Below are 125,914 nucleotides of genomic sequence, written 5' to 3' on the forward strand. Positions count from 1 at the left end.
GACAGCAGATACACAGTCACAAGAGCCACCCACTCCTCGTTCTCCCCCGTGCCTGTGATACTGTAGACGGCCTTTCTCCCAGACTCCCTGAGCGTTCCCTCATTCACAGGACTGAGCAGGACACGGGCATTTCAGGTTCAGAGGGCAGACCCGCAGTCACACTGTGCAATGTGCACTGCAGCCTCCATCCAAACTCAGCAGAATCCCAAAGAGAACAAAGCCCATCGCCAGGCAACGGAGGCAACGGAGGCAGGTGGCCAGCCTGCGAGCGCTGTTGTGCCCCAAGAGAGGCAAGATGTTGTCAGTCTCGCACAAAGCCAGGAATCATGGGTACCAAGCCTGAAGGACAGCTGCCACAGGAAGTGGTGCTGAGGCTGAAGCAGGCCACACCCCCAGCAGCCATCTGGGATGAAGTCATAAAATCAACCACTGAAAACAGCTGCTTCTCAGGAGAAGCCGCACCGTCAGCACCAGGGGCCAGCAAAGAGAGCCTCAAACTCCCTTTCCACCTAAGTGGGGCTGGAGTTGATAATGAAGATGCTTGGCTCCCAGTGGCCAGAGGAGCAAAGACTCAGATTTTAAAGGCTTTGCATGTGGGCAAGATGGAACATAAAAAAACAAAAGTTAGCTCTCAGAACTTGGGCTCGAGGTGGCCTCCATACAACCAAACATCTAAGGTGCAACTTTGGGATTATGTCATATGAAAAGCTGATCCAACAGTCTATAGCCCTCAGTAGAAAGGGTATAATAAAAGTGTGTACTCAATAATGCTGCCAGACTCGTATAAAGTAATCCAGGGAGGGAAGTTAACAGTGACTGGAACATTGTACACAATACTATAGATGGGGCCAGCGAGTTGGCTCCATGGGAAAGGGAGCTTGCCACCAAGACTACCCACCTGAATTTAATCCCCCATGACCTGATGGGTGAAAAGAGAACCCCCACAAGTGGTCCTCTGACCTCCACAAGAACAACGTGGCATGCATACACTCCTCCCACCACCTACATAAATAAATACATTTTAAAATAATCATATTACAGCTGATAGACTATTGCCATTTTGTCATTGTATGCCGTAAAAAGGAAAGCAAAAATTACCAGAAAATGCATATTCAAATTTAAATTATTATTGCTTAAGTGGGTAGAAGATACAATACAAACGGTTAAAATGTGTGTTACACAAGGGAAGACGTAAGGGAAAAGGAAGAGCAGGTAGATTGTTTCCATAAAACCAACACTCAAGACAGCTGTGTGCGTCCATGTGACGTCACGGGTGGAAACAGTTTCTGAAACAGACAGCAAAACCAGGATGCCAGGAAAGCGAGGACGTGGTCAGATGAACGGAAATGACCGGAAAGGAAGCACGGTTACCAACAATGCAAAGAAACTCATATGAGGAACAAGCGGGGGATTCACCTGGGCTGTGTTCATGTCCATCTGTCCCTGGAGAGCTGCAGCGGCTGTGGAGAGGAAGAGGGCAAACCATCACTGTCAAGGTCCTCAGAGCCTTGCTAGAAATCTATTTGTGCGTGCTGACAAATGACCACATGGGGGCGCGATGTCACCCCCACCCTTCAGATGGGTGGGTAGATGGATGCTCAGGAAGTCTTATCGCCTCCTGGAGCTCAGAGAAAGTGGCCTGTCATCAGAAAAGCCAGCACTGGCTTCCTGCCAGCATTTCACAGTGATCATGGCCTCTTTGGCTTTGGCAGCAAACAGGCACAGCTGTTTAAACAGGTTAAGCTGGGAAAGAAGCAGCTAAGCAAATGGTTAGAGCAACTGACTCAGCCCATCTGCCTGCTTTGATGTGTGGGGTTTAATCTTATGAACAGAGTGTAGCAGTGTATCGAGCACCATGATGCCAGCACTCAGGAAACAGAGGCAGGAGGATGCAGCATTTGAGACCAGCCTGAGCTACATGGAAGACCCTGTTTCAGACAAACAAACACTGCAAAACAATAAGATAATCTTAAAAAGGAAGGTGGGAAGGAGAAAGGGTACGGACATGTGTTTAAGTGCATGTGTATATACGTATGTGCGTGTACATGCTGGGGGTGGACAGACAATAAAACTGTCCCTAGCTCGACATGTAACACACAGGAGTTATTACTCAGTGTTTTCTACTTTTGTGTGTTTGGAATGTTTCTGCAATAAAAGGTGTAAATCAATTTATAGGTTTTGTTTCACTTTAAGACAGGGTCTCACTATGTAGCCCTGACTGGACTGGAATTCTCAGCATAGACCAGGCTGGTTTCAAACCCAGAGATCCACTTGCCTCTTCTTCACAAGTTTCTGAGATGAAGGATGTGTGACATTGAACCTAGCATGTGTAAAACAATTTAACAACGAAGATGTTGTGTCTGTTGATTTACTTTTCTACATATATTTTAACTCCTTAACCCTATAACTCAAATCATTTATTTTAAACTATTTTTTCTGTGTGTTTTGCATGTGTGTGTGTGTGTGTATGAACATGTGTGCAAGTGCCCACTGAGACGGGATAATATCTGATTTTCTGGAGCTGGAGTTACAGGTGGCTGTGAGTTGCTTGGTGTGGGTGCTGGGAGCCAAATGCAGGCGTCTGCAAGTATAGCAAGAGCTCTTAACTGTGGGGCCACCTCTCAAATCCCAGCTCAAGGAACGTATAGGGACTGCTGACAACAAGGGCCTTGGACTGAAAATTCGTTCCTTGGTTTCAGTGTCTCCAACTGAGTTTTGTTTCAAGAGACTCGACTTAGCTGAGACATGTGGACAGAGGCCTGGGAGTCAGGGGGTCTCACTGATGCTCGTGGTCTGGTCACTGGCAAGTAACTTGCAGGCAAATGATAATGACCTAGTTACAGTTCTGGTTCCAGAGACTGATGTAGGTACCACTATTGTTCTATGAGGAAACGGAGGTGAGGAATGATAGAGCCATTCTTAAGGAGGGCTAAGTTTCAAACCCTGGCAGTCTGTCCCCAGAAATGGTGTAGCTAAGGACTGCTAACTACAAAGCAGAATGACAGGCCCCTAAGATGGTAATGGAAGCTTCGGCCCTGAAGTCTAGTTCTGCCTGTGAGTGTGAGAAGAGGGTGGTGGGAGGAGCTTCCAGGAGGAGGGGAGAGCGCATCTGCCTGCACTTCCTCATCATCTTGTTCTCTCCTCCCACGGAAGTCTCTTTTGCCAAGCAGCCTACCTCTTGTTCACTTCCCGTGGGTGGCCCACGTCACCTCCTTCCCTTGGAAGCTGGCCCCGCTGCTGCCGCTGGACAGGTGTCTACTGAGATGACATCACAGGGCAGAAGGCTCAGCAAGTGCTTCACAAGCTGAATGTGGACGCTGCCTGTTTCTTGGGCCTCTGCCCTACAGCTGTGGAGCACTGCACCCCAGAGAGGAGGTGTCTCCCGTGGGGGGGGGGTGTCCTGCTTCTGATGTGCTCTTCTTTCTTACAGGAACCGTGATCCAGAGAACTTTGAACCTGACTGGAAGGAGTAAATTCAAGGAATTGAAGGCTTTGGCTGAATCTCTCTCTCTCCCTCCTGAATATCACTGCTCTCTACAATGGTGGTTCTCAGAGTGAAGGTCCAGGCCAATGGCAACACCACCCAAACTAGACAGAAAGTTGAACTTAGAGACCTCTCCTCTCCGTAGACATCCCAAGCTTCTGTACCCAGCGGCTGTTGGGCCTCAGCGCTTTGGCTGATTCTGGTACAGACTCTGAAAACTGCGGGAAGCCTAACTTAAGTTTGTAACTGCAGTGGGCACAGACAGGTGACCCAGGCAGCAGGGCTCGTTGGCCTTTATTGAAGAGTGATCCCAGGAGCCCTTAGGAAAGACTCCGGGTTCCTTCCTCCAAGAAGCAGGTCCTTGAGGAGGAGCCACGTGAAGCATGAGAGAGAGAGAGAGAGAGAGAGAGAGAGAGAGAGAGAGAGAGAGAGCGCTTGTGATTGAACGGAGCTTGTGATTTGAGGTTTGCAGACTCCGCCCCTCACCCTGCCCCCAGTCTTTCTTCTGTTAGAACAGGGTTGCAACAGTGATCTCAGAACCAAATGGTGCTTAGGGCTTAATGAACAGGGGACGAAGGCCACTTCCAGATCCTGAGCAAATGCCACCATCCCTGCTAAAACCTATGTCAGGCACTGCCCAGAACACCTAAGAGGCAAGTTCAGGGAAGAACTCCCATGTACAGATGGGGAAACTGAGTCTCGGGTTCCTCTTCTTGCCGGTAGGGACTCAGCAGTACTGCTAGAACTTGAGCTAAGAAACTGAGAGCAGCCTTTTCAGTTACAGAACCCTCACTGCCCTTGTCCTGCCAGCCTCGGACAGGTGTCATCGCACTTGGTGCTCATCCCATGAAGCCTTGGAAGTCACTCGCCAGTTGCTATGGGGCTTAGAGTCCCAGCAGGTGGCTCTGATATCCGCTGGTTGCTATGGAGCTTAGAGCCCCAGCTCACTTTATCCGGACCACCAAGTCCGAGCCCAGTTTCTTCCCCTTGAAGAAGCCCACCTCCACCAGCCCGGAGCACACTCAGGGTCAGGGTCAGAAACCTCCCAGGACCCGCGCAGGTGTGTTTTAGCACGCAAGCCGCCCCCCGAGCCTGGCACTGCAACCCTCCAAATTGGCTCTCACCCGTGGGCGCGCCTGACCTGGGCACCGGGTCTCTGAGCGACGCGTGGACCCTGAGGATCTGAGGGATTCCTCCGAGCGCAGCGGGACGCGGGAGCGAACAATGAAGATGAACTGCACATGCGCAGCACAGCAGCTAGGGACCGATTCCCGCGACCCTCTTAGCCTCCATCACATTCCAGACTCCGTTCCCACAGCGCCCGCGCCCCTCCCAGAGCTGCAGAGCTGTCTAGCTGGAGAGCTGTGCCTAGTCACCTGCAGTACCGTGGCCTCAGCGGCAAAGCCACGGGGAGAACAGTCGTGTTCACATCACGCGAGAAAAAAAAAACAAGGAGGTGAAGTGTTTATAGAAAGTAAAAACACGCATTCTTATCAAAGATCAATATTACCCTCAAGTTTTCTCTGCTCATGCACACGACACCTGCACACAAAAACTGGCTATCAAAAGTAATTCCCCAAAACCGTGGACGAAATCAAATACTCAAGTCAAGGGGGCATACGAGCAAAGGCACAGGTGAATAAGTTTCTTCCCCAGAGATGACCATGGTTAATATTGGGTGATATGCTAAGATTTTTTTGTTTGTTTGTTTTTCGAGACAGGGTTTCTTTGCAGCTTTGGAAACTGCCCTGGAACTAGCTCTTGTAGACGAGGCTGGCCTTGAACTCACATATATCTGCCTGCCTCTGCCTCCCAAGTGCTGATTTAAAAAAAAAAACGGATGGTGGTGACACACGCCTTTAATTCCAGCCAGCATTTGGGAGGCAAAGGCAGGCAGACCTCCGATTTCGTGGCCAGCCTGGTCTACAGAGTTCCAGGACAGCCAAGGCTACACAGAGCAACCCTGTCTCGAAGAAAAAAAAAAGATTAAAAAAAGTTTGTGCATGTGTGAGTGGTTACGTGCAGGTGAGTGCGGGTGTCCATGGAGGCCAGAAGCATCCATCCCTGAAATTGGGGTTACAGGCAGTTGTGAACCATCCTAACTGGATGCTGGGATAGAACTCTGGTCCTCTGCAATCAATAAAAAGGCTTTTAATCACTGAGCCATCTTTACAGCCCCTGGACAATGCAGTTATTGAAAAATAACCCTTGGAGTTTAATTTTGGATTTAAATTTTTTTAAATTTTGGACTTTTCTTTTTTAAATTAATTTATTAATTTTTATTAATTATTTATTAAAGATTTCTGCCTCCTCCCTGCCACCGCCTCCCATTTCCCTCCCCCTCCCCTGTCAAGCCCCCCTCCCTCGTCAGCCCAAAGAGCAATCAGGGTTCCCTGCCCTGTGGGAAGTCCCAGGACCACTCACCTCCATCCAGGTCTAGTAAGGTGAGCATCCAAACTGCCTAGGCTCCCACAAAGTCAGTACGTGCAGTAGGATCAAAAACCCATTGCCATTGTTCTTGAGTTCTCAGTAGTCCTCATTGTCCTCTATGTTCAGCGAGTCCAGTTTTATCCCATGCTTTTTCAGACCCAGGCCAGCTGGCCTTGGTGAGTTCCCAATAGAACATCCCCATTGTCTCATTAAGTATATTAATCACTTTCTGTGTGCAGGTTTGTGTGAGTGTAGATACACTATGGTTCCAGCAGAGGGCGCCAGACGCACTGGAGCTGAAGGTACAGGCGATTGAGGTTGTCTGACATGGGTGCTGGGAACTGAAAGCAGCCCCTGGTCTTAAGCTAGGGCCATCCCTCCAGTCCCTGGAAATAACCAAAGTCTTGTAGGTCAGTATGCTTTAAGACGATGCACAAATCCATGACCTTTTGCCTCTTCTGTGAGTGGCAATGGGCTATAATAGGTTCTATTCACTGTGGCATTCAACATCTAGATCTAGGTTTACAAGTGCTGGGAAGAACTCTCAGGAAAGTAATCATTGCTTGCTCCTGCGTGCCATTAAAACTGGAGGCTGAGGCTGGGTGTAGTGGCGCATGCCTTTAATCCCTGTGCTGGGGAGGCAGAGGCAGGAGGATCTCTGTGAGTTTGTATCCGGCCTGGTCTACATAGAGAGTTCCAGGACAGCCAAGAGTGACTCTGTCTACACCACCACCAAACAAACAAAACCGCAAAAAAAAACCCTGGAGACTGCCCTGCCAGAGGAAGAGTGTATTCTCCAACGGCAGCTCAGTGCGTGGAGCAGTCCTGTCCCCGTTGTGCTTCCCTGTATTGTTTTACTTAACGTTTCTAAGTTTCATCTGAAGAACCAAGTCCCTAAACAGCATTTTAATTTAATTTAGAGTATTCTCAATTAGACATGAAAATCGCCCCTGCTTCCGGCCAGTCCAGGCTTAAATGCAGAGTTCATAAGAATTCCTAGTGATACGATAAAGGTGAAATGCCCTCTCAGGAGGCTGAGTGAGAGAGGAGAGGTCCTAAAACATCATCTCAGGGAACTAGGGGAGCCAGGGTGGGAGAGGAACTGTGCTGTCGCATGCACATCACGTGGATGGAACCCGACCTTCTGACCGCGAGTCACCAGGCACTGTATAGGAAATATAAAAAGATTATCTCCTTTAATACATGGCCAGGGATCAACAATAGCACCTACCAAAGACATGACTCAAAGCTTTTGCTCTAGAAAAAATGTCAAACCTTATCATGAAAAAAAAAAAGATTGGAAAATACATTTTGTAAGTATATGAAAGAAATGGTTTACTGGCTCCCTTTAATTATCCCTTACCCATTTGTAAGAAGATCACAGTCCCATAGAAATGATCTATAGCTACAAAAGACTAGTAATAAAAGGGAAATGCAAATGAGGAATAAATACGCAGACGCTGGCCATAAACTACAGCTAAAACCGCACACGTTTAAATACTTCTTTGCCTTCACAGTAGGCGAAGATTATAAAGAAATATGATATCCAGGGAGGCTGAAATGTGGAGAAATGCTCATTGTCATAAATATCTTCTTGGAATGTGATTTGTGGGACAATCGGAGGCCTCACCATCTCAGGGCTCATGTTTTGTGTTGATGCAGCCATTCCGTCTCCAGGGTTATGACTTTAGGGAGAAAAGCCCAAAAATGCATGGACCGCCATGGTCCTCGGTGTTTGCTGACAGGGATATGTAAGGGGGAAATTAATTTATAAAAACTATGAGAATCCACCAAGTGGGATATAGGACAATCATTAAATACTACAATGTATAACATGTTAACGTGTAATACATGGAAGTAGGTAGAGCTTATAATGTACTTTTAAGATTTACTTTTATTAGGTCGGGCGATGGTGGCGCACGCCTTTAATCCCAGCACTCGGGAGGCAGAGGCAGGCGGATCTCTGTGAGTTCGAGACCAGCCTGGTCTACAGAGCTAGTTCCAGGACAGGCTCCAAAGCCACAGAGAAACCCTGTCTCGAAAAACCAAAAAAAAAAAAAAGATTTACTTTTATTATTTTTAATTGTGTGAGTGTGTGTATTAGTCAAAGTTCTCTAGAGGAACAGAACTGATAGAATGAACGAATATATATGTGTGTGTGATTTATTAGTATGCCTTACAGGCTAAGTCCAACACTGTCTATCTAGTCCAACAAGGCTGTCTACCAATGGAAAGTCTAAGATTACAGGAGCTGCTCAGTTCATGAAGCTGAATGTCTCAGCTGGTCTTCAGTACATGCTGGAATCCTAAAGAAGTAGGCTCTCATGCCAGTGAAGGAATGGACTTGTCAACACGAGCAAGTAGGCAAAGGCAGCAAGTTTTCTTCTTCCATGTCCTATAAAGGCTGCCAGAAGGTGTGGTTCAGATTAAAGATTCAGATTAAAAGTGGGTCTTCCTACTTCAAATGATTTAATAAAAAAAAAAAATCCTTCACGGGTGTGCCCAGACACTTGGGTTTCAGTTGATTCCAGATGTAGTCTGGTTGACAACCATCAATAGTCATCACTGGGTGAGTGGGGGGCGGGGGGCAGAATGTGTGATATACAGGCACATTCAGAGGCCAGAAGAGAAGGTCGGATTCCCTGGTGCTAGAGTTACGGGCTTGTGAGACTTCCAATATGGGTGCTGGGATTTGAACTCAGGCTCTCTGCAAGAAGAGTGTGAGTTCTTAACCATTGAGTCATGTCTCCAGCCAAATGCATTTTTAAGTAAAATATACTTTATTTTGAAATTGTGTGTGTGTGTGTGATTATATCAGTCACTTTTCTCTTGCTGGGATAACACCATGACCAAGACAACTTATGGGAGAAAGAATTTATTTGATTCTTTGGTTCTACCGCCATCACAGCAGGGAATTCTGCAGCAGGTGGCAGACGCGGCAGCAGGAACAACTGGGGGCTCACATCTTGAAAAATAAGTGGGAAGCAGAGAGCAAACCCTGTGGTGTGAGTCATTGAAGTCTTAAAGCTCACCTCCAGTGAATACTTCCTCCAGCAAAACCACACCTCTGAAGCCTCCTCAGACAGTGCCATCAACTGGGGACCAAGTGTTCTAATGCTGACTATGAGGGACAATTCTCATTCAAACCACCACAGTGTCGTATGTATGTGTGGACCTGTTTGCGCATGTTGCCTTCCTTTATCATTTTATTTTTGGGGACAAGGTCTTTTCACTAGACCCGGAGCTCAGAGATTGCCTAGATTAACTGGCCAGTGAGCTCTAGGTATCAACCTGTCTCTATTCCCCACCCTCTCAATGCTCTTGGTTTTTATGTGTGTGCTGGGGATTTGAACTCAGATTCTCATGCTTGCTGGGCACGAGCCATTTTCACAGGCCTCCAATACAATATACATTATATAAAAATATAATGCCAGGCTGAAGAAACGGTGTAATGGTTAAGGGCTTTTTTTCTTGCTCTTGCAAAGGACTTGATTGATTCCTGGTGTGAAAAGTTCTTTTGTATATGTGTTGCTTTTATTGGTTAATGAATAAAGCTGTTTTGGCCAGTGGCTTAGCAGACTAGAACAAGGCAGGAATTCCAAGCAGACAGAGGAGAAAATAAGGCCAACTCAAATAGAAACCATGTAGCCACCACAGGAGACAGACACCAGACACTGGGCAGAACCTTGCGTGTAGGCAACAACCACATGGTGATACACAGATTAATAAAAAAAATGGGTTAATTTAAGATGTAAGAGCTAGTTAGAAATATGCTTGAGCTATTGGCCAAACAGTATTGCAATTAATATACTTTCTGTGTGTCTATTTCGGGTCTGGGTGGCCATGAAATGAACAATCAGCCTCCGCCAACAATCTGCCACCCAACGTGGGAATGAGTCCACGCCTACTGGGACACTCCCCCCCCCATGCTTCTCATTCACTAGCCCACTCACGTTTCTCACCTGCCTGCGGGACCACCTGCCACTGCCTAAGACCTTGAGTCCCCCTACCCCGCACACACCCCCCCCCATTTTGTACATCACAGCTTGCAACTGAGGAGAAGCTTTGGGTGTCTTTCTTATTCTGGCCACAAAAAAAAAAAATAACAAACACAACAAAACAAAACTTTCTCATGTACAGAATCACTTTGATTGTTCTTAATAACTGCTCTTAATTTGTTAAACAAAGCATATTTGTTAGTATCTAAGTAGGCAACAACCCGTGAAACCAAACCAAGATTGTTTGCAGGTGGCTGCTCACGTTTCTCCTCATCTCTCCTCCATGCGATTGCAACTGCGACACCTGCTGGCCAATATAGATTATTACACCTATTCACTGAAATTTCCTAAAGGAGGTAAATTAATTGATAAATTTGAAAGTTATATGATCACTGACAATATTACCATTCAGGAATTTAATAACCATTTTGCTTATTCTATGGATGGTATTCTACAAGGCTTATGTAATTTTCCGTATGCATCCATTTATTTGATTTTGGAAATTAGCTTTGTTATTCTTATCATATCCTTAACAAAATGGTTTGATAAGAGCTAAAATTGAGGCACTTTTAGAAATGATACAGTCTTTACAGACTAGTAATGAACAGCTAGCTAAAATAACTAATACCATTAAAAAAGATAACATTAATTTTACAATTCAATCCATGTCAAAGGGTACTATGCTCAAATTCTCAAATATTGTTTATAAATGAATGTTTACATTGAAAGGGGGATACGCTATGGAGGTAAATACTTTGCATTGGTATGAATCTTGGTCTACTGATAAAAAGTTAAAGTCAATTTTTTTATATGTATATTTCTGCTCTTGATTAAGGTATTGTGTTTGTACAGTTCATTTAAAATGTAATGTATAATTAAAAAAATACAGGTTAATAGATAGTCATCTATAATACTAGAACTTGTAGTCATGTTAGTTAGGTTGTCTAGATATATAGAGCTATATTTCAGTTAGATAGATCATCTTCAAACCTTTCAAAGACCTATGGAATATGGCATTTAAAATGTTTTAAGAACTTAGGACTTTTCATAACAATGAGACACATATGCTCCTGGCAGCAACAATCTACTTCAAGAGAATGACGGGCATCAAAGAGGCTCCTTGTGGAGTTTGCTAGTATTTGGGCAAAAAACTGCTCTTACCTAGACTCTTTGATGTTATGCTGTATGAACTGGACATGCAAGGCCCACAGAAAAAAAGACTGCTGAACTTGCCCAAAGGTGAGATGGTCCTTCAGGGTTCCTGTTTCATGAAAGTCTGCTAGATACACTGCAGGGCACAGAAGAAAGTGACTGACAAACTGCTAATATAGGCGGAACTGTCTTTGAAATTTCCTGCTTCATGGGAAAGTCTGCCAGATACTATATGGGCATGTAGGCTGAAGATGGATGCTTCCATGATACAGAAGAACTTTGGGTGACTGTTCAGGCAGAGAGATGTCTTTGTCAATTCCAGAGTTTTGGAAGTTGCTTACAATGCACTTCCTGTTTACTTAGATAATATATTCTTCTGGAGTCTTTGATGGAGTTGAAGAATAGATGGTTATAGTTTTCCTTGGTTATGATAAAAGATAAAGTAGATATAAATATTGTAACTGTAATTCTTGTTTTGATACCTGTTTTATTATATGTAATTTACTATGTTAAAGTTAAAAACCTTCCTTTTCATTTAGACAGAAAAGGGAAAATGGTGTGGGAAGTCCTTATGTATATGTGTTGCTTTTATTGGTTAACAAATAAAAATGTTTTGGCCATTGGCTTAGCAGGATAGAGCAAGGTGGGAATTCCAAGCAGACAGAAGAGGAAAGAAAGAGTCAAAGAGAAGCCATGTAGCCACCGCTGCAGAAGACAGATGCCTGACATTGGATGGAACCTTGCAGGTAGGTCACAACCACATGGCGATACACAGATTAATAAAAGTGGGTTAGTTTAAGATGTAAGAGCTAGTTAGAAATACATTTAAGTTATTGGCCAAACAGTATTGCAATTAATACAGTTTCTGTGTGTTTATTTTGGGTCTGGGTGGCCCAGAAACGAACGAGAGGTCTGCACCTACGCATTCCCAGCACCTACACAGGCAGTTCCCAACTTTCTCTAACTCTAGATCCAGGGGATTTGACCTCCTCTGGTGCCTACACAGATGTACCTAGGCACACATATGCACATAATTAAAGATAAGAATTAAAACTGGGCATGATGGCACATGCTTTTAATCCAAAAACTTGAGAGGCAGAGGCAAATGGATTGCTTGTGAGTTCAAGGCCAGCCTAAACAGGCTACATAGTGAAATCCTGTCCCAAAAAACATCCCCCCCCTTTAAAAAAGTACGATAAGGGTCTGAAGAGATGACTGTTCCAGAAGACCCTGCTTCATGTCCCAGTTCCAGGAGATCCGACATCCTCTTCTGGCTATAATAGTCACCAGGCACGTGCCCAGCACAGATATGATTGTAGGCAAAACACCCACACCCATTAAAAAAGATTAAGTCTTTAGAAATAAAGACTAGAAGCCATGATTTGTCTTTTTCATCATCTGCCCTTCCAAAGGGTTTGAAAGGAAATGCGAGCACCAAAATTTAAAAATCTCACCCATAACAACAGAGAAATCTCTGAACAGATTTTGTTTATGACAGCCTGCAAAAATTCCTGACCTCCATTACTTAGCACCAACCTCCTGGAGGACCCCGGATGGGGGGGTCATGCTCAGGAGTGGGAACTGGCATTCTCTGGGGAAGGCATCGTCCTAATGCTGCCTCTTTAGTTTCCCCAGTGTTAGCATGATGTATTTAGGGCTCGCCACTAAATTAACGGCACAGTGCATTACGGCGCGTGTTTAAGCGTCTTTGTTGTGCATTATAGCATCTAATTTCCACTTCAGAGTAATTGGCCTCCGTGAGTCCTTTTTCCCGGCCCCTAAAAGCACTATCACTTAGTGACTTTGGATGAGGGCGGTGCGGTGATTAAGTGATTTACAATTTTAGTAAAAGCGAATGCTAAAATGATTAACCAAGCCACCAAATCACTCAAAATATTCTAAAACACAATGGGTTCCCTGGCGACCAGAGTGCCCATGGGCCCAGCTGCTAAAATGGGTGCATTTTGGTTTATGTTGACGTGATGCAGCCAAGTGTCACAACACACACAAAGCTCACAGTTAGCACTCCTTGCTATTTGTATTATGGTTCTGCACAACTTCCAGGAGCTTGGGAAGGCTTGAGCTGACTTGGAGTTTGTACCTCCAGGACCAGACATGGCCATGCTTTGGTATTGTTTCATCTGTACACCTGGAATTCCTGGGCGCTAAGTGGCACCGCCTTCCATATTTTCCGCGGTGCCATTTCAGAGTGTGGATACAAATACTTGGAAGTAAAGGAGAATGGGCGCCGACCTTGTGACAGTCCTTATCTGTAGTAATATGGGGCGGCGGCGGGGCTGCGTCCCCAAACACCCCAGCCGCCTGCCCTGCCCGGCTAGCTTATGCCCCGAAATAATTACACGGACACTGTATTCTTTTATAAACTGCTTGGCCCTTAGCTCTAGCCCTTACTGGCTAATTCTGATATCCCAATCAACCCATCTCTAACAATCTGTGAGCACCGGTCTTACCGGGAAGATTCTAGCCTAAGTCCATCCTGGGTCAGAGCTTCATAGCATGCGTCTTCCCTGGAGCAGGTAGCATGGCGTCTCTCTGAAGGCGTCTGCTCCCCAGCGGAGAGCTGTCGAGTCTGACCAGGAGCCGGGAGCATGGCGGACGTCTGCTCAGGAGAGCAGAGCTGTGGAGTCTGACCTCACTTCCTTTTCCTCCCGGCATTCTGTTCTGTTTACTCCACCCACCTAAGGGTGGGCCTATCCAATGGGCCTAGCAGTTTCTTTATTGCTTAGCTAATGAAATCAACAGATATGACACTCCCACATCACTTATCTCTCTGTAAATGACTGGCTGTCTATGCTCAAGGAGACTGTGATAGTATTGTCAACTGGACAAAAGCTAGAACCCCTTCCCTGGGTGGGGTGAAGGGCCTGTGAGGATTTTCCAGCTGGGGTGGGGACCCATCCTGGATGTGGGTGGTACTGTTCTCTGGGCCGGGCCCTGGACTGAATGAAAGGAGAGAAGATGAACGGTGACCCAGCACTCACCCCTCGCTTCTCTTCCTCCTGCGAGTGTGATGTGGCCAGTCGCCTGGCGCTCCTGTGCCCTGACTTCACACCATGGTGGGCCACAAAACCACGAGCTGGAACAATACCTCTTCCCTTTAACTTACGGGAAAAGAAACCAAGACAGAGACTGATGGTCAGTGTTTTAATTTTTATTGGCAAAAGTGCATTTATTTGGTGTGTAACAGGCATGCGCCTCATAATGATGCTTTGGTTGACGAAGGCCGTAAAGACAACAGTGAGCCCATGAGGTTGAAATGGAGTTGGAAACTCTTACGGTGGCATGCATGCGAGATGCCCCCTTAGGCCAGTGTGGCTGAACCCTTGCTTCCCACCGGTGGCTGTTTGGGAAAGTCCTGAATCCCCTAGGAGGTGGGGCCTTGGTGGAAGTGGGTCACTGGGAACAGCCTCTAACTCCTGTCACCGCGCCTGCTGTCACACCTTCCTTGCCATGGTGGACTGTGTCCTCTGGAATCATAATCCCAAACAAAGCTTTTCTCTCTTAAGCTGGCTTTCAAAGGACACATTCTTAACAGCCACAAGAAAGTGACTATGTCAGGCAGTCCCTTTACTGTGTCTTTCTGTGTCTTTTCTGTTTAGATACACACGGTTGCATGCATGGTGTCTCTGTCTGCCATAGCATACTGCACAGGTTTGAAGTCTGCAATATGTAGATTAGGTATGTAGCAGCCCACCCTCCCTGGACTTTTGGAAGCATGTTTTCTGAGGACAAAAGGCCTCAGGAACCCAGCAATGGTATTCTAGTCCTGAGTTCTTTCTCTCTGATGCATTCTAGGCTGAGAAAATAACTACAGGAACAGTCTTGAGTGAACCTCTGCGGGGGGAGGGGGGACACAGGGCAACATTGTCCGCTGGTCTTCTGGTCTCCGCTTAGGTTAAGTTGTAGTTTAGGAACTATAGTTGGTTGTTTTTTACTCTTTACTCTTTGGGGGCCCGCCACACAGCTCCCAAATAATCACACAGAGACTTTACTTATGAATGCCCAGCTTAGCTTGGATTGTTTCTAGCTAGTTTTCCTTAATTATCTCGTTTACCTTTCTCTATTTCTGTATATCTTTTCTTCCCTTCTTATTCTATGTCTGGCTGTGTGGCTGGGTGCCCCTGGCATCATCCTCTCCTCCTTTCCTGGCTCCTTTCTCCTTCTATTTATTCTCTCTGCATGCCAACCCTGCCTATCCTTTCTCTGCCTTGCTATTGGCTGTTCAGCTCTTTATTAGACCAATCAGGTGTTTTAGGCAGGGAAAGCAACACAGCTTCACAGAGTTAAAACAAAACAATGAATGCAACATGACTTTTTACCATTAAACAAATATTCCACAGCATAAATGAGCACAGCACATCTTAACTATTCCACAAGGAACACCACAGATGGCATCACTTCTATGACACCACACGGTTTGTAGGCACAAGTTCATCTGCTTTTGAGGTGAGCCTGACTCTGCCATTTGATGCTCACTTTCTCTTCCTGACTGTTGAGCCTATAGATTGCAAGCCAAGGCATCAGACGTAGGCTCAGCCATGTCACAGCTTCTCCACAGTTGCCTGTCAAACCTCTGTTTACATGTGTGTGTGCATGTATGTAAGTATAAATACATATAAAATTTTAGGTTGCAGACCACTCTATAAGTTGGAGAGAAAAGGCTATAAATCTTAGCAGCTTCTGGGAGGAAAAGAGAAGCAGTCATGCCTTTGGAGTTAGGTTCAGCAATAGACCCTGCAAGCAACTGTAATCCCTGCTTTTGACTAAATCTGCAATGACATAGGAAGTACACAGTTTGGGGACCTGGAGAGAGCTCAAACTACAGCAAAGGGTCACTGCGGGGACACACTAGCAGACATCTGGTGGCCAGAGATCCTTGCTGACAGTGTTCCTGTGAGTAGAGGGATTCTGGGGTACAGAGGGCAGAGGGTGCAACTTTTGAACACTTTACACTGTATCTGCTGTGCAGGAGTCCCAAAGAGTCCCACTGACTTCACACAGACACATGCTATGAGCAAGCAGCCAGTTAGGGGGTGCTGTGCCCATTTTAGACTAGAAAATGCAATCATTTTCCATTAAGCTAGCTTCTGGGGGAACCAGGAGGGATTTCAACATGGTCTGGCTGTATGGAGTCAGTGGACAACGTTCCCCCTGCACTCCTGCAAGCAACAAGGACTTGCCTGTGATGCTCTAAGGCATCCCATGAAAACATCAACTGAGAAAACGAAGACTTTCCTAAGTATTGAAAGGTTCTCCACAGCAGCATGCTACAAAGGACGGATGGATTTATAAATGCAAAGCAATAGGGCAGAACTGAAGGCTGTCAGCACCATCAATACTGAACAATTTCTAAAACCTTCCTCCTGCTTTCAGAGAATGAATTTACTCTCCACTTCACCGGCAGAATAGGAGCAATTGTAATGGGAGTTTCCACTCCGTCTACCCGCTCATTGCCAGCGTGCATCATGGGGAGGAACAGGCGGGGCAACGGCATTTCTATCATTAAAAGATTCCCCTCCCCTGTGCACCTGACTGCCCCAAATGGAACTTCCTTCCTTCCTTGTGCCTGGGAACTTTGACTAGTGGGTGCCTCCACCAGACTGACCCGTGGGGAATTTTCTTGATCGTTGTGGAGGGGCCCAGCCCATTAGGAGTGGTGCCACCCCTGGGCAGGTCGTCTTCGGTAGTATAAAAAAAGTAGGTGGAGAAAGCCAGTAAACACTGCTACTCAGTGGCCTCTGTTTCAGCTCCTGCCTCTAGGTCCTATCCTGATTTCCCATAGGTATGGACTACAAGCTCTAAGGTGAAATGAGCCCTTTCCTCCCCAAGTTGCTTTTGGTCATGGTATCTCTAACACAGCGATAGAAAGAAAACTAAGACCCACGCCCTTCCTAGACTTTCCTGTCAACACATAAACATACAATTAACTCAATCTTCATTTTAAAAAAATTGCATTAACTTGTGTGTATGGGAGTATTGGTGGATACGGATGCATGAGCCAGTGTGTGTATAGCGGGGAGGCAGCAAGAGGACAGCTTGCAGGAGTTGGTTCTCTGCCTCTACCATGTGGGGCCCGGGGATCAAATGCAGGTTGTCTGGCTTGGTAGCAAGTGATCCTACCACATATATCATGTTGTTCACGAAAGCTGAAACTTGGAATATTCTCAGATTCTCTGTAGATCCAGTAAACAAATGCTAAATAAATGACCAGCCTTGCTGCAGAGACTCCCTGCAACCCGTGCATGGAGCTCCAAGGCTGCAGCTTTTTCCACCCATGCCGGGGTGGACTTTGGTGATACAGTTGTCTTTGAGCCATCCCCGCTCCTGTAAGCAACGCCCCCATACTCCTGTTAGTAACCCCAACAGACTCACTGGCTCTGTTGGACTCTGGTTTAATCGTTACTTTGGTCTGGAATAGGTTTCCTTTCTAGGGTGAGTAGGTCTGTTGCATCTCCCCAGTAAAAGTCTCACACAACAAACATCTATTGTTATTTTAATTTGGTGAACATGGGGGTAAACTTTAGGATGCCAAAAGATACCTCACAGCCTCTAATACCTCGAATGTGACCTTATGGAAATAAGGCCATTACAGATGTCAGTCATTAAGATGAAGTCATGCTTGAGAAAGATGGAACCCGGATCAGACGTACACAGACACATGCAGTGAGAACATGCTGGCACAAGCTGCAGGCAGACGATGTGGCAGAAGCCCAGGCAGCTTCCAACAGTCCCTAGAGGTCAGGCCTGCAGCGCTGGGCCTGACTTGGGCCTGGGTCCTGTGAGATGAGATCCATTCTTCTGGTCAGGGTGGTAGTTTCTTCCAGCAGCTGTAGGAAGCTCACAGACCCTACATGTCGCTGTTCCCTTTGGCTTCTTTTACACGTTTTTCCATTTAGTTTTAATTTTTGTGTCGTAATTTTTTAACAACTTTAAAAACTATTGTTATTCTGTGTGTGCATGGGTGCACCGCAGTTCATGTATGGTCAGAGGACAAACTTGTGGAGCTGGGTCTCTCTGTCCACCTCTACAAGTGACCTGGCTTGCTGGCTTGCAGAACAGGCACCGTTACCAGCTGAGTTTTCTCACCGGACCTTAGAGTTTTACTTTGATGTGTCTTGTTATTTTCTGTGTTTGGGGTTCACAGTTCCTCCACTTGCAGACTTACTTTCTTTTCTCATCAGACTTGAAAAATACATTCCCCCAGCATACAGCATTCCTGTCAATACACTAAGTCGCACTGATAAAGGCCAACGATTCAGTCATCACAGAATCGTGATTAGCTGCATAACCCAAGGGTAAGCAGAAGGCACAACTAGACAGCTAGGGCACAGATTTCCAGAGAGCAAAAATACCTACACCAAACAGCCCACAAACTTCCTCTATAAGGAGCTGTGAGAGCTCTAAGGGCAAGAAAAGAAAATTACAAATAAGGGCTACATTCTGACAAGGCTGACAAAAATGAGCAAGAATTCTATCAGTGAGTTTTTAAAACATTTTACCTTTTCACTATTTATTTTGTGTGTGCGTGCATGCCGCACCACACTTGTGGAAGGAGGGTAACTTGTGAGAAAAGCAGTTCTCTCCCAACATGTGGGGCGCAAAGACTGAACTCAGGTTGTCAGGCCTGCCGGCCAGCAGCTCTACTTGTCAGTCCTTGTCAGGCCTCGACCAGTAATTTTAAAAACAGATGATAAAATTCCATTTGCAGCAGCAACCAAATCTTTTAAGTAATTATTAAAAATTTCAGGAAACGATTACTATTGATACACATATATTCATGTTCTGTACGTATTATATACATGGAATACATGTGCATTCACAAGTATGTAAAGACATACAAACCTTACTGCAGGATATAAAATACAGACTGAATAAATAAACCGCTTTTGTTCACAGTGGGATTTCTGATGGGCCTCAAAGGGCAGCTTTCCCCACCCAAGAGCCCAACATCACAACCAGAAGCAGCAGACAGGTCAGAGAGAGACTCTCATTACCCAGAGTTGGATGACACACTTAGTCCGTCCAAGAAGGGGCTGATTAGCCAAGTGACAGCATTATGCCGCTTTGCCAGCTTGGCCACAGCCAAGGCCCAGGACAAGAAGCCCAGGGGCTCTCCTTTGTCTTGTCAATGAAATAAACTCACTTCAGTGTCCTAGGAATAACAACCCATCAGAGAACAGGGCTGGCTGGGCTTGTGGAAAATTCCACGGATGGCTGGCCAGCAGGACTTGACATTAACCCCATGTGAGCAGATTCCGGCCAGATGCATACATCCAAACTATGTGATTCTATTTGGCACCACAGAGACCTTTGCTCAGAAGCTGATATGTAAACTCTAAATAACACCCTTATGGACGTGGTCATTAGAAAATCCAGATTTTTTTTGAAAACACTGACATAATAATCAAGCCACTAAGGGGACAGAGGTATTTAAAAATACTTGAAGCAGAGACAGTGTTTTGAGTCGAACACTCCCCAGATCCAGTTCACTATTCAAGTTTATTACGTCTTTGCTGTTCTCGCTATGGCACCTGCGCCCATGGCACCTGCGCCCGCTGGCTACTCGGCTCACCTGGAGGCTCCTGGAGGCACTTACACGCCACCTCTTGGCTTCAGCAAAGGCTCACTCCCGTGAGGGAGACATTGTGGGTGGGCGAGGGAACTACGGTTAGTCCGCCTCCTCACTTCTGCAGATAAAGGGACTGGGGTCTGTCGCTAGACAACAACAGGGACAAAGGACAAGCAGGCTGTACCGTCTAAGCTGTGAATACGGTAAACTCATAAACAGAAACCATTCAGTTATCACAGGGACAACTGGTAGAGATCTGGCGTATCAAGACTGGATGCTCACGTCTGGCAACACACGCTATGTAAACTGACTGTGGAGGGTAATCAGGTAGGGACTCGTATTTGTCTCAGGATTTGGAAGGGAGGCAGGCACACCCGGTGTAGTGTCTGAAATGCTGAATGTTTTCATTGTAACACTGAAAGTCTGAAGTTCATAAATAAACTGTATGTTGCCTATGTGAGCTCTCCGGTGTTAGGGGCTGACGTCGGCAGAAAATCTCCTGCTAACCCATATGCTGACAAGGTCTCACTCCTTGATGCATAATCCAGGATTTGAGCATTATGTAAATTATCTGTTGCCTTGTTGGAATTCACTTCTTGTGAGTTTTCTGATGTAAAAGGAAGTTTGATTTATGGCGAAATGTTTTCTTGCATGTGTTACATTCATAGGGCTTCTCCCCTGTGTGTATTTTCTGATGCTCAGTCAGAGTCCAGAGCCGACGGTAGCTTTTCCCACATTCGCTACACGAATACGGTTTCTCTCCGGTGTGAATCCTCTTATGCACCGTGAACGCTGACTTGTGGCGGAAAGACTTCCCACACTCTTTGCACTTATGTGGTTTTTCCCCAGTGTGAGTTCGCTGATGCTCGGTAAAGGAGACTTTCTGGCAGAAGGTCTTCCCACACTCTTTACACTCATAGGGCCTCTCTCCTGTGTGTGTCTTCTGATGGTGCCGGAGAGCTGACTTCCGGCAGTAGGTCCTCCCACACTCGGGACATTCGTACGGTCTCTCCCATATGGTTCTCTTATGTGCAAAGCGGCGTGAGCTTTTGTGGACCGTGCGCTGGTGCTCGTGACACTCGTAGTGACTCTCCTTTGTGTCCGCCCTGTTCTGCTCACTGCAGTTTGACTTCGCGGAGGGCGGGCGGCCCCACTTACTAAGCGCACCGTTCTTCTCTCCGGTGTGAGTTCTCTGGTGTATCGTGAGTGTTGTCTTAAGGTAGAAAAGCTTCCCGCACTCAGTACACTCGAAAGTCTTCTTTCCTCTGTGGATCACCTGATGCGCGACAAGGGCGGACTTCGTGCACAAAAACTTGCCACACTGGCGGCATTTATAGGGCTTCTCTCCGGTGTGGCTTCTCAGATGCACGTTGAGGGCCGACTGGCAGAAGAAGGTCTTGTCACACTCCGTACACTCGTACGGTTTCTCCCCTGTGTGGATTCTCTGGTGCGCTGTTAGGGCTGACAGACAGAAGAAGGTTTTTCCACACTCCTTACACTCGTTGGGCCTCTCTCCTCGGTGGGTTCTTTGGTGCACAATGAGGTAGGACTTCTTTCCGAAGGCGTTCCCGCACTCCTTGCATTTATAAGGCTTCTCCCCCGTGTGTGAGCGGAAATGCTCAGCCAGGGCAGACTTCCGAAAGAAGGTCTTCCCGCACTCCTTACACTCGTAGGACTTCTCCCCGCCGTGGATTTTCTGGTGCACGATGAGGGCCGACTTGTCGATGAAGGCTTTCCCACACTCTTTGCATTTATAGGGTCTCTCCCCGGTGTGAATCCGCTGGTGTCGAGTGAGGCTTGCCTTTATACGGAACGTTTTCCTGCAGTAATTGCAAGCGTAGGGCCGCTCTCCCGTGTGGATCCTCAGGTGCACGATGAGGGTAGACCTCTTCGAGAAGGTCTTCCTGCACTCTGCACACTCGTTCCGCTTCCTCTCCTCACACTCCTCGGTTCCTGCCGAGGGGGCTGACTGCTGGGGGGCAGGCTTCCCGCCCTTGCCGTGTTCGGAGGGTTGACTTACAGATTGGACATTCTGGTCTTTGGTAAGATCTTCACCCTGACTCCTAACGTCCCTAACCTCATCATGTTTGTTCCGTTCTGTCCCAGAATGACCTTTGTCAGCCTTTGTGTGGAGCGGAGGTTTCTCGTACCCATCGGGCTCAGCACGTACCTTTGCATTTGCTTTGCTTTGCTTTGCAACAGTTTTTTCTGAATTAGTTTTCAAGTCATTTCCACCTGGATCATATTTATGAAGCATTTTTTCTGAAGAAACGGTATTCACATCTGGAGCAACTGTTTTCTCAAACAGAGCAGCTTTTTCTGGCATTGTTTTGTTACTGCAGGCTAAAACTGGCTTCAAAGGCTTGTCTTGTGTTCCCTTGTCCTTCTCTAAGGCAGCGTCATCTTCTGGAATGAAGGAATGGGATTAACATTAATATATGAGTTCTATGTAGCTTTGAAATGACAATCTGTAGAAAGGCCTTATAGGGGCCAAGTCTTCAGGGCCGGCTTTTCAGTGTTAAAGAGATTCAAGTGTAAGTATCTCCTACTTTATACATTTATAGAGAAAAAAATTAACAATAACACAAGGGAGGGGGGGAAACAAATTCACCTCTACCAGCTTACTTAACTGTGCCAAAGAAAGAAGAAACTGGCAAAGACTGTAAGAGCTTTGGACACTGACAGAAACATTCCAACACGGAACAGTCCCCAACATCTCCTGGAAGTGTGGCTGACAGGTGACATGGACAAGGACGTGGTGGGAACCGAAGAGAAAAGTCTCCAGGCAGAGACCAGGCATAGCAGACCTCAGAAAGCCAGTGTTCACCAGGAAGAAGGGGCAAACTTGAGAACTCTGGAGTTTGTACGGTGCAATGGAGAATGGAAAACAAGAGTCGGAGATGATGGTGGGTGGTGGTGGCACACGCCTTTAATCCCAGCTCTCAGGAAGCAGAGGCAGGTGGATCTTTGTGTGTTTGCGGCCAGCCTGGTCTACAAGAGCTAGTTCCAGGACAGGTAGACTTGTTAAGCAGGGTAACCCAGTCTCAAAAAAACAGAAGAAAAAGAAAGAACGAGCAGAGCTGAGTGGGGATGGATTGCAAGAACGCAGCAAGCGCTTTGGCGGGCACGGTGGGGGAAGAATGAAGAAATTAGTGTGTGGTGGAGGAGCTCGGGTTCTGTGGACAGAGCACCGAAAGTCAAACATTTTTATAGAATACATCTATTTGAGGAGAACATTTTAATATATACAGCGCGGGAGCTAGTTTCCTCAGTCACTTATAGAGCTCTACACCCTGGAAGATTCCAGAAAAAAAAAAGATCATATAGGTGCCAGCTGCGATCACTAGCCAGCCAGGGACTGGAATTCTTTGGTTTTTACCTGCTCGGTCTTCACATTTCTCTGCATGGCTCTGACGTGGCGATTCTTCCACTATCCAAGGCTCTTTGCCTTGCTCCAGTTTTAAGATCACATCTGGTTTGCTAACACGAAACCCTGTGAAGGAGAAATAAGAGGGAAGTGGGAGCAAGCTCTGTGGACTTCAAGGACTAAAGGCTGGGGAAACCGAGCGACCGAGATGCCCAACAACTCAATGGGGCTGATACAAATGAGTGTAGGACAGGTACACGCGTGTGCAAAATGAGTGTAGGACAGGTACACGCGTGTGCATGCGTGTACACACTGTCATCATCCTTCTCCCTTGTTACTCAAGGAGAGAGAGCTCATTCTGATAGCCGCATGTCCTTGTGACACAGAAGAGAGGCCAGCTCTGGCTGCCGTGAGGACACTGCGCTCACCCGCTGAGATGAAGTTCCTGTAGTTCTCCAGCATCACGTCCCTGTACAGGAGGCGCTGTGTGGCGCTCAGGTACCGCCATTCCTCGTGGGTGAAGGCCACAGTCAAATCCTTGAAGGAAATTGATCTCTGAAAGGACATGTTTCATTTGAGATAATCAGAACTGAGCAACAGCAAATCTGTGGGAATATCAAATGTAAGGAGGGTGCTGTCACGGCCAACGTTAGGCTGTAAGAGATGCTTCATGGGGGACGAAAGAGCAGAAACGGCTCACTGTTTGTGAGTGAGCGTTTTAAACGTGCAGATTATACTGTGCCCTGGATCCCCAGGCTACCGACTCGGGTGCAGTATGGCTCTAGCTCCACGGAGCACCCAGCATAAGTGACACAGGCGGAACAAACATGCTAGACAAAGGGTGACCACAAATGGTCCTATTTTGTGCCATCGGACTTCTGTGAGATGATCATTTTAGTCCTCACGTGAGGTGTGTCTTGCCATAGCGTGTTCACTGAGAAATACACTCAGGCAAAACACGCATGACAGCCGAAGAGCAGTAGTAAAGGAAGGCTGTAGGGGAAGTGGGCAGAGCACACGGGTACCTACCCAGGTTTCTGCAGCACATCGGTAACACACTCGTCCACGTACTAATGACCCATGTGTTTACCTGGAAATCATAACGTAACTCTACAAGCCATATGTTGGTGCCAATAAGCACGTTAACACCATTAACAACTTGCTATTCCCGTGCTTCCAGCCACGATATGAATATGAAGAGAAGTGCAGGGGCTGCTATGGGGCTCCATGCAGACCCACAGGGGTAAACTAGGGCAGCAGGACCCAATGTGCACGCTGGAGGCAACCCTGCAGCACACGGGTGATGGCAAGCCACTGTCTGTGGGCCAAATCCAGCCACTGTAGCTGAATCTGGCCGGCGCCTGGTTCACACCTTGCCCGTGACTTTCTCATGCAACCACTGCTGCATTTAGAGCTAAAGGAGACTGTATCCAAGCAAAACTGTAAACGGTTATTATCTGGCCTCCCAGAAGAAGCTTGCTATTCCATGCTTGAAAACACGGGAAACAACAGCTAAAAGGTCCAGTCAAAGGGGAAGAAAGTTAGGATGCCCTTCCACAGGGAGCATCAGTGGGTGTGAGATGAAGGTACTCCGCTACTTGAGGACCAAGATGGACTGACCATGTGGGACGGAGACATTATGAGCTGGTGGGATGGCATGACCGGAGCTGGGCACACGCCAACATCATATGCTAAGAGACTTAACACATATGTCATTTTCTTTTGCTCCCCCTCCCCGTTTTTGAAACAGTTTCAGACTGTAGCCCAGGCTGGCTTCAATCCGTAGCAACTCTCCTGCATTAGCTTCCTAAGTACTGGAATTACAGGCGTGAGCCGCCACAGCTGGCTTTGGGCCTCATTTTCTTCCTAGCTTGTGTAACTGAAGGATTAACAGCCTTGGCAGGAAACAGTGGGGAAGAAGCACACTGGACAGACAGACTGCCAACATTATTTCTTTTTTGGACAGCAGGACTCCTAGTGTCTTTAGAGGACTTTTGCGGAGAAGTAAAGCAAGGGTCCCACCCTGAGGTTCTTCAAGGCAGGACGATTTCAGAGCTCAAAGGGTTGCACGGTAAAACTCTAAATGAGAGTATCCCTGGCTGTCCGGGAACTCTATGTAGCCCAGGCAGGCCTCAAACGTAGAGATCCACCTGCCTCCCAAGTGCTGGGATTAAGATCATACACCGCCCTGCCCTGCAATAAGTTCACTCTTCTGGTATTGATCTGATTCCCTTATTTTCCTTGAGGCTGAATTTTATATATTTCTACCATTTAACCTGAGTGTATATGTTGTAATCCAATGACAACCCACGGCCCAAGGTGGGAAGTGAAGCCCTCAGTGACTTACCTGGGAACTTTCCATTTTCAGGTGCTCTCAAGAAAGGGCCAGGAATGATGATCGAAGGGCTGGGTGAGGAAGAACGGGGTCAGTTACAGACACACCATGGAAGGAAAGGACCCTGCGGCCAGCATCACACACGAAGCAACCGCTTGAGGGAACGCCCACGAGCAGCTCTGAATGGACCAGTCCGAGCTCTTCTCACTGTGTGGATGGAAACAAAGGGGTTAAGCTGAATTACTGTCTTACTTATGCCGCCTTAAAAATCAAACACACAACACTTAGGAGTTCATATTAGATCAGATCAATAACTTCAGCCTGGAGGAGCAGTACAACAAAAAAGCAACTCTAAGATTAAGACATTAAATAACTAACTTCTGGCATCACTGACCTGTTTTCCTTAGAATGTGTTCTGAGTTGAGATCAGAAAACCCAGACAGAAGGACTGAGGGTATTGAGATGATTACCACTCGGCTCCCCTCCCCCAACCTTAACTGCAGTTTCATGAGAGGCCTCTGCTTAAATGTGGTTGAGGACAAAGGCCTGACCTGGGAATCAACAGGCTGGAATTAAATTCTTGGCTCTGTCACCAGCAAACTACCTAAATGGTTAAAATAGTTGTCTTGCTCATTTGAAAAGAAGGTAATTTTAAATATCTGAAAAACCTTCTCTCTAGGTACACTATGTCATTCTATATGAAATCGTTTTCGACCCCAGGGTGGTGATGGACGTGGTTTGAGCAACTCAGGCGAAACGGCTTTCATTTGTTCTAAGTGATAGAGAGACCTTTCCCTCATCCGTGGCAGGCATCCTTTCCCTCCAAACGACAAGCCCTCAAAGAAGCGTCATTCAGCCCAATCTGGACCTGCTCATTCCTTCAATCGCAGCTCAACCCGTAAGCAGCCCCGAAGGTTTACTGGTGCAAGGGCATCCGCAGGACTTACTGCGATCCGATTTTTGCATGCACACACCTCTCCGTCCCAGGATGCCCGCCCCGAGGCCTGCAGCCCCGAAACGCCCGGCGGCCTCGCCCAGCTGCTGGACAGCCGCGAGCCTTTGCAGGCCCCGGGCGGGCTCCGGTCCCTCCGATCCTGACCCGAACTTGATACTCAGTCTTCCTCTGGCTCCGGGGAAATCTTCTTTTATAGTTCCCAGAAGGCCCCGAGGAACCGCTGCGCTTAGGAGCAGCGGGAGCCTCGCCTAAATGCGCTCGGGGAACCGGAAGCGCATCCATCAAGGCTCGGAGACGGCGCGTGCGCAACGCCTCGTGCGGCCGTTCCCACGGTTCTCCGAGGGGTGCTGCAGTCTATCCGGGACTACATTTCCCACAAAGTTCCGCGACCTCCGCAGACGATTTCCTCTGGCGCTTGATTTTAATCAATGGGCTGTGAGCCATGAGTACAAAAGGAGTGTGAGAAAGAAAGATTACAGCCTTGGAAAGTAATCCCAACAGTGTATTAAGGAAACAATAATGACTAAAGGGTTCTCTCAGAATCGAAAAATAATGGCGAGCTTCCCAAAATTACAGAAAACATCTAACAACTAAAAATGAATCAGACCGTGTCTAAATATCTTAAAAGAAAATAATAGCCATACTGCTTACTCCCGGCTGTCTGAGTTTATTGACAGGTGGATCCTCACACAAGGAGAAACCGCAATAATTAACGGCAAAATGCTTTAACAGTATAATTTTTCGGTTATTTTATTTTATACCTATGGATATATTGCCTGCACGTATGCCTCTCCATCACTTGCGTGTCATGACTGGTGTCTGAGGATGTCAGCAGAGGGTACCAGGTGGTTGCTGGAAACTCTGGTCCTCTGGAAGAGCAGCCAGTACTCTTAGCCATTGAACCATCTCTCCAGTCCCTTAACAACATAGTTTAGCAGCACCAATTACATATAATGCAAGAAATATAGAAACTAACCTTTCATCCATGGGGACAAATTGTGTGTGTGTGTGTGTGTGTGTGTGTGTGTGTGTGTGTGTGTGTATAAAAGAATAAAGCTATATAAAATGTTTTGTTCACTGGAAGGCCTGGAGGTTTCTGACACAGTTACCTGTTATCATTAATACCAAAAGAAACAGCAAGGTGCGAAGGCTGAGAGATGGCTCTCAGTGAGTGAGGCTTCCAGGAATTCGATGCTTATATGTTGATTCCCACATCGAACGTGACTGTCTTGTGGTTTTAAACAAAGGGGGCATCAAAGGGGACCCCTCAGGTTTTCAAAAAATTCTAACCTGTGATGTCCTGGCAGTCAGGTTTGTCTGCAATGTTCCTAGAGTCTGTGTAAATCTTTAGTTTGCTATGCCCAGTCCTTGGGGACCCCAAAAGACCACCAGGGAGACCGACTCACTGAAATGCAAAAGCAAGGTTTATTGGGTGCATGCCACAAGCCTGTCGGGACCTCGTCAGTGCAGCAGAGAGAGGAGGTACCCCACCTTTCTAGAGAGCACTATTTAAAGGCAAATCCCAGAAAAGGTTCATTAGCAGGGTGTGGGTGACGGGCTCAGTCCTGATTGGTTGACATTTGTCTAGGGGTGTCCTGGTGAAAAGCGATGGGTGTGTGCTGGCAGGTGATCCTATCTATAACAGTTGGAACATTAAGAATTTCCTTTGGATGGTCTGTTCCTAGGTGGTGCCTGGGTAATCTCAGTTTGTGGTCTTTATAGAACCAGGTAGTGCCTTAGGATAAGCTACGGAGACTCAGGCCTCTGCTGAGCTTGTCTTGCTGGGGCCTACAAGTCACCTAGTTACCAGAGATCAAGTGGAAATCACAAGAAACAGAGAGGCAAAGCAGAGAACAGACAAATCTTTCTCAGCAATCCAGCCATGCCTCACCTTCCAGGCATCCTTGTCTCGACTTCAGACTCAAGGAGTGAGCCTTCTTAAGCACTGTATGCAGTCACGCTCCTGGGTGCCACAGCTGCATAAAGAATCTCGTGAAGCAGAGCTACACAGTCAATCAATACCAGTATAGCATACTTTTGAACAGTGACGGAGTGCTGCAGTTTCCCACAGTGACCACTAGATGGCAGAAGACTCCCCAGCCTGCTTTCCTCGGAGGCTCCCCTTTTGCTAGTAGGAAAGCCTCTGTGTGAAACCACAGTAGCTGAGGGGGTTTAGTCAAGAAGGCCTGGTGACAGCAAGCACTGAGGAAGGCTCTAACTCTTTCTGATACTTTAGACAATGTACCCAGCTGCCATTAATGTGGGTCAAGTAATTTGCGGGGACTCTTTTTTCCCTAGCCTCATGAAACTGGTACCTTGTTCTGATAACACTTTTCCCTTGGGGACAACCCCAACCTTTACTCAAGAATTCCACATACGCTCACAGGCTATGCACTGCACAGCATCCGAGGACCCACCGATGTCTACTATATGAGAAGAACCCACTAGACAGAGCCAATAAGAACCTAGAGCTAAAGGGCCAAGCTGTGATTTAATTAGTACAGTTTCTGTGTGATTATCTCGGGTCTAAGCTAGCTGGGTGACCAGGAACCAAGAAGCAGTGGCCTCCCTACTACAATATAGAATATATTACAAATCCAATTAGTGCTGCCAGTAAGTGCATGGTGTGGGGGTCATCCACTGAAGTATGGGCAACCCCCCAGGAGTCACACCCGTCAATATAAAGGAGTCCCCACCCCAGTTGCCATTGGCTGCTAATAGTCCCTCAGTCAGGAGTGAGGCCTCATGTGCCCCTCCCCAGTCCATTCCAGAATATTGATAGGCTTATCTAGTATAAGCAACCACAGCGGTTGTGAGTTCATAAGGGCAATGATGTATTTATCATGTGTGCACACACGCGTGCATATGTGTGCATGTCACGGTAAACGTGTGGAGGTCAGAGGACAATCACAGGGGAGTTGATTTGATTCTTTCACCATGTGGCAGTTGGGAATAAAGCTCATGCTGTCCCAAAGTGTCCTCCTGCTTCCCATAGAGCTGTCTAGACATCGTAAGGTCCCTGGGGTGACTGATCTGTGGGCCCCAAATTCAGATGCTGATATCCTAGCTTCTCAAGTAATGGTGCCAGGAGGTGGGCCTTTGGGGGTTCCTGTGGTTAGACCTCCTGGATGGGTTAGTGACCAGTGAAAGACACCCTCGATTGTTTTCTTTCCCAATTCAGTTGTCCTGCAGAACTCAGACTGGCAACCACACGTCTGTTTATCTAGTCTGAACTTAATTCTCCTTTTCATTTTTAATACTCCTGAATGTACTTAATTCAGAGAATTATATTAAATGTAATAATCTGATCTTATACCTGAAAAGAAAATATCTAACCTTTTCCCCTTTCTTCCTTGCCTCCTTCCTTTCTTCTCCCTGTGTGTGCACAGTTGTGTGTGTGTATGTGTGTGCACATGCATAATCCTATGTACATCTCTGGGGACATGCAGGGCACAGCACAGCCTTTGGCACTGGTCTTCCCCTTCCCCATGACTGAGGCTGGCTCTCCCCTTTTTCTGCTGCCGTGGACTAGCTATAATTCTCGTGCTTGGTGGGTGGAAGCAGGAGGATCAAGAAGTTCAAGGTTATCCTTGCCTACATAGTGAGTTTGAGGGCAGCCTGGACTACATGAAACTCTATCCCAAAACAAAATAAACGATGAAAAAGGAAAGAAATGATGCCATCTTAGTTACTTTTCTATTGCTGTGATGAAACGCCTTGGCCAAGGCAATTTACAGAAGAAAAAGTTCATCTGGTACTTAAAGTTCCAGAGGGTTAGGGTCCATGACCTTCATGATGGTGAACATGGCAGCAGGCAGGCAGACATGGTGCTGAAGCGGTAGCTGAGAGCTCACCTCTTGACTTGCAAGGATGAAGCAGAGAGAGCTAACTGGGAACTGTGTGAGTCTTTCGATACCTCAGAGCCCACTCCCAGCAACACACCTCCTTTGGCAAGGCCACACCTCCCAATCCTTCACAAACAGTTCCACCAACTGGGGACCAAGCATTCAAATATATGAGCCTATGGGGGCCATTCTCACTCAGACCACCGCAGAGACGATCTGTTGTAGCCATAGTTACAGTGATGTGGTTCATCCCCGTGTGTTTGTGATACAGATGCTGTGAAAACAAATGTGAACCTCATGTCTCACAACAATTATACAGGCTTTGGGGCTAGTACCCCTTACACCCCATTCTGCTTTTCTCCCACTCTCCCTCTCCATGGAGCAAACGTCTTTGTTCAATCTTCAGAACACTTGATTCTCTTTTACTGAGTGGGGGTGCTGCCTGACTCCCCTATTCCAAAAGTCAATCAAGAACTTGAAATTTGTCATTTTAATCTTGTGGTTATTATTTTACTGGGGGGAACTCCAGGCCACTCATGGCTAACCAGAGACCGGGTTCATAGCCAAGGGCCACTGGATACTAAACAAATGTGCCCCTTCTCTGACATTCAAAACCCAGCAGAGCATCCTGTATTTTCATTTACTAAACTTGACAAGTCTAGATGGAACAACCCTGGAGGAGCAGAAAACGGCAAAACTGTTTTTTTTTCTTATATTTAATAAATATACTCATTTACAAACTCAAACTTTCCGATAACTGTAATTTCTGAGGTTTTAGAGGCTTCTAAGTCGGAGGAGTGCTGAGGTCAGTCCACAAGCAGAATCTCTACGTGGATGTTATCAGGGCAATCTCCCTGGAGCTGAAGGAACTGGACTATCCTGATCCGCCCCAAACTTTCAAGACCTAGGCTGTAACCGCACCTTGCCGGCTCCTCCAGGCCTTCCACTCGCCACGATTTCACGCACATGTCACGTGAAAAAGCAGATTGCACCATCATTATGTAGATAAGAAAACCGAGGATCTGAGGTGGGCAATGTTCTACCCAAGGTCAAATGGAGACCAAAGAGGAGTCAAGCAACTTAAACCCCTGTGACTCTGGAGCTCTTGTCCCCTGCTTGGGCTCCCTGGGTCCCCAGGTGCCTGTGGCACAGGCCTGTTTGTCTAGGTGGTCACTCCGATCTTGTCTCCTCTGGAGCCGGCCCTGCAAGTGGCTAACTCTCCTGGCTTCCTGGACAGGAAAGAAGGAGGCAGCGATGGCATGCCGCAGGCGCCAAGCATAGGCCTGCAGCACTAAGGTGGCACCTGCTAGCAGCTGCAGGGCGCCCGCGGTCAGTGCGGCCCTGACTCGGGGCGGTTGAGCCTGAGGTAGGTGGCAGTCGTGGGGTATGGAGTATAGCTCCCACTGGAAGGAGCGCTGTGCTGAGGCAAACTTGCTCTCCACGGGAGGCTGGTTGAGGACGAAGAGGATGAAGCCTAGGAGTTTATATGAGGCCTTCAAAACAGAGAAAAGGATTGAGTCTGAGGCGCCATCGGGCCAGTCCCTATCTCTGCCATCTACAGAATGGGTCAAGGACGCGACAACTATAAGTCAGTAGCCAGCAAAGGGGCACCTCACAAATGTTACCCAAAGTATTTTGGAGAAAACTTTTAAAGCTGGGGATGTATCAACGACTCAGACGGTAGAGTGACTGCCTAGCATGCAGGAAGCCCTGGGTTCCACCCACTTACTGGGTACACCAAGGTGGTAGCCCACTCCTTTGATCTCAGCACTGAGGAGGCAGAGGTGGGTGGAGCTCTGTGATTTTGAGGCCAGCCTGGTTTGCTTTATCAAGTTTTAGGTCACTCAAGACTACATAGTGAAGACCTATCTTTAGAGAAAAAAAAAGTCCCACCAATCAATGCTTTGGTGTTATGACGGTCTCATCAGCTTGATAGAATTAACGGTTAGCAATGTACACTCTGGGTGTATCTGTGAGGGTCACAGATCTTGGGGGGGATCAGATCATGGGGGCTCTGTACTAACCAATGATTTGATTGGTTGATGGGTCTACAGCACAAAGGCCTTGTGGGAAGGAGGTGAAAAAGTAGGAGGTGGGGCCACGCTGGAGAAAGCAGTCCCTGGGGGGTGGCTGGGAGCCGCACCTTGCCCTGGCCCCTTCCTGTGCTCCATTTCTGTTTCCTTGTTCTCCGTGCCTCCACACCATCTGCCTATGACTCCCAGGCATGTCCCAAGATGATGACTCAAGCCAGCAAACATAGACCAAAGCCCGGGACTGAACAGACTCCGCCCACCTGAATAATTCCGAGAGCGGCCCCCTCCGCGTACTTACGTCATACTTGACCGTGAGAGTGACGGGGATGGTGGGCAACTTCTGAGCCCAGGTCACAGCTGCCTGCGCCAAGAGGAAGACCCCATAGTCTGTGGCCGCTGTCACAGCTGTAGCTACTAGGAGCAGCGCCAGTAACCCCAGCCTGAGAAGACAGCTCAGCAATTCCTCATGCGACAGCTTTGGCTGGGCTGCGTGGAGCAGCCAGGGAGGTGGAGAGGCCAGCAGATGTGTGGCACCAGCCTGGGCCAGCTGCTGAACCAGCTGCCGGGTGGCATAGATATTATCGAAGCGCAGGTCAGTGAGGTAGCGGTGAAGGTACCAGGCGGACTCGCCTAGGAGGCCCAGCATAAACAGCCCGGTGACCACCCGCTGAGTCCCCAGTGCTGCCTGGGTCAGGAACTCCAAGCCGGAGAAGTCCTCCTGGATCTGCTGAGCGGCCATATGCATGTGAAGGCGGAAGGCTGAGCTGTTGCCCTGTGCCTCAAACGCCAGGCTCCGACTGCCTGCTTGGCTCGCTGGGCCCAGCGCCTGGGATGCCAGGCCCAGCTGGTAAGTGGTATTAAGCAAACTCTCCAACGAGCCCTCAGTAACACAGCTCAGCACTTGTCCGGCTGCACCCAGGTTGGCTAAGACATTGGGCACCACGGCAACAGCCAGGTTGGCTACACTGTAGGACAGGAGTAACCGGCGGCCCTGCTCGGAGCCCAGGGTAGGCACACTGAGTGCAAACAGGCAGCGGATGGGGGGCACCAGGCCCAGGCTCAGGAAGACCAGGAGCCCACAGACGGTGGTCACCAGGGCAGGGGGTCCCTGAGGATAAAGCTGTGAAGAGACCAGCCAGTGATGAAGCAGGCCTGCGATGACGCTGGCCAGGGAAGCACACAGGAGCAGCTGTGTCAGAAGTTCGCTGCAGCTGGTTGGGAGGGGCCGCGAGAAGGCTTTCCAGGCAGTCTGCAGCGGGACAAGCGCCTTGTAGATCCCCAAACGCCAGAATTTCCATCTGTACACAAGGAAATAGGGGAACTCTGTGTCAGGAGGGGGTGGGTGTCCTCTGTTCCACCAGCCAGGTTGCTGGCAGAACCTACTCTCATAGTCACAGGGACAGGCACGCCTTCAGATAGATCAATCAGAGGTATTCCACCTATGGGGGCGGGGTTAACAAGCTGAACCAATCAGAGCTTTGCCCAGGAAGTCTTTACAGGGCTGTCAGTCAACAGCCTAATGTCTCCAATACTTGAGGATGTGGGGCTGGGTGTCTAGACTGGGGCCATGGTTGCAGGCTCTGAGAGCAGCAGGTAAGTTGTGGAGGGGAAATAAATATGGCTGAAAGACAGAACGTAGCAAGAAGAGAGAATGATTCCCTTCCCCCACAGTCCGTGTGACTCACTGTTGGTCCCATTCATGTTCTTTACAGATCTCAGTGTCACCTCCATCATTTACAGGCAAGGAAAGGTACCAGTTGGTCTCTTGGGGACCTTTTCTCTTCAATCAGCCCTCTATTAATCACATTTATTTATTTTTTATTTACTGTGTATTACACATGTGTGTCTGCATGTCAACATCATTCATTCTCCACCTCGATTTCTTCATTACATTTTAATTTTGTGTGCACATGCTTACATGCCTCTGTGCATGTGTGTGCATGTGTGTACAGGCGTGTGCATGTGTGTGCATGTGTGTACAGGTGTGTGCATGTGTGTACAGGTGTGTGCATGTGTGTACAGGTGTGTGCATGTGTGTACAGGTGTGTGCATGTGTACATGTGTGTGCATGTGTGTGCATTGTGTACAGGTGTGTGCATGTGTGTACATGTGTGTGCATGTGTGTGCATGCATGGAGGTGTGCACATGTGGGTATGTGGGGGTTTGTGGGTGCTTGCATGCCTCTGTGTGTGTATGTCTTTGCTTATGTGTGCATGTGTATAGACGTCAGAGGACAACTTGTAAGAGTCACAGGACGACTTACTCCCAGTATCTGTTTCTTGCCTTCTATCACGTGGGTTTTAAGGACTGGACTTGGCTCTCTGGCTTGGTGTCGGCACTTTACTGACTGAGATGTCTCATGGGCCCACCACCACGTTTTTCTGAGGTGAGTCTCTCACTGGCCCAGTGCTCACCAATTTACCCAAATGGCTAGCCAGCAAGCCTTAGGGAGCTGTCTCCACCTCCCCAGAGCTGGGCTCGCAGCCAGAGCTGGGTTCGCAGGTGCATTCTCTCACGCCTTGCTTTTTCACATGCATTATGGCATTGGCATCAGGCCCTCATATTTGCACAGCAAGCACTTTACTGAGTGAGTTGTCTCTCCAGCCCTCAGCGAATATCTGTTCAGTGATTACTGTGAGCTTAGCGTTGGAGACGCGGCAGTAAGGGAAGCAGACTGACTCTGACCTCCTAGGCACTCACACTAGTGACAGCAGAAAGGAAGTTACAACACAGCTGGATTTAGGGGTCAGTGTGGCAACCTTTTGTTTGTATTTTAACAAGTAAAGCTTGCCTGAAGATCAGAGTACGGAGCTAAGCCACGAGAGGCCAGGCAGTGGTGGCACACACTTTTAATCTCAGGAGTCAGGGGACAGATGAATCTCTGTTAGTTCAAGGCCACCCTGAGCTACACAAAATTGATCCAGTCTATAAGAGAAACAGCGTTCACACAAAGGTGATCCCAGCAGTTGGGATCACACCTTTAATCTCAGCACTAGGGAGGTGGAGGCAGGAGAGATATGAAGAAGTGGAGGGAGGAATACAAGGTGGGAGGAGACAGGAGCTCAAGGCAGTCTGAGGAAAGGGCACTCTGAAAGGCAGACAGTCTGAGGACGGGATGGCCCCTTTGGTCTGAGCATTGGTAGAGATGAAGAACTCTCTAGAGGCTTCTCTAACCTTCAGCACTAACCCCTATATCTGACTCTGGGTTTTTATTATTGAGAACAGTTAGAATTCATGTTACAGGTCAGATATGAAACACGGACATCTGGTTTATCACTGCTGTCTTTGCTGCAGGTGGCTGGGTGGAACTGGACACCCATCCACTGCCTCCAGGGCTTTACGTAGGAGTGCGCCCCCTATAGGCGCTTGTCACTGCTGGACACCCGGGAGTCTTCAACCCCTATACCCCCTTCCTGGCCCCCAAAGACATACATACTACACACTACACACAGCTTGATTCGTTTGGGAATGGGGAACTGAAATAATGTCAAGGAGCATAAATGCTTTTAAGAACCGGAAGCTATGTCAGGTGCTCAGTCAGCCGGGTATTATCAGTGACAGGGAGTGTCGTAGCTTTCTCTCTGCACACCCCTCTTGTTCTGTTCCCGCACAGCCTTACAGCCATGGCTGTTGTTTCCGTCTGACCAGGAGGAAACCGAGGCCAGAAAGGGGAGGGTTCGTTGGTGGTCTCAGCCGGTGAGGGGGAAGACTTGAGACCGGAGTTCATGCCCGTTTCAAGGGGCTGCTGACTTTTCTTGCCCGTGTCCCTTGTGTCCCAATCCCTGAACCTACCCCAACCTGATGAGGTGTTCCGCGACTCCTCTGTTGTCCCCCATGGTCTTTGAGAGCTGAGTTCAGGCAGCTGCCGTGACAGCCATGGCAGGTGGAGAGGAAGTGTTGGGATCGTCCGGTCGCTTCTGCTTTCGTCCCTTTAATCAGACCCTCCTTGCTGCCTCATCCTGCCCAGCCAGGGGCCCAACTCTTGGGGGCTGGGCCAGCTGTCTCATCCTCTCTTGAATGGCAGTCAGGAGCCGCCAGGGGTGGGAGGAGGAGGAGGGTGAGAGGAGACATATTTTCCGAGCATTGCCTGTGATCCTGAGGGAAGGAAGGTAGAATTAGCCCATTTCTCGGAGGAAGAAACTGAGGTTCAGGGAAACCATGCAGCTCATTCACAGTAACACCAGACTAAGAGCTCCACTCTGCTTTCCTGTCCCTCCTCCCATAGTTAAGCCTCCCAGGAAAACCCAATCCTTGATTCTGGGGATGAAAACCCGCAGGAGACCCACAGGGACCCGCTAAGGCCACACTGTGCTGTTTTTAGCCACCACGTACAGACACGGAAAGAGAATAATAAATGCAGCCTGTACTGAAAACTGTAGGTGCTCAATAGTTGCACGAGTCCCTGTGGTGATTGGGGGGTAACTCCAGTCCATCCCCACCTGGCATGCAGAGACTTCTCCCTAGCACCAGTCCCCCATCACTGTCTATACCAGGACTGCACCCAAGAGGCCTCCTCTGTCATGGGAATCCCCCCACCACCACCACACATACACAAAGAACAGAGCTGACAGCCAGCCATCATCCCTTATAAGGATATCCTGCTGAGTCATGAGCTCAGGCCTGATAGGGAAAGGGACTTCCCTAGTACATAATTGAGGGAGACACCTGCGACCAAAGCTTCAGAAAGCAGTGAACCCCTCTAGGAAGCCAGGAGCCTTCACTCATCCACTCCCACCCATGCCCAAGAAAAGTTTTGGCACACAGTAGAGCCCAGAAGCTGTCAATCCTCAGGTCTTATGGGGCTGCTACTCTCCTAGAGTTCACATCAAGTTGCCTGGGTACCAGCTATCTCCATGGGACACTCACAATTCGGTGCCAAAATGACCAAGGTTGTAAAGCCAGGAAAGAAGGAAATAGTAAACAGGGAAGGGAAGAGAGGGAGCAGACAGACAGACAGACACACACACACACACACACACATACACACACACGGAGCGGGGGCAGAGAGACATTAACACTTTTATATTGCTGGCCAGTCTTATAGGAGGCTTGGGTCCTCTGCTGTCTAGTGGGCTTCAAGGAGCTATTTAGCTGGCCTCTTTGTAGAGACAACAGATCTACCTGCAAATGCGGGCTTCCACATGTTGTGCTATGTGACCTTGAGCTAGGGCTGTTCCTCTCTGAAGTCTCGGCAGCATCTGCTACGTGAGAACCATGGGTTTGGAAATACAAAGTATTCAGCAGGCAGTACATAAATGTTCACACCATAAACCCTTCCCTCTGGGTTTCAGCCTTGCCTGGGTGAAATCCAGGCTGCTCAGACTTGACTGCTCAGGCCAGATGTTCTCCATATCCCCCAACCCCATCTCCACACCCCAGCTTGGGTCTCATCAGGGTTTGGGACTGCATCCCATAAATCATGGCCAGCCTCTGCCCAACTCTGTAGCTGGTTGGTTAGGAAACAGAGACCATTTGGGGAAGCCCCAGGTGACTGAAGGGGAGCTGGAGCACATAGCCTGGGGCGCAAAAGGCAGGAGATATTTGGGGGTTCTTTTGGAAAACGTGCATCGTCACCTCTACTCAGGCAGGGCTGGCCTGGCCTCAAGGCCCACAGCATCCGGAGGGGCTTGAGTCACCAGAAGTCAACAGGGCTGAGCTGGGTGTGGGAGTTTAATCTTAAAGGAATCAGAGGCACGAGATGAAGAGGAAGTAGAGTCTTCGGCTATTCCCAGGGCCACTCAACTCACAGCCCCACAATGCTTTGTGTCCTGGTGCTTTTTAGCACAGGGGGGAGAAGGTGGCCGCAGCACACATGGCTGAGAACACCCGGGGGGCTGTAACCTTCCCAGCAGGCTGTGGAGATGGCTCAAACTCTAACGTCTTTACTGTGTAAGCACGAGAACCTGAGTACCAGCCCCAGAATCCATGGAGAAAAGGCAGCCAGCAATGGTGACATACACTCATAGTCCAACCTGGGCAGGTGGAAACAGTGGGGTGCCTGGAGCTTGCTGGCTGGCTAGCCTGACTGAACTGTGTCTTGAAGTTTAGTGTGGTCAGGGGACAGCTGCTGAGGGTTGTCTCTGGCCTACAGGCACTCACATTAGTGCACCCATATGCACACGGACATGGGCACACACACACACACACACACACACACACACACACACACACACACATCTTACCAGAGACAACCTAACAGAATCAGAATGGGAGCCATCAGCAAGAGCCATAGAAGTTTCTGGTAACAAAATAAAAACTGAAAACCAGCAGGGTAGTGGTGGCGCACACCTTTAATCCCAGCACTCGTGAGGCAGAGGCAGGCCTAGTCTACAAGAGCTAGTTCCAGGACAGGCTCCAAAGCTACAGAGAAACTCTGTCTCAAAGTAAAAAAATCAAAACCAAAAAACCAGAAACCATTTATTAATGCATGGGTGTGTCCAAGAACAATCTGAAGAATTAGTTTTATCTTTCTACTGTATGGGTCATAGGGATTGAACTCAGGTCAGAAAGTTTTGCAGCAAGCACCTTTACCTGCTAGGCCATCTTGCCTGCCCTGAAATCCCTTATAATAAAGTATTTGTCCCACTGAATGTATCCCAGATATGACCTGCTTAGCATGTAAGAAATACACAAGAGCATGACAGGATAGTTTATATTTATTTTTGTATCACTGCAAGTACCCGAGGGGAGTCCCTCAAGCTGTGACCTAAATGTTAGGTGGGCAAATGGCAGCCTCAGTCTCCCAAGCCCTAGGAAGACAGGTGTGCACCACCACACCCAGCTTGGCATTTTGTTTCCCAAGAAAGATAGAAACCCACATTCAGAGGTGTTATTCCTGACACTGAAGTTTGGTGACAAGTGTCTAACTGGAGGCAAAGGAGAGAGAAGAAAGCCTTAGCAGACACTGATATGGGACTGGGGAGCACTCTGACATGGTGAGCCATGTGCTGCAGGACTGGGGAGCAGTCTGATGGGGTGAGCCATGTGTTGTGGGGCTGGGGAGCACTCTGACGTGGTGAGCCATGTGCTGCGGGACTGGAGAGCACTCTGACATGGTGAGCCATGTGTCGTGGGGCTGGGGAGCACTCTGACGGGGTAATAGGCCATGTGCCGTGGGACTGGGGAGCACTCTGACAGGGTGAACCATGTTCTGTGTGGCGGGGGAAGCTCTCTGATAGGATGAGTCATGTGCCATGGGATTGGGGAGCACTCTGACAGGGTGAGCTATGCGCCATGACTGTAGAGTCTATTCCTTCCACCCCACTCCTCCTCCCTTCCCTGTGCCCAGAAGTGACCTGGAAAGCCCACAGGAAGGCTCTGTGTGTTCTGGTGGATCATGTGGCATTGTATGTGCATACTTGGCCAAGTCTTAGTACCAATGGTGGTTCAACATTATTCTGGCTGTTAATGTGAGGGCGTTTTTGATTAGATTAACACTGAGGTCAATGGCTTGGGGTAAAGAAAATGGCCCTCAGGATAGGGATAGGCCTGGTCCAATCAGTGAGGGGAGGGCCTGAGAAGAAGGGATGGGGTAGGGGTGGGGTCTTCAGCAGATGCTGGTCTTCTAATACCAACTGCCATTCTTTCTCCACTCTCAGCTTGCCAGTCCCTGTGTGCTTCATCCCGCCAGGTGGGGGCTTCACCAAGTCTCCACAGCTGTGAGCCCCCTAAGACACATCTTCTCTTTTCCCTTCAGTGAGATGCAGCGGCCTTCACCAGCTGAGATTTCAGTCTCTACAATTCCTGTCAGCCACAAACCATAGGCCAAAAACATTAAATAAATTAGAACTAAGATCTTCAACTTCTGTTCTGAATGCAGTTGCTTACCAGGTCCAGGCTGGGACCTGGGCAGTCACCTGAAGAGGGGCCCCAGAGGGTTAGTGACTACTGGGGTCATTCCTGTCCTAGCCAAGTTCTGTCATGTTTAGGCAGCCACCAGCAATGCCACAGGGCCTTTGCTCATGTTCTGGGAGGTGCCGAGATGCTGGGGCCTCCACGGAGCTCTGCCCAAAGGTCGAGGTGTAAATCAGCCAGTCAGTCCCAAAGCTGCCATGCTGGGTGGGTCACCGGGCGCTGTAGATGACAAACCAGGTTGGCATTGACTTGTTGGCCCTTCCTGACTTCTGGCACTCCTGGCAGGCCACAGATGGAGCCTGGTGCATTTCGTGTGACTCAGTCTTCCCTGTTCCCACACCACTGCGGTGAGTGCCTCTGTCAGGACCCTGTGCACAGCCAGTCAGTATAGGGGATCAGTGACGCCCTGGAGACTAGTCAACGGGAGAGGTAAGGACAGCTGCCGCTGGGAGGGACAGAAGTTGGACATTCAAGGCCCAGTTGATAGCCCAGAACCTGAGGTCATTGTTCCATCCTCCTCCAGACTCCCCACCACCCCCATGTTCTCCTTTCCACAGAGCTACGAGTGTCCAGTCATTGTGTCCGGCTTCAACCCATTGCCGCCTCCTCAGAGAAATTCGCCTGAAACCCACGGCCTGAGTCAGCCCATCATGTGGCCACTTCAATGACGACTGTCACTCATTGGATCTATGTCTATGGCCCCACCGCTTGCTCTTTCTTCTACATTTGAGTCAGCACATCACGGGTTAAGTGCCTATTGAGTGGACCAAGCCGAGGAGTAAAGAAATGATGGGGGGCATATTCAAATCTTTGGTCAGTTCATGGGTCAAGTACTTACTGAGCGCTGGCTGTGTGCCAGCCAGCACCTGGCTCAGACATCTGAGTCCCATCAGGGAGCCAGAGAGTGGCTTTGGTTTATACTGTACAAGGTGAAGAGTGGAATGAACAACAAACTAAATGTCCTGGGGAGTAGTGGTGCACGCCTTTAGTTCCAGAACTCTGGGAGGCAGAGGCAGGTGGATCTCTGCGAGTTAGAGGACAGCTGGTCCACAGAGTGAGTTCCAGGACAGCCAGGGCTGTTACACTGAGAAATCCTGTCTTGAAAAACCAAAACCAAAGAGTAAAACGTAAAAGATAAACACCACAGCAGCCTGACAGCTGCGGAGGTATGAGTGTGCATAGGGGAGACCGTGCAGAAAGGCAAGCCGGAAGTCAGTTTTGCAGAAGTTCTAGGCCAGGAATCGGGGGTTTTGTTTTGAGAGACCAAGAATCATCAAATCCGGTATTGACCAACATTCTTTATTTGAGCGCATTTTTGATCAGCAGTATCAGAAATCGTGAATCTTGTAGTCACAAGGCTGTGGGCTTCTTGGTGTGTGGTCTGTCCCTGTCCCCCGAGGGACACCATCATCCATCCCTGGAGATCTGGAGCTGATTCAGTCTGGTAGTATCACCTCCAGCTCAGGGGCCCATCAGCTCTGGGAAAGAACTCTGACTCATTTGTGCCTTATCAGAAAGCGTCCATCCCTGGGATGCCCACCCTCAGAAGACAGTGAAGGCTCTGCCCTCGGCTGTCCCCACCCTGCGCTGTTCACAGGATGCCTGAAGCTTGATCTGGGAGTCAGAACAGCAACTGCCTGCTTCCTGGCTCCAGCCTCTGCTGGCAGGCTATCTTGGAGTCTCCATCTACAGACATGCCATAGTTTTCTTCAAGGCCTTGACTGATCTTCAGATTTTTCTCTCACCCCCTAAAGACTGTGACCTTTGCAATTTAGACATATTGACCATTGTGGGGTGGGAGTTGAGAGGCCAAACCCAGCTGTGAGGGTAAGAAACAGCTGGCGGCCTGCAGCCACAGAGCCCAAGGACCGCAGATGGGAGGGTCCTAGATTGATAATGAGGGCCTAGCAGGGCTTGACCTAGAGCTTTGGCCTAAGGGAATCAGATGAGGAAAGAGAACCCTAAGCATCTTGGGTAGACACTTGAGCTAGGGTTTCACAAACCTCCCGTGATGTTGCTTGGGGGACTGGAGAGGCAACGAAGAGACTCCCGGAGGCCTGTGTCCTCCCTCTGCCTCAGGGAATGAAAGACAACCCCCAACTGCTGGTTGTCTACAGGGGGAGATGGCTAAACAGAAAAGGGCAGAATCCAGTCTGCAGTAAACAGCTGTAATATCTGGCCTAGATTTGTAGCCACGATGCCTCCCCCAGCAGAGTGGTGATGTCTTCAGAGACCTAAAGCCAGTGGCAGCCATAGGCAGGGATAGCCCCCGACCCCAGGTGTGCAAGACAAAAGCCATTTCAGGTTTGTCCCTCATGGCTGAAGTGGACGTGCCTGCACCCTGACCATAGACCAGCTTCGTGAGAAAAGCCTGTTCCTCAGGCAGCAGATCCAGGCGACAGCTGGTGTTGCGATGCATGAGAAAGAGAGAGAAAGTGCCGCAGACAGTGAGCTTGAGGCCCGAGTGGACCACTGGAGGGCATGCATCCTTACTTGCTGCCTCCAGTCAGATTACAGAAAAGAATTGCTCGATCAGCTTGTAGGGTCCTAGCAGCAAGTGACAGCAACAGCCCTTGGGGAAGGCCCAGCACAAAGGGAAGTCCCCAGCAGAGCTCAAAGGATTTGAACTGTGCTGTTGGTCAAGGTGGGTGGCAGGGCGGTGACGTTGGCAGAGTGGGTGTTGGCCCAGTCTGGGAAGGTACCCAGCTGGAAGATGGTCTGTGCCCAGGTGTTCATGGCCAGGCTGAGCAGCAGGACGCCCATGAGGTTCATCAGGAGGCCGGTCCGCACCTGCAGTGGAAACCGAGTGAGCAGAACAACAGCACAGGCCCTCAGAAGCAGGTGGGAGACAGGGGTTGGCCCACAGCTGGCAGTGCACAGCTGGCTCTCCCCATAGCTGGCAGTGCACAGCTGGCATTGCACACTGGCTTGGCCCACAGCTGGCAGTGCACAGCTGACTTGGCCCACAGCTGGCAGCGCACAGCTGGCTCGGCCCACAGCTGGCAGCGCACAGCTGGCTCGGCCCACAGCTGGCAGTGCACAGCTGGCATTGCACACTGGCTTGGCCCACAGCTGGCAGTGCACAGCTGACTTGGCCCACAGCTGGCAGCGCACAGCTGGCTCGGCCCACAGCTGGCAGTGCACAGTTGCCTCTTGCTATAGCTGGCAGTGCACAGCTGACATTGCATAACTGGCTCAGTCCAGAGCTGGCAGTGCACAGCTGGCTCTCTCCACAGCTGGCAGTACACAGCTGGCAGTGCACAAATGGCTTAGCTCACAGCTGGCAGTGCACAGCTGGAAGTGCTGCAGCCAGCCACAAGTGTAGGCCATGGAGGCTTCCCAAGAGCCAGGCTGGCCTCCAGGGCAAGGGAATCCTCCACTGAGGGTCTCTAGATGCCGGACACCTGGCTATGGAGTGGACTTGGGTCATGCCCATTAGCCACAAAGGTCACTTCAACAAGGTTATAGATTCCCCTTTAAGACAGACAAAGAAGAGCCTTGCCCAATAGTTCTATCTGATCATTATGCTCCTCCCCACATTTAGTGTACCATGTAGAACACACTCATGTTCATATGCACACATAGGTACAGGTGCGCGCGCACACACACACACACACACACACACACTGGAAGTTCAGTTAAGGAAATTCTTCCCAAAGTGAAGAATTGAGACAGGGTCTCATGTAGCCTAGGCTGGCCTCAAATTTACCACGAAGCTGAGGTTGGCCTTGAACTCCTGATCTTCTTGCCTTTGCCTCCCAAGAGCTGGGATTACAACTGAATTTTCTATACTCTGCCTTTCTGCTGTTTCCACCGATGTGTTTAGACAGCGCCTTGATTTAGGACTCTCTCCGTTCTGTTATGAAACTTGATGAAGCTGTTAGCACACTGAAACATGCATTTGGGGCACCCGAAATCTGTGTTCCTGGCCATGTTCACTTATATTTGGCTCCAAATAAATCATCTCTTTTCCTCACTGAGGTAAGAACTGTTTCTGCTTTGACAGCTACAAGTTCAAGGCCAGCCAGGATACAAAGTAAGACATCTCAATTGTTCCAGGCTTGCATCCTGGAAGCCCAGACTCTACATCTAATAATGTCATTCCTCTCAAAGCCCATGCTGTCCCAGAGGCCTCGGCTCTGGAGATCTGATGACACTGCCCCGGGCTGGGCTCTCTCCCGGAACAATCCCCCACCCTTCCACCCTTCATGGCCCCTAGAAAGGCTGGTGGGTCCTCTCCACAGAAGTGCCATCTTGGCCATCCCTTCATTCTCTTTAGTCGCCAGCATCTTCTACCATCTTCTCATGTTGCAATTACGAAATTTACATATTTTTAACACTTCCAGTCAGCCTCCAGCCACGGGAAGGATTCTCCCAGGAGGCAGGCGGCTACCTCTTCTGCACTGCTGCCCCCCAGTGGCTGGAACACAGATTACACATTTCAAACCCAACTAAGGAGAGAGGATTGGAGAGATTTCCAACTGGGGGCCTGGAGAGACTTTTCCAACTGGGCGATGCTGGCTCCTCTGGCCCTCCACTCACCTTCTCCCTCTTCTTGCCAGGCCACTGCTGGGAAGGCCCAACTTACCATGTCTTTAACCAGCAAGTGTCCACTGGCGAAGGCAATGGAATTGGGAGGTGTCGAGACTGGCAGCATGAAGGCATAGGAGCAGCCAACTGTGCCCGGGATCATCAGGTACAAGGGGTGCACATGCAGTCGGATGGCCTGGCCCAGAGAAGTCGCAGTAAGAGACCAGGGCAGTTGGAAAGAGAGTGCCAAAGCTACAGAGAGTGCCAGAGTGACAGAGAATAGTAGACACTCGTGGGAGAGGGAAGGAAACAGAGAAATATAGCCAGACACAAACACACGACACGCAGTCTTAGAGAAATGTGAGCACCTTCTTAAGGTCAGGGATGACAGGGCCACACTGCATTTGACCAGGGAGCAGGCAAAGAAACTTATTTAGAAGCCCTCTTCCCATATGAGCTAGCATGTTGTGCTAGGGTCCTCCATAGTCACTGATCTAGAGGTCCGAGTGGGACCCAAAACACTGCATCTCCCATAGGCTCCCAGCAGCCAGGCTACAGCTCGCCCAGGGCTGAAGGCCGAGAATGAAGGCTCGCATAACCAGGCTTTGCCTTGCCCTTCACTACACCATCCTAGAAACTACCATGGGGCACCTTCGGTCAGAGCCTGGCTGGAGTTGAAAGACTAGGTGTGTGCACCTCCTGCCCCCGGTCAAGCACTGCCATGTTCCCAAGATGGAGAGCTCAGTATACCCGACCCAAAGTGTGGGCATTTTCTTGACGGGCTCTGCCATCATCCCCAGTCAGCAAATATTTTGATTTGGATGAGAAGCCATATTTAAAAGCAAATGTCCTTTGCTGGTATCTTTTCTAGAACCTACCAGTTACAGACTTGGCAGATATGGAGCTCTCTCCCCTCCTCCACACCACCTCACACCATCCCTATTTCCACCTATTCCCAGGTGTCCTAGACCCTAGAACAGGGTCTGATTGATGCAGTCCCTCTCCACGAGGGCCTGCGGACTCCCGGATGCCCAGGCGGAGGGCCATTTGCTCACATTCAGCACAGTTTCCAGTGCCCATGCTTTTTCACCTAGGAACCCCCAGGTGAACCTTGTCTTGATGTAAGTGGCCTGTGCACACAAGGGCGGACCAGCGGTACTGCTGGTGATCACTCTCTGGAATTGTCTGCATGTCCTTTATGACAGTGCTTAAACAGTCTATCCATTTACAGTGGAATCTGTTTCAGGGGTTAAAGAAAGAACACACATAAGTCTGTGCCTGATACAGTGCCAACTCCATTAAAAATGGAAACATAAAGAGATACGGAGATGTTACAGTGTCAACTCCATTAAAAATGAAAGCATAAAGAGATAAGGAGAAGTTACAGTGTCAACTACATTAAAAACGGAAACAAAGAGATACAGAGGTAAAGCCAAGCCACCTCTCAAGGTGGATACCCACTGATAACACTGTTTCATTTTGTCAGCTTTGGGTTCTATGGTGGGTGTCCTGTTGCTTGCTTTACTTTAACCTGTTTAAATATAAAACTAAACCATGAGTTTCTGAGACCCCCCCCCTTTTGAGACCAAGTTTCTCTATGTAGTCCTGGATGTTCTGGAGCTTGCTCCGTAGATCAGGCTGGCCTTGAATTTACAGAGATCTGCCTGTCTCTGCCTCCCAAGTGCTGGGATTAAAGGTGTGTGCCACCAGATCCGCTGGCTTTTAAATCCTATATGAAATCTACATGCTGGCGGCTTGTGCATTTAGTTAGTCGTGGCGGGATCTTGGCCAAGCGCTGGCCTTCCTGCATGCTGGCACTTTCTCCTGCTTTGTTTTCCTTCTGCCTGGTTTCTTCAGGCTTTTGCTGGATACATCATAGATTGCAGAACTGTCTTTATCCTTCCCTGCCCTGGGAATGGCTAAGCTTAGGTGGGAACTAGATGGTTATCAAAGGAGACTCTTGCCTAGCAAAGGAGGATTCTGGATAAATCACCCTGACTGCCTCCCTTCCCAATCCAATCCATCTGAGACTGGTGGCTTTTAGAACAGAGGGTCTCAAGAGGTTGAGACTTGTCCTCCTGGGAGACTGTTGGCAATGTCTGGTGACATCCTGGATTGCCTCTGTTATGTGATGCTGTTGGCCTGTGGTGGGTGGAAGAAGGGGATGCTCTAATACCCCACAGTACAGGGCAATTCTCCTTGCAGAAAATTCTTGGTCTAAAACAGGAGGCAAGAGCTCTGTGGCTGGGCTTCCTCCTGGGCTGGGCTGGCTACACAAGGGCTTTCACATGCCCCAAATTTGACAATCTTTTTCTTCCTAGGAAACACAGCATGTCCTCATGGGTTACTTCACCCCTACCCTGCTTAGGTATTCATTTAAGGACAACAACCCTGTCAGTTATGAGCTGGCTCTGAGGTTCAGATTCTCCTGTGGATTCTAGAAGCAAGCAGGGCAGCTAGAGCTGTCTGGGGAAGCTCCGCAGCAGGGGACTCTGAGTTGGGAGTTGGGCCAGAGGTGTCCCTTCACCCTGCCCCACGGGAATCCTCACCAGCTCTGCTAGGACGGGCAGGAAGATGATGATGGTGGCCGTGTTGCTGGCAAACTCCGTGAAGAAGGCGATGACCGCAGTGATGAGCAGAACGGCCAGCACTGGGGGCACGTGTTCCAGGGGGTGCAGCTGCCCACCGATCCACGCTGACAGCCCTGACTCCTGTGGGCAGACATGCCTTTGGTCTCAGTCCACTCAGAACCACCCTTCGCAGGCAGCCACTAGTGCAAGTCCCTCTGCCACATGCTCTACGGGCCATAACCCAGACTCCTGGGATCCATCCCGTGATCTATTTGGTTAGGAAGCAGAGTCTCTGTTTCCATTTGGGTTCAGCGCCCGGAGTTCCAACTTGAATGGGAAAAGGAAACTGACAGATCCTTATGTCTAAGTCTCATTTCTCCAATGATGATCACCACTCAAAGTGCCTGCTATTCCTTCCATAAAAGATTAAGTTTTGCTACTACATGGTAGCACATTAATCTGTATAAAGTATATTATATCCCTTATACTATCCATAATATAAAATATATGTAGTGGTTAGTTTTGTCAGCTTGACACACTCCAGAACAGTGGTTCTCAGCCTTCCTACTGCTGCGATCCTTTAATACAGTTCCTCATGCTATGGTGATCCCCCAACCACAAAATTATTTTCATTGCCACTTCATAACTATAATCATTATGAATCATAATATAAACATCTGTGTTTTCCGATAGTCTTAGGTGACCCCTGTGAAAGGGTTGTTCAACCCTCAGGGTTGAGAACCATTGCCCTAGAGCCACCTGGGAAGAAAGCGACAGCAGGGATTGTCTAGATCAGGCTGGCCTGTGGGCAAGTGTGTAAGGGATTGTTTCAGTTATGTCAATGGATGTGGGAAGAAATAGCCCTCTGTGGGCAGTACCATTCCCTGGGCTTGGGTCCTGGACTATGTAAGAGTGGGGAGAGCGAGCTGAGCACACGTATGCAGGCATCCATTGCCCTGTTCTGACTCTGGGCACAACGTGGCCAGCTCCCTCAAGCTCCTATGGTGGACAGGAACTGTAAATAGCAATAACCCCTTCTCCCTTAAGTCGCTTTTGTCAGGGTGTTTTAATCACATCGACAGAGACAGCATGTATCTGATACGGCAAATGTGACGCAATGTGACTGCTGATAGACTTCTGAGCAGCCCTAAGGGTCTTTATTATGATGACAACAGCATAGAATTCAACATTAACATGGTATCATTAGCCACCAGTCTAAAATCACCATTATTAAGGGTTAGCACCTGCTGGCACCTTCTAGCACCTGCTGATTCCTGTCCCTATTTTATTAGAGAAGGAAGAACCTTCATGACTTGTCCATGGCCTCATAGCAGTGACTGAAATACCCACCTGAATCTGTGTGAACTTCTAGAAAGTTCCCTGCCTTCTCCATCTTCCTCTGGGGGAGCTGGTCTGTCACTTAACTCTTAATTAAGAGCAATGCCCACCTGGGTGTGGTAGCTCACACCTAGGTCAATATTTGGGAGATGGAGGTAGGAGGATTCATGGGCAACATAGCAGTACCAGGCTAGCTTGGTGCTGTCTCAAAGCAAACAAACAACCTAAATCAAAGCAAAATGAAATAAAGGGAGAACAATGTCCAAAATGGACTATGGTTTCTGGGGCATGGAAGGACAGGAAGTCCCCCCACCCAGACTTCTCTCTCTAACCAATGCTACACAAATGTCAGGTACCCTCTCTACTGGCCTCTCCAGGAACTATCTTGGTTAGCAGGATATCACACACTCTCCCACCATCAGGTACGTCTTCCACTGACCCTAATCCAGGCCAGCCTCCTAGAGATGGCAAAGCTAATGGCCCCTCGAGCTCCTTGTCACCCCCTGGTGGCGCCACTCAGCAAGGTCCAGGTAACAGTGCAGCCAGCAGGGACCCCCACCCCCTCCTTAGGGCTTTTCCTGAGAAAGGTAACAGAACTGTGGGTTTAGGGGCCAATCCAAGGCAGAGCCGGATGAGGACCAAACACAGAGAAACAAATGCTTGTCTGCCACCGCCAGGAAACAGCCCGGCACCCTCAGGCCCAAGGCACATCATCCATGAGAGGTGCTTGATGCCTGCTCTGTGTTGAGTGAAACATTCGCTGCTCATTCTGAAGTTGTATTTATTACTAATTTATTTACTTTTGTAATACCGGAAGCAGAACCCAGAACTTCCCACCTCTGAGGAAAGTGTTCCATCACTGAGTTCTATCCGAAGGCCAGACTTCCCTTTTTACTTTGGAACTAAGCTATCCAGGCTGGCCTTGCACTCATTCTGTAGCCCAGGTTAGCCTTCAACTTCTGATCTTCCTACCTCAGTCTCCCAAGCAGCTGGGACTGCATGCCTGGCTCCCCATAGCTGACGTCAGAAGCTGCCAGTTCTCAGCTTGACTCTGGGTCACAGCAGTTTCTAGACATAGCACATTCGTTTCTCTGATTTATCTTAGGAGTTGTTTTCAGGGCCCAAGGAGTAAGAGCTTAAGAAGCTATGTGTGGTGGCTCATACCCTTAATCCCAGCACTGGGCAGTAGGAAACAGGATGATCAGGAATTCAAGACCAACCTTGGCTACATTAGCAAGTTTCAAATCATCCAGGGCTGCCTAAGTCTCTGCCCAAACAAACCAAAACCAAAGAACCAAAGGACCAAAACAAAAACAAATGACAGCTTAGACATATTTCACTCCGGGAAAGTACTTGTAGGATTTAGGCATTTTCAGCAACCTGCAGAGTTCTATGGGAGGCCGAGCCAGCCCTCCAGGATACAGGGAATGCCAGGCAGCTGGTGTTCCCTCAAACCATGGCCTGGCACAACACGCACAATTAACAGGAGAGGCAATGCTGACAGAGACTGTTAATGACCAGGCGAGTGGCCAATCGAGAGCTTCCTGTGGCTGGGCCTCTGAGTGAGAGGCCTCTTGCCAGCACCCCAATGCCTGGACTTGGGCTCCTCAGTGGAGGGAGTCTCTTCCTCTAAACTCCCTGCGGTTCTGTTGGGGACACTAAAGGGATTTCCCCCAGCCCTTTTCAATTCTTCTAGGACCCATGGCTTGGTTTCCTTGGAAACACAGCCCCCAGAATTCCCAGGAAGGCCAGAGACCAGCAGTAGTACCCGGAGGCAGTGGGTAGAGCTAGGAGGAGGGGCTTAGCTGGTTTAAGTGTGCTTTGCAGCTAACCCCTTCCTGTGGTGTCATTCTGGATAACCCCCCTGCCCTGTACCTCAGTTTCCTTATCTGTAAACCAGAGGTCAAAAGGGAGAAAAGTAGCCAGTCTAAAATAGTGAGTAAAGTGCCTGGGCACTGTGAGTGCTGTGTGGCCAGCTGTCCTTAGCGGTCACCAGATGCCTGTGTGTCGGGAGGAAGGACTGGAACGGACAGACATAGAACTGACTCAGTGCCCCACCCACTGTCTAGGGTCTCTAGGGAAGAGACCCAGAGGTCATCTGCAGACCCAAGGCCACCTTCAGAAGCAGATGGAGGGACACGGAGCTACCAGGGTGGTGTCTCTCTTCCGGATTTCTTCAGCTAAACCCCCTCTCCCCACTTTCCTCACTGCACAGTGCGGCCCCATTTCTTAAGGAACACTCAAGTTCGGTGTTCAAAAATCCAAAGTCTCTGGGTGAAGGACTAGTAGACAGACAGACAGACAGGAAATGGGACCACAGAAGGACAGATAGACAGACAGACAGACAGACAGGAAATGGGACCACAGATAAACAACAAGGGTAGCAAGCTTCTCACTTCTTCCTCATCTTCATGACCTGAAACAAAAGCCTCACAGCTTAAAACAAAGGTCTGGCGGGTGGGCTTTTCCTCCTGATGGTGGTCCTACCTTGCCAAAGGACCAGCCCAACAAGTTCAAGGCCAGACCAGTACATGCTCACTCCCAAATAGTGGGCCTGTAGGCCTTCCTGTCTTTGTTTTAACAGCCCCCATCAGTGGGGGATGGGGGCTCCCTAAAGACCTTAAAACCCCAGCCCTGTGGAGAGGCTGGATTGTAGCCTCCCAAGTCCCAGCTATGCTCTTGCTCTGCAGGGGTTTCTCTCTCTGTCTCTGTCTTTCCCTCTCTGCATGTGTGTGTGTGCACGCTTGCGCAAGCGTGTTTCCTCACCCCTAATAAAAGCCTTCTTTTTACCAGAGGATTCTGCCTGAGATTTTCCCTGTGGCTGCTTTTCACGAGGGAGAGGGTACCAAGAAGCGAATGGTTGTTTGGGAGTGACTGGGTGCTAAGAGGGTCGGGGAGTGAGACTTTAGAGACCATGGCCCCAGTCTCAGAGCCAGGGAAAGTTCACTAAAGAAAGTCCTGAGGTGGAAATGAGTTGAAAAATGGGCCAGAGGGCTGCAGGGAGAAGGAAGAGGGAGGTGGGCACAACAGGGGGGAGGGAGGCAGGGGCTTGATGTGTGTGGTCCCACGCATAGGCCCCGTGTGGAGTATACAGGGTGTCTAGCGTGTACTCTGTGGCAGCTGGCCTGAGATGTACTGCTACGGCTTCTGGGGAATCCACATGTCCAGGCCCAACGATGCTCCAGCCAGGGACCCTCAGTCTTGGTGGACCCCACTGCAGCCTGGTGAAGGCCCTGGGCAGGGTCCAGAAACCACAGGGTATCACAAGCATCCTGGTGGTTCCTGGGCCAGATTATGCCGCCTGGGGACAGGGGCTGGGGTGAGGGGCAACTGGTAGACAAAGGCCCCACTGAATGGAAACCCTGGCCAACTGCCCGGTACTGGCCTCCCAGCATGCACTATGTCTCTGCATCCCAGTCCTAGGGGCAGTGTCCCTCCACCAATCCCCCAGCTTGGAGAAGCCTCTGGGGTACTGGGTCTCCAGCCCCAGAGCCAGGCTACGCCCAGGAACTGTAGCAAAAGATGCTTTAGCAGCCTGAGCCTCCGCATTACCATCCACTGGCCCTTTCTCTAATGTCCAATCCAAATAGCCAACCACTCCGGCCATGTCCTGAGTACTCTCATTTATAACACCGTGTGACAACTCTAGCAGGTGGCTGCCCTGTCGTTCCCAGACAGGGAACTGAGACCCAGAAGATTTAGCAACTTAAACTAACATTACACACAAGAAAATCCATGATTCTAATGGAGACAGTCTGCTCCCACTGCATGGCCTGACCCTCCAAACCTGTACAACATACTACTTCCTCCAGGAAGCCTTCCCAAATATGCCATGAGTCTTAGTTAGGGTTTGCTATTGCTGTGAAGAGACACCGTGACCATGGCAACTCTTCTAAAGGAAACATTTATTTGAGGGTGGCTCACTTACAGATTCAGAGGTTCACTTCTTTATGATCATGAAGGGGAGCATGGAGGTGTATGGGCAGACATGGTGCTGGGGCTGAGATTCTACATATTGCAGGCCATAGGGCCACAGGAAGTTGACTGACTGTCACCCCGAGTGAAGCTTGAGAAAAGAGACCTCAAAGTTCATCCCTATAGTGGCACACTTCTTCCAACAAGGCCACACCTCCCAATAGTGCCACTCCATTTGGGGGCCGTTTTCTTTCAAACCACCACACCATGTAAGAAGGCTTTTCAGCTTTCCTTAGCTCAGAGACACCCTGAGCTGGCAATGGTTTTGAATGCCCGAGGTGGAACGAATTCGCAAGTGCTCGGCCTGGACTCTCTTATATGCTCCCTTCCCTCGGCTGAGCAAACAGGATGAGCAATTGGTCCCGTCTTGTCTTTGTCTCCTGTCTGTAAAATGGGGACAGGAACAGAGACTGTCCCTTCGCTTGTTCCTTGGAGCTGCAGTTGGAGGCTGGTCACACCTTCCAGCTCCAGACACTATTCAACAGCAGGTCCAGAATGCCACTTCTCCTGGGTCCACAGTCACCCACAGAGCCTGGGCTGCAGCATGCATGCCTCCTGGGCTGCAGCCCTCACTCTTCTCTTCCACAGCCTCCCTTATTCCCTGGCTCCTCCCTTGCCATAGTGGCCCCTCCTTCCCCAAGGCCTCTCTTCCTCCTGTGCCCACAGCAGCTTCTCCAGGCTTTCACCTCAAGCCCCCAGTCCTCAGGACCAGCAGCTCCCTCCTCCCTCTCTGCAGCCCCCCTACTCCTCCTAGCTGGTTATCCTGCCTCCTCCTCTAGTCCCCGCCCCCAAGTCACCCCAGCTCTCACCTCACAGCCTTTGGCCATGGCGAAGCCACCTCCCAGGAGAAGGATGATATTCCAGGGCACTGTCTCCTGGGCTTTCTTCCAGCTCAGCAGAGGCACAGTCTCCGAGTTGGGAGCTAGGTAGAGAAAGGGATCCGGTCTCACTCAGGGTCGCTTGGCTGTGGGGAGGGAGGGCAGCCTTGAAGCCTCATCTCTGTGGCAAGTCAGGCCGCTTTTAACATCCGCTTATGGGGCTGTAGGGAGAAACCCCAGCCCTCACTACTCTGAACCCAGACTCTCCACATGCTGGACACTGTTTAAATGTCCCACCAGCCTTTCTGGCCAAGGCCTATTTTTGTCCTCATTTACAAGAGAAAAGGCTTTTCTCTGTGGCTGAATGTGGGGAGTGTGAACCCAGAAGTGGCTTGGCTCTTGGTTCTGAATACCCATTCTCTAAGAAGAGATGGGTCTCTGTACAGCTCCTGTGTCCCAGACTACAGCCCAGGAGGCCCAGGAACTGTAAGCCCAGGGTCTGTGGGGACTGTGGACCCAGAAGTGGTAGATTTGGCCTTTTGGTTTAAAATGCCCTTTCTCACAAACAAAGGGCAAAAAGAGGAAGGAAATTGAGAAAAATAAACTGCAGGGTCTGTGAGCCATGGCATTGTGGGGTGGCTACCGTTTCCTGGAAAGTGGCACCGGCAGCAGTGGCGACAGTGGGGCAGATGGACAGACAGCAAACAACTGACCCTGGGGCTGGAGGGAGGTGGGCTGGGCTCTGCAGGCCCGACCTGGACAGGCAGGTGACAGCCAGATTTGGGACACCAAGTTAGCATCCCTGTCATAAGCTGGATGCCTTGGGCCAATGACTCCACTTCTCTGAGTCTGGATTTCCTCATCTCTGAGATGGGATGGCAAATTTTCCTTCCAGGACTCAGGAGTGCGAGGGGCTCGACCCACAGCAAGCCCTAGGTCTTCGTCTGACCAGTACATCCCAAGGTCCACCACACGCTTAATGCTTTTCCGGATGCCACAGACACAGAGAATGTACGGAGGCCAGACTTTCCCCAAGGAAGGAAGATAATAAATAAATGCACATCAAAGATGAAAAATATCAAATAAGTAAGAAAACAGAGAGATGAGAAGGAGGTATTTTCAATGGTGTATTCAGGGAGGGCTTCTCTGGGGAGGCAGCATTTGGGCAGAGCTCTGAATGATGCGGCTGAGTAAGCTAGGGAGACATTTGGAAGAGGAGCTGGTTGGGCAGGGAGGAAACAAGATCTATCCTTGTCACCATCACCATCACCATCAGCACCAGCACCATCGTCCTCACCATCAGCACCAGCGCCATCATCCTCACCATCAGCACCAGCACCATCGTCCTCACCATCAGCACCAGCACCATCATCACCATCAGCACCAGCACCATCATCCTCACCATCAGCACCAGCACCATCATCCTCACCATCAGCACCATCATCATCATCCTCACCATCAGCACCAGCATCATCATCCTCACCATCAGCACCAGCACCATCGTCCTCACCATCAGCACCAGCACCATTGTCCTCACCATCAGCACCAGCACCATCGTCCTCACCATCAGCACCATCATCATCATCCTCACCATCAGCACCAGCATCATCATCCTCACCATCAGCACCAGCACCATTGTCCTCACCATCAGCACCAGCACCATCGTCCTCACCATCAGCACCATCATCATCATCCTCACCATCAGCACCAGCACCATCATCCTCACCATCAGCACCAGCACCATTGTCCTCACCATCAGCACCAGCATCATCATCCTCACCATCAGCACCAGCGCCATCGTCCTCACATCAGCACCAGCACCATTGTCCTCACCATCAGCACCATCATCATCATCCTCACCATCAGCACCAGCATCATCGTCCTCACCATCAGCACCAGCATCATCGTCCTCAACATCAGCACCAGCACCATCGTCCTCACCATCAGCACCAGCATCATCATCCTCACCATCAGCACCAGCACCATCGTCCTCACCATCAGCACCAGCACCATCATCCTCACCATCAGCACCAGCGCCATCGTCCTCACCATCAGCACCAGCACCATCGTCCTCACCATCAGCACCAGCACCATCAGCACCATCAGCACCAGCACCATCATCCTCACCATCAGCACCAGCACCATCGTCCTCACCATCAGCACCAGCACCATCAGCACCATCAGCACCAGCACCATCATCCTCACCATCAGCACCAGCACCATCGTCCTCACCATCAGCACCAGCACCATCATCCTCACCATCAGCACCAGCACCATCATCCTCACCATCAGCACCAGCACCATCGTCCTCACCATCAGCACCAGCACCATCATCCTCACCATCAGCACCAGCACCATCGTCCTCACCATCAGCACCAGCACCATCATCCTCACCATCAGCACCAGCGCCATCGTCCTCACCATCAGCACCAGCACCATCGTCCTCACCATCAGCACCAGCACCATCGTCCTCACCATCAGCACCAGCACCATCATCCTCACCATCAGCACCAGCACCATCGTCCTCACCATCAGCACCAGCACCATTGTCCTCACCATCAGCACCATCATCATCATCCTCACCATCAGCACCATCATCATCATCCTCACCATCAGCACCAGCACCATCATCCTCACCATCAGCACCAGCACCATCGTCCTCACCATCAGCACCAGCATCATCATCCTCACCATCAGCACCAGCACCATCATCCTCACCATCAGCACCAGCACCATCATCCTCACCATCAGCACCAGCACCATCATCCTCACCATCAGCACCAGCACCATGGGCCTCACCATCAGCACCATCATCATCATCCTCACCATCAGCACCAGCATCATCGTCCTCACCATCAGCACCATCATCATCGTCCTCACCATCAGCACCAGCACCATCATCACCATCAGCACCAGCACCATCATCCTCACCATCAGCACCAGCACCATGGGCCTCACCATCAGCACCATCATCATCATCCTCACCATCAGCACCAGCATCATCGTCCTCACCATCAGCACCATCATCATCGTCCTCACCATCAGCACCAGCACCATCATCACCATCAGCACCATCATCAATGCCATCACCATCATCACCATCATCACCAGCACCAGCACCATCATCATAATCACCATTGCCATCATCATCTGCCTATCAACTACAGCGCAGAGCCCAGTTAACGAGGCCCTACGCCAATACTGACTGACTGTTAAAGAGAGACATGAACGTGCCACTGAGACCCATGAAGGGAAGGCAGTCGGTGTGGTAACCGTGTGTTCTGGGTTCTATAGCTTATCTCTTTTTAACTAAGTCTGTGATCTTTATCAGGTGACTTCTTCCCATGGAAACTCAGTGGCTCCTTGCCAAGGCTCCATGGAGAGCCTACTCAAAGTGTGGAGATCCACTACAAAACATTGCCTCAGTCACATCTGTGCAAGCCACCTGATAGCCCAAGGATGGCCATGCATGGAGTCCCCAACCCTGGCCACACACTCATTCCAAAATCCCTACAGCCCTCTGCAGAGGGAACATGGTAACTCCATGGACCTGATTGATCATAGCAAGCGATTTCATGCTACTGTTATGGCCCCACGTGTTGGCTTTGCAATTTGAATTATATGGCAACATCTAAAACTAGGGAGATTTCATGCAGAAATCTGAATTCTTTGCTTCTTAGACCCTGAGGGGAGGGAGACCCTGAGGGGAGGGAGACCCTGAAGGGGGAGAGACCCTGAGGGGAAGGAGACCTGAGGGACGGGAGACCCTGACTTTATGACTTTATGACGACTTTTTAAACCCCTCACTGGATGTTTGTCTCCCCAGTGGCCATTCAGTTTAAACACAGATCAGGTTTGTCTGACTGGCTTTTCAGGTATCTGAATGCAATGCCTACCTTGAGAAGTTTTCTATAAAATACCAGAAAGTAAATATGGCTGGCTTTGTGGGCCGAGAGATCAAATCGCCATTGTCTTTATACTCGCTAAAACCACACAAATTCCAAGATTTTCTGAGAAAATGCAAAGGCTTTGTTAACAAACCCTGGAAGCTGAAGTCCATTTAACAGCCATCTGTCAGCAAATATTTTTCCTTTTGGATTTCTTTCCCAACATTTGAAAATGTGACGAGGGTCCTTAGCTTGTGAGTTGTGGGGAAGAAACAAAGCAAAAACATAGTTGTTGGGTCTTGCCCAGGGACTGTAGCTGTTAACGTCTGTCCTGGAAGCTTCCCCAAGCAGTCCCAAGTCCTCAGATGGGGCGGCAAACTGGTCTTGTGGTTAGCAGACCTATAGAGGTGATCCCTGATCCCCAAGCCCGTGACCAATCCGCATCAAGCCCAAGGCTCCAGCTGTGACCATCTTACCTTTGAAGTCAAACCACCACCTGAGTGACGGCTTTTGGGATGGAAAGAAAAACAGGATGATGACAATGGCCACACCAGTGACAGCATCCGAAACAAACCTGCAGGGAGAAGGCCACAGCGTGTGACTCTGGCTCCTGCCAGGCCATGGACCTGCAGATGGGGAGCGGTCTGTTGGAAGGGACACTGAGGCCTGCGGAACCACTATCCTGTGTTGTACCCAGGTAGGCCCCAGCTGTTGTAGAATATTAATTGAAGATGTGTTACATTTGTTTATGCTGTGGACTTTGTATTTTAATGATGCAAAGATGTATTGCATTCTTTTATGTTGCATTTGTTTAACTCTGTGAAGCTGTGTTACTTTGCCTGTCTAAAACATCTCATTGGTCTAATATAGAGCTGAACGGCCAATAGCCAGGCAGGGGAAAGGGTGGGTAGGCGGGGCTGCCAGGCAGAGAGAACAAGTAAGAGGGGAAAGGTGGGAAGAGAAGATCAGGGAGCAAAAGGAGAAAGAGAGGGGGACTCCAGGGGCCAGCTACCCAGCTACACAACCAGCAACGGAGTAAGAAAGAAAGGTACGCAGAAATAAAGAAAGGGAGACACCCAGGGGTAAAAGATAGACAGGATAATTTAAGAAAAGCTGGCAGGAAACAAGTCAAGCTAAGGTTGGGCAATTTTAAGTGAAATAAATAAAAGTCTCCATGTGTGATTATTTGGAAGCTGGGTGGCAGCCCCCCTCAAAGAGAAAAAAGAAAGAGAAAGAAAGAAAAAAGAAAGGAAAGAAGGAAGGAAGGAAGGAAGGAAGGAAGGAAGGAAGGAAGGAAGGAAGAAAGAAAGGCAAGCCAACACCAAGCCATTACCCAGGATGTCCTAGGGTGTTTTGCTGCTGTCCGACAAAAGCTTGCCCTCCTGACCTAAGGACCTAGAATAGGGACTTTATAAAGAGGGAAATTTGAGAGGCACAGAATATTGGGGTCTGTAGAGCACACATAAATCACCTAAACTTGGACCCTAAGAACCACCCTGCAGATGTGTGTCTAGCTTCTGCTTGGTTCCTCCTGACACAGGCAGCTGACCAGCCTGTGACCGCTGTCCACGCCAGCCAAGTCCAGGTCCTCCAGCCTCGCAGCTCCTCCACACCCGGCTTCCACACTTTTAAGGACTCATGCTATGTCTTTATGAAAACTTGGTAGACACAAGGCCTTCGGGGCAGGTTTTGGGTGGTCCACAAAGCAAAAAATGACCCTCTTAAGGCCAGACCGTGGTCTGTGGAGAGAATGGGCTTTAAGCCCTGATTTTCCTGACTCTTAGTTCAAAGAAGCCCAAAGTCATTGCTAACTCTTGCAGCTCACACCAAACAAGAGCATATGAAATTGCCATGAAGATGGGGGGGGCAATCGCCCACCATAAGTGGAGCACTCTTCTGCCACCGTCATGGGGATGAGCCTCGTGAGGACAATGGGGACATGTAAGTACTGAGATAATCCGTGGGGTCACCCTGTGGAGGGGAGATGGCAGCCCATTTCACACTCTTACAGGTGGCCACTTCTCCACCAGCTACTCTCCTTGTAGACATTTAGCTTCAAGAAACAGTCAAGCTTTCACACACCTACCCTCCAATACCTGCCCGCTACGCTCAGGGAAAGGCCCGTACTTAACATGCTGAGAAGGGCCTTGGAGACGGGTGCTTCTCCACCCTCCCCATCACCGTGGCTGTCCTTCCTTCCCACCAGCTCCAACAGTTGAGTCTGCTCATGCTTCAGCCTCAGAGGACATTCGAGTGTGTTCCAGAGCGAGTCACAGTCAATGCCCCTCTGCATCGTTTCTCAGTGCCGCCCACTCACTTTCTCAATGCACCCAGTCCAAGCTGCAGGTCCTTGACTGTCCACACCTGCTCTAGTCTGTGCCCAGGCACAGGAGAGTGACGAACAAATGGCACTTAGGGAGCAAACGGCACACTGAGTCACGTAGCTCATAAAGGCTGAGCTAGGGCTCGAACCCAGTTTTGTATGAGTGCTCATCACCTGAGAATCCAGAGTTATCCACAGAACCTCTTCTGGGAGGTACCGCCCCTCCAGCTCCACGCGGTCCACCCCAGAATCCTCCCCACACCGAGCCCTGCCTTGTGGGTCTGCAGAATCTCACCCAGGGTTGAAGAGGCTGGCCCAGCCAGGGATGAACTTCGGGTCCCGGGAGAAGAGGAGGATGGCAAATGCACAGAACAAGACAAAGACGGCCTGTTCAGCAAACCTGCAGAGCAGAGAGCAAACCCGCTCAGCATCCTGCGCTCGGACTGCAGGTGAGAAGGGCAATTCACTCTCAGGGAATCCCAGAGGGAAACAGGGTGCCCCAGGACGGAAGCAGTTCACAGCTGCCCAGGGTCCCCAAAGGCTTTTATTGTTAAGGGGAATTGGTCAAGTTCCTACAGACAGAAAAAAAGCAAAAGAAAGATAGAAAAGCAGAAAAGGGGGACAAGCAAGGAGTGATGGAGCACACTTTTATTCCATGCACTCCGGAGGCAGAGGAAAGCAGATTCCTTTGAGCTTAAGGTCAGGCTTGACTGTATAGAGAGTTCCAGGAAGGACAGAACTACATAATAGAGAGATCCTATCTAAAAATAAAAATATGGGGGTGGGAACAGAGAAACAGTCATACAAACATACTGACAAGCGCGCACAGAATGTGACAGATACGCCAAGAGGAGCATACACAGGGAGAGGCATGGCCAGACACGGGAAGTGGGTACACAGAGCTGAAAAAGATAGACGCCCCAAGTCTGGAAGAAGCAGCTAGCGGTGTGTTTAGCTCACAGAGTATGAAATGGAGACTTAAGGCACATAGGAAATAATGGCCAGACCACTCCTTGAACTTGAGCTTGCTGAAGCCTACATGCTTTTATCCCATGGGAAACACATTAAACAGGCGCACAGTTCTGGGAGGCGGCATCAGATAGCCCATGTACTAGAAGGAGAAAGGTATCTTAGATAAGACAGGGAAGAAGCCCAGCCAAATCCAGCCTGAGCTGAATGGTCCTGAAGGTATCTGCCCCAGCACCAGGGCAAGGCAGGAGCCACCTTCTCCCCTCTGTCACCACCACTCTCAGCCACTGGTCCTCAGGCGCACCTGGGGACTCAGCCAGGGCCAAGCTTGAAGTAATGCCCCGGAAACCTCAAAGGCCAGCTCACTCACACCCCGACACTCGCTCGTACTTGATGGGCCCCAGGTTCTGGAACTCTTCTCGGATCACAGCTCGAGCTTTGTCCTCGGCCTCGGCTCTGATCTCAGACTTCTTCTTCCTCCAGCCCCTGGGAAGAACAGGCAAGCTTAGAACAGGGTGGCAGGAGAAGGGATTACGTTCTACTTGAAATTTTCATTTTTTTGTTTATTCATTTATGCATATATGGGAGCCTGGCACACACGTGGAGGTCAGAGGACAGCTTGCAGGAGTCAGTTCTTTCCTACTGTGTGGGTTCTGGGGATTGAACTCAGGCTGGCAGCCTTTACCAGCTGAACCAGCTTGATGATCAAGGGTTTAACTTCTTAACCACCTCCCCTGTCCCCTCCGCTGTGATAAACCTGACCACGCTGCTCTTGGGCCTTTGGAACTGGTTTATGGGAAGAATGGGGAAGAGTTTTGAAGCTTTGGGCTAGAAAAGCCTTCAAATGCTAGAAGATGAGTGTAGCAAGCCCATTCTGGTGAGAGCTTGGAGGACAAGAATGCAAACAGAAACGTATATGGGTTCAGGGGTGGGGGGATCAGAGACTCCATCAGCCCCTGGAATGGGGGTTGTCTGAACGATATTTCAGCCAGGAGAAGATGGACTGGCAGATGCTGGGCTAGTGTGTTCCGCAGAGGAGGTTTCAGGGCAGGAGAGTGTGGAGTCCTGAGAAATCAGCTCTAATTGGTAACGAGGTCATCACCGCGGTAGAAAGCCTAAGCCAGGGAGTGACCACTGCTCCGTCAGAGGGCCAGCACACAGGGGACAGATCTACGAGATGGGAAGGTGGCAGACTTCAGAATTGCACAGAGTGAGATGAGGACCCAAGCCACGTGGCTAAGTCTGGCTGTTTTCCTGGTTGAGCTGGCTCTCAGCCTGGGCTTCTGAAAGTGCCCGACGCCAGGAGCATCCCATAGGCACCTCTCTCTGTTCAAAGTGTTTACACCTCAGCTCCTATTGGTCCCACTCCACAGACATCCAGTCAAGGCCTGGAGACGAGGGGAGGTCACTAGGTTACAGAATAACTGTGCCACGCCGGCTACCCTCCAGCTCAGCTCTTGCACAATTCCTCCCTGACGACTCTAACCTACATCCTCACAGTACCTGACTCACACTTCCGTAGTCTTTCCCTCTAAATAGACTCACCACTTTCATGGGTTCCAGCCACCTGTGGCACCACACACTGTCATTCCAGCACTGAGCAAGCGGGGACAGGAGGAGGGCTACATATTGAGACAGGGGGAGGAGGATAGCCCAAGGACACAGTGTTTGTCACACTCATAAATGGAAAGTAAGAGTCACTGTCAAGGGGCTGGGGAGATGGCTCAGCTGGTAAAGTTCTTGCCTTGTCAGCACAAGGACCTGGGTCTGATCCCCAAAACCCCAGCTCACAAAGCTGAGCATGGTGCTGCATGCTTTTAATCCCTCAGATGTAGAGACTGGGTTTGCTGGCCAATCAGTCTACACTATTTAGTGAGTTCCAGGCCAGTGAGAGACCCTATAAAAACATAAAACAAACACCAGGGGAGGGGTGGAGTGGAGGTACCAACACTCAGAGGCATAGGCAGGTGGATCTCTGTGAGTTCAAGACCAGCCTGGTCTACAGAGCAAGTTCCAGGATAGGCTCTAAAGTCACACAGAGAAACTCTGTTTCAAAACGAACAAAAAGAATGACACCTGATGTCTTCAGTTCTCAACACATGTGTGAAAATGCACTTATCCCCAAACACATGCAAACACACACTCAGAGATACACACATGGTGCAACACACACACACACACACACACACACACACACACACACAGCAGAAAGAAATCGTAAAGATAAACTTGACAGCAGAGCGCAGGATTACATCTTGGTTCGACGCCATCACCGGTCCAAGCCATCCTGGAAACCAGAGTCACCTTTCCTTTGTTCAGAGGGCAACAAGTGGGGCCCAGCAGGGAGTTGGGCGTTTCCATCCTCCCTCTAGAAGAAGGTCCCTCATACCTCCAGCTCATTCCACCGTAGAGGAAGGAGATCCAGATCCAGCCGACCAGAAGGAACAGCAGCATGAGAGGGAAGGCGAAGATGAACCAGGAGCCGAAGTTCACCACATCGCACTGCGGAAAGAAACTGAAGAACAAGGGAGGGTGGCTGTCAGGTGGGACCATCAGGGCTGGGCTGGAGGCCTCCAGTGGGTCAGGGCAGAGTGAAGGGCCTTGGGAGGACCAGAAGAGAGGACTCCCCCCCTTCCTCCTGTGGAGGGTCCAGTTCTGACTCAGAGGAACCACAGTGCCCTATGCACCCCCGGGGGGGGCCAGACAGTGAAGTCGGGAGGTTGCACTATAACAAACTCAAGACAGCATGCTCAGGCCAAATCTGAGCTCTGCTTGTTTTTATGCCACGCTTAAATGCTGACTTTTCTTTCAAATGTTTCTTGTAACTCTAACAGGGAACACACCACATCCTGGGCAGGACCAGGGGCACACATCTTTAAACCCAACACTCAGGAGGCAGAGGCAGGCAGTTATCTGTGAGTTCCTACCAAGCCAGAGCTATCCGGTGAGACCCTGTCACAAACAAAAATGAAAAATCAAACAAAAAATATGGTATTAAATTGGATAGGAAAGAATGTTATAAAATGCTTTAGATAAAAGAATATGGACACATAGCCAGTTATGAATAAATAAACAAGACAGAACAAAACATGAGTAGCTATTGTCTAACAAACAAAAATATTGATAAACTGAAGGGCGAGACCTTGAGAGGATTTCATCCTTAGTTTTCTTTATCTGATTTCTACAATAAAAAAAAAGTATGCCTTATAGTCAGGCATATTAGCTAAGAAAGAGCATATTAGTTAAGAAATATATTAACATATTATCAGATATGGGGAAAGTTGTGTAAATTCCTAATATCAAAATAATGCTAAAAGGAAAGCAATCAAAATATCCATAATTCATTAAGTATAATACCCCAGATAGGATTATTTCTAGTTTTTAGAATATATATTTTTTGTAACGTTTTAAGATAAAAATCAGGCTATAAAAGTGCACAAACAGCATGTTAAAAACATCATTAAATGGCGGCCTATGGATATACTCAGAAAAGACTAGAAGGAAGTCTGCTGTCAGTGGGATTGAAGGTATTTCAAGTTTTAAATTTTTCTGTATTTTCTGGAAGTTTATAGTGTGCATGTTTCATTTTGTCACCAGAATAAACCCATAAAATGTGCTTGTGCAAAGAGCAGCTAGCTCACCATAGCCATTCCAGTCTCTCAGGTTCCCGTGGGGCTCAGTGAGCCTGAGAGACTCCCCTGTCTCGGCCTCCCAGTGCCAGGATTACAGGTGTGCACCACATCTGGAATTTTACCTGATGCTGAGGATCTAACGTGGGTCCTCATGCTGAGCCAACCCCGGCAACCTTTTACAAAGCCCTCTATGTCCCTTCTCCTTCCTGAAGGTCCACGTATTTTACTAAAGTCAGCATGACTGATGGTTCAACACGATGAAGCCCCAGTGCTTCCTCCCTGCTCTCTTTTTTCGGAGTGGAGCCCAGACCTGCTCATGTGTCACAGAAGAAAGACCTAGATATCACCCATCCCCTTCTTATTCCTCGCTGCCCAATTCAGGCCCTGACTGCAACCCAGAGCCCATGATTACCTGTCTGTCTCTAAAGAGGGGCTCCATAGACCCACCCCCAATACCAAACACCTAATGGGAAAGCAAGAACCAAGAACCGGAAGGCTAAGCCCAGATTACCCTAGACCCAAAGCAGGACCACCAGGGAGATGGAAGGATGCCTAGAGTTTGTGCACATCGGTGGACTAAAGGCACATGCTCAGAATTCTGGGGTCTGAAAATCACTGAGAACCTTGAAACAGCTTTACAAACCAGAGCCTAGGCTAACAGAGTGAAGCCAAGCTCTGTGGAGCCCTTCTCTCCTGTTCTCAGGTGTGGGTCCAGCCACCAGTCAGTGTCTAGAGACTCCATCTGCTGGTAGAGGGACTCCCCCAACAAGGACTGGCTCAGAGCTGGAAGCCTCCTCCTGGCTCACTCTTGCCATGGGCCAACGCCTCCAGCTGGGACCTGAGTTTTACATCCTGTCGCTCCCGCTCTGGTCTCTCAGGGTCTCTGTCTTCTTGAGAAGATGAACACTGGGATTTGTGTGCTATGCTTGTGACCCACTCCCCTCCCCCATTCTTTTCAAAAATCGTTTGCTTGTTTGTTTTTGAGACGACGTCTTGCTAGTGTTTAACTTGTGAACTACGGCAATCCTCCTGCCTCAGCCTCGCAGGGCGGCCCCAACTGCTCTCCCTGGTCTTGCTGGTTCCTGAGACTCCCAAGAGCACTCACACCCCAGAGCCTCTGCTCTTTCGTCCTCCAGGGCCCTCATACTCTCACTCTGGGGCTCTTTCCTGACGTCGTCTCAGCAAACAGATGTCCCTGACGGACAGGGACTTGTCACTCCCGTACTCCCACCGGCTCCATTTTATTTCTACGCCATGCATAGCATACAACAATTTGCTTTTTGTGCTTTGTGTTTTTATGACAGGCTCTCAAGTAGCCCGGACTGACCTCAAACTCTATGAGGATGACCTTCAGCCTCTGACCCTCTTGTCTCTAACTCCTGATGATTAGGATAGAAGACAAGCCGTGCCACCCAGCATTCCTTTCCTCTGCCCATTGCCTGTCTTTTTCCCACAATACAGTCACTTGATCACCATCCTTGGCTGGGAAATCAGTAAGAGGAGGAAGAGAAGAATCGACCCTTGGCCCACAGGGGACACTGTATCTAACTGTGTGTGTGTGTGTGTGTGTGTGTGTGTGTGTGTATGCATATGTGTGCTTGCGGAGGCTGATGTCAATGCTGAGTGTCCTGATCAACCACTCTCCACCTTCTTTTTGAGGTAGGAGCTCTCAGTGAGCCTGGAGCTCACTGACTCAACTACACCTGTCTGCCTCCACCTTCCCAGAGCTCAATTAAAGGCATGTTCCAGCCGGGTGGTGGTGGCGCACGCCTTTAATCCCAGCACTCGGGAGGCAGAGGCAGGCGGATCTCTGTGAGTTCGAGACCATCCTGGTCTACAAGAGCTAGTTCCAGGACAGGCTCCAAAACCACAGAGAAACCCTGTCTCGAAAAACCACACACACACACACACACACACACACACACACACACACACAAAGGCATGTTCCACCACACCTCGCTTTTAAGTGGGTTCTGGGGATCCAAACTCAGGAACTCACGCTTGTGCAGCCAACACTTTGCCCGCTAAGCCATCTCCCCAGCCCAGCACTTACCTCTTCAGCTGGCCAAGGAGGATGAGGTTGGGGGCCGTGCCTGTGAGTGTGGCAGTGCCCCCGATACTGGCTGAGTAGGGGATGGAGATGAGGAAACCCTTCCAGATGTTTCTGCGGTATTCCTCCTCCTTGGAGTCATCGGGCAGTTCCGGTGGGGTCTCTGCCTCCACAGGGTGGCCTCTGTGGGAATGGACCCAGAGAGAGGCAATTCAGAGTAGTCAGAAGCTCTGGCCCCAGAGGGAGCCAGCCACCCAACGCTCTGCTTTCTGCTTCAGGATCCTGTCTAGAGTCAAAACTTCCATGGACCCTGCAAACCTTCAGCTCCCAAACTCTGCCCAAGGAATTTACCCCAAGGAAAGATTGAGTTCAGCATCTGAGTTGGTAGCAGGGTGAACTACAACATTAAATACCATTTTACCCAAAAGCAAATAAGTGTCCATCCAAGGGGAATCAGCTACATGCTGAGTCTCTTTCTGAATGGGGACACCTACAAGGCTGTTAAAATGTGTCTTTCTGGGCCAGTGAGATGACTCAGCAGGTAAAAAGACCTCTGGAATTTACATGGCCGAAGGAGGGAACTGACTCCTGCAAGGTGTGCTCTGGCCTCCACACACGTGAGTGGCATGCACACTTGTGCATACATGGACACAAACTCAGACAAAATTAAAATTTAAGAATATTATTAAATGGGTGACTTGAGAGGCATCTGGTAAGAGAAGTGTCTGGATCAGGAATCACGCGGGCGGTAGCTGACATCACCGCCCCGGCTTTCGTTGTAACTCATGTAATACTGTGTCTCGTGCGCAGTATTCTAGTCTCCAGTGGAGTACACAGTCTGCTTTCATATCTTTCCTCGGGAATGGAATTACAGTGTTCTCCCACTTTATTTCTTCCTTGAATTTTCTGTGTAGTTTTCCTTGTACACTTTTGGGAAAGAATGAAACAAAGTTACTGATTGTGTCTTTCAGAGATTGTGAGGAAACCGGAGGTGGCATGGCTTGCAATTCCAGGGCTCCGGTCGCTGAGGCTGGAGGATCCTGAGTTTGAGGTCCTCTGGCCATACAGTGAGAAGACCAGTCTCAAAATCAGAGACCTGGATTTGCCTGGACTGGTTCACCAGTTAGCCCCAGGGGTTTTCTTGTCTCCACTCCCCAGTTCTGGGGTGATAGGTGTGCACTGTGATGTCTGACTTTTGTTTACTTGGATTTTGGGCCGTTAAACTCAGATCCTTAGGCTTGTGTGAGAAGCACTTTACAGACCGAGCTACCCTCCACCCCTTAGGGGCTGCTACAGAGTGCTTATATGTGGCTAGAACTAGGAATTGCACATACAGGCTCTGAGGTGGGGGGGGGAGTATGCTGACCATCTTGAACTAAAGCAATCAGTTCACCACAAACGCGTGTCTCAAGACATCTTCCTGTTTTCAGTTATTCCTCAATAAGTCAGAAAAAGAAAAAAGGAATAAAGATTTTAAAACTAAATTGTATGGTTCAACAGGCTTGTCTGACATGCACAAAGCCCTGGGCTTGATTCTCAAACACTAGCGTGAAAGCCAGGTAATTGCCCCTGTGAAACCAAGTCGTTTTCAAAACATATATTTGAGATTACATTTTCAAAAGTAAAATTGATTGATTGCAAGAGGATCTGAGTTTGAACCCTGGAATCCACATGGTGGAAGGAGAGAACCAATTCCTGGAAGTTGACCTCTGCCCTCCACACGTGTGCTGTGACTATGAACACACACACACAAACACACACACACACACGAGAGAGGGAGAGGGGTAACCATGGAATGGGCAGGATGCTAACTCCAAGGCTGGGGGTCTTGTTGCTTCCCTCTTGAAAGGAGAGACCCAGAGGAGTAGACCATGAAGTGTCTGTGTGTCTGTTACGTGCATGTTTGCCTGTATATACATGTTTGCCTGTATGTGCCTGTGTGCCTGTTATGTGAAGGTTTGCTTGTATGTTTGTGAGATGAATACTTTACTGACAGCTACCTTGCCAGTCCCATGGCTGCCTTCTAGTTTGACATAATTAAAAGTTTTGAGATAGTAGTGTTTTGCTATGTAGCCCAGGCTAGCCTCCAACCCTTCATCCTTCCTCAGTCTCCAAAGGGGAATGATTACAGGTGTGTGTGTGTGTGTGTGTGTGTTTTTACACATGGCTACTGGTTGCTTTTTAAAAAGCAGGGCCTCACCTAACCCAAGTGGTGAAGGGCAAAATCCTAGACCCTGGACCAGCCAGAGAGAACTTGGGGCTGGTGCAGCACCCAGGCCTTGTCAATCACCCCATTGAATCACCTGGACCAGCCGTAGAGAACTTGGGGCTGGTGTGGCACCCAGGCCTTTGAATCCATCTGGGAGGTCCCCAAGAATGTGGTCAGAGCTTACCCTTCTGAGCTGGCGAGAAACTGCATCTCCGTGGGCACTGTTCGAAGTCCGTTTCCCCTCACAGCAGCTGGGAGAGAAGAGGAGGCACGTTAGTGACTGCCAAGGGCACTAACTGGAAGTTTCCAGTTCCTGTGCAGCCAGTAGGGAACAAGATTTCACCGCTAAGATGGTGCGCTTTTCAGTGGAGAAAAAGATGAGGCAGGTCAAGAAACAGTAGGGGGACAGGAAGGAAGAGGAAAGGAAAAAGGGATAGAGGGCCATGGAGGGGAGTGAAGATCAGCACCCTGCATTCCACACTCCAACCCAACACCTATGTTTGGAGGGGGCCCCACTGCCAGTAACAACCCCTAACTCAGACTGAGGCCAATCTGAGAAGTCATTGTTAAAGGTCACCTGGCAAAGATGAGCAATGGGAGGAACGGTCTCCATTCAATTCATTCATTCATCCATCCATTCATCCAAAATACAGCCATTGAACACAGTGCACAACACAGAACAAGGCCCCGGCTCCCATGGAGGCTGTATTCTAGAACAGGAGGCAGACAAGCAAATATCAATGAAGGTTTCAGTTGAAGAGGAAATAAAACCAGGCTAGGGAAAAGAAAGTGACAGCCACGTGACACTATGACCTGATGACATTCGATGATGCCTGCAGGATGACAGTGGCCAGTCTATGAAGCTCCAGGAAATAGAAACATCAAATACAAAGGCTGTGGTTGGAGACTCTGGCAGTGCTAAGAAAACCTGGCCAGAGGTGGGGCTTTTCATCAGGACCACCAGCTCCCCGATAAATGACACGGTGACTTATTGTTAATTATAAATGCTCGGCCTATAGCTTAGACTTATTACTAACTATCTCTTACTACTTAAATTAGCCCATATTAATTAGTGTACGTCATCTTCCACATGCCCTGCTTCCTCTGCGGCCAGCTAGCAACTCTGCCCTTCTTCCCAGCGTTTTCTCGGTCTGACTCTCCTGCTTAACTTCTTCCTGCCTAGCTTCTGGCCAGTTAGCTCTTTATTAAACCACTGAGAGCAGCCTATCTTCACAGTGTCCAAAAAGATTGTTCCATAACACCTGGCATCCTGGGACAGTAGTGAGTCAGGAAGTGTTAAAGGTGACAGAAATGTCCTGTAGGATGAGGGGTCTAAGAAGAAAGATGTGGAGTTATTATTTTCCAGCTATCTCTAGGTTTGAGTGGACTACAGGGACCTGGCTGTAGTCCACAAGAGGATGCTGGCTGGGTGATAATGGTGATCACAGACACTGAAGTTGTGCGAGTTATGTGTGTGTACGTGTGTGTGAGTGTGTGTTTCTCTTCTTTTGAAACCAAGACCTCATGGGAGCACAGGGCTGGAACTCAAGCAGACAAATTTTACAAAATGGGCCAAGCACCAGATCTTGTGTCTCTTGTGTGCACGGCAGTGAATGATGAGACACAAAGAGGCTCGCCACAGGGGTACCACCTTCCAGCACAAAGTAAACAAGCAGAATATGTAATGTGGGTGGGTGTCCCAGGAAACAGCACAGGGAAGGGAACGAGACATCGTCTTCAAGAGTCTGACTGACAGGACACCTGGGTGAGAGGGACACCTGTCATCTCTTAGCAAAGTGCTGGAGGTGAGCACAGGGCAAGGGGTGTGAATTCCAAGGGTGGGGACGAGCAACCACAAAGGTCCTAAAGCTAAAAGGGGCTACAAGTCAAAAGAGGCCAGTGGGGCTGGAGTCTCTCTCTCTCTCCATCTCTCATGCACACACACACACACACGAACATGTACACACAAACACGCACACCCAGTCACCATTTGATTTTTTTTTCCACTTAGGAATTTCTTTCTAGACATAGGCCACACAGCCACCCTGTGCGCTGGGAGGAAGAGCACACACAGCCAACCCTTAGCAATTGGGGAAAGGGCACACACAGCTACCCTGTGTACTAGGAAGAAGGGCACACATCGTCAGCCTTATGTGCTGGGAGGAAAAGCACACACAACCACCCTGTGCCCTAGGAGGAAGGATCTGGACTCTTGTTTTGGCCACTCTCAATGTCACCCACTAGCCTGGGGATACCCTGCCTGGCTCCCTTGTCTTGCCAGCACCAAAGAAGAACAAGACTCTATGGTGGCGATGGCATCAATTGTGCTGTGCCCTGGGGTCCCCCCTCCCTACTGAGCACAGCAGGGGGTCTCAGGTGAAAGGCCAGGTCCACTTCCCCTAGATTGCTGACAGCTCACAGCTCGGGCAATGGGACACACATCCACACGCAGTGCACGAGGTCACGGCCCAAGGCACTGAAGCAGGAAGTAAAGGGCTGTTAATAGCATACAGATGGGGGGTGGAGGGGGTGGGAGTGGAGGTGTCACTCCCCAGAGGATGACCTCTAACCCAGTGACCCCTGGCCCTCACCATCTCTGGCTCGTCCTGTATTTTTCCTACTGGGCCCCACGTATCTGGGGCAGCATCAGACATTGGCAGCCCTAGGGACTCCCTCGGGGGTGGGTCCCACTCAGAGGGTCTGTAGGGGTTCTGCAGTGGGCAGGACCTTGGTAGTCTTGACGATGTTGGCAGGAGATTCTTTTGTGTAGTTGGGGTTGAGAACAAGAGGTCGGTAGTCACAGAAGGGAAACAGACCTACAGTGTCTACCCAGGCCCTGGTGGAGGGCATGATTACCCCAGTGGGTCTCATGTGGAGCCTGGCTGCTCACTGCCTACATCAGAGTTGGGGAGTTCCATATGAGATTACCTGAGATTCCACCAGGCATAAGAGCCTTGGTGTGTGCACCTGTGGTAAGGGTGGGAGTTCATATCCATGGCAGAATGTTCTCTATTGCCGGGCGGTGGTGGCGCACGCCTTTAATCCCAGCACTCGGGAGGCAGAGGCAGGCGGATCTCTGTGAGTTCGAGACCAGCCTGGTCTACAAGAGCTAGTTCCAGGACAGGCTCCAAAGCCACAGAGAAACCCTGTCTTGAAAAACCAAAAAAAAAAAATTAAAAAAAAAAAAAATAAAAAAAATAAAAAAAAAAAAAAGAATGTTCTCTATTGGGCACTAATTTTGATGATGGTGATGGTGATGAGGATGAAGAAGAAGTTGAAAGAACAGGAAAACCAAGGCAAGTGTTCCTTGTTTGCCATTTACTCTGGCTATCTTATGGCTTTCCTGTGACCCAAGTAGCCTTAGAGACTGAATGGAAACAGGTCTGTGGGCCAAAGTCTCTAGGGAGCCTTTGCTGGGTCCTGAAGACGCAGGTCAGCCCAGAGCTTGGTACTTACGTAAGGGCTGCACGGGAAACAAACACTGAGCATACACCGTGAGGGAGGGCTGGACCTGCATGCTTGCCGTCACACAGGCCCAACAGCCATGGAGTTGGGTTGCTACCGTCCTCTGCATTTGGAAAATGAGGCCTAGAGAGGCTGGTCAAGGTTGGGGACAAGAGGATCCAGTGGGTTGATGGCAGAGCCAGGCCTATACTGTACCTAGGACTGATAATTTACCCAGAACTGCCAATCCTTCGTCTGTCTGTCTGTCTGTCTGTCTGTCTGTCTGTCTGTCTGTCTCTCTCTCTCTCTCTCTCTCTCTCACACACACACACACACACACACCTCCATAACTCTCATGCCATGTCCAGGGCAGTCGCATGGGCACTTAGTAGTATGTCTGACACAGAATTGATCAGTATTCCAATTTCCCTGTCCAACCTCTTGAATTTGCCTCATGAAAGAGCTAGCCTACTGTGTTAGGTAACAAGGACCCTGTGGAGGGTCACCCCCCCAACACACACACACACACACACACACACACACACACACACACACACACACACTAAGTAGTTTAATGAACACAATCCATTCAGTACATCCAGTAGGCCAGAGGTAAGTACTGTGACCTCTATAGGATGAAGAGAGACACTAAGGGGTAGTACAGATACTAACTGACCTGTTCATTTGCTTCATCGCTACCTGTGTGCATCTATTGAGCACCTACTGTATTCCAGCACCAGCAAATGTCATTCACAAGATGAGTAGGAATGACCCAAGGCTTCCCGGGCTTGGAGACAGATGTTAGACAAAAGCAGATGATCACATGACCCCTCTCCCAGGACAGGAAGGGAACAGGTGGAAAGGCAGCGAGGGCCTTACTGCCTATCTTGCCAAATTGTTGAATGTGTTTTTGTTGGTGATGTCTTCGAGTTCTGTGTGTGTGTGTGTGTGTGTGTGTGTGTGTACAGGTTTAGAGACTAGAAGTCAGTGTTGGTGTCTTTCTCATCGCGCTCCACCTTAGTTGCTGAGACAGACCCTGAACCTGGAACTCTGGCTAGGCTGGCCATGGACGCCAAGGATCTTGCTGTCTCCGCCTCCCCAGTGACGGGATAATAGGCACGTGCCACTTTGCCTGGCTTTTCACCTGCGTGCTGTGGCTCCCAACCTGTGTCCTCTGGTTTACACAGCAAGTACTTCAGCAAGTGAACCATCTCCCCCATCCTGTGTTTGCTTTATCTTGTTTTGTTTGAGGCAGGATCTCTCCACATAGCCCTGGCTGCCTTTGGACGTGACGCCTTCCTTTGTCAGCCTTCTCAGCGCTGGGATTACAGGCGTGAGCCATCACACCTGCCACATAATCGCCCCTTCCTCGGCCACAGGCTCTTGTTTCATGCATGTCACAGGCCATGCACAAGACAGACTAGTCCTGACTTTCTAGATTAGAGAGGCCCAGGAGGCAACTGGCAAGTGAAGAGTGAAGGAGGGAACCGATTACCTCAATCTGAAATGGTTGCTATGACTACAACCATCTGAATGACACACAAGGGTGGCCTCTTTCATGCAGAGAAAAGGCAGAAGAGTATAGGTTCGAAAGCTAGGCAAACCCCTTGCTGGCTAAGGGGAATCTCCTTGACTGAAGCCTGGGTTAGAACAGCGCCCCCTACAGGGAGACGGTGCAATAACAAAATGCCAGGGAACATTCAGACAGCAGTAGCAAAATAGGAAGAAGAGGTCGCAGGGACTCCTTGTAAGGTGGAAGACCTCTTGGGGTCCTGCCTAGTGATCCCTACCCTATACCAGCATCTTCTCCTGTATGTCCATATGCTCAAAGCTCTGGACAGTACATTTTGCCTTTGTGAGCCTCCATATCTTCGTCTGCAGAGTGGGGACCACAGACATCAAACACGCTAATGAGGAGCTGAGCCAAGCTGACACTCAGGGTCTTGAGGAAAGGACAGCTTGTGTTGGCATTGCTGTTGACCTGGCTATCAGTGACGCTTGTGAACTTGGAGCCTCTGGAAAACTTCTTGTTCAAATCTGACTCCACTAGCTTCCTCTCACCTGTCGAAAGCACAGAAACTGAGTGAAGAGGGCCGCTGTCTTTACCCTGGGCTCAGCACTGCCCTGAGCACAGAAACTGAGTGAAGAGGGCCGCTGTCTTTACCCTGGGCTCTCAGCACTGCCCTGAGCCTCCAAGGCTGCTCATTCACTTCCAGGCCTCTGACTCCAGGGCCGTGACCTCCCCACAGCCTGCAGGGTAGGAAGGGAGGCTATAGACTTCTACCATAAACTGGTGTGACCTTTAGTGAGTCCCCTCTCTTTCAAGGTCTTAGAGTTTGGGTTTTGTTATAACGAACTGGACATTCGAACATTCACATGGCCATCCTGTGTGAGGCAGGAGAATGGAATAAAGCGAATACAGCCCCACCCTCAGCCAGCCCAGCTCAAATGCCTAGTGCCACAGGTCATCCTGCCATGGGAACCCCTGGGGTCCTCTTCATCTCTCTTTACTTCTTCTTCAAATCCCACTTATCAAAATGAGGATGATAGGGGTCCACCCCACTCAGACACAGACCCTCAGAAGGGCCCTCCAACACAGCAAGCACTCAATCGCTGTGGTTCTTCCGCAAACACATCGGGTAAGACAGGGCGCAGGTTCAGCTGAGATTGAAATGAACGAAGGGGTAGTGCCAACTGCCTGATGCCACCTCAGCATGACCATCTTCTCAGAGCCCCACAACGTGGGAGGGAACCGTTTGGAGCCCAGTAAACCGGCATCGTAAAGTGGTGTCAGTAGCCCTCATTTTTGTAGTCTGGATCTGGCCCGCCCTGGTCTTGCCATGACCCGCCATGCAAAAACAGGTCTCACATTTTTAAATAGTTTGAAATATCCAGAGCTTGGGAGATAGCCCAGTCAGCAAAGTGCTTGCTGCACAAGCGTGAGTTCCTGAGCTTCATCCTTAGTACCCAGTAAAAACCAAATGTGGCCTGTGCCTGTAACCCCAGCGCTGGGGAGGTGGGGGTGGGACGGTGAAGCCTGTGTCTGTAACCCCAGTGTTGAAGAGGTGCAGGTGGGACGGTGTGGCCTGTGTCTGTGACCCCAGCTCTGGGGAGGTGGGGGTGGGACGGTGTGGCCTGTGTCTGTGACCCCAGCTCTGGGGAGGTGGGGGTGGGACTAACCCTGGGGCTGGCTCACCAGTCATTCTAGCTGAATTGGTGAGCTCCAGTTTCCTTGAGAGAACCTGTCAAAATGCATGCTCCATGTGCACCTCCCTCAAACATATATGAACATGTATAATATACATGGAAACACACAAGATTCATAGAAAAAGAACATTAGGGGATGATAAACTGATAAGAAATCTTAATTTTGGCTCCCATACGTGCCTTTTTCTTGGCACGCAGTCGGCGCTGGCACTCCGCCACCTTCTTCAAAGGCAGAGTTTGGAAATTACAACAGAGAGGTTCACAAGCCTAAAATGTTTACTGTCTGGTTATTTCCGGGGAACAGCTGCTAACCCCACTACCTGGCAAAACTCCTGTGTTACCTGGAAGGCTCTGGCCTTGTGACAACCCAGCTCTGCTACCTCTCCAACAGTGACAGTCTGGATTTGTCCTCCTGCCGTGGGAAAACCCCATCTGTGAAGCGCTTCTAAGTACATCTAGTTTTCAGGGCCATGCATGTTGAATGAGTAAACACGCATTGCCAAACACAGACAGTCTGTGGATGGTGTATGGATCAATGTGCAATCTGTATAGGAATCTATATGCATGTCTGTATGCAGTGAACGTGTGTGTATGTATATGTATGCAGCGCACATGTGTGTGTTTGTGTATGTAGGTGTGCATGTGTGTACAAACGCATGTTTATGCAGTATAAATGTGTGTACATGTGTATGCAGTGAACGTGTATGTGCAGAAGTACATAAATGCACATGAGTGTGTATATTCAGTATATATATGCATGTCTGTGTACACGTATGTGCATGCAATGTACTACATATGTGTGTCTGTGAATTGTTCTTTCGGAGTCATTTTTTTTTTGGAGACAGTTTCACATGTAATGCTGACTGGCCTGGAACTCTTGTGTAGTCCAGGATGACCTCGAACTCACAGAGATGAGCTACCATCCAAGTGTTAGGGTCAAAGACATGTATCATGATGCCTGGCATCTTGGTTTTTTTTGGAGGGATAGAGTTTCTCACTGGCCTGGGAATCACTAATTTGGCCAGGTTGACTGGCCAGCAAGTCCCAGGGATCCGCCTGTATTCCCCTTCCCAGTGCTGGGATTACAAGCAATTGCCGCTTCACCCTACTTAATAACACGGGCTCTGAGGATGGAGCTTGTGGGACAAGTCTGTTCGAGGCATGCTAACATATTAACTCATATCTGCAAAGTATGAGTTTCGTGGGTAATACCATCCATGGCTTCAAGGATAATGCCTGCTGCATTTGTTGGCATGAGTGGCCCTCTGGGGAGTGACCAGCCATTTTTGTCAAAGTTGGAAATTTCGCCTTCCTCAGCATGGCGTGTGTGCGTGTAGGTTTTGTGGTCAAGGAAGAAACGATGTTGGAGATGAGCAGCCCATTTCGGCCCATGCGAGCATAGATTTTAGGCCTCTCTTAAAGACATCAGTATAAAGTAAGACATCTTAAAGCAGAAGTGATGGGGCAGCCACCTTTTCACCATGAGAGAGAGAATCACAGGGTTGCCAATGAAAAGTCCCGATGTACCCGTGCCTCCGAAGCGACCCCACAATGCCTTTCTCTGATTCTGTCATGTCTGAACAAAATAAGTCCCTATGTCTTAAGACACTGGAAGGCAGACATGCTTTCTATTGCTGCCGAAAGAATTCTCACTGATGTAGCCCTTTTCTGGTCACACTGCCTGGGTTCAAAGTCAGGCTCAGCCACCTTCTCTCTGCGTGATCTACAGTGGTCACTTCCACCTCAGCCGTGCCCACCACTCCCACTCGCACTCCCACCGCTCCCACCGCACACACACACACACACACACACACACACACACACACACACACCTGAAAACACAGCAGCTGCTAAGAGCCCAGCATCAGAGGGTGGAGAGGTCAGACTCCTCGGTCAGTGTGGTCTGTGACAGGAGTCCTTATGGCGATATTGCCCCTCCTGCCAGCCCCTCCACTGAGATGGAGTCTCACTATATACTCCTGGCTGGCCTGGAACTCACTGAGATCAGCCTGTGTCTGCCTCCCAGGGGCTGGGATTTTAGAGGCGAGTCATCCCTACACCCTGTACTACCCCTCCCTTCATGGAGGACACCGTAGCAACAGCAGCACGCTGTTCTCTTTGCGGTTGGCTGGAGAATTACCTGAGCATTTGCATCTGGGAAAGAAACTGCAAACATTAATGTAACCTCGTTAAATTCTTACGGAACGCCATCAGGAAGGGCTATCCTGGACCATGCTTTCTCCAGCATTACCCGAGAATTTGCACAGCCCCTGTTCTAACTTGTATGGGGAGGGAGCTGCCCATCTGATGTTTGCCAGCCTCATTGCTTCCCTAGGTGCCCTTTTGGGTCTCAGTGCTTGTGGGCACCTGTTCAAACGCTTACTAACAAACTTAACTCCAGCACCTACCTACTTCCAAATGTAGAGAAAGAGTGCCAAACCCATTGCCTAGTATACAATGAATGTAAGTCTTAAAACTCCAGGGTACCATGGTTTGGCATATCTGATTCTCAATGAACTGTCACCATTAAGACATAAGAGTGTGCCCAGCCCGTGTCTGTGTCCTGGGCCTTCTCCAGTGGCCTGTGGACCTTGCTCATCTCCCCGCACCCTGCAGCAGTGGTGTCGCCCTGGCAACCCTCCAGCCTCACCTGTGCTCTCATCATCCCGATGAAGGTCCTTCCGAGCTTCGCGGTGGCCGAAGAGGCTTTTGAGGATGGCATTGGCAATGGGCAGCATCATGGCAGTGGAGGCTGTGTTGCTCAGCCACATGGACAGGAATGAAGTGGTCACCATCATCCCCAGAATGAGCCTGGGCGGTAGAAAGAGTTAAGACTGGATCTAGAACGCGGGGTCCGAGAGGGACTATGGTCTACTTCCCTGAACCCCGGGGAGTCTAAAGGGCTGGTTTTCCAGGAGAGAAGTTAGAGTCCAGAGAAGGCAGATGAGTAACAGCTAGGGGAGCAACTGCCAGACTTATCTGGGGGTGTTTTGATTTTGGGGTGTGTGTCACGGCACATGCTCAGTTCTCTCTTCCCACTTGTAGGTGGGTTCTAGGATCTAACTCAGGTCACCAAGTTGGAGCAGCAAATGCCTTTAGCCACTGAACTGTTTTGTCCACCCTCGGCTTGTTTTAGATCCAAGGAAAACTGAGTTTCTTGTGCTTAAAGGGATCTGGCCACGAAGTCAGTCCAAAGCCTAGGGTTTCCCTGCCTTGCCCTTTGGTTCTTTTTTTTTTCTGCAGCTTTGGAGCCTATCCTGGAACTAGCTCTGTAGACCAGGCTGGTCTCGAACTCACAGAGATCCTCCTGCCTCTGCCTCCCGAGTGCTGGGATTAAAGGCATGCGCCACCAGCGCCCGGCTGCCCTTTGGTTCTTAATGGTTACCATTCCAGAATGAAGTGACCCGGCATGAGATCTGCCAGCTGGACCCCTCCTTGTCCTGCCCCCGCTCCTGTCTGCACCCACTGCCAGCACCAAGCCCACCTGACTGCTTCTGTTCCCAGTCTCTGTTTGGTCCACCCCCACTAGCAGACTCTAGGTGTCACAGGCTTTTCCACCAGGAGCTAATTAAATACACAGAAGTAAGTAGGAGGTAAGTGGAGGCTTTGTCGCAGATTAAGTCATGTCTTCGGGATGGACCATCTCGCAGGCCTGGGTTGTTATTTTAAATCCTATGAGTTAGGCATCGTGCAATTAACAGCCTTCTACGAAGACTGAACAGTGGGCAGACTGCCGCAGGGATTCGTGGGAAAACAACAATACCTGCACCTGTAGATAGTAAAAACACACTTCTCTTTTGGAGACAGAGGGTCTTGGCCTCAGTTTGAGGAGCCTGCTCACACTATTCCAAAACCCTGTGCACACAACGGAGGAGCCCAGAGTCCAAGACAATCTCCAGTGACTTTGTATTTTATTTTATTGCTTCCTTTTGAGACAGGGTCTCATTGTGTTTCCCTGGCCATCCCGGAATTCACTATGCAGACCAGGCTGACCTTGAATTCACAAAGACCTACCTGCTTCTACCTTTTGAGTGCTGGGACTAAAGGCATGCCCTACCATGGCTGGCTTTAGATGACTTTTAAGCATATAGAGAACACTGTCACCAAATCAACAGTACATCGCATGTGTGCGGAACCCACCAAATTGTCAAGGAACTAGTAAGCCAAAACGTGAGGAATGACAGCTTCTGGCCCAATGGTCAAAGAGGAAGAACTTGTATGCCCCCCACCCATCACAGGCCACCCTGTGACACAGCCTTACCTGGCAGGCTGGACCCCAACCAGCATGAGGACCTTGAGGGCGATTCTCCGGTGCAAGTTCCATTCCTCGATGGCGCTGGCCATGATCAGGCCACTAAGGAAGAGGAAGTTGGTGTCGAGGAAGTACTGGGGGCAGACCTTGCTGGAGGGTAGAATGCCCATGAAGGGGAAGAGGATGATGGGTAGAAGAGCCGTCACCGACAGGGGCAGGGCCTCCGTGCACCAGTACACTGCCATCAGTAGGATGATATACAGACAGCGGCCTTCCTGTGTGGGAGACGGGAAGGACACGTGGTCAGTGACTCGTGGTCAGGCCAGAGGTGCTGTGGCAGGAGTGGGAACACCAAGGCTCCTTTTCCGTGGACAGATCATTTCGCTCAACTATAGAGTGGGAAAGCTGTCTCTGTGCACAGCAGACACGGTTGGAGGTATATGAAAACACCCCCATGATCTCTGTGGGAAACCCTGAGGAAGAGAATGTTCACAATGGACTTTTACAGAATCACAGAAAGTTCGGGAAAGGTAGTGGGGGAGTGAGACAGAAAGAAACCAATGAAGAGTACTTGAAAGGTTCCACCAGGTACACCTGGAGCACGATCCTGGCGGGAACCCTGAAGGTTGTTGTTCTGGCTGGTTTTGTGTGTCAACGGTGACACAATCCATAGTCATCAGAGAGGAAGAAGCCTCAGGTGAGAAAATGTTTCCCTGAGATCCAGCTGTAAGGAATTTTCTCAATTAATGATCAATGGGGAAGGATCTAGCCCACTGTGGGTGGAGCCATCCCTGGGTAGATGGTCCTGGGTTCTATAAGAAGGCAGGCTGAAGAAGCCAAAGGAAGCATGCCAGTAAACAGCATCCCTCCAGGGCATCAGCTCCTGCCTCCAATTTCCAGCCATGCTTGAGCTCCTGTCCTGACTTCCTCCAATGAAGTGGAGCGCAAGCAGAATAAACCCATTCCTCCCCGGCTTGCTCTTTGAAACAGCAGCAGAAACCCTAAGGGAGTGCTGTAGCGGATGTGTCCAGCCTTTGAATGTCAGGAAAAGATGCTGTCTACAAGATCATGCTTGAGAGCCACAGAGTCCAGAAGAAAGAAGGGAAGGGAGGGAGGGAGGGAGGGAGGGAGGGAGGAAGGGAGGGAGGAAGGGAGGGAGGGAGGGAGTGAGTGAGGGAGGGAGGGAGGAAGGAAGGGAGGGAGGGAGGGAGAAAAGGAGTGAGGGAGGGAGGGAGGGAGGGAGGAAGGAAAGGAAGGAAGGAAGGAAGGAAGGAAGGAAGGAAGGAAGGAAGGAAGAGAAAACCATCTCTCAGTATTTTAAGTCTGTTGAAGAAATTTTCATAGCGCTGCACTCACTCTAACCTTGGTGGTTCTAAGCAGTAGAACTTTCTCGAGCTGTTCTCTGGGATATAGCACAGTGGGGCATTTCCTGACTGATTGCTTGTCATCCTGGTTGAGGACTGCTCCTGAGAGCATCAACTCCTGCGGGGGGGAGCTACTGAACATGCCCTCCAACCAAGAAACTCACCATGGAGGCAGGCAGATGCTGCAGGTGTTGAGTGATGGCAACTGCCATCCGTAGAGGACACTCAGAGTGCCCGATGCCAGCAGTTTTGATATGGAATGAAAGCGCTTACACTCACTGAGCTGTTCTGAAACATTTACCCTGCTCTATGCACCACCTGACATGAGTCTCAGATTTGGGAAAGGTGGGTCCTGGGATGCCTGGGGTGACGTCGGTGACTCCCCCTGGACCATCTTACATCTTTGCATTTGGAACAAAGACAAGCATATAAGGTCCTTCACTTGGATCTTGGATCCGATGCAAAACATTCAGACTGCTGGACAGTCACAGACCCTCCAGCATGCTGCTTGGGCATGGTGCCTTGCTCCCCCCAGATCCACTTCTCCAAGAGAGATCATGTAACATGTTCTCCCAGCACCTCCCTGGGGGTAAGGTTGGGTTTGCTGAGCTGTGGGAGTAGAGAGGGTGGGACTGAGTGTGGAAAAGGCAGATGCTAGCATCTGAACTCGCGTGCTCCCTCCTTCCTCTGCGAACACTCAGCCTCTACTGCGGTGATAGTAAGAGGTGGGGACCCTTACAAATGGGACCAGTGCCTTTGTGAGGGGCCTTGGGGTCTTTCTTCAGCTCTGCGAAGACTCTAAAGCAGGGCACCTCTCTGAGGCTGATGCTGAGGCACCCAGTCAGCCAGCATCTCCATCTTGAACATTTGTTGGGCTGCTAACCAGAATCACGGAAGATTTCCAGCCTTCGGGACTGTGAGCAATAAATCTGAATTGTTGATAAACTACCCAAGTTAAGGCACTTTGTCACAGAAGCTCAAATGGACTGAGACATCCTCCTGCCTGGTTCACATCATCGCTGCTGTGATACATTCAGCTTCTTCTGGCTTTAGATGCACACTTGGCCAAGACTCCCAGGGAAACAACATTCAGGGACCCATTCTTTACCACCATGAAGTTTGGTGGTCTTTCAAGCAAGATGAAGGCAGAATATCGAATGCCATCACCCAAGCTTCCTAGTGAGATTCCATCACCCTTGCCCTAGGCTCTGCATTGTGGGTCACTGACACACCTTGATTCAGACCCTGACTCTGGGTGCTTTGAAAAACCACGGAAAGAACAAAGCCTTCCAGGAGACAGCAGCAGCTTTCTGAACTGGGGCTAAGAGGTGTTTGGCACAGGGAAGGAGAGGGGATGCCTTCTGCCTGTGCTGGAAGCTTCTTTTGTGTGGGAATCGAAAAGGAGTCATGTTCTCCAGCTGGACCCGAGCCTGTCTAATCCAAACCTAGCTAACAAGGGCTAGCATTGTTTACCCAGCATCCATCTGTAATGCTCTGAGGCAAGCAGATGGGAACATGGGCTGTTCTGTCGTGGTTTGGTTTTCGATTTGTGGAGTACCAGTGATTGAACCTAGCGCCTTGCACATGCTGGGAAACTTTCTAACTCTGAGCTGTGTCTCCAGCCCTCCTTTTACCTCTGTAGATTTTAAGTCAGGATTTCATTAGTTGTCCATGTTGATCTTGGACATATGTCAGAGGCAAGGCTGGCCTTAAACTTCACTCCTTCTGACTCAGCTTCCCAAGTATCTGGGATTACAGGTCTGAGTCACCATGACTGGAAGGAAATATGTGGGTTTTTTTTCTTTAAGATGCATGTATGTGGATGTGTGTATACGTGTGTAAATTGTTGTGTGTGTAAAGGCTACCTCAGGGTTCATCAGTAATGCGGCCTACCTCTTCTAAGACAGGATCTCTCATTGGCTGGAGCTCATCAGTTAGGAGAGCCTGGCTGGCAAGTGCACTCTGAGGCCTTCCCTCTGGCCTCCCCAGTCCTGGGATTATGAACAGAGGCCTCCATGCCCAACTCTCTGCGTTGGTTCTGGAGACTGAACTCAGGCCCTCATTGTTGCACGGCAAGCGATTCACCAACTGAGCTGTCGGCCGCCCCACTCACAGCTCTCGAGGAGGTACATTAACGTGGTTCAGAAAGAAAGGCGTTACTGCTCCACGCTCAGAGAGTGGACGATGCATGTGGGCAGATCCACTGCCAAGGGGGGTTTGCTAGGGGCTGATCAGGCCTCATGTCATTTCCATATCAGAAGCCCAGGTGCATCGTCCCAGGCTGTGTGAGATATTCCCAAGGAGAGTTTTAAGGCTAGAGAAGTTTCAAACCACTGTTCCCCTTGGCAGCTACTAAAGCTCCATGACAGATGCTTTGAAAGCCGACAAGTCACAGAATCATACCTGCAGTTGTTTAATGCAGTTTCTCAAGATGCCTTCATCCACAGACTAGAGCACTCCTGGAGTCTGCCCATCTTGTGCTCCATGGAGCAGTTACGAAACTAGCCCCACTGTGTGCAACCTGGGAAGATCCCAGCATTCACCAGAGTGCCTGATGCTGTCTCCCCAGTTAGGATCACATTTCTAGGAGGAGAGGATTCCTGTTTGTTGTGTCTTATTCTCTTCTGTGCTCCAGAACCTAGCACAGTCCCCTACCTACTTAGTCTTGGTACTTCAGGGAAGGCTGGGTAAATAAATGTATGAATGGTCGGATGGTCAGATAAATGAATGGTTAGATGGATGGATAGATGGATGGATGGATGGATGGACGGATAGATAGATAGATAGATAGATAGATAGATAGATAGATAGATGATAGATAGATAGATAGATAGATAGATAGATAGATAGATAGGTAGAATAGATGCATTGATGGATGGATGGGTGAATAGGCGGGTTGACAGATGAGTGGATGAGTGGATGGATGGGTAGGTGATGGGAGGATGGGTGGGCACTCTTGGCTAGGCCCTAGGCTGGAGTTTCAGGATACAGAGACAGGCAGTGAACATCTGCCCTCCGCAGTTGCTGTAGGGCAGGTGGCCTCAGAGCCATGGCTGCAGACTCTGAGTCACATGCAAAGCAGCTACTCAGTGGCCAGAGTGGCCCTGGGTCCTGTAGGAGATTCCAGAGGGATAATTAGCTATAAGGCAAACAGGGAAACCAGGAAGACCTTTCAGGAACTCTCAGCTCTGTGTTGGAAGGTGTGCACTTCCACAGAGTCCAAAGGTCAAGCCCTCCCTCTGCTGTCCTGAAGCCTTTGGGTATGTGTTTCTCACTGTTCACTCAGATCCTAGACATGACCTGTGGGGCAGTAGAGGATCCTCTGACTCATCAGAAGTTGGTGTGTGTGTGTGTGTAGAGCTCACAAATAACATTCAACCTAAAACTTTCAGACAACAATGTGGCTTCCTGGCTAGTTAACATTCAGGTTAAGACTCATCAAACAGAACCCAAGAGGAGGTGCCATGGGGACAAGAGTGTCAAAGGGACGATGAAGAGAAACTGAACCACCTTAAGAGAAACAAGTATCTTGAAAATGTATCTCACTCAGTTCTCAGAAACAGAAAATGGAAAGACTCCAGCATCGCCTTAGGAAATCAAATCAGACACTAAAACCATCCCTAGTCCTCTCCTCACTCCCCCACCCTGCTTGTTCAGCCGTGACTTTGCTGAACTGAACTGTCAGGGTTTGTGTCTTGCACACAAGTCTTTGAGTCCAGCCAAAGAGGGGCACCTGCTGTTTCAGTCTTTGGGCTCAGTACAAGCGAGCACTGGCTTGACAAGGGTGTTACAAGAGAAGAAAGTAGAATTGAACATGAGAGAGGCAGGATACACAAAATAACCTGAATCATGTGACCAAGTCAATGTGTCATGACAGTAACAATGACATTTCTTGAATATTTCCTAAGCCCCAGGCTTCTCACTCACACACAGACTCAATTAATGCCCCCAACAACTTCCATGGGGCCACTATTACCTCCTCCCTCCTTTCAGAGGGGATGGTAGAAAGCCACCCACTTCAGTCATGCCCAGAAAGCCAAGGTCACATCCTGTTGCAGCTCCTGGGCTGCTAAGTCTGGCCAGGAGTCTCGATTTCCCTATTCTTCTCTCCAATAGAAACTCAATCTACGCAGAAGTCTCCAGAGGCAAAGACCCTGGCAGGAAGCTGACAATGCAGCAGGGCTTGGACAGCACATAGGTGAGGAATAGGTTTCGTTATTTTTCTGGTTAGCAACGGAACAGTGCTGGTGACCCCAACCATCTTCCCTTGCCCAGCTGAACATCTTATGTGCAAATGGATTCAGAGTTGCCCGGGAATTGATAAGGGCCGCTGTCCCTCATCTCCTCCTGACCCAGCTGGATCTGGGGGACAGAACCTATTCAGAGCAAAGCGCTTGAGCATTTATTGACAGTGGAATAAGTAGGCGGGGGGGGGGCTCACCAGGGTATAAATTAATATAAAGTCTTTTCTATTGTGGTCACCTTGCTGGAGCAATCAGGGGTCAGCCACAAAGAGGGTCAGAGTGGAACAAGATGCCACCTTTGGTGATGAAAGAAAAGAGTGATGTCCCCCTTCCCCCACCCAGGTGTGAAGAAGAGCCGGCAGAGCCGTGGGATTAAGATTTAGCACCAGGAGGAACCTTATATTGGCAGATATAGCCTCAGAGCAGCTCAGCTTCTGGGGACAATACCTTCTTTACTGTGCATGCACCTGGGGAGAGAGCATCCTGAGATACGTGACAGTACAGAGTCCGGATCAGCTGGCTGCAGAGACTCCAGGACCCTGGACAGGAAGCAGATTGTCCGAGTGGTAGGAGCAAGGCCATGGTCATATCAGCATTGTGACCGACGGTTCAGCATTCTGATGGCCACTGAGTTTAGCTGTTTGGGGGTTTGGGAGTAAAAAAAAACAGGGCTCAAAACTACTGCACACCCCAGGCTGCCCTCTAACTCAGTGTCCCACATTGCCTCAGCCTCTTGACTCCTGGGATGACAGGAGCATGCTCTCACGCCCAGCCTGGTGTGCACTGTGGCCAAAAGAGACATAAAAGACAAAACCTCACCCAAGCATGTAACATTCTTCACATTGAGCTCCAGCCTGCCTAGAGGAGAGGACCCCAGGGGCAGTACCAATGAGAAAGGGTCCGAGATAGCCCATAGTGCTAATTCATGGACACCCACAGCTCTGGTCCCTGGCCCCACACTCTCCTCCAAGACTTGGTTCTAAAAGAACAGCCCCAAGTCTGTGGTGAGCAGCCAGCATAACACCTCAACCGCTGCTGTGAGAATAAGAGGACAGAGAATGGGGTGGGAAAGGAAGCACCAAACACGGGGAGAACTGAGCTACAGAGCAGGCGCCACAGAGAAAATGCTCCTCCAAGAAAGGCTAAAGCAGAAGGGATGGCCTCCCCAAAACCAATCTCCAAATAAGAAACAGAAACCCCAGACAGGTGCCACCAGTTTGTAATCCCAGTGCCGGGCGGGCTGAGGCAGGAGGATCTGAGTTAGGTCAGTCTGGGCTATGCTGCAAGTTCCGGGCCAGCCTGGTAAAACCCTGTCTTAAAAGGCAATAAATAACACCATGAAAATAAATTGATAAATGACTCTAACAATAGACATTCAATAGAGGGTGGTGAAAAGCAGGGCGCAGGCAGAAAGTGGTAACATAAAGCCAGCCTGTTAGAGACAGGGACTGAGGGGAGGATTCAAAACAAACCAAAGGCAAGAAGACCCCATAAATTGAGAGTCGGGTCTGATGGAAGGTACACACCTGCATTCCTAGCACCTGAGAGGCAGAGGCAGGTGTAGGATCATGGCGAGTTCAAGTCCAACCTGGACTACATAGTTAGGATCAGTCTAAAATAAATGCTCATATACACACTCCACACTAACAAGTACATATACCATGTATCTACACACAGGCATACACACACATACACACACACATACACAACATACACACATATTAGATCTAGAATAGAGCAATGAATAAGTAAGGTTTTTTTAAAAATGAGCTCATCTCTAAGATGATTCTTCATAAACTACATATTTCAAAATGCATTTTCAGGCATTTTTTTTAAAAAAAATGTTTTTTTATATATATTTGTATTTTGCCTGCACATATGTCTGTGTGAGGGTGCGAGGGTGTCAGATCCCCTGGAACTGGAGTTACAGACAGTTGTGAGCTGCCATGTGGGTGCTGGAACTTGAACCCTGGTCCTCTGGAAGAGCAGCCAGTGCTCTGAACCTATGTGCCACCTCTCCAGATCCCGTTTTCAGGCTTTTGTTCCCACAGGCTCTTATGGGATGCAGATTTCTCAGAATCCTGATTCTCAATTTGCAGAGGAGCAAACCGATGCTCGGGAGTTTGGTGATGCATCTGGAGAATTCTGCAGCATCTTATCCCCACCCCAGGCCTCCAGACTCTGGACGGTAATTCCACTCACTGCAACTTTCAGTGGTTCCCAGTGAGCCCAGTGAGCACTCGAAATGTGACTAGTGCCACCAAGAAACTGGAATTTTAAATTTCACTTCTTTAAGTTTGTGACATGGGAATGCTGTATTTGAACAGGCGTGCAATAGAGACTGTTCTTTTCTTCTGTGCTAAAGACTGCTTAACTACTTCCCAGGTCCCATACGTATCAACGTCTTCCTAGCTCTGGACTGGGACATCTTTCTCGCTATGGCACCTGGCCTCTCAGATGGCCATCATCTCCAGGTCTCATTTTCTGGGCCCTCCACTGTCAGTATCTTGCTTTGTTTTGTTTCTGAGTCATCCTATCTTCCAGCAAACTTCCCCTCCGGAGTCAGAACCTCTGGGCAGAACAAAAAGCCAGAGTTACCCAGAACGACCCAGAAAGGAAGCTGGGATGGTCAAGTGTCTCCTCAATGACCTCTAAGAAAATTCAAAGGAACTGTACTAGCAGCTGCTACTGCAACCTGCCTGGAGGAGTGAAGGGAAGCCAGCACTTCACAGATGTAGCTGGCAGATGTGTGGTCATGTGGTTGATCTGAGTTCATGAAACAGGAGGCCTAGAGGCAGAAGTGCAACTGATCTGCTCTGAGGTGCAGTGAAATTGTGACCGCCATGTTTTCCACCTTAGCCTACTATTCCACTGGTGGCCAGGACACTGACCTGTGAGCGCCCTGTGTGCTCTCCATGGTCCTGAAAGTTTCCCCAGCCTTTCCAGGTCTCAGCTTTTACATCTGTAAGTTGGGGATTTTAAGACAGAGCAAACCATTTTAGCACAGGATCCTGGGGTCCCTCATAGTCCATCCACATGTTGGTAACACCTTCAGGATTGAAGGTGTGAGCACTCCCTCAGCGTATCTACTCAATATCGGAGGTGTCTGTGGGCACCAATTTAAACCATTTCAGGTTGGGCATGGTGATACACAGATAGCTATTATCCCAGCACTCAGGATGATTGAAGCAGGAAGAGAGAGGGAGCAGTACTTTCTGTCCCTAGGAGCCTGAGCCCCACTTTACTCCCACCCCTCCCCATGGCCCTTGAGACACTGAAGCCCAGTTGTGGCTCTAAGCTCCCCTCCAGTGGGGCGTTCCCCCTATGAAGCATGTTCTTTCTTCACCCAGAGTGCTGTCAGAAAAGCAAGACTGATCCATGCAGAGCCCACCACTTACTCCGCCTTGCCCTGCCTGCAAGGCCACGTTGCTTGGTTTGTACCGTTTCTTCATCCCTGTAGCTGGTCTCTACAGACCTGAGCATGGAGGTGAGCAAAAGCCCTGTCTTCACGGAGCTTGGGGCTAGGGGGAGGAGAGATTATGGACTGTGGACCAGCTATCAACTGCAGCTAGTGAGAAGAGGCTTAGCCTAGATAATCCCATCAAGAGCCCACAATACATGAGTGAAGATAAACTCTCTAGAGAGAGGCCCTTGAAGTGAGGCTGAGTGACAGGCCCTGGGGAGGGGGTCAGGCAGCAGTGGGCAGGTCTATCAGAGCTGTCCCTTCTCAGCCAGAGATGCCACTTTTATCCAGACCTAAGCCCCAGGACAGACCTTTACTCTGAACCTTACTTGGTAGATCAGTTGAGTTTTTGAGTAAAGAGTCTTGTGTAGCCCAGGCTGGCCCCAAACTTACTACATAGCCATTGTTGGCCTTGAACTCCTAGCTGCCCCCACTCCTTCTACTTCCTGAGAGCTAGGACTCCGGGCATGCTCCACTGGGTCCTGGAGCACAGATTGTGTACTTTCCCCAGACTAGGAGCCCTTCCCCCAACCTGCTCTGTGGGGTGCCCTGGGTTCACTTTTGTCCTAGTCTGGATAGGAGCAAGGGCAGAGTTGGCAGCTGGTTGCCCCTTGATCAGCCAAAATCACACCAGGGCTACCCTGACACTCTGACTGGAGCCCTGCCTTCTCACGGGAAACATTGTAATTCCTCCACCAATGTAGGTCCTGTTTCAGCTCTTAGGTCGGACCTCGCCACAGGGATTAAAGTCTTTACACAAAGCATGCAGGGGGATGGGGAGAAAATGCCGTGTCAGAAAGTTAATTTTTGAGCTGGGGAATGATTTCCAGGCAGCCCAGGTGACTTCCCCCCCTTGCTCTAGGCTGGCCCCTCTGCCTGTGAGGGAAAGAGAAGGAAATAGCCAAGAGTAGGGGCTCACAGAACCCCAAATCCACTCTAGCATCCCTTCCTCTCACCAGCTTCCCTGGAACCTCTGTCAGGGTGCGAGTGGGTGGTGACCAGGATGGTAGTAAAGAGTCAGGTGACCTTAGGGGATAAGGAAGGGGACCGGCTGCCCACAGTGCTACCTGCTCCTCCCTTGGGGCTCATGTAGGCTCCAGGAACAATGTTAGGCCCCAAACATTGTGAGGGAAACAGCCAAGCAGGGCTGGAAGTGTCAGGCTTAGGGGCTCAGGTTGTAGTGTGTGACCTTAGCCAAGCCACCTCCTTCACTGAGCCACGCTTCACAGATAGCATGGGAACAATAGCATCTTATTACCACCATAGGGGGGTTAGCATCTGGAAGACAGGTAGTTCCTCACAAAGTAGGTTTGGGACCTGGCAGGGGGCAGCAGAAGACAGGGAACTGAGAGGGAGGCAAAAACCTGGACCCATAGGAACCTGCGGCTTAAGAAGTGGTGTCCAGTGCCATGGTGCCTGGGTTCGAATCCTGCCTCTATCACAACTCTTTTCAAGAGAATTTCAACATCTTAGCACAGCTATGGTGAGGGTTCTCTATCCCTGGTGGCCAGGCGTGGTGCAGTCAATCACATCCGCATGCTACAAGTGCGAGGCCACTTCCCGCAGGTGTCAGGCTTAGGGGCTCAGGTTGTAGTGTGTGACCTTAGCCAAGCCACCTCCTTCATTTTGTGCACGTTAAACGCTTTTTACACTATGTTTGCCCTACCTGGTGGCCTAACACTCTGAAGGCTGAGGCAGGAGGATTGAAAGTCTGGGGCCAGCCTAGGCTATGCTATAAGACTCCTGTCTCAAACAAAGCCAAACAACAGGAGGCAGGCCTCAGACTTTGCTCCTGACTTCTGCAAGGGACTCCGGGTCTTTTCTGTGATGTCATTTAGACACAGACACTGAAGAGACGAGTGTTTGGAGCACAGACCACTGGTCACTGGCCCACAGGCCTAACAACACAAACAAGAGCCCAACAGAAACACGCTCCACCAAGCCAAAGAAGCAGCCTAGTCAGAGGCCTCCACTAGTAAATGAGGGACCCGCGAAGGCCTCGGAGACCCCGAGACAAGGCCAGGAGGCGTCATCCAGTCCTAGGTGCAGACTCTGTACCACAGCTCCCAGACTTCAAGAGCTCTGGGGCTAGTGTTTATCCCTTCGGAGCCACCCTGTGTGTCAGAGGTTTACAGAAGGCTGCTCTCAGAGTACCAGAAACCTGTAAGTCTGACTCTCAGGTTCCCCTGTCTGTCTCATAGAAAGCAACTAAGCCCCTCTGGGTTCTCAACAGGGGAGAAAGGAGGCGCTGGAGAGGGCAATACCGCCCCTGTCCCCACCCATCCACAGGGATGAGAGCAGGGACTGGAGAGCTGGTGGGAGGCGGGAATGTTGCCCCCTGTCCCCACTCAGCGCAGTGCTGACCCCTGGACTCATTAGTAGATGTCCTGACAAGTTCAAGCTTCTGGAGCCATTCATTAAAAGTGGTCCTGGGGCAGCTCACACTCTCTGGCTGCCTAAGTCCTCAGTAATCATTCACAAAACACCAGGCGGGCAGGCACCAGTCAGGAATGGCCCCAGATCAGGAGTCCCCGCAACCCGACTCAACCCTCAGCAGACTGTGTTCCTCTGGGAAAAGAAGCTGACTCACTGTATGACCTTGAGCAGCTCCTACCCTGGCTGTGCCTCAGTTTCCCCAACTGTCCCACAATACCATCAAACTCTAAACGTGGAGTCCAGGAGAGGCCTCCCACCCTTAGCAGCCCATGCTAAGGTCGACCTTCTCTGGGGATGGACTTGGGGAGAGTCCATCCCTGGTGGGATGAGCTTCAAATCCCATCGAGGTTGTTCCAGTCTGTGACCAGGGTCCCAGGGGGTTGAAGGTAGAAAGCCTAGATGTTCAAGGTCATCCTCAGCTACCTGAGGAGTTCAAGGCTAGCCTGGCCTACCTGAGACCCTGTCTCAAAAGCAAAAGAATGCTTCCTTTGACTTTGTATTGAGCACATGAATCAGAGGCACCTGTGTGCTGAGCATGACAGATGGGTCCAGAGTGCCTTGCATCTGTGCAGAGGTGAGCGTGGTGAGGAAACAGAGGCCAGTGAGCATGTGCCTGGCTTCTACTCAAAGGGGGATCTTAGCCCAGCCCAGATACTTCATGGGTTAGATGCCTTATCACCTTGTGTCCATGGCTTCCTGGCATGGAGTCAACTTGCCCCATCTCAGTGATCTGCCATTGATCTACCCAGGAAACTGGTCCTGTGCTTCTAGGCCTAGCCCTGGGACCCTCCAGTTCCTTTTGACAAGGAGCCTCTACTGCTCACAGACCCTCCCTCTCCAGGGCCTTTGAGCCAAAGATAAGAAGGACAAGAGAGTGGCCATTGAGATTTTTCTCTGCACAGGCAGCCCACTAGCACACATGAGCCTTGTTCCAGCTTAGAGGGAAAGAACAGGGGCTCTAAGAAGTGAAGAGGAGAGGCCCAAAGGGTTCCTGGATGAGCCCCATGTCCTGTTAAAGCCACCAGTTACTGGCTTACCGTAAAGTAAATATCTATGCTCCATGCTAGTCCTCAGTACTGCAAAGGGCCGCCCAAGCACCCCTAATGGGCGTTGCTCCTCAGTTTCTCAGATACACAAACTGGTCTCCACCACATCCCTGCCAACTGCTTTTCAGCTGTCTTTCTTTTCTTTCTTTCTTTCTTTCTTTCTTTCTTTCTTTCTTTCTTTCTTTCTTTCTTTCTTTCTTTTTTTAACAGAGGCAGAAACTGCAGCATAGAGAATCTGAATATCTTTCCCAAATTCAAAGAGCCAGGAAGGGGAAGAATAAGACTAGCCCAAGTCACTATCCCACCTGCTTCTGGAGTCCATACCCAGCCTGGAGGTGATTCTGCAGGCTGCACCAGCTTGTGGTGGGCAGGCCCCTGCTCAGTACACAGCAAAAGACCTTCTGCAGGAAAGGTTCTATGTGCTCTTCCACTTCCTGCCTACCCTCTGGCTCCCTGCTTGTAGGGTGGGTAGAGCTGTCTATAGGTTCCTTCTTGCTAGAAGGTGAGCCTGAGGCTGGGAGGACTGGGCCAGAAGCACCCTCAGGGTGACTTCTCAGCCTCAGCAGCTTGATCAAGTAGCTGAGCTGCACCAACCCCAGCCTGCGGTTCTGGAGTCTCAGTTCCACCTGGAAGGACGGGCCCATTGTGTTGAAGGGCAAGTCGAGGCTCGGAGAGGGCAGCAGCCCACTAGTGTTGCTTATCACCTGGAGGTACGGCTCCAAGCCAGCTCAAACGGCTGCTGCACTGCTCAGCTGCGCTGGGAGGTGCGGTGAAAGAGGAGTTTGTGCAGGACAGGGTGGGAACATTGAAGAAGGCTGTCCAGGGGAATTATGGGTCAATTACATGCTAAGCTGGGACTCTGAAAGTGTCTGGGGCTCACCAGAAGACAGATTTTTATGGAGCTTGGAATGGACATAGGTATTCGAGCCAGAGGTGGGGAAGGGAATTTAGGCTTGACCACTGGGTTTAAGGCCTGGCTTTTCAGCCAACTGTATAATGTTGAGCCTCTCTATGCCTGAGTCGGTGATATCATCTGATGAGTGCAGGGTGGCCCTAGCGCCTGCCAGGTGCCCTGGGGAAGCAGCCCTGTCTCACACGTGTTAGTTCTTTGGCCTCTCTAGATGTCTAACTTTGCCATTAGGAAAGTTGGGCCACAGTGGGATCAGCAAGCCGTGGTACTGCCTGGCCTCAGAGGGTCATGGAAAGGCAAGGGCTGGGAAGCAGGGTCATCCTGGCTCTCCTGGCTCTCGTCATCTCCAGGCCCAAGCCCACTGTCTTCTGGGCTCCTGGGATCTAGATGGTGCCTTCTTTGAGGTGGCAGAGATAATGAAAGATAGTCTTGTTCCACCTTCCAACACCCAGCTGCACCCTGCATATTCTCTCTCTCTCTCTCTCTCTCTCTCTCTCTCTCTCTCTCTCTCTCTCTCTCCTGAAAACTGTTGATTCTGGAAAGCTGGGGTGAGGGGCCATGAGAGGGAAGCTTTCTCTGCCCCCTATAACCCTTTCTTGCCTGGTGTGTAACCAGAAGCAGCTGGGCAGGGCACTGAGCAGGGCACTCAAGAGGAGACAGGCATGGTGGGCTCCTGAGTCACTACCCATCTGTCGATGACTTCTGGGGCTTGAACCATGTGGTGGTAAGGCCGGGGAGAACAGTAGAGACCCGCCATCTCTTGTGTAACAGGATGACCCAGGCATACCTCTCAGCCACGAATCCTGAGTGTGCATCTGGCCCTCCTCACCTCAGTCTCTCCTTTCAGGAAGAAGGAACCTGCACCCAGCTCTGCTGACCCTCCGAGCTCAGCTGCCCAGGGAGGAGGTGGAGGCACACACAGAACCCTTTCTTCTGGGGTCATCCTTCATTCCCTCTACCAGAAGCATCCAGTGTGAGGAGTCAAAGACACTGACACCCAGCCCTGCACACAGGCACCCGAACCTACTGCAGAGGTTTGAGGCCCGGGGTGCAGACCATCCGGGTTCAGCCATAGTTTCAACTCGTGTTAACGGTATCTGTGGACAGGGGAGTTGCTGAACTTGCCCCATGCCTCAGTTCACCCGTTTCTGAACAGAGTGGCTGTGATGAGTGAGGGAGCCAATACATGGCTGAAGCGTAGCTTGGGGTGTGGCATTTGTGGTACATCCTCTAAGGAGAGTGACCTCATTGTTTCCCTCTACCTTTCTACAGAAAGACGGTGACCCTGGTGCCTCATTCACCCTGAGCTTCTGTAAATCAAGGCGGAGGGGGAGCCTCAAAAAGGAATCTGTAGGTCAATGCCTGGCAAAGGTGTCCTTGCAGCTGACATGTGGCACTGAGGCAACCAGGGGCAGCTGTTGGCAAGGCTGGGGGAGAAACGCTTCCTGTGTCACGTGCAGTTTAGGCAGGGCCAGACCCCCTACCTTATTCTCCCCTGTACTCTCCAAGAAAGAAACTAGGAAATAATATCCCATTCAAAATGGATCCCCCAAATTAAGTACCTGTGAATACAGTTAACCAAAGAAGAGAAAGACCTCACAATGAAAATGTCAAGTCTTTAATAACAGAAATCACAGAAGATACTCACTGATGGGAAGACCACCCACGCTCCTGGACTGGCAGACTTAATATTGTGGAGATGGCTACCCTACCAAAATTAATGTGTGGGTTAAATGCAATACCTATCAAAATTCTGATGCCACACCTCACCGATCTAGAAAAAAAACCCAGAAATTCATATGGGATCACAGATAGCCCAAGCAACCCTAAGTAGTAGAAACATAGTTGGAAGGGTCACCACACCTGACCTCAAATTATACTACAGAGTGACAAAGACAGGCTGGTGTTGCGGAAGAACAGACAGGTCGACCGGAACAGAATTGGGAACCTGGAAATAAACTGACAAAGCCACCTAGGTTTTGACAAAGGAGGCAAAAAGGTATGTTGGAAAAAGGAGAGCTTGTTCAACTGGTGCTGACAGAACTGGGAATCCACCTGCAGAAGATGAACACTTGAGTCCAGCTTTCATCCTGCCCAAAAATCAGCATGAGAGAGACGAGAGACCTTAAAATCCAAAGCACTGAACATCCTAGACAACAGCCAAGAAAGACGCCTCAGGGCAGCAGGGTCGGCAAGAACTGTCTGACCAGAATCCCTACGGCCTGGGAGCCAGCCCCAAGTACCAATAGCTGGAACTCTGTGGAGATAAAGTCAGCACGTGGAGAAGGAAACAGCTGGCAGAGTTAACAGTTGGCATGGGAGGTTCACGGGATGGGCAGCAGTCTTTTCCAGATCTGCTTCAGACAGGGGCTAAGAGCAGAACTTACAAAGAATCTCAGAAATTAAAAGGCAAGGCAATAAATCCATCAGCAAATGGGCAAATGAAAAGAATAGGCAGCTTCCAAAAGGAAGGAGGGAAGGAAGGAAGGAAGGAAGGAAGGAAGGAAGGAAGGAAGGAAGGAAGGAAGGAAGGAAGGAAGAGAAACACAAATAGCCAATCTCTAATTTTGAAAGGGTTCAATATCCCTAAATCAGCAAAATGCAAATGACAGGAGACAGGACGTGGGGTTTTCTGGGTATATCCCAGGAGCAGAATAGCTGGCTCATGTTAGTGCTATTTAATATGTTCTGAGGACCCTCCAAGCAAGTTTCCATGATGGTCCTATGAATTTGTATGCCCACCAGCAGTAAGTAAGGGTTCCACTTTCTCGACATCCTCTCCAATATTTCTGTCAGATTTTTTTTAGTAGTATAATACTTATTTATCTCTGCCATAATAGTGAGTGCTCTTACCCACTGAGGCGTCTCTCCAGTCCCTTGTCATCATGCTTCTTGATAAAAGCCGTTGTGACTGGGGCAAGGGACTATCTCAAAGTAGTCCTTGAACTATTCTATACCATGGTTGCTTCACACACACACACACACACACACACACACACACACACACACACACACACGTGGAGCTGCCCTGAACATCCCTGAGCTGGCACATGAATCTTGAACTGTGGTTCTTCAAGGACTTCTGGCAAATGGAGAGAGGCCCCTCCCTGCAGCCTCCTGGGTTGGGTTCCAGCATTTCCCCCTCAGAACACTGAGGGCCCTCTCAGTCCAGCCCACAAATTAAGGTATCTTTGGGAAACTGTGAGTCCCCACTGGGCTGGGTGGCAGAGGCATGCTATCCTGGAGAGCCCTTCTCCAGTGTCTTCATCCTTCGGGTTGCTGCCACACCTAGCGTGGGTTTCAGAGACAGAGCACAGACACTGGTCCCCTCGTCTTGCAGGCAGCGGCAGCCAGCCTTTATTAGGCACCTGTTGTCACCAAACATTTTCGTTTTCCTGGCAAGTGGGTTTCACTGAGCCACTCTGCAGGGGAGAAAGTTGAGGCTGGGGAGCTGGGGAGCTGGGGAGCTGGGGAGCTGGGGAGCTGGGGAGGGAAACAACTTGCCAGGAGGCTGTGTGGCCACGTGTCTCTTTCCAAGTCCCTGGTGCACCTGCACTGGAGGCAGCAGCATGGCACTGGCATGCTGACTGTGTCTTCAGGGTCTGGGGTATCAGAACCCTTGGTTCATCAGTGCAAAGAGCACCGTCCTGTGGGGCTGGGTCAGGACACTCGATCTAGCCCCCTGCTGCACCACCAGGAACCACGCGGGCCTGTTTACACACCTGGCAGAAGTATGGACAAGTGGAAAGCTGGCTGGGCCTCAGAGGACTACGGCTGGGGCCCAGAGCTAGGGATGCCCACAAGTGATGGGAGGCTGGCCACCTAGCTGGGAGGACTCCTAGGATGCTCTGGGGTTCCCCACTGGGGAGCCCAGGCTTGCTTCCCTCTGTCCCCTGACCTCAATCTCCCAGCTGAAGAAGCAGAGGCTGTTGTTTTCAGTTCAAGTGTGCCACAAGCCAGATGTGGGCAGAGGTTTTAAGAGGCGTACACACTCTGAAACCAGGACCTGTGTTTAAACCCAAGCTTGACCACTCTGCTGTTGCCAAGTGCCCTCCATGTGTCAGGCAAAGTCCTAGACCGTAGGGACCCACAGGGAACCATAGCAGATGGGGCTTTGCTCTGCTGCTGCCCGCAGTCCAGGGCGAGAGGACACTGAACAAAGCCAGGGACCTGTACACTACTCCGTGCAGACAATGAAGCGGAGTACCTTTGCAGGTGCTGCGGGGTGAGTGGGTCAAGATCTTTCAAAGTGGTCATCTAGGAGGACTCCCTGGAAGTGATGTCCTTGGGCCTAAGACCTCAATAACCAGAGGCATCCGGCTGCACAGATTGATGCAGAAGAGTTCCAGGACAAAGAAAGAGCAAAGCCTTGAGGCAGGCACAGCTGGGCAGGTGTGAAGAACCGGCAGGCTCCCAAGGGTCTGGATGGATAATATAGTAGGTAAAGAAGCAAGGGCAGGAGAGAGTTTCTACTCCCCTTTTTCTACTCCCGGTGGTCTGACACTAGAGGGGCTGCCCCACCCAAAATGCACGGATTCCTAGAGCTAAGAAGTCTGCGGCAGTGGTCACGCGGCAGAGGAACCACTGCAGAGCTCACCCTCAAGTTGCCTGATCAGAGGGAGTCACGCTCCAGGCTGCTCTTCACCTCCCCAGATCAGTCCAGGGCCAGACACTATCTGGGGACAACCCTGTGTCCCAGAGCCCACTGAGACCCTCCCAGTGGGCAGCCTTGATCTGTAGCCCAGCCTCAGCCCTACCTCAACTTTCATTCCTATAGAAGAGTCTCCTCCCTCCCTCTCTCCCTCCCTCTCTTTGTCTCCTGTAGGCCCTGGGCTTCCCAGTTTCCCTTGGTGGCATGGTGGCCTGCTCCTGTTTCTAGGCACCCATGAGTGTGACACACTTCTTCCTCCATGACAGCCCCCCTGTGTCTAGGCGCTCACTGATAAATCCTGGCACCATGAGAGGAGGTGGCAAGTAGCCGACAGCCCCATGTAGGGCAGGGCCCGGAAGTGACTCAAGACCTCTGCTAAAGTTCCTGCTGCTCTACTGCCTGGAGTCCTGGAGGCTGCCTTTTCTGATGTCATAGGATCGGTTCTATTGAATACAATGTGCCACACACATAGTAGGCTCTCAGCCAGACTCAGAGTAGGTGCTTAGCCAGTGTGACTTCTGTCAGTTCCTACTCTCCGGGGTCAAGGTGCCCTGAAGTGTGAGGCAGTCAGAGGCCCTCTTCCCTGCCTCTCCCAGGATTGTCCTGCCCTCCTCCACCCTGTTCCTACTCCATCCAGGCCAGGAACAATCGATGGGACAGATGACCCAAGGTAAAAGCTTCTTCGTTTGTCCCTGCCACCATGGGGACAAACAACGCTTTGGCTCTGCCTGGGAAGCACCCTACGGCAGCCATCAGCCAGCACTCACAGAGCCAGGCCCCCAGGATCTGCAGGGGAGGGCAGGGAGGACCACAGGAGCTCAGGGGCTCCTCCAGGGTCACTGGAGGATTTGTGAGAAGTGTACCGCGAGGGCTTGGCTGGTGACCAGCATTCCTTTGCTCTCTTATGCAACACGTATTTGCCGAGTGTCTACTACACGTCGCGCCCCATGCTGGACTGAAGACACCACGATGACAGGGACAGGGAACCCTGTCCAGGGGGATTGTAGACAGCATGCCAGTAGATACATCTAACGATCAAGGTGGTGAGGGGAAGGGGCAGAGAACAGAGCAATGTGTGCAGCTCTTTTGTTTTCTCTTTTAGACAGTCTTGCAGGTGGGGGTGGTGAAGGCCTTGGAGGAGGCAAGCCAGGTGGGTGAAGTGAGGGTGTCCACCTCTAAGGCTCCTTAGGAAGCAGTGGTTCAGATAGTAGGGAACAGGTGCAAAGACCCTGGGGTGAGAGCCAGTTTTGAGGTCATCACGGCACCTTCCACCTCCAATACCACCTGGTCCTTCCTATATAACTCATGTGATAACGGTTCACCTAGATAACAGGAAGGGTCTTCCCTTCAGTGGGTCACCTCCGTGAAGTCCCTCTCCCACACGTCACACAAGGGCTGTGGGCCCCACCATCTTTGGTGACCATTGTTCAGAAACTTCCTGAACTTAAGAGCCACCAACCATCACATGGGTGGTCCCTGCATTTTCGTAGGAGGACAGTGAGCAGCCAGGGCCCCCAAACACTCTCACAGTCGCCCAGCGGGGCAGGAGCTCATGCCGAGTCCACCAGATGAAGTACAAAAGGTCAGCACAGAAGACTAGATGGGATACAGAAGGCCAGCAGACTGTCCCTGTGCCTCCTCTTCCTTCCCTCCTGTCACTTCTGAAACCAAGTCTGGGCTTCCACCCTGCCATCTTTGCTAACGATTTGGTACCCTAAGTATGAATGAACCCTGCCTGTCAGGTCCTGGGCTTCAGGAAAGCACCGTGTGGCCAGCATCACCAGGCCCTGGAGTCTGCATGTGTGTTGCTGTCTCTGTTCATTCAGTCATCACAATCTTGGATTTTCATACACGGACCCTACACAAAGGCTCCTCTGTAAGTAGGTGTGTTTAAGTCTTCTAGAAAGGGGTGGGGAGCAGTGTGGGACTGTGTTCCTCTAATAAGTAAACAAGAGGAACACGATCAAGTAAATAGATTCGTGCGGGACCGGTGACTGCTGTGGTGGTATTTACAGCTGGAGGCAAAGTCAGACCCTGTTCCTAGCTTCCTGGGATTCAACGTAGTGTGTGTGTGTGTGTGTGTGTGTGTGTGTGTGTGTGTGTGTGTGTGTATCTGTGTGTCTGTGTGTGTGTATCTGTGTGTCTGTGTGCGTGTGTGTCTGTGTATCTGTATGTCTGTGTGCATGTGTGTGTGTGTTCATGTATAAGCAGGTGCTCACCTAGAGACTAGAGGACAACCTTAGGTGTCATCCTCAGGAAGGCTGGCCACCTTCTCGAAACAGAGTCTCTCAGAGGGGCCCAAAGGATAAGTGGCCATGTTGAAAGGGAGGCTCAGAGGACCTAGGGACTTGCCAGGGTCTGTGGGATAAGAATCCAGTCCTGATTTAAAATCCCACAAACGGGGAAGGAAAAGCCTTCCATGGCCACCCACTGGTATTAGGAATAAGCCAAACACAAGAAAGGCTATCTCTGAATTTGCAGATGAACTACCACCCCCTAAATAGATGACCACCCCAGGTCAACCCTCTCCAGAGACACCTATAATACGCAGATTTTAAAGTGTGTGTGTGTGGAAGGGTGTTCCCCAGGGGGATCCAGCTGTGCCCCAAGGCTCAATGTAGCCTCGATTGCAGCTTGCTCAGTGCCCCGTCTGTGCAACATTCTGTAGCTGTCCCGCCTGGAACATCTCAGCCACCCTTCCTCAGAGCATCCTCAGCATCACCCACCAGTGCAGCAGTCACAGTGACAAGAGGGTCAGCAGCTGTCTGAGCCTTATGGGGATCAGAAGGAAAGAAGCTACTTTCTTCCCTCTGGAAGACAGGCTGGTAGGTAGATGGGCAGATTATAATGGTCCCGTTCACACTCACTAGCTATCCAGGGCTACCTGTACACTTCCACCTCCTGAGACAGCCATTGTGGAAAACATGGCAGACTCTTGGCTTCCGAAGTTGCTAGGGGTCATGGAAAAAGAGCCTCAAGTTGCTGGGAATTCTAGGTCTCAACTTGGCTCGCTCCATTCCTCTCAGGTCAGACCTTAGGTCCTAGTATAAGACAGAGTGCCAGCAGCTTCTCTTTTCCTGACCCCAGCTTCCCACAGTGGACCAGTTCCATCTGGATCAGTGACCCCGACACATCAGAAACGTGGCCCAGAGGCATCACAGAGGTTGAAACCAGGGCTGAACTGGGGCAAGCGCTGCTATTCCACGACACACCAGATGGCAGATGCTCAGGCCCTCCGAGTTTCTTCCCCTCTCTGCCACACTCAAGCATTTCCAGTGCCACCTACGTGGTGACCTTGGCTTGCCTTGGGCTCAGAGGCTTCCAGGAGGCCATCTGATGACGAGGGAAAGGGGGCAGACACTACAGATGTTCTGAATTGCAATTAGCATTTTCAGATTGGCCCACCAGCCTTAGAGAGGTCATATCCACACGGCCTACAAGCTACGAACCCAGAATGAGCAATAAAAAGAAAGGCCCTCCATGGAATCACATTTCATGTCACACAAAGAATAGAACAGGCCAGCTCCTACCAGCCAGGAACTCGAGGAGAACTCTCTAAATCATTCTGAGTGCACAAGGACCAAGCCTTCTCACCCAAACTGACCCACTTGCCTCCCAAGAAGAGGACCTGCCTGTCAGTCACTAAGAGGCAGTGACATCTAGGATCACATAAAGAATTCTCACCAGGGAGTCTTACCACCAAGGTCTTTGTTTGATAGCTAAGGTATCAGTACAGTGTACACAACCCCACCTTCTCACACTGCCACATGGTGTCATCTACAAATGCTTGAGAACCCACCATTGGGTTACCAAATACATATGTATAAATATATATATATATACATACATATTTTTATATATACATATTTATATATACACATATCACGATGTTTTCACTAAGTTTGAGATTTCAGCAGGTTACCAGCCTTGCTGAGTTTTCACGTCCCTGCTTGTCAAGGATGAAGGCAAACCCAGTCACCTCCCTGGTTGAGTGGACAGTACAGGAGACAGCTGCAGAGCCTGGCCCGAGATCCTTCCTCATCAGGCTGCCCAGCCTGCCATACTCCCTGCTGCCCACAAATCCAACACAAGGTCAGGCAGCTGTGGCTGTCCCACTCACTTCAAGCCAGGGTAGGAATGCCCTTTCTCTTGGTGAGACCTCCTCAGAGACCGGTGCTGGCGGACCCGCTCCTGGGTTTACAGGTTCGCCTCTGGGGCAGGGCACACAGCAACCATGGGACCATTCAGGAATACTGCTCCTATATGGCCACCGCCTTTATCCAGACCTCTGCTGGCCCCTAGGACCAGCATCCCAGCAGCACCAGCCTCTACCAGCCTCTGATCATCCCATTTTAAAGCTAAGAATAGTGAGAGCCAGAGAAGGAAGGAGGCTGGGGCGCCCCCAGGCCAGCGATTCGCCCAGGGCCCCGTTGGTCTTGGCAAGGGTGACATACTCCTTCTGCGGTTATTTATTTGCTCTCTTCAAAGTCAACAGGGTTCTGATAGGCTGGAGAAGTGAGCACCAAAGAACTCACTAGAACAATAATCTAGAGTCACCGTTTCTTGTCAGGCATGATGGAGGCCTTCTGCAGGTTGCTGCTGGGGCCTAGCTGCTTACTCTTGGGTGTCATATTTTAAATGACACTTTCAGCTATCCTTTATTTTGTGAACATTGACTAATTTATTGACGTGGCCAAGAACCTTCTAGAATAGGCTAAGTGTGATGGGATCTTGCACCCTCTGGGTACTGGTGCCGGAGCCCCTAGGAACTGGTGTGAGCCCTGAGCTCACCCCAGCCCTCCCTGGGTTCTCGGCACTCGGGTCCTCACTCGAAGGCACTCTGAGAGTGTTGCTGTCTCCAGCCTTAGCTGTCCTAGCTTGAGCTGGGCCTCTGTAGAGACTTTTCAGAGGTGACGCAGGTCAGGCGGTGTCTTCTCTAGGAAGCGCTCAGGAAGGTGTTGGTCTCCAACCATTGAGCAACTTGGTACAGAGCAAAAGCAGCTGGCATGCATTAGGCGCTTACTACGTACCAGGCTAGTTCTAAGACACCGACGTACACTGACTCCTTCAAATTCACCGTGTTGCGTTATCGCATCCCCTTTTTAGATAGAGGTAAGCAAACCAAAGTTCAGAGAGGTTAAGTGACTGGCGGCCGGTCACACATTTGTCACTGTGAAAGGAGATGTCCCAGTAGCAGCAAGCAAGCGGTTAGAACTCAAAATCTAGAATTCCTTTAGAAGTGGGGAAGAGTCAGAGCGTCCAGAAAGGCAAGGAAGGGAGAAAAGGAGCTGGTGTTCCTAGTGGAAGGCAGGCTCAAGCGGGGAGGGTCTCGGCCCGGGGCCACCGTACCTTGGGCGGCAGGGCGAAGAGCACGGGCAGCAGAGCCAGCGGCACCAGCAGCAGCACCAGCAGGCGCCGTGCGCTCCACACCTTCTTGGCCAGCGCCGCCAGCGCCGCCATCCGCGCGATCGCCGGAGACCGGGCGGCCCGACTGCCCCTCAGCGGCGGGCAGGGACCTAAAACCCCTAGGGGCGGGGAGGAGCCACGCGGAACCGCCCCGGCCGCGCCTCCTGGGCGGCAAAGAGTCGGGGGACAAGGAGCAGGGAAGGGGCCCCAGAGCCCCCACCCAGCAGACCCCGCCCCACGCTTAGGCGCTCTGGACTCAGGTGGGAAATGGGGCGAAGACCAGGTGGGGCTGAAGGTCTCAGCACTGTCACCCCAGTTCAGACCCTACGGGACAGACCACACTGCTGTGACCCACAAATGGCCTCGAGTGACCGGGCTTGAAGCCTCTTCCAGACTTGGAGGTCGGTGGGGAGTTTAAATGAGATAGTGCTTCGTGCAAAGGGCACAGTCACCTGTGGGTGGGAGTCTTCGCTTTGCAGTGGCAGCTGCTACGAACTGATGGTTGTGTGATTTTGAGACAGGCTCTCATTTAGCCCAGGCTGGCCTTTATCTCTCTATGCAACTGAGGATGACCTTTAACTCCCATCCTCCTGCCTCCACTTTCTGAGTGTTGGCACTATAGAAGCTTGCCAACACCGCGGGTCACGCATGGAGTGTAGTTATCTGTCGGAGTCCCAGAAGGGCAGCTGCTGGGTCAGCTTAAGATCCAGCCTCTACTATTTTAAGAAAATGGGGAATCTTTCCTCCTACTCTGCACTTTACATCCCGCCAGCAGCTCCTGGGGCCGCTTCTAGGGGAATGCTGTGTGTGCAGATTCGGATCATCATCGGGACTCTACCGGTTCCCGAGGTGCTGGGAAGGGACCAGGGCCTTGCACATGCAATGCAAAAGGCGTGAGGCCTGACTCTGCGCTCTTCACTGAGCAGGTCCCCACACCTCCTTAGTGGTGTGACATGTTTCCCCAGTGGCTAGTGTCACTGGGTGCCTTGTCCTCAATGCTGGGCTCTGGGCTTCTGTAGAGAAAGGGCCTTGTTGGGAAGTTTCTTGCTTTTTGTCATGGGTTTTTTTTTGGGGGGGGGTATTGAACAGCATTGAATATACAGTTTATAGTCTATAGGCATCATCATTTTACCAGTTCCTGTAAAATATGAAAACCTTATTCATCTCCTGTTTCCAACACTGCCGCTGCTCTGCGTGCGTTAAGAATCAGGCCAGAGCTGTGATCTTGGTCTCAGCTTCAGACTTAGAAAACCCAAGATCGTATTAACATCGCTGACTTCGACATAGCCACATTAGTTTAATATTCTCTCAGACAAGGTAGAAGGTGACAAGGAACACCAGTGCTGACTTCTGATGGCACACGTGCTGGGGTTCACCCATGCCCACACTCTCACACGCGCACACGCAGAGCTTAAAAATACGTAAGATAATTCAGCAGGTAAAGGCATCGCCAAACCTGGTGACCTAAGGGGTTTTATCCCTGGGACCCACACAATAGAAGGAGAACAATGACTCCCGCAAAGTTGCCCTCTGAGCTTCCACACACAAGTGGTAGCCCATCTCTTTCTTTCTCTCTCTCTCCCTCTCTCTCCCCTCTCTCTAGTAATAAAATAAAAAACATGCACAAGAGAGAGAAATGGGAAGGGAGGGCTTTGTGCTCGTATCTCCCATGGTTCCAGTAACAACTTAGCCAGTTTTTAATCCCCGTCCCCTGCTGATGGTGTCCATTTTAACTCTGACCGTCTGGGAAGATCTCTTGGTGTCGTGGCCTTGGTTTGAGTTTGGTCCAGGGTTCTTTGTGTCTGTTTCTTCGGAGCCCACTGAGGTTCTGGGCCCTGCGGAGACATGTCTTCTCCAGCTGTGACATGGACCCAGGCATTCTCTCCTCAAATGTTTCCTTCTCCCCACGCCTTCTCCTGTCCTGCTAGCCCTTAGAGTGCTTGGTGTCAGTGTGCGAATTTCAGATTCTTCCACATTTTCCTGCCTTTTTCCCCTCTGCGTGCTCCAGTCTGAGGACCCTAAATATCCTGTCTTTGGTTTTCCTGACTTGTCCTTCATTGTATCCGTGTGTGCAGGGCTCAGTCATTGTACTCAGGGTCATGCATTTGATCCTGGCATCTTCATCTTCATTAGCTTGTCGCAGTTTCTCCTCAAGGGAACTGCCCCCTTTGTTTATGAATGTTAAAAAGAATCCATTTTTTTTTGTTCAAGTTTTAAGTCCCAGATTTTAAAGACCCAAGCCAACCTCAGATCTTTCAATTCTGTTGACATTCACATTTTTTAAACATTTAATTTTATTCCTGGGCCTGTGTAAGTGTCCGCCACCTGAGTGTCCACAGAGACCAGAAGAGGGCGTCCGATTCCCTGGAACAGTAGTTTGGTCATGAGTCGCCTGACGTGTGTGCTGAGGCCTGAACTCTGATCCTCCGCCAGAGCAGCGAGCACTATCGCTAACAGAGCGAGCTCTCCCGTGGTCCCCCCGGTCTCATTCTGTTCGTTAATCTTCAAACGCACTGTGGACACTCTGTGTGAAGGGTCAGCAGAGAAAGGCGTCCATCCCATTTCCCTTTAGAAGGGGAGCTTGGTCTTCACAGGCCCCAGCTGAGCCAGGCCTCAGCCTCTGTGTAGCCCCAATTGCCTCTGGCTTCAAATGCTCCAAGGAAGGAGCTGGACTCTTCCTGCAGCAGGATGGGACCTGAGCCCAGGGGAAGCCAGGGCTCTGCCTCGGCTCCCAGCATCTGTATTAGGGATGGCAAGAGGTGCCTCCCTCCTCTAAGACTGAGTTGCCGTGCATTTGTTTTATTTTTGGGTTGTTTGTTTGTTTTGGTTTTGCAAGACAGGGTTTCTCTGTGTAGTCTTGGCTGTCTTGGAACTCACTCTGTAGACCAGGCTGGCCTAAAACTCAGAGATCTGCCTGCCTCTGCCTCCTGAGTGCTGGGATTAAAGGCGTGTGCCGCCACCACCCAGATGCCATGGGTTTTTATGGCTGTTGGGAGGTCGCCTGTTCCCACCAAGGCCACCTCACATCCTGACACTGGAAGAATCTTCTAGCAAGTATTACTGTCATTTATCCGATGGTGGCAGGGTGTAACCCGTGCATTTTTGAAGGCCTGAACCACCGTGCATGGTCGTTTCTGGGATACCCCACACTTCACTCAGTTGCTGGTAGCCGCAGTTGGTGGGAGCAAGGACACCTCTTAGTTCCTCGGTCCCAGTCTTCATGTGTTGTAGGCGATGTTGGAGGATATTCAATCATACTGTGAACCCCAAGTTCACATTTGTATTAATTAAACAAATTAACCGTGGATGCTGCGTTAGCAACTAGTTGACAGAAAGTAATCATTGAGCCTCAGAGGGCATCCGGGAGAGACAGAGAGACACGGAAAGAAGCAGGGTGATGTTTGGAGGGACATCTGGCTTTTTCTGGCTTGGCGAAGCCAAAGCAGTGGTCTTTCAGAGATGCCAGCAAAGAAGAAAGGCTAGCTAACTGTGACCCGGTCTCTCTGAGTTAGCAGGTGTTTACTCCAGCCTTTGAATCTTGAGAGTCTTATTTATAAACAGAAGGATAGGTTTAGTTTAAGACACCTTTAGTGGCAGCAACAGAGTCGGTGCCTGCGGGAACAGGATTCCCACCAGGCTGCACCCGAATGGCTGGGGTAACTGGCGCAGCCTGGTAACTGAGGAGTTGCCATTACAGGCTGAAACAGCCACTGTGCTGAAGTTAAAACAAGGTGGCCGTGGAGCACTTCGGCCTTGCCGTCGGTTCTTTGGTCTCCTTGCCCAAACTCCTGTAGTGTCTTGCTTTTGAGGGAAGCCCCTTTTCCCCCAGCGATCCTCACTCACTCCAACCCTTCCCTTTGGTGTCTTGTCATTGTGCATGGTGAACCCCACAATTCCGGGCAGTAGAACTCCTTTGTAAGGAGCTTTTGTCCGTGCCAGTCTGGCTGTGGGGCACATGGCTGGCTCCTTGGCTGCCTAAGACGAGGTTCCTGCTCTTGGGCAGCTGATCTGGAACAAGAGTAGCTGGGGCTTTTCTCTGTGATGAGAAATGATCTTGTCATTTCTGCTAACATGCAATTCCTTAGGTGGCTGGCTCAGTGGATAAAGCATTTGCTATGCAAACTTGCGGACCAGAATTCAGATCCCCAGAACCCATGTAAATACCAGATGGGCGTGACGGCTCAGAAGGTGGAGACAGGGGGTACCCAGAGTAAGACTGACCATATGGGTGAACTCTGGGGTCAAGTGAGAGACTCTGCCTCGGTGAAGAAGGTGGAGAGTGGTGGGGAAGCCTCTCAGTGTCCACCTCAGGCCTCCACACACATGCACACAAATACGTGCACATACACTCATACATATGCTTTTACACGTGTTAACATGCATATATACATGCACATGAACCACACACACATACATGTGCAAAACACTATTTCCGTTAGGCTTCTTCATGTCCTCGGCTTTGTACGAACTGTTTCCACTGGTTCTTTTGCAGCCTAGAAAGCCTCTTTCTTGGTGGGGTGGGGAGGGTGGAGTGGAAGCAGACTCTCCCAGTTGTGAGCCTTAGCTTTCAAGGGCTAAGCCGTCTCTCCAGATCCTGCATGCTCTCTTGTTAACGTCCTGGACCAACCAGAAGTGCAGCACTTTCGATATGGCTGCGTAGACTGTAGGGACTTCGGAGCATCTCATATGGCAGCCAGGTGTGGAGGTGCGTGCTCGGGGCCCCAGAACTTGTGAGGCTGATGGAGAGGATGGCAGTTCAAGGCCAGCCTGGTCTACCTAAGAAGCTCTGTCTCAGGGGTGAGAAAGGAGGGTATCTTGTTGCTCGAGCTTGAATGACATGGGAGTATGGGGCTAGGCCCGACCTGGTGGTGTGGGGTCTGTGGGTCTGGTGTGGTGTGTGTGTGTGTGTGTGTGTGTGTGTGTATGTTGTATGTATATGTTCATGGAGGTGGTTGCATGTAGGTGCTTGAGCATGCATTTATATGTAAAGACCAGAGGTTGGCATTGGTGTCTTCCTCAATTGCTTTCAGCTTGCAGTTCATCAAATGGGTTGCTGCTGGTGAGTTTGAGAGATTTACCTCGGCCTTTGCCTTGCTGGAGCTGGATTCGAACTCAGGTCCTTTGTGTTTTCATAGCAAGCACCTTACCAACCAAGTCATCTCCTCAACCCACCATGAGAATATATATATGTATATATATATATATATATATATATATATATATATATATATATATAAAATCTGGGAAGGGATAAATTAAAGCCTGGCACAGTTCTAACAGGAAATAAAGCTTTTTGTGTGCACACACACACCTGAACTCCCAGCACTTGGGAGGTGGAAGCAAGAGGCTCAGGAGTTCAAGACCAACCTCAGTTACAGGGTAAGCTTGAGGCTAGGTTGGGCTATAGGACATCCCACCATCACCAAAAAGAAAAGTGAAAAAGTAAAATGAAGAAAGTAGATTTTATGAACTTGACTCCTTTGTGCTGGCCATGGTGTCAGGGTGCTCGTGAGTTATGTCACATGGGGACTTCTGTGTGTTTACTTGATTCATAGAAGAGTTAGCTTTGTGGAAACGTAGTTATAGTTCAGGCTCTGGAGGGAACTGTCAGTCAGTTTTAACTGTCAACTTGACACAGCTTAGAGTCACCTAACTGTCAACTTGACACAGCTTAGAGTCACCTAAGAAAGAAATTCCAATGGAGGGACTTCCCAGATAACTGGCCTGTGGGTGTATCTGTGAGGGACTGTCTGTCTTCATTAGTAATTGATGGAGGGGGGCCTGTGGGTATATCTGTGAGGGACTGTCTGTCTTCATTAGTAATTGATGGAGGAGGGCCCAGTTCACTTTAGGCAGCACCATCCCCTAGGCAGGTGGTCCTGGGATGCATGAGCCGGAGAGCAAATGAGCCAATGAGCAGCATTCTCCTGTGGTTTCTGCTTCACGTACCTTCCTGCAGTGACGGACTGTGACCTGGGAGTGTGAGATGAAGTAAACTCTTCTCTCCCCTCAGTTGTTTTTGGTCAGAGTGATTCAAAGCAACAAAAGGCAACTTGGGCAGGGATTAAATGATGCTTCTGATTTGTGTGATGTCCTGGGTCTTGATTTCAATCCTTCTTATTCATGAATACCAAGAACCATCACTCCCTGGGTGCTTATGTGGAGTCTGGCTCAATCCCAATGGCTTTCTTTTGTGGAATAATCCTTTTGTACACTGTGAAAATGTGTTGCTCCCATTGGTTTAATAAAAAGCTAACTGACCAATAGCTAGGCAGGGAAGACGTTAGGCAGGAGGGCCAGACTGAGATAATGCTGGGAATAAGAAGGGTTGAGTTGCCACGAGATCTGAGGAGAAACAAGATAAGCATGCAGCGCTGAGAAAATGTACTGAACCACCTTGTAGAATGTAAATAAAAAATAAGGGTTAAGTAGTAAGAGCTAGTTAGTAATAAGCCTAAGGTATTGGCTGAGCATTTATAATTAATATTAAGTCTCTGCGTGTTTATTTGCTGGCTGGTGGGATAGAAAATTCAATTAAGCCATTGAAACTGATCCTCAGATGCCTCATTTTACAGAGGAGGAGACCGATACAAAGAGCTTACAGAACATATTCAAGAACACAAAATGGGGATTCAAAGCACAGTAGTATAGCCTGAATTCACATGCAGAGCCCTGTATAGCCATGACCCAGTGTGGCTGGCCCTCTGTACTCACAGGCTCATGATGTCCCCATGTCATGTCAACCACCCATCATGGTTCCAGAACCACAGACACCAAGGGACAGTTATGTGTGTGTTTCTTAGGTGTGAGGTCACTGATGTCAGTGATAGCATGGGACAGGGCCGTTGCAGCCAGTGCGTGTCTCTATACCCCAGATTTTAGCAGGTACTGTAAACTTCAATAGGTTGCGTGTGCTCACCCTCCAAGCTGATCCCCACCTCAGCAACCTTGAAAAAATGTCCAACACTGTGATCCCCAACCTTGCTTGCATGTGGGAACTCCTGGGAGATTTAGAGATGCTCGCACCCCCCCCCCCCCAATGAAGTTCCACACTGTGAACAGTCATCCCCCAGCCTCTGGAAACTGGGAGCCTACTTCCCATCTCTAGAGCTCTGCCTGGACTGCTAGCATCCCCACTCAACTAGTGTTCCCCCTCAACATACTCTCCATGTGTACCCCGTCTTAGCATGCACTTCGCTCCTCTTCATGGCTAAATGATAGTTCACTGGTGATGTAACACCCATTCATCCGATGGCAGACATTAGGATGATCTGCATTTTTGGATCACGTACCCAAGTGTATGGGGGGGTGTACACATGCTCATATGGGTGTGTGTGCACGTGTGTGGAGGGCAGAGGTTGGCACTGGGTATTGGTAACTTGCTCAATTACTCTTTAGTTTTTGTGATCGATGTCTCACTGGGACCCAAGGCTCACCAATTAGGCCAGGCTGACTGGCCACAAAGATCCTCCTGTTTCTGCCTCCCCGGCACCAGGATTGCAGGGCTTTTTATGTGGGCGCCTGGGAACAAATTCATTCTTCCAATTTACATAGGCATTGACTTCACTGACTGATTGGCAGATCAGGTTGGTCTTGAACTTACAGCAATCCTCCTGCCTCAGGTTCTTGAGAACTGAAATGGCAGACTTGGATTGGGGCTGTAGAATTTGGTCTCTTGCCAGAATCACATGACCCTGTGGTACGTTCTTTCATTCTTTGTTTGCTTATTTCTCTGTGTAACCCTGGTTGTCCTGTAACTCATTCTGTAGACCAGGCTGGTCTCGAACTCAGAGATACCCCTGTCTCTGCCTCCTCAGTGCTGGGATTGAAAGCTGCGCCACCACTGTCTGGTGACGTTCATTTCTTCTTACAGCTACCTTTGACTTTGGGCGAGTGAATTTTCAAAAATTTATTTCACCCGTGACTTTTCAAAGCCCCCTTTAAAATAAAATCTACTTAAGTCTACAATGCCAAGTGATCTGCAGGAAGAGACTAAGTACCTGGGGGCACAGACAGCACAGTCCCAGTGACTCCGGGAACCCGCAGGCCTGGGAAGCCTTGAGTGGGTAGGACTCCGGATGAGAAGCCCCAGGCTCACCCTCAACCCTGTCAAGCTACAGCATTCCTGTAAATCCCAGGACAAGGGACTTCCCAGTGGACCTGTCCCAGGCTGTGATGAAACCTCCTCCCATGACCCCTGTCAGCCCAGCTCGGCATCATCAAAGGGAGCAGACAACCTCTTGTGGGGAGGCCAGGCCTGCAAAGGGCCCTTTGGATCTTTTGGGCCGAGGCAGGTGGGCGGATACAAACTGACCCACTCCCTAAGGTCCAAGTGCACATAGCTGGGACCAGGGAGTATCAGAAGGAGCCCTAGTGGGCTCCCCTGCTCCAGACCAAGCTGAAAGCGTAGAATAGGGTGCCTGGCCTTAGAACAGAAGGGGCTGTCCTGTGGCTCAGATGTAGCGACAATAACTGTGTCTTGGTGAGCACAGGAGCCTATTTCCTGATCTAGCCAGCAGCTGAGAGACACCCAGGGCCAGCGGGCAGCCAATGGATAGCCAGGGCCAGCCTGCAGCTGAGGGACACCCAGGGCCGGCCTGCAGCTGAGGGACACCCAGGGCCAGCCAACAGCTGAGGGACACCCAGGGCCAGCCAACAGCTGAGGGACACCCAGAGTCAGTCTGCAGCCAATGGATAGCCAGAGCCAGCCTGCAGCTGAGGGACATTGGGAGACAGCCTGTGACAGAGGAAGAATTCTTGCCTCCTATTTCTTCCCAGTTAGGGTGCTCAGGAGGCAGGTCAGGCCCTCCCAGCTCTGGCCCTGCTGGTGCTGCCTGGCTCCTCTCCCTTCGTGTGTCCATGGCCTCCCAGGTGGCTTCAATTGCCCTCCTCACAGAGCAAGAGAGTGGAGCTCAGAGATGCCGGTTGTGACTCAGGCCTGTGTTGCCTCACCCTTGGCCACGCTGTCCCAAGGCCTCTTGAGCCAGACCTGGGGTGGGGGGGCTATGACACCCAAAGCAAACTAGAAGATCTGACTCCAGGCATCCGTTGTGATACCACGCTGGCAATGTCAGAGAGAGGAAGGCTTTGGGATCCCTGACGGGATTCTGACTGCCATAATGGAACTGGGTTCCAGAGTGCTGAAGAACTTCGTGCGGGAAGATGACGTCAAGGTAGGAGGGCAGCACCTGGAGAACTGAGGCAGGAGAATCATAAGGGTGAGGCTAGTTTGGGCTACATAGCGAGACCCTGCCTCAAAAAGGGAGGAGTGGGGAAAGAAAGAAGAGACCAACATGGCACTGTGTAGCAAGTCAACAGTGCTTAATGCTTGAAACCAAGCAGGGAGGGAGGGGACCTTGGCAGCCACTCCAGCTTTCGTTCCCAGGACGACTGCTCCTCCCTGCTTCTCCCTGTGCCACTGTCAGCATCTCCCAGTGTGACACTGCTTAGAGGCTCCAAGAGCAATATTGGCTTTGAGGCAGGTCCCAGCAGAGCCCTCAGGTGGGGGCTGGGATTAGCAGCCCCCCTCGTGGCCTGGGGGCCCAGCGGCTCATCCTTGGGGGTTTTCCTTCCTATGGGGAGGGCTGTACTCTGGCTCCTGGTAGAGGAGGAGGCTACACACAAGTGGCTTTGATCGTATCAGACCCCAGCATTCTCATTGTTTTTTGTTCCAAATCGCAGGCCAGGATTACATTCAGCCTTGCCTCCAGCAGAGAAGTCAGTGGATAGGCGGGGCTTATATATGTGTATGGAGCGTGCACACACGCTCTCTCTCTCTCTCTCTCTCTCTCTCTCTCTCTCTCTCTCTCTCTCTCTCTGTTTTGGGTGTGGTATGAGTTTATTTGTACATATATGTGATGTATTTTCAAGTATGTGTACAGTATATGTGTGATGTGTACTTATATGTGTATATATATGCATGTGTATGTATATGTGTATTTATATGTATATGTCTAACTGTATGTGTATGTAATGTTAACATATGCGAATGTGTATTATATGCATGCATGTGTGTATGTGTTATAATACGTTTATATAGACATACAAATGTGTATGTATGTATGTGTATATATGTATGTGTCTGAATGTGGATGGTGTGTGTGGATGTGTGAGAGGAAGGCTCACATCACCAACCTTTGACACTCTCCAATAAGCAGCAGTAGGTCCTGTTCACTTTCTCACAAAGTGAGACAAACAACGCTTCTGTGACAATGTCTTCAGCTCAGAGACAGCCAGACCAGCAGCTGTCTTTGGTAGCAGAGAGACACAGAGAGAGCATGCGTGGTCTATGATCAACCGCTACCAAGTGAAGGAAACAGAGCCTGCTCATCCCTCCAGGAACAGCCAAGTCACTGTCCTTCCTAAGCTGCTGGTCTGGCTGTCTCTGAGCTGAAGACATTGTCACAGAAGCGTTGTTTGTCTCTGAGATGAAGACAGCATGGGTCCAGTCAGGAGCCTGCAGGTGCAGCAATGTCTGGTCCACACCAATTGCTTCACTTCGCAGGTGGGGAAACTGAGGCCCAAGGAAACCTGAACTCTCAGAGCTCACAGAGGCAGCTAGAAACAGAGATTGGCCAGGCCTTGAGTTCAAGGCTGTGCTCTGAGTCCAGAATATGTCTGGAAAGGGTCTTTGCCTCTGACTTTTATCTAAATGGATGAGACTATGTTCCCCAAAGTCCCACACAACCAAGCAAGGCAGCAGGAGCTAGAGACAAGCATGATTTCTCAGGCTGGGGAATTCTCTGCATGGGTTCATATTCTTTGGACTTCAGGTAACCAAATGACAGCAGCCTTTATGTGAATGATAAGGAGATGCTTACTTCCATGAGCAGTGAGATGGGGAACAGGGCTGGGGTGAAGCCATGGCAGAGGGCGGGTTCAGTCTCCACCTGTGTTGTGGCCTCAAACTCTCAACATGGCTATAGAAGCTCCAGCCAGCGCATTTTAAAAACAGAAAGTGTTGCAGGGCATGGTGGCGCACATCTTTAATTGAAGCTCTCAGGAGGCAGAGGCAGGCGGATCTCTATGAGTTCGAGGCCAGTCTGGTTTACAGAGTGAGTACCAGGACTACCAGAGCTACATAGTAGAAACCCTGGCCCCTGTAGAGAAAATAATTAAAAGCAGGAAATGCTGAGGGGTTATGTCTGGACAAGGGAGAGCCCTCGTGTCCTCTCCTGTCAGAGGCACCTTTGCAGATCTACCCTGGTGTCTCATTGTCCAGCCAGTGGCCATGTGCCATCCCTCTATCAAAGACTAGCCAGACAAAAGGTACATTATGCAGTGGCCACTGGGGTTGGCTCCATAGGAAGCCCAGGGTGTCTGACAACTCTGGGGAAAGCTGACTCAACTCCTTCATCTGGAAGAGGCTGTCTCCTGCCCTCCCAGCATGCATTTCAGCTTTCCTCTTGGCATCCCTTTGCTTCTCAGCTTGTTAGAAAAACAGATTCTTCAGCGAGGGAAGCAGGAGCTGCTTTGGCCCGTCCTCAGGCCTAGCTACTCAGTTTACAGTGGACTGCCAAGACACGTCCTCAGTCTGTGAACATCACCACCTGAGCGGCTTCATGACAGTGCTTGCTCATTGTGGCCATGTCCCATGTGAATGGTGACATCTGTTTGGGTCACCATGGGTATGTGACTCAGTTTCCCTTAAGGAAGGACTGAGGTTTCAGGTAGGGACAGCAATCAGCCTCTGACTATCAAGCCTTGGGGTGTAGGTCTCCTGTGTACCAACGGTAGACTTGCTCAGGCTCTTGCTTCACCCGAGGGAAGCCCACTGGAGTCTCTACTGTGGGATAATAAAGGGCTGGCCATCCTGTCCCATCTTCCCACATCTCTGATGGCCACCTGGCTGTGGGTGTTGCTGTTCCCCCTCCTGGCTCACCTCCCCCAGCCCTTTCCTGTTCCCTCCTGCTCAGGGAGACTCAGAGACAAGCACCACACACAGGCCCAGCTGCTGGTCCTCTCTCCAGAAAGCACTAGGGCTCAGAGGCACAGGAGGGGGTCCAGGCAAGCAGCTACAAGCAAGAAGACATGGATGGGCAGCCCACAAACTTCCTACCATTGGGGCAACGTAGCTGGATTGAAAGGGTCCAACAAGATAGTTCGGCAGGCAAATGCACCTGCTGCCAAGCCTGAAAACCCGAGTTCAATTGGCCAGGACTGACATGGTGGAAGCGGGGCTCTCACGTGTCCCGACCTCCTCATGCAGTGGTACAGTACACCCCGCCCCCAATGTAAATTGTTAAGTTTTTCAAAAAGTGTTCATCTCCCTGCTGAGTGTGAAGGGACGCAGGGCTAGGCAGGAGAGGAAGCCCCTTGAGGAAGTCCTGGTGTTCAGCAAGGACCAGGAACCTCAGGGCCATCAGTGGGACTTCCCCATCACTGGGGCTGCCCCACAGTCCAGCCAAAGTCCTCACCCAACATCTAGGTGAGGATCACGTGAAGAGGAGGATGGAAGAGAAGTTGGAACAGGAAGAGCCACTGAAGTGGCTGCCAGTGCGGATGACCAGAAGAGGTGTCTGCTCAGCTGAGACCTGAGGTGAGCTGATGGGCAGGTTCACGAGAGGGGAGGGAACAATGGCAAGCGGAGGGTGGGGGAATGAGGAGGGTGTTAGGAGAGAGGAGGGGAGAGAGGGCGAGGGAAACTTTTCTTCATCTCTGCCTGTTCCAGAGTGACGATAGCATGCGACCTCTGGTGGCACAAGACAAAACTGCCCTGAATCAGAAGGCAGATGAGGGGCTGCTAGTAAGGGCTTGCCCATCAGGGCTGGGTAGCAGCAGCGCCCTGAGTAGGAAGGCAGTGAGGTGCTTGCCTGGGTGCAAAGTTGAAGTGCTGAAAGTTCAATAGCCAAGGCAGACAATTTAAGTTTTAAAATCATGTTGGGAGCCCAGGGTGGTGGTGCACACCTTTAATCCCAGCACTTGAGAGGCAGAAGCAGGTGGATCTCTGAGTTTGAAGCCAGCCTGATCTACAGAATGAGTCCCAGGACTACATAGAAGAACTGTCTCAAAATAAAACAAATTGATACGGTATGGCTTATGGCAGCTCATAGCTGCCTGCTTTTGGAAAAGTCTGGCTGGGGCCTGTATTAACATTGGAGTTACAGCTCACACCCCACCCCCACAGCGGGGCCAGTAACACTGCAGCATGGCCCCCTCATCGCATTCACCAGCAGACTCTTCAGGAGGCACCACCATGCCAAGTTTTACAGAAGTAGCCGCTCATGGACCCAAGGACGGTTCCATGAGCAGTTACCTAGAGGAGTGCTGACCAGGGTCCTCAGGGCTGGACAGGTGCTGTTGTCCTGCTGGACTTCCCCACCCAGACACTCAGTGACTTTAAGCCCAGCTTCATTCCTCTGAGCCTGCTGCCTCCTGCGAGATACTTATCTCACAGAAACAAAAATAAAAACAAAACAAAAACCAAACCCTAAACCTCAGTCAAAGAACGTTGGTGAGAATGCCTCTTGCTTCCTGTGCTGGGCTAGCAACCTCTGTCCAGCCCACCAACCATCTACAGTGACAACATCCTGAGAGCTGACTACGAAAACCCCTCGCACAGAACATGCCATGCAGTGAGCAAAGCTACCCAGGAGGCACCATTGCATCCTCTCCTGGCTGTCACATGCTGGCACTCAGGCAGAAGCAGCAGCTGTGAGGACTCAAGTCTTCAGACTGGAAACCCGGCTTGCCAACTTCATCGCAAGGCACTTCATCTTTGTTCTGCCTTCCCACCGCTTGAGATACACCAACTCCCTTCTCTACCCCATGAGCTTCAAGACCTATGGACACTGGAACAGTAAAAACCTATATGCTGCTGTGTTCTAGTCATCCGAAAGCCATAAGCCTGCTTTTCTAGAAAAGTAAAATTCAGAATGCTATTTCTACATCTTTTTATTGTGACTCTCAAAAATAATTCAAGAATTTATCCATACTATATTTAATTATGAGAAGAGGGGCATATGCATGTAAGTAGAGGTACCTGAGGAGGCAGAGCCACTGGGTCCCTTGAAGCCTGAGTCCTGGACTAGAATCCTTTGGAAGAGCAAGCACCACAAGGCCACCTCTCCAGTGCCTCAAAAACACCTTTTATAATAAACTCCAAATACACCCATGTAAAAATACACACCTAAAACACTTTGGAAAGCAGTCCACTGTATCCCAGTCAGTCTATTGTGCTCTCTCAAAGTGATAGTTATATCCCACTAAACTGGCTTGAAGCAGTCTTCGAACACACACCCAAATCCCAGCAGGTTGGAGGGAAGAGAGAGAAACATATCCCCGCCTTTATCTCTCCAGGACTGTAGTACTGTTCTCAAATCAATGCCACCTGGAATGCATGAGGTCCACAAGCCACTGTTTGGGAGAAAGCCTATTTGATTTGATCTGAAACACTCAGGGCTAGGGCTGGGGATGCAGCTCAGTTGGTAGAGCACCTGCCTAGCATGTGTGAAGCCCTGGGCATTGATAAAACAGCACTGACAGACAGCACACACCTCTACTCCAACGGATGCAGGAGATCAGGAGTTCAAGGTTTTATCCTCATCATACACAGCAAGTGTGATGCCAGCCTGAGTTACACACCCAGTTCTGCCTAGACCAGGCCTTGTGCACATTAAGCTCCTGAGAATAGTGAACCGCAGGTGACGGTGGCAAGGCACAATCGCAGGCTACTTAACAACAACCCCACTGCCGAGCCCACAGCATTCTCACCGGGAGACAGTTACTATAGCAACTCTGCTATCCGACCATGGACCGCTTTCTCCCTCTCAGGCGCACTTCATCTAACTTCTTCAGCACTGGACCGGACTTTTTGGATGAAGTACCATAGCTCTTGAGAAAGGCTTCAAACACCGTCTCGGTGTGGGGGTGGGTGCTGAGGAAGGCCTTCTCCAGGACATAAAGGTCGACGCCTTTATCTTCCGGCAGTCCCGAAACAAAACTCAGCCCGAAGTCGATGAGCACGATGTGAAGCTGCTCCAGGGGCCGCCTCAGGAGCATGTTGGAGGTGGTGAGGTCCCCATGAATGAGGTCTTCGTCATGCATTCTAGCCAGAACCTGCCCGATTCTCCTGGCCAAGCCCAGGAGGCACTGGGGGTCTTTTTTGGTCTCCATAGTGGATTGGATATAATCTCGAACAGTCACTGAGTCTTCGATTTCTTCCATATATAAGCAGTTAGAAGCATAGTCCACGAAGAAGACAACCGGGGCAGCTATACCTGCAGTGGACACACAGGTGCTAGTGAGTGCGTTCTGTATGAAGGAGGCGTCACCTGCACAGGTAGGGCCAGCTTTTCAGTCTAAATCTACTTACTCTGGAGCAGGGCTGAGGAATATGGTGGGAATGATAGAACTTACCCAGAAGCTTGCCCAAGCCCTGTCCAAGCCCTGCCCAAACCCTGCTCAGGTCCCACAGGTCTACAGCCCAGCCCAGGGTGCACCAGCAAGTGTCAAAGCTTGTTCCTCTTTCTCAAAGTCACCTTGGGACTGGAATTCTTGTTCCTCTTTCTCAAAGTCACCTTAGGACTGGAATTCATTGCTACTCCCTTAAAAAAAAAAAAACAAGGAAACAAGAATCCAGAAGGGAAAGCATCCTCGCATCCTCCAGTCTGAGGGCTACCTGACTAGCAGGAGGCTAAGCAACATGTCATTTTACAGACCCATCTTTTTCCAAGGACAGGCAGGTTCAAATCCCAGTTCCTTCCTTATTAGTGGTGAAACCTCAAGGTTCCATTAGCTTCTCTATATCTTGGTCTCCAATACCGTTAATGCAGTAACAATAGCTCCAATTAACTCCAGGAGTCTCTCCTGAATGCCAACCTCGTCCTCGTCAGGGACACTTTCCTAGAAACTGGAGACCTATCAATAAAGATGAAGGTAGCAACCATCCTTGTCTGATAATTTATAAAAGAGGGTGAAACAAAAAATATGAACACTACTTTAGAGCTCCATTAAGTCTGCTAGGACAAGAAAATACCGGCCTGTTCACTGTTGAGTTTTCCCAGGTGGCCCCCGTACCTATCAGTGCCCTTGTGCCGAGTAAATGCATAAATATCTGTAAGTATAAAAGCAAAAAAGGTCAGTGCTTCGGAGCCACAGACCGCCCGCGTGGTGGCTGTGGAAACTCGGGCACTTTCCCTTTGTGCCTCAGTTTCTCTGGAGGACAGTTCTGTTGGTGGAAGTATAAACGGTACTTTTAAAGAAAAGGAATCCTTTCATGAAATCAGACGTTTACTGAATGCTTTATGAGCATTCAAACATATGACACATAGACCTTCTCTAATGGTCACAACATCCCTGAGATTCCCATTACACGCAAGGAAACTGAGGAGCGCGGTGCTAAACGACTTGCTGAAGGGCCATGCGGGAAGCAGCGCTTAAGAGTCTGAATCGGCGAGCCTGGCTTCTGGCTTCGGACACCCGCCTGGTAAGGCACCTGCTGCTTAAAACTACCAAATGGAGGGGGGAGGACAGTGAGCAGAAACGGCAGAAACGGGGAAACTGAGGCTAAAAGACACGTTGAGGGACAGTTGCCGAGCAACAAACCAAACAGAAATGCGTCCCGTGCGACGCCGGGACTCCTTAAACACTTCTCTGGTCCCGTCTCCCGGGTCTCGTAGCCCTATTATGTCCCGTCCCGTCCGCCCCATCTCCCGGGCCTCGGAGCCCCGTCCATCCCCGTCCCGTCCGCCTCACCCGCGCGACGGCAGCGGAGCAGCGCCCGAGCCTCCTGCACCGTCCTCCGCCGGCCGAGCCGCGCCTCCAGCGCCGGGTGCCGGTAGCTCTTGGGGAAGCGATACTTCACCACGGCCGCGCGGCCCTGAAAGCGGCCGCGGAAGACGCGCGCTTCGGCGCCCTGCTGCACCAGCTCCAGGCCGCTCAAGAAGAGCCGGCTCCGCTCCCGCGCCGCGGCCAGCGCCTCGGCCTCTGCCTTCTGCTCCGAGGACGTCTCCGCCATGCCTCGGGCTCGTCCGACTCCGGCAGCGCCGCTTCCGCTCACCTCGGAAATCCTCGGGCCTCTTCCGCCACACGACACGTCCTCCGCTCCACTTCCGCCCTGCCGAGGTGCAGCCGCCTAGCGACCTTTCGGAGCTCTGGCTTTCCGGACGCGCCCCTTGGCCCTTCCCGAAGCTCTTCGTCTATCTCCGTGATCACTCGGCAAATTTCGGGCAACAGCTTCTCACTCTTCGGCTTTCTCCGAAAGCCCCTTGGTGATGCTCAGACTTTGGGAGCTGTCTCCAAGTTGGAGGCTCTTTTGAGAAAAGTCTTTTGTGGACGCTCCGCTCCTTTCTACGGGTTCTTTCCTTTCCGTTCCTTTCCTTTCCTTTCCGTTTCTTTCCTCTCCTCTCTTTCCTTCCTCTCCCCTCTCCTTCTCCTCCCTCTCTCCCCCTCCGTTCATTCTTTTCCTCTCCGTCCCTTCCTTTCCCTTTACTTTCCTTTATTTTCCATTTCTTTCCTTTTCCCGCTCCTCTCCTTTCTTTTTTCTTCGTTTTTGAGACTGTGTAGCTCAGGTTAGCTTCGAAATCATGATCTTCCCTTTTCAGTCTATGGAAATACGCTCTTAAGCCAGAAGGAAGGAAGGGACTAGGTCAGAGCTCTCTACCCAGATGCCACCGGTGCCTGGCATCAGCGTGTCAGCAGCCAACACCATTCCTCTAAGTTCGGTTTCCTCGTCTTCAGAATGAGGATGCCTGGTTCTGCTGAGGCCAGGGTTTATCAGAATTAAAGAAAAGACCGATTACCATGCCTGTGGACAGGGGTCCTCTTCAGATGGCCTCCCTGCCCCTACCTCTGCCCCACGTTCCTTGGGGTCCTGTTGAAAATATAGACGAGAAGCCTTTTGAACCAGAGTTGCTATGGCACCAGCATCCTGGCTCTGTGGTCCCTGGGTTTTGTTCATACTCATGACAGGACCCTTTTCACACATCAGACCCTTTGTGTGGGCTGAATGTTTTCCAGCAAAGCACATCCAGAGCCTGTTCCCTTTATATCCCCCCCAGTGCTCAAGTTTGTAGCTTTATTATCATAACTATTTGTGTCCACATGGCCATTGCTATGGTGACCAAAACCATCTGACCCTTTCCTTAGAAATCTACAGTGCAAAGACGCTGACCAGAGCCAGGCTTGCTAAGTCAGACTGGGTTTAGCTCTTTAAACCAGAATCAAACGTTCAATGGCTCGTCACTGTGCTGAGGATAAAGTACCTACACCTTAATTCAGCCCATGAGGCCCTGCAGGGAGCTCCTGCATCTCTTAGAGACCCACCCCCACTCCCACACACCTCCAACACCCCACCCGTCCCATTCTGCTCCCTCTGCACAGTCTTTGCATCTGCTGCCTCCCCTGGGGGAAATGTTCTTCCTGCCCCTAATCACCTAGACCCCTGTAGACATCCTTTTCCCGCAAGCCAGGGTCACTTTCCAGACAAGGCCTTCTGGCCTCTCTCATTAGGCCTGGTTTTCTAGGTGCCAACCCTGTCTCTCAGACTCCCTTTGTTTATGGCCATGGGACTGCTTGATTGATGCCTACCTCCCCCTATGGAGCTAGCAGTCAGGCCGAGGATTGTGTTGTTCCCACCCTTCCCCCAGCGCCAGAGAATGGGTACCAGCTTAGAGAGTCTTTGGGATAGAGAAAAAAATAGAACCGGTGCATACCTGTGTTCTCAGCGCTCAGAGGCTGAGCCAGGAGGCTGCAAGTAAAACTTGAGGGGTGGATGCTGGGGGTACTTAAATTCAAGTTTTGACCTTTTAAGAATATCTTAGGGGGGCTGGAGAGATGGCTCAGAGGTTAAGAGCACTGACTGCTCTTCCAGAGGTCCCAGGTTCAATTCCAGCACCCACTGGCAGCTCACAACTGCCCGTAATTCCAGTTCCAGGGACCAGACACCCATGACAAAACACCAATACACATAAAAAAAAATAAAAGTATTTTACCACTTTTTTTGAGAATCTTATACAATGTATTTTGGTGACTTTTTTTTTTTTAATTGCCGAACGGTGAAGTGGAGTTGGCGGCTTCTTGTCTGTCTGGGTGCTGAAAGGGCAGTTTAGAGATACGGGTGCAGACCTTAAAGGTGCCAAATGAGAAAATGAGTTGACTGGAGAGAGGGGACACAGGCTAGGCCACAGCTGGTCCCTGTGACTTTACAGGAGCACAGGAGGCTGGAGATTAAGGGTGGTGGTAGGGACCCTCTTCATTTGGTTTCTCGGAGCAGATAGTAGTACAGTGCAGGTTTGAGTGGAAAGTCAACTATGCAGGCTTCATCCCAAGAAACATCAGAGAAGAGTGATAGGAACGGAGGCTGCCAATCCGAAGTGGGTTGGCCAGCTACATGCCACAAGGGCCAGCAAGTTCCTACTCAGAACAAGAGCCAGTGCGGAGAGCTAGTGTCTTCTACAGTGGGGAAGGTCCTAAGAAACGGAAATTTTATCCAGGAAGAGGGGTAAAAATGGACAGAATGCCTGCAGAAGAGAGCGACTCCCTCCAGGACAAGGCCGGCCATTAGCAGTTGTAGAACTTACCCCACAGCTAGCTCTGTACACACAGACATAGCAGGTGTTCTACCGTTTCTAGAATTCTACCTCTGCAGAGAGAAGCAGAGACTTTATCTCTCCCCAGCTCTTACCCAAACTGCAAACAAACCTCTTTCCATTCACCGATTCTTGCCTTCTAGACTTCTGACAAAGCCTACAACAATGACCCTGAGACCGGTGGGTCACTGAAGCACTGCCTCCAAACAGCCATGGGTGAGGGTCACTCATCGTAGGATGACTTAGAAAGTGCCCCTGGTCGGCTCCAGCCGCAGAGCAGGGACAGAACATGGCAGGCACTATGCTCTGACCAGGGTACGCTTGGGGGGGCAGAGAACAGAGGTACAGTGCCATCCAGGGTGGGGACATTTTCATTACTCATGACTAGGGTAGTAGCAAGTAAGAAACAAGCTTAAAGGAAATAGCCAGGCTGTGGTGGTGCACGCCTTTAATCCCAGCGCTCGGGAGGCAGAGGCAGACGGATCTTTGTGGGTTTGAGGTCTACAGTGTAAGTTCCAGAACAGCCAGGGCTACACAGAGAAAACCTGCTTGAAAAACAAAAAGCAAAAAAAAAAGAAAGAAAGAAAAGAAAATGGAAATATGTTTGAACTTGCATACAACATAATATGTATGTGATTCGACTCTGGTTTAGAATAAAAATGTAAAGTTATAAAGGTTTACTCAGAGTAACAATAGCTGACTTTGAGATTTACACCTAACTACTTATGTTTTTGCTAACTGATCAATACCAGGCTCCTAAAAAATTTAGATAAGTAACAACATATGTTTGTTCAATAAGGTCTATTTTATAAATAAGATTTATAAATTCTTAAGGTCTACTCAGGTTTATGGTATGGTTAAAGGTTTTGTTTTGATACCAAAAGAACTTCTGGGGGCTGGAGAGATGGCTCAGTGGTTAAGAGCACTGACTGCTCTTCCAGAGGTCCTGAGTTCAATTCCCAGCAACCACATGGTGGCTCACAACCATCTGTAATAAAATCTGGCACCCTCTTCTGATATGTGGGCATACATGGAGGCAGAATGTTGTATACTTAATAAATAAACCTTTAAAAAAAAGAACTTCTGTTCAAAGATTGTCACTTTTAAGGCTCAAATGTAACAAAAGTAACTCTGCAAAAATCCTAATCTTATAAAAACTACTAAGTTATAAATTGTTAAGAAAAACTAAAACGTGCAAGTTAATGGTCAGTCACCTTATAGATGATTAGATTTGTTAGAATCTTCAGAACTATACTTGTAGTCATTCTGAGAACTGATCTAATTATAGAAACAAACTTTATTTTGCCTCCTGTATGTGTTTTCAAAGTGAAGCCTAAAACAAGTAACTAGAAACAAGCAGTTTGTTTAGTTTAGCTAATACTTAATAGATAGATGGTCCTCAAACTCTCCAGAGATCTGCTGAATAGAGTCTTTAAAATTTTTAATGAAAACCGCACAAAGACTCAACCAAGAAAGAGAATTATAGACCAATCTCACTCATGAACATTGATGCAAAAATCCTCAACAAAATACTGGCAAACCGAATCCAAGAACACATTAGAAAAATTATCCATTATGATCAAGTAGGCTTCATCCCAGGGATGCAGGGCTGGTTCAACATACGAAAATCTATCAATGTAATCCATCATATAAATAAACTGAAAGAAAAAACCCATATGATCATCTCATTAGATGCTGAAAAAGCATTTGACACAATTCAACATCCCTTTATGATAAAAGTATTGGAGAGATTAGGGATACAAGGGCCATACCTAAATATAATAAAAGCTATATACAGCAAGCTGACAGCTAACATCAAATTAAATGGAGAGAAACTCAAAGTCATCCCATTAAACTCAGGAACACGACAAGGCTGTCCACTCTCGCCATACCTCTTCAATATAGTGCTTGAAGTTCTAGCAATAGCAATAAGACAACATAAGGGGATCAAAGGGATTCGAATTGGAAAGGAAGAAGTGAAACTTTCGTTATTTGCAGATGATATGATAGTGTACATAAGCGACCCCCAAAACTCCACCAAAGAACTTTTACAGCTGATAAACACCTTTAGTAATGTGGCAGGATACAAGATCAACTCCAAAAAATCAGTCGCCCTCTTTTTTTTTTTTTTTTTTTGGTTTTTCGAGACAGGGTTTCTCTGTGGTTTTGGAGCCTGTCCTGGAACTAGCTCTTGTAGACCAGGCTGGTCTCGAACTCACAGAGATCCGCCTGCCTCTGCCTCCCGCTTATACACAAAGGATATGGAAGCAGAGAGGGAAATCAGAGAAGCTTCACCTTTCATGATAGCCACAAACAGCATAAAATATCTTGGGGTAACTCTAACCAAGGAAGTGAAAGATCTATTTGACAAGAACTTTAAGGCATTGAAGAAAGAAACTGAGGAGTATGCCAGAAAATGGAAGGACCTCCCTTGCTCTTGGATTGGGAGGATCAACATAGTAAAAATGGCAATTCTACCAAAGGCAATTTATAGATTCAATGCAATCCCCATCAAGGTCCCATCAAAATTCTTCACAGATCTTGAGAGGACAATAATCAACTTTATATGGAAAAACAAAATTTTTAATGAAAAAGCTTCCTGTGATAGAGAGAAGCCCCAGCTCCCGGCAGCAGCCCAAAGAGCCTCCAAAGAAGCTGATCTCGCTATAAACGCGACAAAGCTGGCCATTGGGTGACAAAGTGCCCTTCACCTCCACCAGGACCCTGTCCAAACTGGACAAGCGAGACACTGGGGGAGTTCATTTCCCTACTTCGTCTAGACAAGGTAAGCCAGTCCCCCAGATTCCTCCTCCACAGGAAAGTCTATCACATCTTCTGGGCCTGATGCTGCCTGGGACTTCTGCCCCCAGTGATCACAGAGGAACCTAGGATGATTGTCCAGGTAGCAGGCAAGTCTCTGCCATTTTTAATAGATTCAGGACCTGCTTGGTCTCTGTTTCCTGTTTGCTCTGGTAAAATTCATCCTTCTTAGATCTCTGATGGCACTGAAGCTAGGCTAGCCATAACTATCTGTTTAACAGCAGCAACCAAGGCTTCAGCTGCCTTCTCAGTTCTCTTCATGTGTAAGAACCAGGCCTCAGGCATCACTGTCCTCGAGCTACTGCAAGGTCTATGTCCAGTTTACCTTATTACCAGACTTTAAAAAGAGATAAATTCACAAAACAGATTTCAGCGCAATTTAATAGTATTCCTTTAAAGGAACTCGATTTACAACAACTGCTCTCAGTAATCAACCACCTGTGTCTCATGGTAAATGGCTGGGCAGAAAGAAAGTGTAGCCGGGTGGTGGGGACACATCTTTAATCCCTGCATTCAGGAGGCAGAGGAAGGTGGATCTCTGTGAGTTTGAGGTCAGCCTAGTCTACAAAATAAGTTCCAGGACAGCCGGGACTGTTACACAGAGAAACCCTGCCTCAAAAAATCAGAGAGAGAGAGAGAGAGAGAGAGAGAGAGAGAGAGAGAGAGAGAGAGAGAGAGAGAGAGGGAGGGAGAGAGGGAGAGAGGGAGGAGAGAAGAAAAGAAAGAGTAAAGGTTATGTAAGATTTGAGGATAAGAAAGCTTAACTTCTGAGGGTCTAAAAAATGTTTTATAAATTTA

The 125,914-nt window shown here is 49.9% G+C and overlaps 5 protein-coding genes across 13 annotated transcripts in view; all 5 read right to left on the reverse strand.

The window, feature by feature from the left end:
• Positions 1 to 4,843, reverse strand: part of LOC142844517 (uncharacterized) — a 13,375-nt gene extending 8,532 nt beyond the window's left edge. Inside the window, exons 1-2 of the mRNA XM_075963060.1 lie at positions 4,609 to 4,843; positions 1,417 to 1,460 (exon numbers count right to left, since the gene is read on the reverse strand). Of these exons, the coding sequence (XP_075819175.1) occupies positions 1,417 to 1,437 (21 nt within the window). The 5' untranslated portion in view covers positions 1,438 to 1,460; positions 4,609 to 4,843. The remainder of the gene's footprint in view (positions 1 to 1,416; positions 1,461 to 4,608) is intronic.
• A 12,719-nt stretch (positions 4,844 to 17,562) lies between these two features.
• Positions 17,563 to 26,640, reverse strand: LOC142844516 (uncharacterized). Of its 6 annotated transcripts, none has more exons than XM_075963053.1 (5): positions 26,304 to 26,640; positions 25,369 to 25,563; positions 23,450 to 23,576; positions 23,034 to 23,147; positions 17,563 to 22,060 (listed from the first exon to the last, which is right to left on the reverse strand). In XM_075963053.1, the coding sequence occupies exons 2-5, from the start codon at positions 25,381 to 25,383 to the stop codon at positions 20,244 to 20,246; spliced, it is 2,073 nt and encodes a 690-aa protein (XP_075819168.1). In that variant the 5' UTR covers positions 25,384 to 25,563; positions 26,304 to 26,640; the 3' UTR covers positions 17,563 to 20,243. The 6 variants fall into 6 exon arrangements, with proteins under 6 accessions (XP_075819168.1, XP_075819169.1, XP_075819171.1 ...); XM_075963054.1 differs by having other exon boundaries at positions 26,331 to 26,607; XM_075963056.1 differs by having other exon boundaries at positions 17,563 to 22,057; positions 26,304 to 26,596.
• A 4,296-nt stretch (positions 26,641 to 30,936) lies between these two features.
• On the reverse strand, positions 30,937 to 33,890 carry Ocstamp (osteoclast stimulatory transmembrane protein). Its single transcript, XM_075962873.1, is given in 5 exon segments — positions 30,937 to 31,210; positions 31,212 to 31,289; positions 31,291 to 31,649; positions 32,488 to 33,487; positions 33,859 to 33,890. Coding segments are annotated over 5 exon segments (1,554 nt in total). The 3' UTR covers positions 30,937 to 31,125.
• A 7,431-nt stretch (positions 33,891 to 41,321) lies between these two features.
• Positions 41,322 to 102,848, reverse strand: Slc13a3 (solute carrier family 13 member 3). Of its 2 annotated transcripts, XM_075963061.1 has the most exons (13): positions 102,711 to 102,848; positions 79,257 to 79,522; positions 77,646 to 77,806; positions 68,529 to 68,595; positions 66,139 to 66,318; positions 62,843 to 62,968; positions 60,844 to 60,939; positions 59,780 to 59,884; positions 57,638 to 57,735; positions 53,266 to 53,378; positions 47,123 to 47,284; positions 44,632 to 44,769; positions 41,322 to 42,833 (listed from the first exon to the last, which is right to left on the reverse strand). In XM_075963061.1, the coding sequence occupies exons 1-13, from the start codon at positions 102,819 to 102,821 to the stop codon at positions 42,657 to 42,659; spliced, it is 1,800 nt and encodes a 599-aa protein (XP_075819176.1). In that variant the 5' UTR covers positions 102,822 to 102,848; the 3' UTR covers positions 41,322 to 42,656. The 2 variants fall into 2 exon arrangements, with proteins under 2 accessions (XP_075819176.1, XP_075819177.1); XM_075963062.1 differs by lacking the exon at positions 47,123 to 47,284 and having other exon boundaries at positions 42,508 to 42,833; positions 102,711 to 102,843.
• Positions 102,849 to 108,849: 6,001 nt separating this feature from the next.
• On the reverse strand, positions 108,850 to 119,817 carry Tp53rk (TP53 regulating kinase). Of its 3 annotated transcripts, none has more exons than XM_075963065.1 (3): positions 119,463 to 119,817; positions 117,480 to 117,985; positions 108,850 to 109,112 (listed from the first exon to the last, which is right to left on the reverse strand). In XM_075963065.1, exons 1-2 carry the CDS (start codon positions 119,722 to 119,724, stop codon positions 117,507 to 117,509), a joined length of 741 nt encoding a protein of 246 aa, XP_075819180.1. In that variant the 5' UTR covers positions 119,725 to 119,817; the 3' UTR covers positions 108,850 to 109,112; positions 117,480 to 117,506. The 3 variants fall into 3 exon arrangements, with proteins under 3 accessions (XP_075819180.1, XP_075819179.1, XP_075819178.1); XM_075963064.1 differs by lacking the exon at positions 108,850 to 109,112 and adding an exon at positions 109,257 to 111,963; XM_075963063.1 differs by lacking the exon at positions 108,850 to 109,112 and having other exon boundaries at positions 116,645 to 117,985; positions 119,463 to 119,816.
• Between the last annotated feature and the right edge of the window lie 6,097 nt (positions 119,818 to 125,914).

Source organism: Microtus pennsylvanicus, chromosome 2, assembly GCF_037038515.1.
Source record: "Microtus pennsylvanicus isolate mMicPen1 chromosome 2, mMicPen1.hap1, whole genome shotgun sequence".
NCBI classification, from domain to species: Eukaryota; Metazoa; Chordata; class Mammalia; order Rodentia; family Cricetidae; genus Microtus; species Microtus pennsylvanicus.

Coding starts and splice junctions, on each gene's coding strand:
- Slc13a3 (XM_075963061.1), bottom strand. CDS start 102,821: ATGGCGGCGCTGGCGGCGCTGGCCAAGAAGGTGTGGAGCGCACGGCGC. Junction 79,523..102,710: donor TCTTCGCCCTGCCGCCCAAG/GTACGGTGGCCC, acceptor TCTCCCACACAG/GAAGGCCGCTGTCTGTATAT. Junction 62,969..66,138: donor CTCCTTGGCCAGCTGAAGAG/GTAAGTGCTGGG, acceptor CTTGTTCTTCAG/TTTCTTTCCGCAGTGCGATG.
- LOC142844516 (XM_075963053.1), bottom strand. Junction 23,148..23,449: donor CAGGAACTTCATCTCAGCGG/GTGAGCGCAGTG, acceptor TCTCCTTCACAG/GGTTTCGTGTTAGCAAACCA. Junction 22,061..23,033: donor GAAATGTGAAGACCGAGCAG/GTAAAAACCAAA, acceptor CCTTCATTCCAG/AAGATGACGCTGCCTTAGAG.
- Tp53rk (XM_075963065.1), bottom strand. CDS start 119,724: ATGGCGGAGACGTCCTCGGAGCAGAAGGCAGAGGCCGAGGCGCTGGCC. Junction 117,986..119,462: donor GCTCCGCTGCCGTCGCGCGG/GTGAGGCGGACG, acceptor TGTCCACTGCAG/GTATAGCTGCCCCGGTTGTC.